Source organism: Chenopodium album, chromosome 24, assembly GCF_948465745.1.
Source record: "Chenopodium album chromosome 24, dcCheAlbu1.1, whole genome shotgun sequence".
Taxonomy (NCBI): domain Eukaryota; kingdom Viridiplantae; phylum Streptophyta; class Magnoliopsida; order Caryophyllales; family Amaranthaceae; genus Chenopodium; species Chenopodium album.
Window position 1 is genome coordinate 9461284 of NC_137857.1, and position 129163 is coordinate 9590446.

The window sequence follows — 129163 nt, forward strand, 5'->3', positions numbered from 1 at the left end:
AAATACTCGTACATATAAATATATAATTTGTTGAAATTTGGTCCTCTCATATTTATTGGGTTATGATTGATTAGCGCTAGCTTCATCATTGTAATCATTTTTTTTCTTAGGTACATCATTGTACTTCATCATTTAATTGTGGTTTAATACCTTTCAATTAGTTTCTTTAAAAATAAAAAATAAAAAATAAATAAAAATATATATTTCTTTCTATTATTGTTTCTAAAGCGTTTTAACAGTGGAGCTAAAATGTGAAAACTAAACATAAGTCCATAATTTTTGTCCGTTTGAGAGTGAAGGGTAGCTTAAGTGATAAGAGCTTCCTTCCCGGTTTCAGAGATCGATCCTCATCATCCGCCCTTGTGGCTTTCTAAACCAAAAAAAAAAAATAAAAAAATATAAAAAAAACCTGAAAAAAACCTGAAAGAAAGAGAGATTTTGTCTGTCCAATATTGTTGACAAGGGCACAAGGCATTGCTCAATAAAACCAGGCATGACGCATGAGCTATAGTTTTCCGGGTCTAGAACCATCTCCATATAAAACACATAAAATGAGGCTCAATAGTTTGAACCGAGGGCGCCTATCATGGACTACTATCACTGCAGAATCACCCATGGTGACAAATAGCCATAGATGTACAACCCTTCTATTAGTTCTATAGCTGTATTGGCTGCATACATCATACTGCATTTAAGTAACGATACAAGACATTCACATGTAATTACAACAACTATGTCAAGAGTTTTCTTGTAGATTTCTGAAACCAATTTGTTTTTGCTTGCAAGCTTCTTGAAACGTAACCTTCTCAAACAATACATGCAAGTGGCAATTGAAACCTTAAAGGCATTTGGTGAATTTTCATTCATTCAAAAGTCGACAAGTTTATCTGTTTTATGTCAAAGTAGGGTTTTAGGGTACGATGAAGGAATCGGGAAGACGGATAAAGGGAAATGTATGTTGACAGGTTGGTCAGGTAATTTAACTCTCTTTCCTTAAGTTAAACTTCAGGATTTCAAAGATACATGCAAGGCGCATTTCAAACAATACTAAAAGAATCTGTTGAATGTCACCAAAAAAGGTTACTTTCAGAGCAAAAGGTATAACATATTTTATGAAGAAAACTACATAATCATCAAACTCATCACAAGTCCTATAGCCGAACTGTACACAGCTTTCGTGATGTTGAATGTACTTTCCATGAGCTTCATCAGTTAAGCATTTTTCCATCTTACAAATGACCAGATTTTCAGTGTAAAAATACGCTAAATCTAAAGCGCAGTTAATTCCTTTTCAAAGTGTAGGCATGATTGCATGTATATTTACCCCTAAGAGAGCCCTCAAATCACTAAATGGAGCACCCAAAAAAAAACTGGCTCACATCTCTGAGATACTATCTCTTGGAGTTAGACATGTTGCAGGATCCAAAAAATCAGGTTCAAAAAGATAAATGTGATGGTCTCTTATGGAGGAGGCTAAAGGGAAGGGTTTGATTTTCCTCGTATAAACTGCTTGAGCATGGCCTTTTCTTCATCTATTTGCTTCTTTTCATCTCTATTCCTGGGTTTGACCTTTCTTTTCTCATCCAGTATCCACTTGAAGATCTCTCGTTGCTGATCCTCAGTAATTGGCTCATGCACCTTCACAAGCTCTGCAATCGGGGTAACAGGTGGATATTCTGGCTCCACAATTGCATCAGTAGAAAGTACATCCTCTGCAGCTGGGGTTGCTGGTACGATTGGCTGCCCATAAAAATTAACTGCCGGTTCACTTGTCTGAGCAGGAAGTGCAAGCTCTGCAGTTGGGGTTGCTGGTGCATATTCTGGCTTCTCCACAGAATTGACTGTTGGTGTACTTGCACTAGCAGCAGGAGGCGGAGCTTCTTCAAGCTTTTCACTTTTTGAACTTCCTTCTTTCCTTTTTGACATTCCAAAAATATAAGCTGCATTGTTGAGTTTGTCTTATAAGTGACAATTGATCAAACTCATAGTTCAAAACATAACCTGATGAATTCACTTTACAAACGAATTCTTTCCTAATTGCACCCAACATAACATGCACCAAAAAAGAAGGGGAGCAAGGGCAATGAGGGCTAGATATAGGCAAAAATAATATTTCAGGAATTGGAATCAGATAGGAATTGTCTTATCTTTGATGTTAACTTATTTAAGTGCAAACTGTTTTATGGACAAGAACTAAGCAATAGTGGCAGTCTAAACTGCTTGTTTTGAATGCCATTTATTTCAGTATCCATAAGCAAGGTACCGAGTACTTTGGTCCAGATAAAAGAATGACCAAATCAAATCAGTTTGTACTGGATTTATCAATATTGATCTTTGAAATGGGCAAAGGTATTGGATCAAAGAAGAAACATCTTGACTGGACAGGTAAGACTCTCTTCTCAACATCTATACTTAGCAGATGCTGTTGAAACAATTGGTGCACAACCGGAAATCATTATATTGATGACACAACTGTTACAAGTCATATGTAAATCAAAATCAAGTCATAGAGAATCATCAAACTACTCTATAGTCAGGCACAAAGATTTATGGTGAAAATGTTCATCACTGGACAGCAAGAACAAGATAAAGCTGTCACCACACAATAGTAAAAGCATTATAAAAGCTAACCATGTTAGGTAGCTTTTTATAGACTTCAATTAAATTTTACTCTCAAAACTTGTAAGGACTTATAAACCTGCTTGCAAGCCCTTAAACCAGTATGAAAATAAAAAGCAGCTAAGCCTTAGGTGATCAACTAACGAGCAACAAACTAACAAGCAACAAAAGTAACAAAGGTTGAGCAATTACATTGTCATCTTTCCCTATCCCTCAGCCTTATGTTAGAAGTTGAAAATGCAAGATTCTTGGACTTAACAACATTGGTCATCAATCTATTATACTCGTCAATGGAAGTAAGAAACAAAAAACCTAATTAATGTTGGGTAATGGCTCAGGGCTCAGCTAAGATTTTCACATTCCCCTGCACATTTCAAAAATGCAAGGATCGACTACCTCAATCTTGCATCTCATCTCTCCCATACGTAGAACAGAATTTTCCTTATAGAACTCAGCAATAACATACTTCACCAACGTTTACATAGAAGATTCTAGAAATAAAATCAATCCTCCGGCCTCCACTAAAAAATCATCGATGCAAATCGTATGAATTCTAGATATAACTACCCAGCCATTGAATCAAAGAACATTAGAATTCTCACTATTAAACATTCATGTTAAAGATTCAGACCCCATTTGGTTCAAAAGTAATCTTGAAGACAAAATGAGATCAACCCGTTCCTCGGATTCGTAAACATTCTAATACAAAACTACTTCGTATTTAACTTCAAATTCAACCCATACCCTAATTTTTCTATTCTCCCCTCTTTTCCAGTTCATCAGTTCATCAATGTAGCAAATTAAACCCTTCTAATACAAACCCACTATAAAATCTCATTCCCATGTATCCCTAAACTCAAGAAAATCACACTAAACAACAGAAAAACCCTATAAAACTAGGTATAAATTAGAAACAGAACCCTACTTCTGATTCCATTACCTAGTTCGAAGTATCTCAGGCACTAAACAGACAATTATCCAAATTGGCCAAGAAAAATGCGATTAAATATGCAATAATCAGAAGAAATAACAAGAAATTAAGCAAAGAAATTTTTTAAAAAAAAATAGTGCTAATTCAGCAAATTAGAGCAGAAATGTTGTGATTAATAGCAAAAAAATGCAATAATCAGAAGAAATAACAAGAGATTAAGCAATGAAATTGAAAAAATGTAGTACTAAATCAGCAAATTAGAGCAGAAAAGTTGTGATTAATAGCAAAAAAAAATTGCAATAAAGGGAAGAGAGAGAAAGAAAGTGACCTCCAAAACCTAAGTTGACAACCATTAAGATTCTCCAAACAAATTTGTAACGCTGCATTCGGGAATCCATGGATGGGTTTACTTTCTCCTCCATTGACGCTTTTGTTTTGAGGTTGGGAAAAACGAAGGTGTAGCAGTAGAAAACTTGTTGAAGGAGGTACCAGTGTACCACTTATTCTTATTAATTCTTCTTTTGAAGTTGGTGATTTTTACTTACTACTCTCTGCGTCCCCGAAAGAACGATCTATTTGGCCTAATTTTAGTTCAAAAAAAATTACCTATTTGTATTTTCCAACATCTACTAAAATCACAAAATTACCAATATATTCTCAAATATTTTTGTCATGTAGCTCCATCTCCCTATTTTACCCTTGTATTTGTTCAGATCTTTGTGCCATCTCCTCTCTAATTTTCTAAACTTTTTTTCTCTCTCCAGCCACCATTAATTTTTCTTGTATTTTCCCATACATTTGTACTTGCAAATTATTGTTGACTTGTGTTTTTCCATACATTTGTACTTGCAAATTAAGTTTCTAAATACCCGCGAAATCAACCCAAATGGGTCGTTCTTTCGGGGACTGAGGGAGTATTATACTTGTAGTAAAAGTAAGATATGAACCAGGAAAGAGATTGTAAACGAGAGAGGAATAAAGATAGATATTTGGAAAATTTGTCAAGATTAAGCCAATCTTTGTGTGGTTAACTTCAAATAAGGGCCTATTCACATTTACTGAACTGAACTGAGCTGAACTGAACTGAACTGAACTAATTGGAGCTGAACTGAACTGAACTGAGCTGAAATGAATATTTTATGAGAGAAGGAAATTAAGAGCTAAACTGAATTAAACTAATTGGAGCTGAACTGAACTGAAATTAAGTAAATGTGAACAGGCCCTAAGTCAACCTTTTAATTAACTCAAAATAAGTCGACATTTAAGGGGTATTTTCTTATAATAGGTTAAATGACATACAACCTACCGAATAGGTCATTTTTTCAATTGATTTTTTTTTTTTTTGAAACCATTGTAATTTATTAATATTATATTTAATTAACTAACTACAATTATATTAAAGCAACAAAGTATAAAAATTATAAAAAAAATAAAATAAAATAAAATAAAATAAACCCAAACATCCCCTTCCCTCCCACACACTGCCAGCCCTGCTAGCTTCCGCATCGGTGACCACCTCCCTACCCTAGCGCCGGCGTCCCCACTCCCCTCCCTTGCCCCCAACCCACAAATTCTCTCTCCTCCACTTCCTCCCAACCACCATTACTTCCTACACTCATTAGCTCCAATATCTTTTTTTCCTCCGATGATCTCGCAAACGCTTTTCTCTGGTGGCTATTCGTAACATCCATGTAGCGCTTCAAGAGCTGGGTATTCATCGTATTTCTGTCTTATCCACTTTCTCTCTCATCACCTCTGCTTTCCTCTCTTCTTCTACTGAGTATGGTTAACGGCTAAACGACCACTTTATCCAGCCATTACTTTATTTCTTGGAAGAGGCGAATTCTTCTTTCGTGGTGAATATTCATCCCCCGGCCGTCCCCCACTTGGATCGACAAAACCCTAAACCCAACCTCCGAAACCTCCCTAAACGTCACCCCAGAATCTCGTTTAGGGTGGTTTCGGGTACTGGGTTCAATAATGGGAATGAGGAAAAGGAGGGGATGGGTTTGCCTACAATGAACGAGGGAGGTGGCCATCGGACGTCGGCCATCGGAAGGGGGAGGGGCTGGCAGTTGTGGGTAGCTGGAACTTTAATTTTCATTTTTTTAGTTTTTTTTTAATTTATTTATTTTGATATAATTAATTAATTGTAAATTGATTTTTTTAAAGAAAAATAATCAATCAAAAAATCAAATCTTATTAATTTATTTAAAAAAGAACCAAATACGCTTTCAAAAAAAAAAAAGAACCAAATACATAATGACACATGTCATACTTTACCTTAATAACCGGTTAGGGATGGCAATGGGGCGGGTCGAATGCGGATGATGGTATCTCCATACCCATACCCCCCCTAAAAATCTTATACCCCATCCCCGCCCCACCACCCATGGCGGATACAATATCCACATCCATACCCGCCCCACCATCCATGGCGGATACAATATCCACATCCATACTTGCCCCACCGAGTACAAGATAGGATACATCTCCACCCTATCACCCACTTGGATATCCATACCCATCTTATATTCGCCCCAAAATCGTCACAAACCCATTGCCATGAGCCTGTATTGTATCACATTAATGACATATATATCAAATTAGGTTGAAAAAATTGGGATTTTTACTATTCAAGCTTATTGGGCCTTAGGGGATATCAAGTTTCATAAATTTCACCTCTTTTAAAGGAAATATGGTGCGGGTATAAGGCGAGTACGGGACAAGGCGGGTACGGAGCTGGTCTACTCTAAAATCCATACCCGCCCATCACCCATGGCAGGTACACATCGTATACTTATCCCCGCCCCAAGCCATCACCCGCCAAACCACCCTCTATCCCCGCCCAATGGGGTGAGTCTCCCATTTAACCCAACCCACTGCCATCCCTAGGTTTTGGCTTATTTTGCGAATATATCTAATAAAAGTTGGCTTATTTTGAGTTAATCAATAGGTTGACTTATTTTGAGCTTTTTAATTTTATTTATTTTTTTGAGCTAACCACACAAAGGTTGGCTTATTCTTGACAAATTTTCCTATATATTTTGATTATTTAAGTAGGGACCATGGAAGAGAGAAATGATAAATAATTTTAGTGGGGTTTAAAGTAAGAGAGAGAAATAATAAATTATAGTATAAAGTTACTAAATATAGAAGTGATGCGTTTAAAAAAAACATCATAAAAGGAAAGTGATGCAAATAAAAAAACGAAGGGAGTACTTATAATAATCCCAACTAGTGAGTTATTTCTAATAATTTCAACTAAGTTTTATTATTTAATAATCCTAATTATGCTTTCGTAGTACTCCCAACCTGTCAACAACCTGTTATTACAGGTTACCGAGACACATGTAAACACGTGATTGGTTCAAGAAAAAACTTTTTAAAAAAATGGAAAAATAAGTAAAAATAGAAATAACCACCCCCTTCCCCACGTCAGCCACTCCCCTACCACCCATGCACAGCTTGAACCCCCACCCCGGCGCCGACCAGCGCCTAGAACCCTCCTCCCCCTACGCAAGACCTCCATCTCCTTTCCGAACCATTTTGGTATTATCTCACTCTCCTCGGTCGTACTTCAACTTTCATACTTCCTATAAATTAGCAACAGTAGCACTTCTTCTTCAATCATCATCAAATGTTCAATTAACCAAAAAAAAAAAAAGCAATCATATTCCCAAATTCAGGCTCCACTAATGGCGCGTCCAGCCGTTCACACCTTCTCCTCCCTCGCTCCATCCTTTCTCTCTCCTCAATGCAACTCCCTTTTCAACTCTAAAACCACCCTCTTTGTCAGGTGTTGCTTTTTCCGACCACAATTGGGGGCCGAAGACGATGTTTGAAGCTGAAATTATCCGCCATTAGAGCCGCCGTCGGAATCGTAGAGTTCTTCTCGTGGGAAAGGGGGAGGGGTGGCTGGGATTAGTTTTTTCTTTTTTCTTTTAATATTTTTTTGAATAAATCGGAGCAAATCACAAGTTAGCACGTGCATGATTTAAAAAAAAAATTACCATTTTCACCAAATTACCAGCCATTGGGACTATTACAGGGAAATGGATAGCATAATTGGGATAATTTGATAATAAAAGGAAAATTACACTTTAATAATCCCAACTTTGCACAATTTACTCTAAATAATCCTAACTTTTCATAATTCTATAATAATTCCAACTTTCACTTGTGTTTTCTTTCTACAATCCGGATTATTGGTTACCTGAAGAAAGTGTTAATTTTTTTGCAAAAAACAAATTATATGACACATGTCACATTCTAATTGGTACAAAAAATAAATTAATTAATTTAAATTAAATAACAATTAAATGACAAAAAAAAAGTAAAAAAATCAAAGACAACCAGCCACCCGACGCTGGTGGCCGCACTTTCCCCTACTGGCAAGGCCCACACCCATAGCACCCTCTTTGATCTCCTAACCCCACTTTTCCGACATACCGAAAACCCTCCCATCAATCCCTTTGATTGTGTTTTTCGACAATTAGAGGAGAGCGAAAGGGTTGCTTTTTTGTGGTTTCGGGGGTAAGGGAGGTGATTTCGAAGGGCTTTGGTTATGGGTGGTTTCGGGTTTTATGGGCGACTGTTTCGACGCAAGGGTTTTAGCTATGGCTGGTTTAGGGGGTGGGGGTAGGGGAGGTAGAGGAGGCCAGTTTCGCGAGGTTCGGGAGGTTTTGGGGGCTGGGGCAAGGGAGGCGATGGTTCAGGGTTGGCTGTGGATGGAAGTGGCCACCGCCAATGGTTGTGGGTTGGTGGTTGTAACACCCCCAATTAAATCTCCCTCTACTTAAATACCAGTATAATACGTATAATTATACCGTAGAAATAGACTTGGGCGTATTACCGCCGCGTGATTACGCAAGGCTACTCAAACTTACTAAATAAAACCAATACTTTGTAGCGGAAACTCAACTTTCTTTTATTAATACTTATGAAAATAGTAACATTGTTATGAGTACTCAAAATAAACACAAGACCAACATTCCTAAACTAGGTGAAGCAAATCCCGGGACTCTCATATGCTCATTCATGACTCCACCTGAAAATAGTCAACACTGCTTACCACACGGTAAACAGGGCGAACCAAAATAAATAGGAAATACGGATTAGCAAAATATGCTAAGTACGATAAGTGCAAGATAATGTAAACTCAATTTATTCGCAAACATGCTTTAAAACCAATCTCCAATAAATAATCCAATAATTTCAAAACTCATGATTAAAAACCAATTCCAATGATTCAACATTCAAAATAATTGATAAACCAATTCCTTTAAAATCCAATTCCTTTTTGAACCAATTTCTTTTAATCCAATTCCTCACCCAAGTGTGCACACCCCCCAAGCCCAAATCCGCATAGTGGGATTACCAACATGCTTATAAAGCATTAATAACAATATTTTAATGGTTCAATAATAAATCCTTTTAATATCCAAAAATTCCAATATAATTCAAACTCCTTCCACATACTTTCAAAATCAAAACCTTTTAAATAAATACTTGAGAATAAAATCTCATATTAATACTTTTCAAAATCAATAACTCTTCCTTGAAAAACCTTATATTTAATTCAATAAACTTTTCAAATCAATTCCTTTAAACATGATAACTAATTCGATCAAACCATTCAAAACATGATTTAAAAATCAATCGTTAAAAATACTTTTATCAATACCTCCAAACATAATTTATTTCAAAATTACAATTCAAATCAATTTAATTCAATCACCAATCAAATCATATAAAACATGTTATTCAAACCAATCACTTTCAAAGGTATCTAGCCACCTAGCGTACCTTGATCCTTGCTTAGCAAACACACCAAAAGAACCTCATAGCAAAACACACCAAAAGAACCTCAAGAATCTTGATAGAACACACCCTACAAATAAATATAACCTTAATCAATATAAGGTTAACAAATAATAAAAAAAACCCCAACTATATGTACATGAACCTTTAATTAATTTCTCATAAATATCATTAAAATATGATTTTATATAATTAAAACTACTCATAATAATTTTTATAAATCCCCCATAATAGTAATAATAATAATACTTGAATAAGATAAGAGAAGAAGAAAAGATAAGAAACCAAGGAAAAGAGAAGTATTGGATTTGCGTTGGAAAGAATAGGCAGAACTTGCAGAGGCTATAACTCCTTCGATATAACTCCGAATTGGGTGATTCTTGAGCCTAACCTCAAGGATTTTTTGAGAGGAACAATCTTCTGTGAAACGTTAATACCCCAAAAACTGACCAGAAGTGCCCGAAAATTGGCTTCAAAGATAAACGGGATGATTTGTGTAAAATTTAGGAGAAGAAAAGAAGAGAATTGGTGTGAAGAATGTGAGAGGTATGAAGGGGTATTTATTTGGCTAGTATGAGCATGAATTATGGTAGGAAAATGTAGGAAGAATTATGGTAATTAGGGTTTAAGAGATTACTTGGAGAAGTAAGCAAAGATTCAAGGAAAGTTTTGATATTTGAAGGGATTGTGTATAATTGAATATGGAAGGTATGTATGTCATGAAAAATAATAAGGAAATTAGAATTACTTGGGGAATAATCAAGAGGAACAAAAGGCAAGAGAATATGATGATTGGATACTAAAAAGATGGAGAATTAGAATTAAGGAAAATAAGAGATTCCCTTACTAGTATTTAGGAAGATTTTGCTCGATTTAAGGAATAAAAATAATTGTGTAAATAATATAGAATAATTAAATAAATAATTAATTAATTAAATACCAATTATTCACCAATAATTAACTAAGAAAATCAGATTTTCTATACATAGAAAATCCAAATTTCAATTCCTAGCTAAATAAATGGGAATTTTCGGCCATTTAATATAATAAATAAAATATAATTTTTCTTTAATTAAAATATCCGAAATATGTAAATAATCCGGTTTTTAAGATAAGATAAATGGATTCCCTCAAAAAAAAAAAAAAAGATAAGATAAATGGATAATAAATCTTATCCAAAATAATGATTACTTTTCAAAAATGCTTTTGGTGCCAAAATTCAAATATTATTTTGGCTCCAATTAATAAATTTACTAAAATAACCTTTTTATAAAATAATTCCTAATTAATTAATTTGGAAGATATGTATGAAAATACGGGGTATTACAGTGGTGGTTGGTTTTGATTATTTTAATGATTATTTTTATAATTTTTTTTAAGACTATATACGACTTGACACATGTCAAGTGACCGTACCAAGGATATTAGGTCATTGACTTTTGTTGAACGGTTTGAGATTGAAGAAAGAAAACACAGATTAAAGTTGGGATTTAGTACAGAATAATCGAAAGTTGGAATTATTTAAAGTAAATTGAGCAAAGTTGGGACTATTAAAGTGTATTTTATTTTTCCGATAATAAATCTTAGTTATTGGGAGAAGTAAATAGTCGTCAATAGTTGAAATTATTAAAGTGTATTTTTCTTTTTAAAATTGTTGAACTTAACTTAACTTATGAGTAGGGAAGGCCTAAATTACTTTTAAAACAAATTTTAGGAAAATTTGTTAATTACTACCTCAAAATAGGAGTCTTTGTGAATTACTATTCCTAAAAAAAAGATATTAATTACTACCCCTAAAACTTATTTATTTTAGCGATTGCTACTCTTTTCCCTAATTAGCCCCTAATTAGGTGATTCAATCTATTAATGATATTATTATTATCCGGCTAATTTCTAATTAGTTGCTTATAAACCTTAAATAATTAATTAAACCCTAGAACCACCTCCACACCACCATTGCACCACCTCCGTCCACCCTCCACCCACTACCGAACCCACCTCCTCCAACTCCCCACCATGACAACACCCCTTTCTCGGTCCCCACCCTAAATCCACCATTTGCTCACCCTAAAACCACATCCCTTTCACGATACTCCCCTCCCCACCCGCAGCGCCGCAGCGGCCCTGACCCCCTACCCCTTGCCGGAAAACCTTGCTCGACCATCCGCAATTTGCCTTTATCCCCTTTCTCCCTAATCACCGGCCACCCTAGGGTTTCATTTTAAGGCTTTAGGGTTAATTTTGGAACTTTAGGGTGGTGATTAAGGGGGGGAAGGGGGTGGATGTAATCCCCCATATTTTCAATTTAATAATAATGTATTTATTTAGTATTTTTTTACAAATATTTCTATTTTAGATTTTATAAGTATGAATTATTTTGAGTTAAAGTAATAAGATTTTAATTATTGTCAAACTAAAACTATTAAGTTTTTGGTTGTAATCTAAACTCTCTTTTAAGTTTAGTGGTCTAACACACTAACTTACTCAAGCCCAAACAACAATCCTAATTCTACTTGGATTAGGAAGTCAAGCCCATACTTCTACAAAAAAAAAAAAAAAAAAAAAAAAAAAAGCCCTCAAACTTCTCTTTCTCCTCTTCTACGTGAAACAAAAAAAAAAAAAAAAAAAAAAAAAAAAAAAAAAAAACCCTCACTGCTTTCCTCCTCTTCACGTTATTCACAAAAAAAAAAAAAAAAAAAAAAATTTAACTGCTGCCTTCACCGCCCAGCCACCGCCAGACCGGCGCCGCTGCTCCACCGCAGCCCACCGTTCGCCTTATTCCCCTCTTTTCTCTCCTTTCCTCTCTTTTGCTAATTTTATTAAAGTTTAATCTTTATTGAAATTTTGTTCATGAATTGTTATTATTATGGTTTGATTATGTATATGAGTTATAAAAGATTGCAAATTTATGAAGTACATATGTTTAATTTATACTACAAAATTTCAGATTTTATATTATATATAATTTAGGGTTTAAAGCATTGATTTTTCATGTTTTAGGGCTTGATAACGTACTAAGCAAGTTATTTAATTATTCTATGTTTAAATTATATCAAAGTATGATTATTTTGGTTATATATTAATTTTCAGATTTTATATATTGTAAAATTTGAGTTTTATGTTGTTTATTGAAGGGTTTTAAGGTTTAATATGCTATATACTACTCTAATTATTGAATTATGAATACAAATCTTTAAAAGTTTGAAATTTATAATTTAAATTAATTTTCAGATTTGATACAATCTGATTTTTATTAGTTTTGAGCCAAAAATAAGGTTTTAGAATGCTTCTATATGATTTAAACAAATATTTATGCAATATGCTAAGTATAAACTATTTGAATTTCAAAAACTATTAATAAAACAAATTTTCAGCACATATTAGTAAGTTAAACATGCTGTAATTTTATGTATAAAGGTGTGTTTGAAGGTTTTTATGAAGGAAATTTAAAGAACTATATATAAGCCTTTAATTTTCACTAAAGGGAAGATTTTTGAAGTATTGTTTGATTTGGATTTCGAAGGTTTTAAAGTAAGTTAGTATTGCTGTAAATTTGATTGATTGGGAATTAATTGAGATGTTATTATTTGGTTTAGGAGAGGAGTTTATTGAAGGTGATTTCTAGATAGTAAAGTGGCATACCAATTCGTTTATTCAAGGTACGTACGAGCTACGAAACCTTGCCTTTAGAAGCATGTTTAGGAATGAAACGAGAACTTAGTATCATGTATAGAGAAGACTGGGAATAATTGTTTGGTTATACATTGTGATTTCCGAATGATGTGCACTATTTTACTTGACAAATATTATTTATGCATTAACTTGCAAGGTGCGATTAGAGGCAAAGGTATGTAAGTATGTGGAATGATTTATTTATTACTCATTCATGATTATTGAAATAGGATGAGTAAAGGAAGAATTCATAGGTTAAGGTTTTGGGGTGCCTTATGCACTCAAGGTGTTTATACACCGAGGTAGTTAAAGGAATAAATAATAAATGTTGCTTGTCACTAATAAATCAAGAATTGAAATTGGAAAGTTGTTTTACTTGATTGAATTGATATTGGATTGATTGTATTGTTTGCATATGAATCATCACCAAGTCTAAACCTGTAAATCACGTAAAGTGCAAGATGGATGAGCAATAAAACTCTGGATTGGTGCACATCTGGAGTAATGACAATCAGGGGTTGGGGTACATAGGGTATTAGCCGTGTACTTTTCTCGAGGTCGTCTGATCTACGAGTCTCTTATTTCAGACATATTTTTTTTAAAATTAGGAGTTAGGTGAGATCTCATACTAACTACGGTCACGGAGTCGCACCCGTGGTCGTTGGATGTATATTGATGTTTCCGAAAGGAGGCATGGGGTTTTTCTTTTATTGATGTTCTAAATGAAGCATGGGTTGGACAACCTTGTCTGTTGCTTAATCCAATGAATAAATTGAAATGAGTTAGCTACTATTAACTAGTGAAGTCTTAATAAAATTGATAGTTGAGTCGTGTGTTGAGTCTATAATTTAATGATGCATGATGATTGATTGTTAGTAGCATGTTAGGGATTTCTTATTTTATTTCACAGCTTGTATGTACTCAGCTTTGCTGATTGCGTGCTTTTGTGTGTGTCTTTCTTTGGTCATGGCCTTCGCCTTTCAATGACCCTGTGACGATCCAATTTTTACACTTGTAATATTAGGGAGCAAATTAACCACATGTTCTTACACATGCCACATCCGCATCAGGGTTGTGGGATTTTGAGTGGAGAGTTGGTTGTTGTTCACAGTTTATTTTTTTCCATGAGTTTGGAATTATTTTAACTTGGTTTTATTTTACGCTACTTATTCTAGTTTGAATTTAAACTCTATTTTTGTTGAGTTTTGAATAAGGGCCATGATGGTTCCAACTTGTAATACTTAATTTGATTTTATTCGTTGGTTTTGAAACTTGTTTATTTATAACTGATTTAGTTTTCCGCTGCTAATTTCTGATATAGCCTTAACGTTTGAAAACGTGGCGGTAGCACGTCAGTAATTCTCTTGGATTTTGTTCAAGGTACTCACAAGTTTAAAGAGAGAATTATTGGGGTGTTACAGTGGAGGAGGCTTAGGGTGGGCCTAATAGGGTTGTCTGGGAAGGGGGAGGGGGTTAGGATCGCCGACGGGTGGGGATGAGGGATTTTTTGAGGGTGGGAAGGATTGTTGGGGGTTTAGAGGTGATGCAATGGGTGGTTTAGAGGTGGGGTGGATGCCGGGGCGGGGTAGGCTGTCGGAGATGGTGGGGATAGGGTAAGGGGTCTGTTGGAGATGGTGGGGATGCGGTAAGGGGGTTGTCGGAGGTGGTGTAGTGGTGATTTAGAGGTGATGTTAAGGTTTATTTAATTAATTAATCATGCCTTAAAAGCAACTAATTACAAATAAGTCGGATAATGATATCATTAAGAGATTAAATAACCTAATTAGGGGCTGATTAGGGAAAAGGGTAGCAATCACTAGAATTAATTAGTTTTAAGGGTAGTAATTAACGACTTTTTTTAGGGGTAGTAATTCACAAAGAACCCCCTTTTGAGGTAGTAATTAACAAATTTTCTTAATTTTTGTGATTTACATCCTCTGTTTCTTTATACTTGTAACACTTCTCTTTTCACGCTTGTCATGAACATTTTCGATCGTTAACCAATGTGTAAAAATTATAAAAATTTGATATTATGAAAGTATAAGATGAAACGAGTATAACAAGATCATATGACTAAGCTATATTTTTCCTAACCTATAAATCATCACCAAATCTAGTCAAAGTGAAATATGTGAATAGTATAAAAGCCAAATCGTTGCAAGTAAAAAAACGGAGAAAGTATAAAAATAAAAATAAAATATTAGACATTAATTCAAAATTATACAGGTATTTTTTATACATATGAAATATTAATAATTTACCAATAATAATACTCCAAAACAACTTTTTAATTCTAAATCATTTATTCGTACTTTACTTATTTAGTATCGATCAATATGGTGGTTAACGCGCGCGGTGCGCATGCCATAGCTAGCAATGTTCGGGAAATTCTTTCTATTTGGCTTTATGTCATAATTTTAGTTGTTAGTAACATTAATAATAAGTAAACAAATATTTTTAGGGGTATAAATATCCGCACACTATTTTTAAGAGTTATCTCATACTATTTAATTAAAATCAGTAGGGGTTATTTAATTAAATTTTCTCTCCTTTAGCATAAAAACTTTATATATTTCAATACTCTCATTTGTAGTGCGTCTTATTTCATATATTCGTGTATATATAAGATCAGATTTTGACAGTGTTTAAAGCAAGTGTTATTAAGTATACTAAATTTGACGAACTAAAAGTTTTATGAAAGTGAAACATTTTTTTTTGAAGACGTGAAACATTTAATATTGGTTTTATTTAATTTATTTGTTTCAATAATAAACAACATTTAAGCATGTGATTTGCAAATTGAGAACAATTTGTGTCAATTTTATAAGTTGATTTTGTACCTCCATCGTTAAATTACTATGCATAACTTTATTCAAAAATTTAAAAAATGTTAAATTATAACTTTTAATATTATTGTCTTACAGATTTATTACTCTTCTATTAAAATATTCACTACGTCAAAATAAATCCATTTATAAATTTTAAATTGTGGATGTTATAAAATTAAGTCAAGATCCACCAAAATTTAAATTAATTTGGAGGAAATCATACATAAGTATATTCTGAATAATACTGATCTCTTATCTTAGCTAAAATTTTAAGACATTAAAATCACAACTTATCCTAGAAATTTCATCGATTAATACGAAAATAGGTGCAACTTCAAACTGATTTTTTCTAATAATTACTCTGACCATGCTACTTGCATCACTTTCAAGACTACCATATAATCCAAATTATTTCCTAAAATCATCCATATCTATATGAGAGGTAATACTATGTTTTTGTTTTTTATTTTACAAGTATGATTGTCTAAAAGAGATTATTAATCCATGAGTAGATTATTCAAATAACAAATTTATTTTAGATAAAAAGTTTTATCTTAAAATTCAATAAACAACCTGGGCATCAAACGGGCACAAAACTAGTTATTATGATGTATTTTAATCGGTTAAAAATAAAAAATTCTCAATCTAAAACATTTGTTATATTATACAAATGTACAATACTTTGTAATATCCCAAAAGTCCAAAACTACTACTCCCCCTGTTTTTATAATAATCAAATGACCATTTTCTTTTCATCCGTTTTGTAATAATTATTGCAACATACACTTCCTTTTATGATAAGGATCTACTACTATTTTATGAATTATCTCTCTTACAAAACTCACGTGCACTACTTTATTACTATTATTATTTATTATTATTATTATTATTATTTTTATTATTATTATTATTACTACTATTATTATTATTATTATTATTATTATTATTATTATTATTATTATTATTATTATTATTAGATGAAGCTCGTGCAATGCACGGTTTTTTTTTTTTTTTTTTTTGAATTTTTTTAAAAAAATTTATGTGCTAAAATTTGTTATATATTTAGATAAAATTCATACTATCAAAAGATAATATTTTGTATATAATTTATTTAAACTTAAAAATCTCATTCGTCAATTTTGCTTACGTGGCATATGAATTATTTAATTATTAAAGAAATTAATAATCCCTTATTTGGTTGTCTGAAACTAAAATTTATAATCCTACATGGCGCGCTAAGAAAATTCAATCCTATGTGGCTCTCTAAAAACTCGGGAAAAAACTCTCCTTTAAATATATGCTAGATGTAAGTCCATGCGATGCACGATTCTAGTAAATTATTTTATTAAGATTTTGTAAATTTATGAAAATCATTCATGAGATGAGATATTTGGATAAAATTCCTAATATCATAAGATAATTTTTTTAAATTCTAACATTAAAGTTATAATTCTTTACTTTATTTATTTTACGTGTCGCTTGAATTTAAAAACCCAAACCATTTTCTTAAATTAAAATTTTTAATTCAAAAATAAATGACAAATCTTTTTTTTTTTGGTTAAAATAAGTCCTTTGCTTATTCGTTTTTTTATATACTCGTTTTGTTCCAAAATGTTAGTATGATATAGAATTTTTTAATTATTAAAAATTAGGGAGAATCTTCTAAATTTCTCTCTCTATATATAAGGAGTAAGGACAAACATAGTCATATGAGATTTAGTTTATTCGTCTTGATGAGTACATTATTAATATCTAATTTTTATAATATTTTCTAGGGAGAGATTAAAGATATTTGTGATCAAAGATTTGTATCCATATATGTGAAAAAGATAATTATTAGTTTTATATACAGTTTAAATTTTAATTATTCACTATTCACTGTTTTTACGTAAGGGGCAAAATTCTTGAATCTTATTCGTCACTTTTTCTTAGGTGTTAGAGTGAATTTTTTAATTCTGTAATAAATTATTAATCTAATTTTTCATTGGTCAAAATAATATATTTTCTTATGTGACGCGCTGAATGCTCTCGAAAAATGTCTACTATATTTATATATATTAGATTATTATTATTATTATTATTATTATTATAAAATATATATAGAAAAACCTACAGAGTCAATCAATTTAAAGAAACTGGTGAGGAGCTGAGATACAATCTGGGCCCCACCCCTCTAGCTATAGCGAACCCGATCCTGCTGAAGATGTGAGCAGCTGCACGAGCACCAATATCATGAGTCTTAGCGAACGCCTAAACCTGCTTTAGCAACGCAATAGCATCTAATTCCACCAACGAAGAAAAGGAGAAAGGAAGAAAACCATAGCCAATAGCCCTGCAACGCGCCCCATACTTGTCCCGCTTCCGCTGAGCCGCCGCCGACACAACACGACCAAGAATGAAATCAGACAACCCCGATTGTGTCAAAGGTGAAGACCCCGTCAAATCAACACATACATCAAGGCCTCTATCCCAGGAATAAAGCAGCACATCTGCTGGTCGTAAAGCCCCGTCGTTTCCTCCAATCAACCCAATGTTAACCTCCTTTCGAACAGAAATCCCAAACCGAAAACAAATATCAACAAGGGTTATTGTTATGTTATTGTTATTATTATTATTATTATTATTATTATTATTATTATTATTATTATTATTATTATTATTATTATTATTATTATTATTATTATTTCTTTATTCTACAAATAACTAAATTTATCCCCACTAACTATACTTTACATTATAAAATAAAATTGTCATGTTAATCCCCACCCTATAATTTCCCTAAAACTTTGTGTTCTTCCTATAATTGTGATTATTCTGAAATGGAGGGAGTAACAACTTTTACGAGCATTGGTACTTTACAAATATAATCATTGAGTGAACATTAATTCATGAGTATCAAATTGAAATAACATTGATATGTGTTACTAATGAAACTATATTTTCACTCATGTGAAGTATAATTCTATAACATATAGTGCTCTTACCTAACGTCAAAATATCATAAATCAAATGACATATCTGCCTTTTAAAGAAAATAATTGATTTATATCAATTATACGTGTAAATATTTGACCTTGGAGATCGACAATCAACAATAATGCCGGGCACAAATTGATAATCTCATTCGTAAAATGAGCAAACGAACAAGTTACGAAGCACGTTATAAGGTATTGCTATAACGAGCTCAATCCGAGCCACCTATCAATCATGGCAAGCGATTGTCGAGGCTTATACTCTGGTGCAGTGTGCCCTCCTCCCTACACAAAATTACAAGTGTTACACCAACTTTTATATATGGTTGGCACACCGCATGGCCAGCTATCATGGGAATTACTTTGTTAGTGTTATAGAGGTTATTTGGTTAGTGTAATAAGGGTTATTTCGTCAATGTTATAGGGGTCACTCGGTCTGTATTACAAGGGTTACTTAATTAATATTACAAGGATTAGAGCATGTTCTGATTTAATGAAAACAACTGAACTGAACTAAACTGAACTAAATAGAGCTGAAATGAATTGTTTATGAGAGAAGGAAATTAGGAACTATATCGAAATGAACTGAATTGAACTCATTGGAGGTGAACTGAAATTAAGCTGAACAGAACAGGTCATTATTGCTTTGTTATTTTATAAGCGACCACACGCTATGGCCAGCCGCACACATAATGTGCTGATTTTGTAATTATAAACAACTTACTTCGTAGTTCGTACTATGTACACAAAGGTAAAATTTCACACAAAAAACAGTTAGTACAACATAGACCTGACAAATAGATCGTTCGTCCACTACAAGAAAAAGCTCGATTTCCAACAGTTGGGTACTGACGGACACGAAAATCTGTCGAAATTTTCTGATAGATATATTTCCATGAAATTTTTTTTTTATCCAATGGCTTATTTTCTGTCGAAAAACTCATTTTCGATGGGATTTCCGTCGAAAATGAGACTTTCGATCGACAGAATATAGGGTATTAATTCGTAGGTAATAAGTATTTTTCTTGTAGTGGTTCCGGTAGGGTGAATATAGGTCAACAAATATTCAGGTCGGGTACAGGTTAGGTCAATAAATAATCGATCAGGTCGGGTATCAGGTCAACACTTCGAGTTGAGTTCGAACGGGATCAAGTTCCAATCGAGTAACTTCGATCCAGGTCAATTTCCAAGTCCCGTTGTTGGGTCAAGTTCGGGTCAGGTCAATAGTGTGATGCTCAAAATGTGGTGCTACAATAAAAAATTATTCATTGAAACCTCAATTTACATCTTAATTTATAAATTAAAACATCTATTGATAAGATTTTTTCAAAATGAAAAAAACTACGCACCCTCTTAAGTTTTAACAACATATTAGGATTAGTTGTGAAAGTTTTAATATGAATTTTAGTGGATAAGAAAATTGTATGCTAAAAAGGTAAATACTTGCATATTAGAAATTAGTCTTTACATTAACAACATATTAGGATTAGTCGTGAAAGTTTTAATATGAATTTAACTCAAATGGAAAAAAAAAACAGCAAAAATAAAAAGAATATTCAAAACGTGTACATAATACAATTAATTTTAAATTAAAGATAAAGACAAAAAAAATTAATTTGGTTTAGACTATTTTCGATAAGTGTATAAGGTAATTACAGTTTGGGTCAAATACTTAGCCCTAAATCTGTTAGATCATTTTGAGTATCAATTATTGGTGGATCTGGTCGTCATTCCGCGTATTAGGTAATTATAGTTTGGGTCACATCGGGTATCAGGTCTGTTCAAGTCAATCAATTTGGTTTAAATCGGGTCGGGTCTCTTTGGGTTTTGGATCAAATTTCGGTTCGGGTCACTTCGGATTTTGTGTCACGTTTGAGTCAACTCCATTTCAGGTTGGATAAGTTCAAGTTCATGTCATTTTCAGGTCGATAATTTTAGGTCATTTTTTGGGTTGCAGATTGAGTTAGGATTACACATGTCATAGGAATAGGGAGTAAAAGTAAGAGTAACATAAAAACAATTACCTTAATTGTAGCAAAAGTTAAGCGATAAGGAAACCGTAAATATTCCGTAACATATCTGCAAAATGATTTAAAGATTATTAGTTTTGATAATAAAGGATGGTTTTGTAAACAACAACAACCATGAGTTATGCGCCATAAGTTATGCCCCCATACAATCTATACTTATATATTTCCTCCGTTTTCTTTTACTTGCCATACTTTCCTAAAAAGGAAATGTCACAATACTTGCAACACATTATAAAAGGAAAGTTACTTTAGATAAAAACTATACTATGTCACTCATCCTATTTTAAAGTTTATTATATCATGTAAACCCCACCTTTCTTAATTACCGCACTAAAGGGTGTATTGCATCTAAAAGAAAACGGAGGAAGTATTAAACTAGGTTAGCTCCCGTGCAATGCACGGTGATCTATAGTTGTATATAATTATAGATTATTGATTGATAAGTATTTTATTATAAATTAGTCGAGAAATAATAAAAGTATGTGATATGTTGATTTTTTAATTGTAGCTTCTAGTACACAACTAAAACAAAAGCAGGCAAAAAATCAAAGCTATATATTTTCTTGCTATAAAGTAGGTCACAAATTACTCAAGTATGATTTTTGGTTTATATTTTAGAAAGATTTGTGAAATTTTTTTATTGTAAATAGTTATGGAAACAATTAGTATTAAACACTAGTAATTGTATTCTAAGCATTCCCAAAAACGTTTATGTGCCACGTGGCACCCTTGCCATGTCGTCTTCTAACTATGAGCATATTATAATAAAAATGTCTATCATGAGATTCGAACTCATAAGCACAAAAACATGCATTAGGTGTCTTACCATCTCATCTATATATTAATCATGCTTTTATACTCGATTCATAAATATATAAGTATATTGATTGGATGGAGATCTAAATATTTAATAACCACAATTCTTTTTAAAAAAAATGATCATATTATTTGCTAATTATGCTAATCGAGGTAATACATACAAGCAAGAAAAAAAATAATTTATGTTATTTAATTATTTTGATAATAATTATGTCTTTATTTTCATTAAACTATAAATTATAAACAAAGGTCATGTTTATATAATTTTTGTTGACAGGAACGCGTTAGTATAAATAATCAAAAGTTGTTCCACAAATAATTTATTCAAATGTTTAGTGAAAAACTATTATAAATTATAAACAAGTAATGAATAAATATATAATAAAGAATGAACCTATTTATTCAATTACATGTGTTCAAAAAAAAAAAACCCACAGGATTGCCTAGGCCACACACTAGTTATTTAAATTAAAACTTACAAAAGTTTCGTTAATATTTTCGTTATTATTGGCATAAAATTCCCGATATAAATCATCGGAGTACTAATATTTGTCTTGTAAAATTCATAAAATACTTTATTTACGACATGGAGAACTCTACTGAATCTGAATACACCACCGTACTTGGTTAATTAGTACGACATACTACACTAGGCTTTGTTTAGTTCAACTTATTTTTACTTATTTCTGAAAAAATAAATTAGAAAAAATAAGTTCAGATTAAATCATCGTTTAATGTGCAGTTTTTTATCGCTAAATATCTTTAATTTCATGTTTCCTCAAAAAAAATATCTTTAATTTCATAATACAAAAATTATAAAAATAACATATCAATGAAATGCACATTATTACGAATCTAACAATGCAAGACCCCACTTGATATATATTTTTTTTTATAGATTATCGTACATTTAAGTAGGGGTGAAAGTTCGGTTTTCGGTTTGGTTTTTTGCCCAAACCGAAACCGAACCACCATAATTCGGTTTCTTGATTTTGCAAACCACACCGCACCACTTTAGCTTTGAAACCGAACCAAACCAAACCACCTAAATTTCGGTTTTCTTAAAAAAAACCGAACCACACCGAATTTTCATATCAAACATCATAAACATCAAATTTTGCAAAAAAGTCCAAACCAAAATAATATCGAATTGCTATAAATTCGAAAAATTTAAGATAAAACCCTAATTTCATTGAACTAAAAATTGGAATAAAAATCACCGAAATATCAGAAAAAATTGGACAAAATTAGTAGAAAAAAAAAACACAAACCAAATTAAAAGAAAGAAAAAGAGGACAAACCTCACATTCCACCGAAAAAACGTCGAATTTGGGTTTTTAATGGTCAAATTCGACCATGAAAACTCTAGATCTAGAGTTTTCATAGTCGAATTTGACATGAAAAACCTTTAGTTGATGGTGTTCGAAATCAAAACCTTTAATTTAGTTGATGGTGTTCGTTAATGGTGAAGCGAATTCGAATTTTATTAATCAAAAGCTCGATGTTTTCGTTAATGGTGGCGAGGAGAGACAAGAAAAACGATAAGAAAAGAGGAGAATGAGACAATGAAAGCGAAGAAGAGGAGAGAGAACGGGAAATTGGGCGAAATCCGGGAAAGAGGAGAAGAGGAAAGGAGATAGAAAGGGTGGAAAGAGAGAGAGGGAGGCTGAGAGTGATTAGGGCTTTCTTATTTTTCATTATATACCTAGGGTATTTAGTTTTGGGCCAAGGGTTTTGTAGGATTGGGCTTATAATTTGGTTTGGTTCGGTTTTGTTCGGTTTTTCAATTTCCCGAACCGAAAACCGATTTTTTTTTATTTTTGACACCGAAACCGAACCACCCTCCCAAAAAACCGAACCACATTCCTTATTCGGTTCGGTTTTTCGGTTCGGTTCGGTTTTACACCGATTCACTTTCACCCCTACATTTAAGGTCAAAGTATGGTTAAATCAGACAATCAGATCAAATTAAATCAGACCAAATCAGATAAATTTAGATCAAACCATACCAGACCAGATAAGTTCAGGTAAGCATAAATAAGGAGAACTAAATAAGACCTAATACTACTCTATACCCTAATTAAAATATTCGATAAAATTTTTTACAGTAAAATATGAATTATATGAAGTAAGTAGGAGATTTAATTGATGAGGAAACTCACCCTGCTACTTGTCCATCAACGAACCATGGTCTCCAATGCATGTCCGTTGAGAGATCTAATTGCTTGATCCAATCTTGAGAGTCCACATATGATATTGAAAGATCTTGGTCTCCACTATAGTACATTAGAAAGTTATACCCAAAGACAATTAGAAACAAGTTTGGAAAATTCTCACGGTGTAATTGTTTTCAGAAGACCGAATAAAGTTGGGATTATTAATTTCCATTTTTCCTTTATAATATTAAAAAAAAAATATCTTTTAAATTGATCTCTTAGCAGATTATTTTATTTTATTCTTTTTTATAAAACATAGTATATTATTAATTCGTATTTATTTCAAAAGGTTTTTTTTTTTTAAGAATATTTCAAAAGGCTTTTGTATTAGAGCAACTCCAATGGTTGTAGCTAGGGACTTGCTTGCAATTTTAAATAATCCCTAGCTACTAGCTTGACCATTGGAGCAAAAATATGTAATTAGCTTAATCAAGCAAATTAGTTTTGTCAAGCTAATTTGCTTGAAAAAAACTTGCCAAAAAGAAAATGTTAAAAGTCAATTAAATTAGTAATTAAGATAAAAATAATAAATTGATAATTTAAATAGTAAGCTAATAGCTAGCCATTGGGGATGAAACTAGCTACAAACATAATTAGCTTGAAAGCTTATGTGGCATGACAAGCTAATTTGACAATTGGCTTGCCATTGAAGTTGCTCTTATTAGTAAGATTTTTTTTAAAGTTCGTTCATTTAGTGGATAAGAAATTTTATGGTAAAAAGGTAAAACAACAAAAATAATTTCAATTCAATGAAGATAATTTTAGTTCAGTAAAATAATTTATTCTCATCATCTGCCCTTATGGCTCTCTAAACGTACACAAACAAACAAACAAACAAACAAAAAACAAACCTGTGTATCAATGCTTGAAGGAAATTAAATATCTAGGAAAATTTGTGAAAAACTACCTATTATAATCCAAAATTTACGAGAAACTACCTATTAAAAAAAGTTGTAATTGACTACCTAATTTTTGAAAATTGTTGTAATTTACTACCTTAGGCCGGAATATGAAGTTTGACCATAACTCTCCGGCGTTGACTTGGTCACGTTGATTTGGGAAAGAAAGGGGTTATTAAGTGTGTCACATGATGGTCACGTGACCAAGTCAACACCGGAGGATTTTGGTCAAACCACATATTCCGGCCTAAGGTAATAAATTACAACAATTTTAAAAAATTAGGTAGTCAATTACAACATTTTTTTAATAGATAGTTTCTCACAAATTCTGGATTATAATAGTTAGTTTTTCACAAAATTTTCAAATATTAATTAAAAGAGGCGCAAACCTGTATATCAATGCTCGAAGGAAATATTTTGCGAAACTTTTATGATAGCTTATACTGCTTTGACCACTCGTCGTATATGTGGATAAGCTGCGATTACATCTAACCCAATAATCAACCATCCCCTGCTTCATATAAAATAGTTAGGTTATCAACTTTACTCCTGAATCCTGATTTTCTATTATATTTGCTCTTAAGTTTTGCCGAGCTTAAGTTTATTGGTTGAACTTATTTTACTAAACCCTAAATTTATTTTTTACTAAACTAAAATTATTTTTACTAAAAGTAAATTTTTTTAACTGAATATTACTTAATGTGTGAAGAGAATCGAATCTTGGGACTTATTCTCTTCAGATTATTTTCAGCTTAATTCAGTTTAGTTCGGTTTCAATAAATTCAGTTCTTTATTTCATCCTTTCATAAAATATTCAATTCAATTCAGCTCCAATAAGTTCAGTTCAGTTCAGTCAATTAGAACACGCCCTTACTCTTACACTTAAAAAAGAATGACATGCATTTGTACATTTTTATAGAAAATTCTACCCTTTTTTAAAAAATAAATTATTCTAACATATATTACAAATATAACATACAGGTTATGTTCTCCGAATATTAAAAAATCCCGAAAACAATACCTGCAATTTTTTTTTTTTGTTAAGTAACAATACCTACCGTTACATTGTTGGATGTAAGTGTACTGTCTCGCATTGTTAAAAAAAGAGAGAGCTGATCACCTTAAAAGTTAGGCTTTGATGTTAGAATTTTTCGTAGTAACATAAAAGAGAGTTGATAGGTTATAAAACTTTGGCTATTTCCAAATGATTTGCAATAACTCCTAATTGTTTTGAAGATTGCAACACCAACTCGTAATTGTTTGGATGATTAGTCTTTGTTTATATATCTAAGATCATCGAACATCCCAATTAACACCAATAATAAGGCAATAATTTGTGTTTGCCGTTGTTTTGAAGCTAAGGGTTGTTATATGATAAAAAGAACTTGTAAATAATCGATCATATCAAACGTTGAAAGTTGAAAGCATACCTCTCGAATGTGAAGTGCCTCTTGAACTTGAATGTCATTTGCCCAAGTGTAGGAGAGCAAGTAATGGGTATTCTATCATTTAAAAAACAGGATTAAAATAAAGGTTGATAAATTAAAGCTAGCAGAATCAAGGAAAAGTGTAAAACATCATATAGCTAAACCAAACAAATTTTTATGATTATAAAACTTCAATTATATTCACATGTTAAAATGGTTCTTTAACATGGTATCAAAAGTCAGTGTGAGACAAAAGTCACAGGTTCAAATGTCATCCACCCCCCACTTTTAAATAGAACATTTTGCGCTAGGTATAAGGGGTCGAATTCATGCTACATCCACACTTCAAGCACCATAAACTCTCATATAAAGTGACATGATAGAGTATATAAAATGATCCTAGACTTCAACCGTACTACTTCGTAAACTTTTGGTGGAGTTTGTAACAATTTGATTCATGCTATCTTTGGCAAACACCTTTTACTCTGCCCACAACAATATCCACTTTCTTTTACTATAATATTTATTTTTTTTCGCTCTTACACGTCCAAATTTTCACAATCAACCACATTTTCTACACACACTCACAAAAGTCACCAAGGCACCACATCAACACTTACTATCTTATTTTCTGTATATTTGTGCAAATAGTAACGTTAAGATTAGATTATACGAAAACAAAAGTAGTATTCAATAAAAAAAAAAAAAAAAAAAAAAAACAAACAAACAAACAAACAATTGAAATAATATACCCGACATTTTTGTTTGTCATGGAGAAAGTTCTTAGGATCGTCGTTGAGAAAGTTCTTAGGATCTTTGTTTGTATAATTTTGTGATGGAACCTCTTTTTTCGGCTTAGGAGATACAAATATGCACTTGTATTCTAAGATATGCGGTGTGCAAATGCCGTCGCTTTCCTGCATATACGTAGTACTAAATCATCATTAACTAAATTACTTAAGAAAATAAGAAGAAAGTAATAAGGAATTAAAGAGTGATTAGTGAAGTGATTACTGGAAGATTATAGGTTACTTAATGCATAAGCTAAGACTTTTATGACTTACCTCTGATATAGCTTGAACTGACTCCAAGCACTTTGTATTGTTAGCATCTATATTTGCAAATTCACTGTTGCAATTTATTTTGGCAGACTGGAATAAATGTACAAAAGTATACAAATTAGTAAATTCCAATATGTAATTTCAAACAACAACTTTAGAGATGAGGAGTACTAATGTGGTATTTGATATTACCATTAAGACTCCATTGGTACCATTATATATCCAATAACACCATTGAAATTTAAAGTTCCATTAAAAATGACTAAAATACCCCGTATTGCATGATGCTCATATAGTATAGTTATGTACCAAGAATCACTCCTAATTTAAGGGTGTTTCAATTCACCTGATTTTCACTTATTTGAACTTATATGAATTTATCAAAATTTATTTTAATTGTACTTTGAACTTAAATAACCCTTATCAGAACTTATTTTTTCTGAATTGAACTTATTTTCTTGAACTGAACATTTCTAAACTTAATTGAACTTATATAAACTTACCTGAAATAAGTGAAAATAAGGTGAACATAATAAGCCTTAAGAGTCCTAACAATTATCAAAAAATTAAAATTGATGTTTAAAAAAAAATAAAAAAAAATTACCTCATAGAGCTCATCAGAAAGTAGTGACACACGATGCATGTACTTAGGTACTGCATTTCTACTTACATCATTATCTGTCACTGGATTTCCAAGTATATATCCCTAAGTCCAATAAATATTATATGCATGGACGGAAAAATAAAATTAATAAATAAAAAAAAAAGCTATGAAATAATAACAAAAACCAGAATAACTCTAAAAAAAATTATCTTCATCGATAGTATTTTCGATAGTTTGATTTACAGTATATTTGATGTAGCTTAGCAAAATAATATCAACAAATGTGAAAAAAAAAAAAATAAAACAAGCAATGTAAAAATAATGGTGGAACTCCGTGGAAGTTATTGCTAGTTACTTTGCAAATTAAGTATTTCACGTACATTATGAGTTTAAGACACTTCATGTGTCTTAAAATCTTTAAACGTTTACTAAAGGTAATTTCTAAAATGATACACATATATCATTCTCTGATAAAAATGTTTTCCAATAATTTATTTTTTCAAATTTTTCTTAAATTTTGTGTTACTAAAAAATCTAAACATATCTTAAATTATATGATGATTGAATCTAATAATAATATCTTGATATATAATATGGAGTAATTCAAAACATGTCTATTATGGATTATTTCATTACCTATCGATCAAAAAGGAAAATATTTTTTTATATTAAAAGAAATAATCTAAGGTTTGGTGAAAAAAAGAAATCAACAAAATTTCAACAATAATACAAAATTTTTTTGAAAACTACAATTTTTATTGTTCTTAATCTTAGTTTGTCATGCATAAAGCATAATCACACTTTTAGTTTTGCACACAATTTTGACACAATAAACTATTATAGTAATATTATTATGAAGAAATGAGAGACATATCATGTGCCAATTGAATTTAATTAAAATACACTTTGAATTATTTAAAAAAAATATCAAGGTAATATATATGCTTACACTAGATCTAATTTAGCTAGTTTAATTTGAAAAAAAAAAAAAAAATTAGAAATTTCCTTAATCATGTACCTATTAACTTGATTCTTGAATCATATGACTAAATGTTGCAAAATGAAAGTTATTTAATTACATGTCCAGAACATGCATGGCATGCATGACATGCATTAGTTTTGAGAACTTACATTCATATTCATTTTTGGTATGAGTCTGTTTTTGTTTCCTACAAAATAAAGGATAGAGATAGATATATTTCAAGATTCAGGATTTTCTTCATCACAAACCAGTACGTAGTACATATGTATAAAACAAGCTAGTTAAGAATGCATGACAAATTAAACAAAGTCAATTCAGAGTTCAGGTTGTTAGATAAATACGTAACATAATATAGTTCATGATTAACTGTGTTTTTGTATTTATGAAAAATGAAAATATTGTGTGTGTATATATATATATAAAATATATATATATATATATATATATATATATATATATATATATATATATATATATATATATATATATATATATATATATATATATATATATATATATATATATATATATATATATATATATATATATATATATTCTTAAGGGCTTCTTTAAACAAAATCAAGCATCAATTACAAAGATCAATGCATGTAACATGAACATGCATATATTCCTAAGTTATTGTTAAATTTTAAGATTTTCATGTTTTTAAAAATAGTAGATGGTAAAATACAAAAAAAAAAAAAAAAAAAAAAAAAAAAAAAAAAAAAAAAAAAAGAATTGTAGGTGGTACTAAAACGACAACACTAGTAGGTAGTTATTTCCAAAAAAATCCTGTTAAGTCAAGATAGTATAAAATGATGGGTTTGAGCAACCAAAGAGGAGAGTTCAGTCCACTTATAATTAAGTTAAAAGTAGGCCAAAGGAGATTCCATATACTAAGAGAAATTGGTGATAGTTTATTGATAATTTGTTAAATTCGTCTTGAATAATGATAATATAATGATATTGATAATAATGATGAACTGAAATCACCCGAACTGAATTACACTGAAACACAAGTGTAAAAGAACATAACCTAAGCTATAACAATATATAATAAGATTACCATTTAGAATCTCGTTGACAACAATAGGAACAATCTTGCCTGAGTATGAATCTCCTGATATGTACAAAGAATTTGTTTTGAATTTAGAATGTTCCAAAAGCCACTGCATTCATGTAAATAAGCTACTTTAGGGAAAATAATCCACATCTATATACTTTTATTACACATGTTTTAATATATAACTACAATGATTAATAATACGAAGTATTTAAATTCACTAACCTTTCTCAAAAATTCATATATATGTTTTGATTGTAATATGTCATCACTGTAGTATGCGTCTGAGGTTGTTCCATATGAGAACCCAGTGCCCACTGGAGAATCTAGAAATATAATGCTAGCTACCTAAACAATGCCGTAATAAGGAATGGTCAAAGTTACGAGTTAGCAAGTGTAAACGTTCATAAATTGTGTAAATTAATAGAAGTAGAGCAATCGAGGTAGTATTAAAAAAATTTATTCCCGTATTGAAGAATAGTATTTTATTTATATTTATTTATTTATTTTTTAAGGCTGAAGAATAGTATTTTATGTAAAATGATACTCCTCCATTATTTTATTTTATTTTGAATAGCATACTCCTCCATTATAATTAAATTGTTCCATACTGATTTCACGATTTATTTGTCTTAATTTAACCATATATATTGATATGTATTTTAAATAAAAATTTATTGAGAATACGGAGTATCTTACTAGATTTATGATAATGTGCTGTATTTTTTAATTATCTGTTTTTTTTTTTTACAATGTACCTCAAGCTTGATAATAAGATGTAATGATATGGTCCATACCTTAAAATTTGTGAAAGAGGATATGATACAAACAAAAAAAAAAGGACCTTATTAAACCAACAATTGATGTACAGCTTACAATAAGCTAAGTGAGGTTAAGACTATAAGTGAGGCTAAGACTATTAAACCAACAATATAATTGATGTACAGCTTAAAATAAGTGACGCTAAAAATACAATGATATGTTGGTTTAATTGAAAATTTGTACTCCGTAATGATATGCACAGCTTACAATAAGTGTGAGGCTATTGTTACAACTAATTGCTTACATCATCATAATAATAAAAATGTTATTATAAAATTCTATAAAATACAACAAGCAAATTTTATGGGTCAAATTAAAGGACCCTAGCTATTTCAAGTTCAACCAACCAACATCTCTCACATGTTAGCCAAGCCAGCTACGCATATCATAACTTGAGAAGTTGAGGTTAAAAGAGAAGGTAAGAAATTCCCCAACTCCTATAGGTAGTTGGTTCGTTGAACTCGAAGTTATGATCTCAATGTACATCACAAGTTGAGTTCTCCACCAATGTTTAGTTGGTTTGACGGGATATGCAATGCAAATTAAAACAATAATAGTCTTTTTTTGAAAAAAAAAAAAAATTTATAGCAACAACACTAGTTTATTTAGATAAATCCTTAAACGCAGCAAGGAGCCAAGGAATAGATAATTTACCTTAGTCCATGAATATGGATTTAACTGAAATTGTGGTATGCTAGCTGAATAAGAAGCGCTGTAATTGAATGTTAGTGGACCTGTCAATGCAAGTAAGTTTAAATGTTTTAAACAACTGAAATTAATTACCAATTCTACCAAATTATAACAAAAGGGGGCTGCAAAAGAGAGAAAACTTCATTTTCAATTCATGCATAAGAGCAACTTCAAATCTCCAACCGTTGATTTTGGGAACTTGCTTGCAATTTTTATAATTTACAAGCTTATAGCTAAATCATTAGATGATAATTCACTAATAATTAGCTTAGAAATCAATTTTTTCATATAGAATATTAATTAATTAAAAAGTAAAGTTAAAAAAACTACTCGTATATGATAACTAGTTTACCATTGGAGTTAAAATTAGCTAAGAAAATTATTATAGCTAAAAAGATGATGTGGCAATTTAAACGAGAAGATAAAGTAGCTTGCCATTAAAGTTGCTTTAAATCTTAAATAATACTCCATACTCCAAATGTTAAATGGTGTTATTAAGAAAGTTTATGTCATATGATTCTATCCCATCCATGCAAAAGCCTGATTACCATGTCGGTCCCTCAATCAAAAAAAAAAATATAATACACAAATATAGTCACGATAAGCTTGACTAAGAAACCTTTGAAATAATAAGTCAGAATTTTACTATTGTACTAATCATCTAATCTAATATATTATCTGAACCTATTTAATCTTATTCGAGTGTATTCGACCTTAGTAGATCTTAATGTGAATAACTAGTATTAACTTAACTCTTGTCATAGGTTGTTTGATATATTTTCAAAACTATTAACTTATCAGACACTTATTTTTCCTCGACTATACATAAGTAATAATATTTTTAAGTGAAAGATACCTACCGATTTCATAAACAAGGCCAGACAAAGCAGAGCAACCAGGACCTCCAGTGAGCCAAAGCAGAAGAGGGTCTTCTTCTACATTTCTTTCTGATTCAATGAAGTAATAGAATAATTGCACTTCCTCTGATTTTCCAACCCCTATATATCTGCCTCATAATAAATAACCAACCAATTGTTATTAGCGTACTTTGTCTAATCGTTCTATCACAGTGTTTCTAGGAAGAACTGTTAGAGACGGAGGGAATATAAAATAAACAAATAAATATCGTACGATAATATGTCTTACCCGGTTTCAAGGGTGAAAGGTAGATTGCCAGGATAACCAGGTAGAGACTTGATAATCTTGGGTTGTGATTGAGAGAACGAGATTAAAGTTGAGATCAAGATTAGCTGCAAAATTTGAATTTTGTGTAAGTTTATCATGTTTGTTTTGGTTAATACCAGAGAAACAACATAGACGTACTTTTATTGAATAAATAAAAAAGTGGGTAGATTGTTTGATTAATCTGCTTACTGACTCTTAAGCGCATATTATTAAATTCTGATTCGATGCAAAATCACATGTTTAATGCTCATATGTTGACTATCTATTTGGCGATTTATTTAGCAATTTGTATACTTCCTCCGTTTTCTTTTACTTACAACACTTCCCTAAAAAGGAAATGTCACAATACTTGTAACACACTATAAAAGGAAAGTTACTTTAGGGAAAAACTATACTATATCCCTTATTTAAAGCACATGGCCCACTAAATTACACTCCTAACAACCACTCATCCTATTTTAATGTTTATTACTAGTATATCATGTAAACCCCACATTTCTTAATTACTGCGTTAAATGGTGTGTTGCATCTAAAAGAAAACGGAGGAAGTACTAAATAATACTCCCGCTATCTCCATGTTTTCACTCCATTGCAAATAAGTGGGTCAAATTTCAAAAATTTTGACAAAAAATTCTTATCAATCATCCACCAAACCGGCCATGGTCATGTGGAGTCTTGTTAAAATTGTCTCATTGTATATTTTTATATCAAGTTTTTATTATTTTTATGCATATGATAATGAAATTATAATCTCCCTCCGTTTCGTAATAATCGCCATAGTAGGGAGGGCACAAAGTTTAAGGAAAATAATAAGGTGAGGACCAAAAAAAGGAATTTTATAATATAAAGTATAGTGTAATTGTTAGTTGAAAGGACAAATAATTAAAAAGTAGTGTAAATGAGGTTGGTAAAAGAAGGAAATCAATAACTATATACTAAAGGCGAAACCTAGAATGACACTTGTCATTTCCTGGTTAAAGTTGAGATCAAGATTAGCTGCAAAATTTGAATTTTGTGTAAGTTTATCATGTTTGTTTTGGTTAATACCAGAGAAACAACATAAACTTCTATTGAATAAAAAAAAAAAAAGTGGGTAGATTGTTTGATTAAACTCAAATTTAACTATATCATTGGTAATCCAACTCAATTCCATTTAATAGCCAAAATCAACTTGAGATAATTTCAAACCCAATTCAACATAAATAACTCAAATCCAACTTAATCTGACCCGTTATTAATCAATTCATAGTAAACCTAATTAAACTCATAATTTTGTTGATTCGAAGAATCAAATCAGATGTATAGAATCTTTATCAAAATTTTATTAAAGCTCGTGTTGATTATATATCATGTCCAAGCTTTTCTTGGACCCGAGGTTTGTCTAATCCGAACTCTACCCGTACCCAAGACACATGCATTGTTTCGAACTTGAATCACACTATACCCAAGACACATTCGAATCGAGCTTGATCTAATCTAACACAATTTGATCTAATTTTATCCGTAGTAATCCGACCATGAATTGATCTAAACCTAATACTCAACCGTTCTAAATTTGACCCGGACCTGAAAATAAATCATTATAAACTACAGGTGATCATTGAGCGGGCCAGGCCGGATTTAGGCCGGATCAAGGCCAAAATACGCAACCCACTTCTCGGGCCAGGGCGGGATTGTTGTGCATAAACCCCAAACCCAACCATTCTTGGGCCGAGCCAAAAAAAAATCATCTAAAAATACTTCAAAACACATTCCCAAATCCGATAAAAAAAATTTTAATATTGGGTTGGGCCAAACCGGGCCCGATTTCGGGCCTAAAATCTACCCAAATTTGGGCCGGGCTAAGTTTGATCAAGTATATTATAAACTCATCCCAAATAAACAATAACCCCAATTGAACATGATACAAACATGTTTAGGGCCTATTCAGCTGAAGTGAGCTGAATTAAACTAAACTGAAGTTAAGTGAATTGAACTGGATATTTTATGAGAGAGGGAAATTGAAAACTGAATTGAACTGAACTAAAAATAATCTGAAGAGAACAGACCCTTAACTCTAACCAGAAATTATAAATTATGTGGTTTCACTCGAATTGGAAGTAACCCCAACTGATACGATTTCTTGTACCCCATCTTTTTATTATGATCATGATGTTGTGACTTGCTTGAATTTCTTTTTTTTTTTTAAAAAAAATAAATTTTTATGAAAGAGACAAATATGTGATTTAGGCATGTGAAAATTTGAGGTCACCACTAAAAAATCTTTGAGCTTAGGTGGGTCCATGTCTTATATACCTTCATCACTGAGGTTCATCCACATCTAATCCAAACTCCTTACCATCCTATCCTAAAGCTTATCAAAATTTCCCTGAAAAATGTTTTTTTCTTCATTTAACAACTGATTATTTGCATTTAATTTGACATTGCTCGATTTTTCGACTATAATCGTTTGTTTTCAATGCCTGGAACTATCCATGTATCGGGTAAGTTGTAGCTCATCATGTTTCAGTTTGTGTACCAACATGAAAAGTGTTATAACTGATGTAACAACTTTCTGCTTTTTTTTTTTATCAGTACTTGAATTGGTGGGACTACCATCTCCACCACAATCTTCATCAATGGGTGTTAAGGGTATGAAAATTGTTTCGTTTTGATTAAATCTCGTCTACATCTTTACTTGTGTCGTATTTTAAACTCTTAGTCTTGGGGCAATGCAGTTTCTATGGGAAAACAGGCACATGAAATGCAGGACAATAAAGAAACTTCTTTGTAATGTCACTTAACTTCATGCTATTTCGTCGTACTCCTTTGTATGTATGTATGTAGCACTTATTTTAATTGGATGCTAATGATGGAAGTTTATACCTTTTTGATTCTTGTAGTGCATTAGCTTCTCTTCGGGACAAATTGAATGTGTCGATACGTGACTCTGAAGGGAGTGAAATAGCACACACAGGTTAGTAAATTCTGTTTGGCATACCTATCAGTAGTAGTGATTCAGTGACAGCTACTGATCGAAGTGTATTTTGCTTTGCAGATGTTGAAACTAGGTCCATTGTCGAAAAAGGTACTTGGGATGATCTATTCCCACTTAAAGACGGGGGGCATATCCGTATGAGACTGCATTTTATCCTTACAGAAAATGAGCTGAACAGGATCCGCAGTATGGTAATTACCTGTCAAATTCTAGACTGAATCAGTCATTCAAAAGAACCTTATAAAGAATTTGTCGATACATTTGGGATAATCATTGCAAAGTGAATGATCACTAATTAAGTGCGATTGTGGCTATCATATACGAAGTATATATATGAGTCTCTAAGAGTTATATCACCGCCATTGTGCCTAATATAATGTGTAGGAGTTTTATTGACTTGCAGAGAGAATCCGCAGCTCGGAAAAAGCAGGTGGATTTTCAAAAGAGGAGTCATAGTAGCTCAGATTTAGCAGTTGCTTCTGGTGGTAGGTCCGCATCATATTTGTTCCTCACCTTTGTACTATCATGAACTGTGTGTCACTGTGTGCATTTAGCATGAGGGTACGAAGGGAGATTTTGTTTTGACAGTTTTCTTGTAGTGTGATTCTGAATTGAAATTGATATCAGCCCTGCATCTTCACAAGATTCACTCAAGTCTCAGCATCAGACTCGGGAAAGTCATGAAGAACCGTCTGATGGCCAAGCTAAAATAACATTCACAGATTTTAATGAAGTTTTGAACAAAGCTCAACCTGGTCAGAAGAAACAAGTAATTCTTGTCATGTTTTTTTATTCAGGTTCATTGTAAATTCATGAATTGCATAAACATTGTTTCAAATAAACTTTCTGCAAACAGGCATTTTCCACCTCAAAATCAACTGGGGCATTGGATAAGTTTCCGGCTTATCAACAGCTGAAGGAAAGAATTCAAGGACAAAATGTGGAGCAGCAGAGTCGGTCGAATAAAAAACCTACCAATGTAAGGAAATTGATGCTTGCTATTGAAAATAGTCCAGTGAAGGTTTCTGTTTACTGACGGTTATGCTCATAGTGTTTTTTAAGATTTTACCTTTGTTACTCGGACTCTTTAATTCACCTCAAGCACCCAATTCAAATCTCCAAACTAAACCATGGTATAAAAAATTGATACTTCATTTTGGAACCAGATTATGGAAAGTAATCATAATATAGGCAGGTCTATTATGCTGTCACATACTTGTGTTTTAACTTTAGTATCTGAGTCCGAGTAACATAGTCTTTTACTGTATTTACACCTTAAATATGAGATACCAAGATTTTTTGTTATTTTCCCTGAATCGCCTGCTACTAATAAAACACAGGCAACAACTCAATTTAGCAGTAGTACTATGGTGGATATTCCTTCCAAAGAGCCAAGCTTTAAGAAGATGGTTGCTGTCAATACTGAACCAGATTTGTCCAAATTAGATTCAGCACCAGCCTCTGCAGCTCAAAAAGAGATGGAAAAAGAAAGAAAGGAAACATCACCTGATACTAATAAAACAAAGAAAATGGTTCAATCAAGCAGTGATACTACATTGTATATTCCTGCCAAAGTGACAAAGTTAAAGAAGGTTGTTATCAATACTGAACCAGTTGTCTTGAACTTAGAATCAGCAACAGCTCTTTCAACTCAGGAAAAAGTAGGTGATGAAAGAAGGGAAAGATTGCCTGCTAAGGAATTGGGTCGATTAAGGAATAATAATAAGGTGGATAACCCTTTCAAAGCGCCAATCTTAAAGAAGACAGTTTTTGCTAACACTAAACCAGTTTTGTCCAAATATTTAGCCGCATCAGCTACTTCAACTACAGGGGAATCAGGGAAAGAAAGAGGGGAATTATTAACTTTTAAAGATAAAACTAAGGAAACAGGTCAGTTAAACAGTGATACAAGAGTGCATACTCCCATGAAATTTTCAATCTTAAAGAAGGTAGTTGCTGTGAGTTCCAAAACAGGTATGTCCAATTCAGAATCAGAATCAGCATCAGCTTCTTCTACTTCAGAGAAAATGGGGAAAGGAAGAGAGAAATATAAGGACTACGGATCAACTCAACAAGAGACTTCTGATGAGTACAGCATATCTAAAACCGAAACTACAAACGAAGAGGTTAAAGAGGAGAAAAAAGCTATGAAAAAGTTGCATTCATCACCCATTTCGGAAAAAAGTATATTTTCTTTGAATACACTTCTTGAAGCATTACCGAGAAGAAAACAGTCTTCTACTGATTTGTCCAACCATAAGTATGAATATACTACTAATGAGGCTTTAGTTATTGATAAGAAATGGAGAAGCAAACAATGGAAATCTTCTCAATGTAGAGCAACATCAAAAGTGTTTGATGGGAATCAGCATTGCTCAATTGATAGCTTACGCGGCTGGATATTTTTGGATGAAATGATACCCTCATGTGTTTTAAGAGATGACAGTCCACAACTGAATGTACCCGAAGGTTGTCTTTCAAATTGCAGTCAAGATAATGATCAAGAAAAGGTCAGTACACACCTAGCTGACCACAAGAAATGAAGCTTATACTAGTATATACTTCCTCTTTCAACCTAGACAGATCTAAAGCACTCATTCATTTACAAGTGCATCATGCATAAAATGTTCTAATTTGACAGCAAAACTGTGAAATCACTCCTAGCAAGTTCTAAACAAGTTACATTAGTTCGCTTTGAAATAAAATAAGTGAAATCACTCTTAGCAAGTTTGTAAATTGCATGCTTAGTGCTGTGGTATGTCATGTTATTATTACAAGTAGAAAAAATGAAGTCGGAGGGGAAAATGCAATTTAGCAATTTGTCATCATGCTGTACTGTATCATCAAAATAACTGTAATAAGGAAACTTCTGATATGTTTTTTTTTTTTCTGTAATAATTTCAGCTCACTGATACTGGTCTCAGCCAAAGAAGAATTGAGAAGAGATCTACTGCATCAAAAAAATTGGAGTCCAAGAGACAGCCTGACAACATACCGTTTACTGGACCAGGCGGGCAGGTCTTGTTTTTACTATCTCCATCAGTTTTTTGCATAAACTAGTGACTGAAATACAAAACAAAATTGTTTATATACATGCAGGTAATGAAGATCGCGATCATGGCAGGCTTTGGCCTCCTTGTATTTCTCACAAGACAGGGAAAATAAGAGGTCTTACATCTGTATTCGTTCAAAAGGTAAATGCTTCATTCAAAACCAGACAATATGAAACCTCATAGACTCATAGTTGATACGTACATTGAAAGACATCTTTTCCAATTATTAAATGTAGAAATATCTTTTAAGGTTTAAGCTATTACATGTTACATAAAGTAGGTTACGGAGTATATTATTTGCATCTAATTAGCTCTATTCTATGAGCTGGGATGATCACTGATTCTTAATTTCTCCTTTATATGCAGACAATACAGCCAATGGTTAATTTTGCGATCAGCTTAGGATACGGTTATCATACAAACGCTCTGTATATCATCAAATCGACATGTATGTAAAAGCATATCAAACTGCTTTGTGCTAATGTAATTCTAGTATTGTATTTATTCATCTTGCTGCAGTCTGCAGACTCTTTTCAGAGTTTCAGGAAACCATAGACTCGGAAAAAAAGGGAGAGAAATTTTGTATTTTCAAAAGGCAAGTAAGAGTAATAAAATACCATAATGAGCAAGTGATGCGAGTTCAAGGTAATCACCATGATAAACAAAACGTGCAATACGACAAAGCTAATCTAACATGCTTTAATCTGCTCTTACCAGTATACTCAAGAACAATTGAACAAATATAGACAAGCCTTACCAATCACGATCTTTTGGTGTTCATCTTATTCATTTTATTTACCAACAAACAAACAAAATTAAAGGTATTTTTCCCCCAAGCAACTAATTTAAAAACCTATATTGATCAACAGGATCATGATTCAACAGCCTTGACTTCACATTCTAGTTACAAATTATTGTTTTTAGTTGTTTGATTTTATTGTTTATTGCTTACATTTTTAGCAATGAATAAAACGAGCAAATGCAAAAATTGAGTTTAATGCTCATTTATGCAACTGAACAAATATCATAGAGACAAATTTGAAAATCCCAAATTTAAGTAAGAGAGAGTGTGGAAATGTTTTTTTTTTTTTTTTTTTTTTTTTTTTTTTGATAGAAGTGGAAATGTTTAATTAATGTCAAGTAAGAGGGGAAAAATGATGAAGGGCGTATGCCTAAGTTAGAATAAAGCAAGTACATAGAACAAAAAAGACGAAGAGAGTACCTGATTGTTATCTCCTCATTCCGGCATTCCAATGCAATGAAATCATACATTGCTTGTTCCCTGGACCCTCAATGGCCAACTCGAACCATTACCATTATCTTCTCTACTCAAATTTTTGTACCCCTAAGAGTCCATGATGGAGTTGCTACGATCTTCAGCAATGAGATCTTGGGTTCTCCCATTTTCATCACCCAACTATTGTTGAATTGTACCTTAATCCATTTTCTACCTGCACAAGTGCCAAAAATAATCTGCAACGGTGATGATTCTTGGGTTTCCACTTTCCTCCATATTAACCGACTCTTGGTTTCCGACATGATTGTTATCCACCATTGTAGCCTTGTAGGAAAAAGAAAGTGAAGATTGCAGAGAAATAGCAAAGCCACCCAAAATGAATATACTGTTGAGATTTTTAAGGGAGATGAAAGCCAACAGCAGTGGGTGAACAGGTGTAGGCTGTCTTTCTGAATATCTGTACCACGTGAAATTTGATTAACTCAAGCATGATGTACATTATGTTAATGTACACCTATTGTATCATAGTATTTACCATCAACAAAACATATCACAAAAATTAAGGCAAACTTGGCAGTAAAAAGGCCAAGTCTCCTAATATATTCTCTAGAATTTGATAAACATAAAGGATTACTAAAGAAACAAACTGCTCATGATTCACTCCTTTAAAATGTTACACAAATCTTATAGGTGATGTCCAAATTTGTACATAAGCACATCTTCTTGTAAAACCAGTTCCACTGTAGCAGCATCAGTACAGTACACACAGAATAGCAAAATGAGATTCAAAATTTATTAAAACGAGTATTCCTTGAGATCTTCCTTTGAGTCACCAAATTCCACATCAGCCAAACATTCGTCAGCACTAAGGGGAGGAAGGTTTCTAGTCTTACGCTTAAGGTTATGTCTATGCCATTCACTCTTGAAGTGCTCTCTGTATTGTTTTGCATCACCTACCAAAGCGTTGCATGTGCTGCATTTGGTTTGCTTCACTTCCGGCTCAGAAGTTTTAGTACTACTTGAAACCGACTGCTTTTGTAACCTCTCACTTAGCTGATGAACAGAAGATTCTGCAGGTTCCTTGGGCAGGCTTGGTGGAATGTCTTCACTGAATTCATCAAAAGCATCAACACCAGTATCTCCCTCTGAATGAACAGAGACGGCAAGAATTTCTAGCCTGCCTTGTAGATTCCTCACAAAGCTATCAAATTCTCGGAATATACCTGGATCCAGTTCACAAACCTGCACTCATAAATCAGAGCACATGAGTACCATGGTAAAAATTTTGAGCTTATAATTCCTGTATGAGCAGGAATTCAGGAAATCAGCACCCCACACATTATTATATTAGCATACGTTGACAGGCTGACAGCAATCTCCTTGAGTCCATTTTCATGTACTCAAAAACTTTTCATCCCTCCAAAAAGGCAAAAACTAATACATAACATCAAACAATAGAGAATTGGAAAAGGCTATTCTATATTGGGCAAGGGCAAAGACTAAAGTCAATAAAAATATAACAGTCATTACAAGTTGAGCACCTAAAGGTTGTAGTATGTTTCAATGCAGGGGTGATTGACCTATGGGCCAAAGAGCAAAATAACTAAGACCTCAATCTAAACAAAACGGACATTTGAGTCGGATCATGAAACGCAAGTCTGACTAAATATTTCCAGAAATTTTAGTATATTATTGGCTAAACTCATATCATGAAGCCGAAGCCGAAGCCGAAGCCAAAGCCAAAGCCAAAACTACAGGAACACACTAACAGTATAGTTGCATATAGCTCAGGCTGTTAAAGACTTCAATTTGTCCTTGCCTAAACCAAAAGCAAGACTGATCACCCGTTTATAAATCAATTAGCAATTTAGCATCCTTTACAGCTTCCACGACACGACATGCTTTCTCGATTCCCTCATGAAAGGGGTCATTCATGCTAGACAACACCAAATTGACCTAATACTTTTCAAGTTGGCTAGTCTGTCTTCTATCCTTTCACTAGAGATGCTGCCTTCTGTAGATGTGTAACTAATACCCAGATGTCTGCTCCACATACTGAACATGCTCAAGCCAATGTATAGAATAACAAGGTGAATTGATAAACTTCCCTAGTTCCCTACTGCCTCAATATGAATCAGCACCACTAGCACCAGTCTATGAAGGAAAATAATGTTGGATTATTACCTCAAAAGTCTATGCCATGATTTAATGGAGCTCAAGAGATGTGAAACGAATGCACAATACCTTAACTATATGCCCTAGATTACTTGACCTAGGGTTTGCAACAGAAAATTGAATTTTAGGCCAGCTTTCCACGCTAGTGGTAGGGAAAGAAAACTTTCCAGGTAACAAGATTTTTCAGCAGACAGCACTAATTATAGGATCAAGATACGTAAACATTGAAGCAATGTAACACTGCTGAGAGTTTGGGGTTTTTTTCTTTTTTTTTTTTTTGGGGGGGGGGGGGGGGGGGGGGGGGGTTGGGGATGGTCAGAAACAATCCCTTTACTAGTTCCCAACAGATTCAAGTTGTGGTAGTGTACATCCAAACCTTCCCACACCCTACCAATAAAAGGATCCACGTCCATTTGTTAATGATTTTGTCGTACGGTTTCCAGAGCTTATTCATTAGGATATTGAATCATTTATGCCTTGGAGAATTAATTCTCCAGTTGAACATACAGCAAAGGCAGATCAACTTGCAGAAAGCACAACAACAGATAGCAATTCAGAGATTGAAGATTTGAAATAGCAAGGAAAAGTTTGCGTAGATAGTTCACTGAAATTCAAAAAACAGATAAGCTGGCAGGTGGAAAAGGCTTCTTGAAGTAAAATTCAACTATAATATGACCAAGTGTAACAGCGGACTGCACAGGGATGAGCACCCTTCTTAATTTTTTCATGGAATATTTGTATAGCAGTACACTATCTAAGCAATTTAGAGCAATACATAAATACTTCCTTTTAAAAAAAAAAAAATATTGCAACACTAACTTCTTCACTACACTTTAATTTTTAAATTTATTGGAAGCAAATTTTATCAAGTAACATGTTGGATTAGTTTCATTGTAGTCATCTAAAATGTCAATGTTCTTTATGGTTATTATACAAACTAAGGCAATTGGAGAGAGTTAGGATTAGTTCTTTACGGTTTCAAGTAGTACAAAAGAACTTGATACGGTTATGAGGTTTCACAATCAAGATAGCTTAACCAATTTCTGGGTAACACATACCAACTGTCCCCTAATTGTTACGATAATTAGGCACATTATCTTCAGAGATAATCCAAGTCCCAAATCATTCAAATAACACATCCAAAATAGTACTTCATTTTTCAAGATATAGGCTCAACTCCAAATTAAGTTGCAGAAATGGAAGAAAAAAAAAAAAAAAAGGACAATTTAGAGCTGCAAACACAATAGTCAAGTAAAACAATATCAGGACTGCAAAATTAGGGGATGAGATGCACTGATGTAAAGAACAAACTTACAACTGAAAGTTGATTTCCAGATTCCTCTTTTGACACAATATCCCCATGTCCTGTTTCTAGCTTCTCCTTGATAGAGGGAAAGCTCTCTGGAGAAACAGTGATTCGGAGCCTCATTGGAGATCTTTTAATGGGAAATTTCTGCTGAAGCTGACGGATAACCTCTAGTGCCTACATTATGTTCGTAATAAAATGAGGAGCTCATTACATAAGAAAAGCGAGGCCTATTTCAGGACTACGATAAAGTTGCAATTCAATAATCAAAGGCATTGGCTTAACAAAGATGCAAAACTATACTAATGACTCCAACAACAACAGAACAAGTCAAATCCATAAAGCAAGATATGAATATTGCGAGAACAAATGATTGAGATACTAGCAATTCAGGGACAAGAAATTTAAACCAATGAATTGAAAGACTCCTAACCTGCTTCTTTGAACTGCTATGGGGATCAACAGCATAGTGGATTTCATGCATCAAACGTTCAATCATACTAATTGTGTAAGGGTGCTTGGTCTCAGGATTAATAGTCTTTTGCATGACAATAGTTGCAATATCCCGAAATTGACTCGATAACTGGGCCTCCCTCTCTTTCCCTGCAACTTGAAGCTCACCTTTCTCCAAAATCTAACCAAAATAAACTTGTATCAGAAGATCAAGCTATTGTATGACTACGACATCAGAGTTTCAATATTAAAAGGCAAAGGGAATTCTGTACACCTCCAAACATATCTTTGACTGATCATCTGTCCCGAAAGCAGCAATCAAATCCTTAGACTTGGCAAGGACTCCTTTTGAAACATTGGAATACACAATTTGGGATTGCAATACTTCATCTATATCTCTCTCTCTGTTTCAAAATAGTAACAAACTCATAACATAAATAATGAAGAAGAATTCACATTTAAGGAGCAATTGCTAAACCTAATATCACATCAAATTTCAGCAAATCAAAAACTCACAATGTGTTTAACCCCTATTTTTTTCCTAATTAACTCATTTCTCAACCAAAACTTTCTTGTCTGGTCACACATCCACCATAGCATACACATCTCCACCACATAAATCTTAAAGAGAACATCAATTCAATACCGCATAATAGTGCAGGCCATAAGATAGAATTCTAATAATAACATATACAAAAAATGTTATTATGTAATATATTTTCGGATTAATCTCATTTTATAAAATCAAAATAACATCATTTTGTAATTTTAATTAGTAAAACATTAATACAAGTAAGATGGGTAAATACTTGGAGGTAAAACCCAAAAAGGAAATTGATTAAATGTTACAAAACTCTCATCAAATCAAAGCAATCCATTCATACAAGTAAGAAAGAACCCTAATCAAATATGACCCAAGATATAAAAAAAAAAAAGTCATTATGAAAAATAATTTTGGATTAGTCTCGTTTTATACTATCAAAATAACATCATTTTGTAATTTTAATTAGTAAAACATTAACACGAGTAAAATGGGTGAATTCTTGGAGGTAAAACCCAGAAAGAAAATCAATTATATACTACAAAACTCTCATCAAATCAAACCAATTCATCCATACAAGTAAGAAAGAACCCTAATCAAATTAGACCCATCATTGAATTAGAAAGAAACACACCCAAATGAAGGTTTAAATTGAAAACACAATGAATAATTCATTTGAAAAAGTAAAAAGTGAAGAAAGGGAGAGAAAATTACACGCCAGAACGCCAAGAGAGGACTTTGTTCTTGTAGCAAGCAATTTCAAAGCGGTTGCCATGCTTCTTCAATCGAACGACGGCAACGTTTGTGAGGCGTTTCTGTCCTATCGGCTGTAACAACGTCCTCGACATTTTTGTATCTTTTTTCAACCTTGGCTTTGTCTACTGCCGCCGCTTCCACCGTCTATAGGGAGGAGTTGTAATGGGTGCTTTCTATGTTTTTGTGAATACGGGTTTTAGAACTATGCACATGTGGATTCATTTTTACTCATTTTTTTCACTTTATATAGTACGGACTACGGAGTAAATAAAATGTTATGGGATACTTTCGTAATGATCGTGCTCCCTCTATTTTGTAATAATCGTAATAAACCAATAAGTGGGGTCGTGGAATTAGGTAGTTGACATACGGAGTAGTGTTTTTGATTCAATGGGGGTATAAGAGTAATTTAACTTTGAGATATTGAAATCTATTTTTGAAACAGGGTGTATTTAGGGTCTGTTCTCTTTAAATTATTTTCAGTTTGGTTCCTAATTTCCCTCTCTCATAAAATATTCAATTCAGTTCAGTTCAGGCAATTAAGGGCCTTTATTACATTTACTGAACTGAATTGATTGGAGCTGAATAAAGCCAAAATGAATATTTTATGAAAGAAGGATATTAGAAACTGAATTGAACTGAAATTAAGCTAGAGTGAACAGGCCTTAGTGGGATAAACTCTATAAATTAGTTTTTCACCTAACACACCAAATTACTCCCTCCGTCCCATATTAGGACACTTGACTTTTTTCCGCAACTTTGACATCTTTTTTTTTTTTAATAAAAAACTGAAACTTAATTATTCCACATAGACAAGGAAACAACAGTCAATTACGGAGAAAAAAAAAAACATTAAAATATATATGGTGGTGTTTGGTAAGATAATTGAAAATGGAGTGGAAAGGAAACAGATAAGAGAGGGAAAAAGAATCATTTAACCCTTACCTTTTCATATGTTTGGTTTAACCATGGAAATGATTTACTTAAACATAATTTTCTATCTTTTATTTTATAAGGGTAAGGGTAAGTATTACCTTAAGGGGTCGTTTGGTTCGTACGGGCTAAACGGAATGGAATGAACAACCATTCCATGTAATATGTTGTTTATTTTAAAATAACAAAGTGAATCACCACTACCTCAGCACCACCACCAACACCACCACACAACCCCTTTTCATTCACTTTCCCACTCCTCCAGCCATCCCACCGTCCAACTACCACCGTCGCACCTCCCCCATCCCTCCCCTCCCCGGAATACCTTATTTTATTCCCTTTCAATTCGAACCCCAAAAACCCATATAAGAACCCTAAAATCCCAGAAAAACCCCTATTAAGAAATCCAACAATTTCACGTTTTTTCTTTCAATTCGAACTTGGCTGAATCAAACAAATATTCGCTCGTTTTTCTTCAATTGAACTTTGCTCGTTTTTCTTCAATTCAAACTTCGATCGTTGGTGGGGGGGAAGGTTTTCCGGAGAGTGGAGATGTTTTCGGGGAAGGGGAGGGATTGGGGAGGTGCGAAGACCTCCCTCGAGGGGTAGGGGAGGTGCGAACAAGGGCAAAGAGTTCCGACGAGGGGTCGGGGAAGGTTTTTTAAGGAGCTGCGAGATTGTTGGGGGGTCGGCGAGTAGCGGGGGAGGGGTGGTGAGGTTGCTGGGGGTCGGCGATGGCTAGTGGAGGGACGTCGAGGTTGCTGGGTGGTGGTTGTGCGTTGTGGGTAGGGTAGAAGGGTGGTGGCTGATGTGGCATGGTGGTGGCTAAGGAAAGGGAATGGAAAAGTCTAGGGGAGTGGGGAATCAATTTAGAGTGATTTTGGGTACACTCAAAAATAAAAATGGGTAAAGGGAATGATTAAAAGTGACAAACAAACAGCAACAAAGAGAATGAGACTTGTTCATTTCCTTTCCCTTTATTTATTAACCCAATTAAATGACCACTAAGTTTAAGAGAGATTACAATTAGGTGGAAATTGGTACCCTTAGGTAATGGTAACGATAATGGTTTAATTAGATCCGTTTCCAACCCAAAAGGTGTTTGGTTCGCGGAATATAGGTATGAGATATGTGTTTAAAATGACTAAAACCCATACCATATGTTTGGTTGTCAAAAATATGACTCATACCTCAAATCCATGAGGTATGGGGTAAAAAAACCTTGGGTGAGAGTGGATTTGACTCATTCCATTCGCTTATGTATCAAATGGATGGTGTTAAGGGGATGAGATTTCATTCCATAATTAAACCAAACACACGATATTAAGTATCAAATTCCAACTAGATAACCCTAGTCCTGATTCTAAACTCATATTGCTTTGCGAAATTTGGGTAAATAAATTAAGTAAATTTACTGATTTTTACTAATTAAAAATTATTTTTACAAACTAAATTAATTTTTACTAGACAAACTAGGCTAACAAAGGGAGTATTTTTTGGTGTTTAGAGAAGCTACATAAGCGGGTGATGAGAACCGATCGCACTTAAAATCGGGAGGAAAGATCTAACCACTTGAGCAGTTGAGCTATTCCTCAATCTCACTCTGGGAGTATTTAAGTGCATCACTCCTCTGGTGGTTCGGTGGTTTAACAGTTGAAGCTAGTCGAAGTGACAGTATCCCTCCCATTTCCCCCAACTCTCTCTCTCTCTCTCTCTCTCTCCCCCTCCTCTGTAAGCTTCGATATTACATTCAAATGTCGTCAAACAACCCCTCCCAACTCCTTCCTTCAGGTTCTTCTTTTCTTCTGCTTTCAATTTTCAATCTCTATTTTCCTCTTTCTGAATTTGAATTTGAATTCAATTTAATTAATTAATTAATTTTTGGTGTTGAAATTGAATATTGGCAGAGCTGATTGACAGATGCATAGGTTCCAAGATTTGGGTGATTATGAAGGGGGATAAGGAGCTTGTTGGTACTCTTCGAGGTTTCGATGTCTATGTTAACATGGTCCTTGAAGATGTTACTGAATAGTATGCTTTCTCTCTCCTCTTTTTCTTGCTTTTTTTCAATTTAGGGTTTAAAAGTTTTGGGTATTGAATTACTCTTAATATGTTGCCATTGAATTACTCAAAATATGCTGCAATTTAAGGTTTAGGGTTTTAGCTTTTAAGTATTGAATTACTCATAATATGTTGCAATTGAGCTAATGCTAGGGTTTAGGGTTTTTAGCTGTGACCCTTATTGAGCTGTTGCTTTTGTCTATTGGGTTTGTACAGAAATATATGAAATTGGTCATTTTTGGGTAATGAATTGATTTTACATCAGGGTTTCTCGAAATTTGGAAAATTTGCCTTGGGTTAGAGATTTACACTAGCGAGGGAAAAGGAAAAGAACCAGGAAAGTCTCCATACTATAATGCAATTATATATTGACAGTCTTCAATTGCTGGGTTAATTTAATCTGGTTATGTTTCTGAGTGATAATATATGGGATGAGATTGTATCTTATGTCAACATTGTGGTTTTTGCGTTTTACGATGACCATGATATCTAATGATTTATAGGAGTGATTTTGGCTACGGAACAATTAGTCAAAGTTGTTTAGCTGTTTACCAGCTCCCGTAATTTTAGAGTTTTTGCTACTCCCTCTGCCGGTCTGCCCCAAGAAAATTTTCATTCTATACAAAATGTTTGTCCCCTGTTAAACTTTTCATTTCTTATTTTGGGTGGGTCTGCTAAATTATTGTTTTTTATTCTCTTATCTTTCACTTTCTCTCACCTTCCCAAAGACATCTGATTATACTTATAATGCCACTATGATTTCTCCTTCCAAACTTGTACTCATTAATGGAAAGAATGGAGGGAGTAGTTGCAAATTTTCATTGTTAGTGAGGTAGAAAATCTGTACATTCTCTCTCTCTCAAACTCCCCTCTACCCCCCCCCCCCTTCTTTTCTTTTACTATATAAATAGTTTGCCTCCCAAGTATTGTTGTTTACAAGGAGGCTTAGAGCAGTTGAGTTTCATTGTGCCATGAATTTTAAGTTATGGAGATCTTGATGTCTGGCTTTCAGGGTTTCTACTCTGTGTTCTCCCCTTTGTCTCAAGATCTGTTTTTTTTTTTTTTTTTTTTTTTTTTTTTTTTTCCCTTTTGAACATTTTCTAATGAGGATCAATATGGCTAATTTAAAGCACTGTTAAAATTCTTAAAGGGGTTGTATTGTGGGTATCATCGTGTGAGTTAGTCCATGCATCATAGGTAAGACACCCTTTGTGAAGGGTGCTAAGATTTCATTCTTGACTGTTCCTGTCACATTGGCAGCAGGGGCTGCAGGGAATTTGATCCTGCTTGGAGTTTAATGCAAGACACGGTGAGTTAATGGTTTAGTGTGGGCTGCTCTACAAATGGGAACTTTTTGATGTGAGACGCAAGTCAGGAAGCATCATGTTGGTGATGGGATTTGTTGTAATAGTGTTAGTGGGTTGGCCAATATATGCATTTGGCTTAGGTTTAGGATGCCTCTGTTACTTTGGAATCAAATCCTTTATAGGCCAAATGGCCTATACTATAGTGGGTTTGGACTATTTCACTGATGAAACTTCAATGGCGATAGAATGTGTCGTTTTAGGTTATTTCCTGGAGAATATTGTTGGTTTTATAGATAGCTTAAGGGAAATGTTGTTTTTAGCTGTAGTTCTTTTGGCAAAAGCTATTGCAGTTGTATCAAGCTGCATTAATTACAAGTTAATTAGCTGAATCTAGTGGACTCTTTAAGTTAAGATTGGTAGAAACTGGTATTTCAAAACTATGAGCCAACACTATTTGATGTCCCTTTCTTTATATCATATGGTTCCTTATGATGATTCATGTTAGCCAACCCCAAATTATTTTGGGACTAAGGCTTTGTTATTATTGTTGTACCATTTACGAGACTACTTAAAGCATTTTATTGTGTTCAATTGTTCATCTATCGTCTACTTTGTGTGGTTTCGTACTGGGGTATGGAGCTTACTTATTGGAAAATGGATTAGAGTGTGCTTAAATTAAGCGTTTCAAGGTTTTGGACAATCTACCCCTCTATAATTAAGAACAAGATGTGTTTTCCACGGGTTCTTGCTGTGCGTCTACATTCCTCTTTATAATTTATTTTTTATGTTATCTGATCACGTGAGCATTTTAGCCTGGTTATATAATTTTATCTATTCCATGATATGGACTACCTGACTTACTCTTTCATATTTTTATGTCACTTGAAGTATCAAGGTGCTATTGCTGAGTCAAGTTAATTTCCAATGCAACACTTGACTTTATGTACCAATACAATAACATCTAATAGTTCCTTACTTTGTGCATAGTCTTTAAGACAACTTATATTGGTATGGAGGGAGGACCTCCTACTTCTTGGAGATTCTATAGCCAATAGTTATGGCCGTGATGAGCTCTGGTCAAATGGCATTCCTTGTAATATGAAGATGTCTTATTTATCAATTAATTATGGACTTATTATATAGTTAGTTTCAAGGATGCTAGCAGACTTGCAAATTATTTCTTCACTTTACCTGTTTGAAGGTCTAGATTTAAAAGTTTAAAGCTGTATCTGCAGAGTTTGTGGGTTGTATTAAAATACTTTTCTATAATTCATTGAAAATGCTTTGGTAAGATGAGTTAGCTGATCCTTCTGTTGGCAGTGTCAAGTTCATCAACATATAAGATGTTTAAATCCTTAACCTTTCCTGGTATAATGTTATGAATCTTATGATTGGGACACCACTCATAATGCTACTCCTTCAATTCTTTGTATGCCACTTTGATTCTACACAATTATTAATATAATGTAATGTATGCTGAAAAGAAAAATTGTGGAAAGGACTAAAGGATAGAAGTTGTGTTCTGCTTAAATGCCAATTTTGGATACTAAGACCAACTAAAAATCATAAATGTGTTTTGAGATTATTAAAGCTGGATGTTAATCTGAAATTTCAAGTTTTCTATGTAAGTCAGTAAGTGTGTACTGTGTAGACAACTAGAAGAATTAATAGAATTGCTGTCTAACCCTATGACTTATCCTGAACCTCACATTACAGTATGACATGTCATGGTTTAGTGAATTTTGGTCCTGTCATTTATATTTTGTTGGTGCCTTTGTCGGAATAGAGCTATAATTCATTGAGTTAAAGTATGAACATAGAAATCGAAGAGAGATTGATGAGAAATAGAGGTGTCTAGACCTAGTCTTATTTCCACTTATTTGTTAAGTTTAGATAAGGGTTAATAATTTCATATAAGATAGCTTCTAGAAAATTATGTTCAAAATTTATAAGAGTTGACATTTGCTCACATAATGTATTTTTGCTTGGAAGGGTCTTTGGTAAGAAAGGTGGTTCACACAGTCACAGCTGGTTTGGTGGGAAAATATTGGTTTAAGGTTAAACACTTGTGTATTTTAACAATGGTATTCCCTTTTTTTTTTTTTTTTTTTTTACTATTTTGGCGCGGATTGATTCTGGGGTGACTATTTTAATGTAAATCCTTTGTGAAAGGTTGAGGAATCAATTATACAATTTGTATCGGTCTGTTCTGGTTGCAAGTAAGGTGGTTGATACCTTAGATTGGCTGGAGCCTGGACAAATGATGTGATTCTTTAGGTAGGAGGTGAGTGAACCTGTCCGCTTAAATTGCTTGAGTCCGTAAAAGTGAGTGGAAAGAATTTGTGCTGGTTATAAGCTGACTATTGAAGGAAGGCTATGCGAATAATTCTCAGAGTTCAATATATATGGATAATTACGGTACTATGAAAAATGGTACTCATCGATAATGTGATTCTTTTTTTTTTTTTTTTTGAGAGAAATCGATAATGTGATTCTAGAGAAACAAATAAATTTTAGATTATTTGCTCAATTAATCTTACCTTTTTGGTTCAATATCCAATCATTTGCTTTGGGTTTCTCTTAAATTCTGACTCGTCTCCCATCATCGTTTGAGCTGTATGGTTGTCATTCTTTTTTGGTGCATGGTAGAGCCGAGTATCTGATGTCAAAATCTATCTTTAACTTGGTATTGCTGTTGATTTATACCTTCATTATCTGATCTCTCGACTATATGACAGTGAAATAACTGCTGAAGGACGAAGAATCACAAAACTTGATCAGATTCTGCTTAATGGAAATAATATTGCAATTGTAAGTAGGCTGATTGATTGGTCTCTTTTTTGAAAAATTATTATGCAAGGACTAGAAAAATATCTTAACTGATGTTGTTGGGTGATGCAGTTGGTTCCTGGTGGTTCACCTGATTCAGAATGACAGCTTATTGCCTCTCATGTGTAGCGTGATTCTTTTGGTGTTTATGACCTTGACGAGTTATTAGTTTACTGAATAGTTTGGCCTGGCAGAGAATCTCTGATGCCTTGAGCTGATTTTAAAGTGTCACTGGAAAAACAGGGTGGCAGCAATTTAATCGTACAGTGATGTATTATTACTTATGTTTTGATTATGGCAGTGAGGTTCAATTATTTGGAAAGCCTATCACTGCCAATGCTTGGACATCAACACTGCTATAGATGTTATTTGCTGAAATGATAGTTTAATGCTAAACTAATTTATATTTAGAAATGCTCTCACCCTTGTGTTCTAACATCCTCGTGTACATTTTTTTAAATGCTAGTTAGATCATATTGGCATTTTGCCCATGGACGTAATTTCTATGGTTTGACGTAAGTTGATTCTATATTATGCATGGAGTATTTGGCAGCAACATACGATGATGCAAAGCTTATGCTTTTGTCTGGTTTGGTGCAGTCTGCAAATGTTGTGTGTTTTTTCAATGCCCAAATCGTAGTGCAAACACATTACTCTTCATGAAGTCCGTATCTTTGGCATAATATTAGCCAATGTCACTCATTTGATCCGTTACACGGGAGCAATTTCATATTTGATAGGACCGGTACCATATAATGATACAAAAACAAGGGTAAATTTGTATGTTTAAGTAAAATACAAAGTAGATTACAAGGGTGAACTTTATAGTTTAAGTAAAATTTTAGTTGTTCTAAACTTCTAGGGTTAACGTTCAAAGCCTCACTTGATTGTTCTTCATTGCTTCAGTTATCTACTTAATGGTTTTTTTTAGAGGGTGGTGTTGAATTGTTCGGTCGACTTTTCTAGATCTTGCCTAGTGACAGGCTTTAATTCCCTTCATCGACAAGTTGTTATCTCCTTGTATCCTCCCGATTGGATTGTTAATTGTTCCGTGGTTTACGGGGTGGGTGGGACTGACCTTGAGTATTATCGGTTCGATAAGTGGTTACCATGATTTTTGTGGACAATATTCCCCACAGACGACGCCAATTGTGTTTATGCAAATGAATTCCAAGATTTGAGTTTGGGGGAGCTTGCTCGCTTGGTCAAATCGAGTCCTACAAAACAAAGACGGTAAATCGAGTCCAATATTCCGAAGGTCAAGTCAGTTAATCGTTTAGAGAGAGAAAGTTTGCAGAGAGAGAGTGTGTGGAGAAAATTAAGTACCCAACTTATATGTGTTGACCAATATTAATAGAGGAGAACTAACAAACTAAGGGCTTGTTTGACATCGTTTTCTGTTTTCTGTTTTTTTTTAAAAGAAAAATTGCTCCCATTAATCTGAACTTTGCCTCGTCCGCCGAAAATAATCCCAACTTTCGTTTATTATCTATTGCACCCAACTTTAGGGGGTATTAATTTTCGTTGCACCCAATAGGTCATCTAACCTGATGTAGCAGGTCACCTAGCCACGTGTCAGCGTATGATTGGCTTAAATTTTTTTTTAAAAAAAAAAAAACAAAAAAACAAAAAAAAAAATAAAAACCCCACAAACCACCCATACCCAGCAGCCGGCCACCACACCCCCACCCTCACCCCGCCGGGAAATCACCCCCACCCCCGAAAAACACCTCCCCAGGTGCCGGAAACCACCGCCCATCCCCGGAAACCCCTCCCCTCCCTCGAAACCCACCCCTTCCCTTCCCCCACCCCCGAAAACCCCTCCCCCACCCACGAAAACCCCAGAAAATCACCTACCCCGAAAATTAATTTCCACCGTCCACCCCCGGAAACCCATCCCCCACCCTCAGAAAACCCTGACGGAACCCCTAGCGATGGCTAGGGAGGTCCGATTAGGGTTTTCGAGGGTGGGGGATGGGTTTTAGGTGGTTTTGCGGGAGAGTGGTTGCGGGAGAGGGTGGGGAGGGTGGTTGCGGAAGAGGGAGGGTTTCGGGGAGGGTGGTTGCGGGAGAGGGGGTCGGCGCCGGTGATGGTGGTGCTGGTGCTGGTGATGGCAGTGCTGGAGTGCTGGTGGCTGTTGGGGTTTTTTTTTTTTTTTAATTATGTTTTTAATTTTTTTTTCCCTATTTTTTTTCAACCAATTACATGTTGACACATGTGAAAAAAAAAATTAGAAATGTTTACCTGATTTACCGGTTGCAGGTCATTTGGGTGCAACGAAAATTAATACCCCCTAAAGTTGGGTGCAATAGATAATAAACGAAAGTTGGGATTATTTTCGGCGGATGAGGCAAAGTTCAGATTAATGGGAGCAATTTTTCCTTTTTTAAAAACAAAAAACCAAAAACAGGAAACAAGAAAAAGGTGTTTCCACTTTTCTGTTGTCAGTTTTCAAAATTATCATGATTTTAATAAGTTTGACTAATTTTTGTTTAATTATTTGACTTATATAATATGAGTTTGAAAACCAAAAAACAGAAAATCACAGCAATACCAAACGAACCCTAACTAATTGATTAGGGTTCATATTAGGGTTCTAGATCGTTTTAGACCGTGTTAGACATTAATGGGCCATATTAGGGTTTCCCGGGATATGTGTTGAGCATGATTATGGAATATTCATGGTCTAGGGTTTATTCCAAGGGCATTACAATTATTTCATCATTTTTATTGAGTTGAGTCTATAGTGGGACTTGAACAAAATGTTATGCTCAAAACAAACTTCATTTGGACCTTCTAAAGCATCATGAAGTTAAAGACTGTGGCAAAGAATCAAAGTAAAAAATTAGAGGCCAGGTGATAAAAAATCAGGTCAAATCGGGCTCATGCACAAAATTTTATTCTCAACCGCGTAAATTAGCGGGTCATTGGGCCAAAACGAGCTTTTTTCGGGTAGGGTTCATTTTTTTGCATTGCTTAAACTCGATTTTTATTTTTATTTTTTTTGTTTTTTCGCCCAGACTAGCGGGCCATTGATGAATTCAAGTTTATTTATGAGATAAATCTGTGAATATATCTCCTTTCACAACTTAGGGCCTGTTCACATTTACTTAATTTCAGTTCAGCTCCAATCAGTTCAGTTCAATTCATTTCAGTTCAGCTCTTAATTTCCCTCTCACATAAAATATTCATTTCGACTCAATTCAGTTCAGTTCAGCTCCAATCAGTTCAGTTCAGTTCAGCTCCAATCAGTTCAGTTTACTTTAGCTCCAATCAGTTCAGTTCACTTCAGCTCAGTTAAGTAAATGTGAATAGACCCTTAATATAATCATGTGACAATTTTTTAAAAGGTTAAATTAAGGTTATTAACTTTTCACATAAACCCTAAACCCCAGGAAGACACATAAATCACCAATTCAATTAGTAGACACTCCTCTCCTCTCCTTTTCAGCAGCAGCGGCAGCAGCCATTGTTGAAGCTTGAACATCTAAATCAATGGCACGAAGCATTAAAAACCCCAAGAAAGCTAAGAGGAAGAAGTCCAAGGTTATTCAATCTTCCCCTCTTCCTCCCAATTTTTTTATTTGTCATCAATCAATTATGCTTCTGTATTGTTTTTAGGGTTCAAATGATTCCGAGGCTTCATCATCTACGATGCCGCCGCCACGAGTATGGCAACCAGGTGTCGATACTGTCGGAGAAGATGAAGAACTTCAGTGGGACCCTTCTGCTTACAATTCTTATCATGCCTTCCATATGGGTTGGCCTTGTTTAAGGTTTTCTCTTTTTCCCTTATTTTTTTCATGGTTTTTGCACAAATTTATTTCGCAATGTTGTATTACCTCCGTTTCATATTATTTGCAATTTTGGGTATTATTATTTGTGAGATATAAAATAATCGTTGCAAATCATATGAAATGGAGTTAGTAATATGTATTGGTGTTTGGGTTGTTGAAGATTAATGTTAATTCATTTCACTGATTTGGGTGCTGTAAATTCTTAGCATGTTAGTTGATAGTGCTTTTATCTTCATGAAGTGGAGGGTGATTTAGGCCTTGACTGGTTCTTTTTTGTGATTAATATTGCAGTTTTGATATTATTCAAGATTCACTAGGATTGGTTAGAACTGAATTTCCTCATACCGTCTATGTTGTCGCCGGAACTCAGGTGAGTTCTATCAAATGTTTTGAACTGTTATCAGTTACTTAACATAAAATCTGTGTTGGTTTACATGGTAAAGGCATCATCTTGTATTGGTTACTGACTTACTGTGAATGTTCTGTACCCTTCATAAAGTTGTGACCTTTCAAATATCTTTGCCAGGCTTAAGGTTGTTTAATTTTTATTCTTTTACTAAATTGATGATTATTCGTTTGCAGGCAGACAAACCATCATTGAATTCTATTGAAATATTCAAGGTATCAAACATTTCTGGTAAAAGGCGTGAATTAGTACCTAAAAAAGCTGCCGATGGCTCAGACATGGAAAGTGATAGTGACAGTGATGAAGATGATGATGAGGATGAGCATGGATCAAAACAACCTATATTGCAGGCAAGAACTCATTTGCATTTGATTTCAGCTTCATGGGCTTGGTCTACTCTTTTTGAGATGTTTATGCGATGGAGATAGAGATAACATGTTATCTACGAGCCATTGCATTTATATATTCATGAGATTTTACTGAAGTGTTTTGATTATTTTGCAGCTGCGCAGGGTGGCTCATCAAGGATGCATTAATCGAATTCGATCCATGCCACAAAGTCCCCACATTTGTGCCACTTGGGGGGATACAGGTTTTGTGCAGGTTAGTTCAAAGGGTTTTATAATTCCTATGCACTACAATCATGTAGACTTTTATGTTGGTGTACTGAGGTGTACACCCATGGCTATCGGCCACCCTGCTTATTTTTGTGCCTTTATAACCAGTTGGGAATCTTGTCTACAGGTTTGGGACTTTAGTGCTCATCTCAATTTCTTAGCTGAATCAACAGACACCAGTCGGGGTGGAAATTCTGTGGCTAATCAAGCACCACTGTGTATGTTCAGACATAAAGATGAAGGATATGCCATGGATTGGAGTCCCCGTGAAGCTGGGAAGCTTGTAACTGGTGAGATGACTATATATTTGTGTGACATTCATTCTTTTGTCGACGATTCTTTGATGATTTATTGCTGATACGAGCTGCTTATTTGTATGTGAAGGTGATTGTCAAAATTCTATTTATTTGTGGGAACCCACATCTGGAACAAAATGGAATGTTGATAAAAATCCATTTGTTGGACACACTGCTAGCGTGGAAGATCTGCAGGTACACTTGTGTATTTTTTTAATGATTCTTTTTTAGGCAGGAGTTGAGTATATTCAAGAACATTGATTTTTCTATTGGCATGGAGAGGAAATTGCAAGGGATTATTACGTAAAATGGTGTTTTGTACTTTGTTCACTCCTGTTTTGATGTGTTAACTTACAGTGGAGTCCTGGCGAGGACTGTGTATTTGCTTCTGCCTCTGTTGATAAGACCATTGCAATATGGGATACTCGTTTGGGGAAATCTCCTGCAATGTCATTTAAAGCCCATGATGCAGATGTAAATGTAATCTCATGGAACAGGTTAAAATTCTGTTATCTCACGTTTTTATCTTATTCATTATTTTACCACTCTGCATATTTTGATTGATTTGGCACTTTCTTGGCATCAGGTTACAAAGCTATATGCTTGCATCAGGTAGCGATGATGGGTCGTTTTCCATTTTTAATCTTAAAATGATTAAGGTACACTGTTTTGCATCTGATAGGCCAATACACATGTGACCTAAAATTTTCTTTTTCAAGCAACATAACTATATCTAAATACTTTGTTTTGCTTTTGTCTATGATTGGATTGCCTTAAATGCTTCTCTTAATTGTGTTAGGTGTGAGGCTTAATGAATATATTATGCACAGATGAAGCATAAGAATTGTTTAAAGCTTGCATTATATTATGCTTAGTTCTTTATCATTCGTAATAAGCATCATATTTCGAATAAAGCCAACATCTGAGTTAGGCATGTAGTTATGAACCTTTGAAAAGTTTACAGGATGATCGAGCATCACAGTTTGCTTTAATGAAGGAAAAAAAATGTCATGAAATGTGGTTTGAGAAAGAATGTGCTTTGGGATATATGTGTGTGTGCACGGCTGCGCACATTTGGGAATGCTTTAATGCCCCATCAAAGCAATCCTTAAAGCAGTGATTTCCTTGGCTAATTAGAATGTTGCTTCTGGGATAGAGATCATCTTTTCAATGATACGGTTTTGTTTGGAAAATGTTTTTTTAGTCATTGTTTGGCTCTTAGATTGCAGATGTAGTCAAACAATTTGAAAAAAATAAACGGTGTATTCATTGATACTGACTCTGAAGAAGCTAATTCTAAGAGCTTTTTTTTTAAGCTGATTGTACCTAACATCTTAAACCACCAAACTGTAGATAACTCGATACAGACATTCAAACATTATTAGCTAGTCAAACAAGCCAAGTAGCCCTCTTTTGTTTAAGAAGATACTAAACTTGCGTTGAGGGGCAGGGAGATATGCGAATTTAAGGTGCTTCTTGATGCATATTGCAAACAGGTTAAGAAAATGATGCCAATGTCTCTGTCATGGTATTTGACTATCTGTTAGAGCTGGCCTTGGCCAGGTCGTACTCAAAAAGTCTGTGCTTGGATCTAGGTATCTGATTGAGCAACATTTTGGGTTGAAAAGTTGGCTGAAGCTGGTAATATCAGATCAGGCCTGATCACTTAAGTGTTACAAAAACTCCATTTGGGCAGGGCACAGCTGCATTAGAGGGCTTGGTCAACGGAGTCAGTCTGGGCTGACTTGACCAGCTGTAGTACACTAGTACATGTTAAAAAGATTGACGTCTTAAGTCTATTTGGACCTTGCACACCTCCAAAAGATAGCTGGGCAATTGGTCTGGCTGGGCTGATTTAGCCAGCGCTAGTACATGTAAATGAATTGACTATTAAGTCCTTTTTTCCCCTTTCATCAGCATGACTTTGCCAAATTATGATTCATTGTCCGAGGCGTCTTTTGTCTATTAGCTGTCATGTATGTATGTGTTTGATCTAATTGGGTGAGATGCTTGAGTGTATCTTCTGGTGCTGGGTTTGGTGCACACTTGAGTTTAAATTGCCCCATATTTTTCTCTTTCACTTTTATTTTCTTTGGGTGCAAAGAGTTAAAAGTATGCGCAGCCTTTGATCATGACTTGTTCTTTAGGAGAGTAAAAACAAAAACAAGTAATAAACATGAAGAGAAGAAGTTATAAAGAGATAAGGAATGATGATCATGCCATGGAGTTGTCTAAAAAGGAGAGAGTGAGAGAGCAGGAATATGAAAGCAAAACGTTGGGTAACCATTAGGATTACTTGGTCATAGTTGGGCATGTGTGAGGAGGATGAAAAATAGACCAATAGTTAATTGCTCTAAGGGTGCCTATTAAATTTAGAAGAGGCTTTGACTAGTGTAGAACCACACTGCTATTCTTTTAGTGATGTGCTATTGGCTAATACCTTGAAGCTCTTCTTTCTTGTCATGTGCCCTAGTTTTGACGACCTTTCATTTTAGCATTGATTAACCTGTCTAGCCAATACACTCTGTTTCTGTGATGGGCTCCTGTTCAAGCTTTTGTCCATAGTAGAATGGACCAAGGACATGGAAAAAACATTACTTCATTATTGCATTTGCAATATTATGTTCACCCTGTTCCTCATATAGGTCATAGTTTCTACAATTGGCACTGTTGAGGACTTGTTAATGTTTATTCTTTATATTGCCACATTATAACTCTTCTGAAGAAAAGTAGGTTAATATGTGACCGATAGTTGGCACTGTTGACGACTTGTTAATGTTTGTTCTTTTTATTGCCACATCATAACTGAACAAGAAGTTGGTTAATATGTGACCGTTTATGTCATTATGTGCATTGTCAGATTTGAACCTTTCATCATTGGGGTGTAAAATACGAAGTGAGAATTTTCATTGAGTTATATAAATGGCATTTTAGTTCAACCAAAAAACAAAAAATGGAATTATAGTTACGCAGTTTCTAATATTTTTGTGTAAGAATAAAGTTTGTGGCTAGCACCAATTGGTTTCATGATTGATCCAATCAATTTTTTTCTCCTCGGAAACAAATAATGCGAAATACATGTGCTAATTTAGTTACGGAGAAATGGATATAGACTGGAGAGGCTTTGTGTTCTGACATTTACTGTATATTGATTACATTTCTTTTCAGGATGGTGAACCGATGTTGGCACATTTTACTCACCATAAACACCCTATCACTTCCATTGAATGGAGTCCCCATGAGGATTCTGTATTGGCAGTCTCTTCAGCCGACCATCAGCTGACGTAAGAATAACTTGATTAGTTGTGATGTATAATGCTTGTTTTTGCTTGATATCTGATACTTTTATGCTCTCCATTTCAGAATTTGGGATCTAGCACTAGAAAGAGATGAAGAAGAAGAGGCAGAATTTAAATCTCTAACAGAAGACAAAGTGGATGCTCCTGAGGAATTGCCTCCACAGCTTTTATTCGTCCATCAGGTTATATCACTAAAGGTATCATAAGTTGGTATGTTGCTGTCTTTGGTGCTAACTGTTTTTCATCCCAATTGTGTTACAGGGCCAGAAGGACTTGAAGGAGCTACGTTGGCATGCCCAGATACCAGGAATGATCATATCAACTGCTGCTGATGGTTTTAACGTCTTAATGCCTTCAAATGTCGAACGAAGCCTTCCACCGAATGGTGCTTGAAGCATAGATGTTCAAGAATGATCATATCAACTCCTGTTGATGGTATTTAACGTCTTAATGCCTTCAAATGTTGAAAGAAACTTTCCAGCGAGTGGTGCTTGAAACATGGATCTTGCATATGGTCTTCCTATGCATTCCCAAATGGCAGCACCAAATGTTGTGATGACCACTGCTTGGCTAGGCATCTGAGTTTCAATAACAGCAAATTTTGTATTAGTTCTTCTAGATTTTATGGTAATTTAATTTTCTTGGTCATGGTGGTGGAACAGGCTAGTAATTTGGTTCTCTGTTGTGTAATTATTGTTGGCTATAATTGCTTTAATGACTTTACTGTTTTGATATAAATGTAACAATTACGTCTGAGTCTGTCCCAAAAAAAAAAAAAAAAAAAAAAAGTATAATGATTAAATTTAAAGTTTCGATTTAATTATTTATTTATTTATTTATTTTTTTTGAACTTTTTGTTAATGTGTCTTTTCAATATTATATTCTGGTTTCAGGTACCTAAATGATGCTTTTACAGTTTTAGATGCAGTTTTTAAGGGGTACCATGTAGTTATATATGTACGAAATTACTCGAATTATGTTTTAACTACGGAGTACTTTGTTGTTCAAAGTTTAAATACTTCAAAGGAAGTCTGAAAACAAGTCTGTTTATTTAAATCTGTAACCTAATGGGTAATTGGGTTTGCCTGCCATATAGGGTTTGGGTCAAGGTAAGAGTTTTATTGTACCAAATGAGGGGGGAAAAAAAAAATCGAATATTGTACATGTGACCTGCGTTGGTCCAAATGAGGCCTAATAAAAGATAACCCTTTTTGAGCCAAACCTACTATCAACCATACCAAGCCTAACCCATTGTCCTGCGGTCCTGTCCAATAGTCAAACTATGGAGGACTGTTAATTGGTGTATATTAATTCCCTAGTGCCGTGATGTTAACCTGCAACGGCTGCAACGTACAACCTCTATAAACATGTATGTGCAAAATAACAATTAATATAGAGATGCAAATCTATCTTTCAGTTTACAAAATGAAGCGACTAAAAATCTTATGGAACATGCCTAGTTGCCTACCTTATTCAAAATCTGTCTTCCTAGTTAAGTAACAACCTCTATTAGTATTGTTGAGACTTAGCTTGGGACTAGAGAATCCCAATCGTACAGGTGGGGAGACACATTTAGGTCTCAAATAATAACACATTGACACTCTTCCAAGTTAGTGGCTATACCAGAGATACTAAACCAAAGCACGAGACATACAAATAAAATACATCCAGGTGAAATTGATAAGCAGTTTAGCACACAAGCCAATCAACTATAAATTACAGGATATTACAAGCCCAGTCAAAAATTGGAAGCAATGAGACCAAGCTACAGAAAGGTCACGCTATTTCGGACTGGACAGCTGCATATCTGCATTGGCTATCAATGTTCATTCAGCAGTTGGAAGAAACACAACTGCCAGCTTGATTTGCATCAATTGATTCTGAGCCAGCTTGACACTGAAGCATATTGATCAGAAAGGCGTCAACCTTTTTTAAATATCACAAACCCACCGGCTTGCCCATTAGTTTGGGGAAAGGGTCTTGCTTGCTCAGAACTACGACTTTACTCTTGTGTGCAAAGTACCCTTTTATGAGGTTTTTGTGAATTAGTATTGCAACTATACATTCCACCTGCATCGAAGTATTAGCACAAAGATTAAGCTCCCATTGCAACTGGTCGATAGCAGAATTAATAGTAAAAAAGCAATCACCTCATCAAGATCCATGTGTATCTGAAGCCATTTCAGTGCTTTGACTATAATGTCCAATTTCACCTGATGTGCTTTACTTGGATCTTTTTGTTTTTGAATGGTATAGCTACAAATGTGAAAAGATACATGAATAACCAGCTTGATGAGAGCAACCAGTATATGAAGATTATATGTGCTTACATTTTTTTCAGTAATCTTCTGTAAACTTGCAGCTCAAGTTTTTCTAATACAAGGTAAACACCTGATCTCAAGAACCTAACAATAATAAAAATTTCAGTTTCATAATAGCAAATCAGCACACCCAATGAATAATTTTAAGGGGCCAAACATTAAAAAAAAAATACTACAAAATAATATACCTATCTTCGTGTTCTTGGAGAGCACACCGTAGTAGTCGAAGATCACCTCTTCTAAGAGCTAAGACAACATCCCTGTACTGCATTATGCGAAAACCACATATAAATGTAGGACTTGAGTGTAACAAAAGCAGATCAAATATGTTAAGAATAATAAAAATCCCAATGATTGCTTTCTGCAAGGATATTTAAGGGAAGACGATGTTTTAAATACTCAGTTGATCAAGTATGATTTTCTTTTCTATATGCAGTCATATTCTTTGCTAGGTTGTATCCTTGGTACATGGAGAACATTTGGAATTGTAGAAATAGCAATAAAAGAGAAGTAAACAACCAAATAACATATTTTACCTCAAGAAGATTATACTTCTGCAACAGTAACTCTCCAGGCAAGATGCCTATTGAAAGCTTTACAGGTATCAGATATTTCAGGATCATCCTGTTTTATCCAAGAAACAAATAATAAACATGTAAAAAACAAGTAAATGAAGCATACAAAACTAACAAAAGGATGCAGAAAAAGGTATGGAAACTCAAATAATTGAATGTGAATCCCCCGTACCCCCCTGCTCTCTCACCCCTTGCAAGAACAACCAGAATTCAGACCTATTCAATAATAATAAAATCTGCCAGATAATTGAGCAACCACACTGAAACAAGCCCATCCCTCTCTTCAATCATGTAAGAATAAGTAAAACACTGAGCATGAACGTGGAATTCTGTCTATACAGTATAAAGAGCAGAGGAATTTCTTCTGTACAACAAGGATAATTTTAAGTGCAAGATAAGGCAGTGAACTTGAATCTCAATAGTTATACTATATTTTGGAATGTGCAAATGTGGAGAGGCTGTTCAGGCAACATCTCATACCAAGAAATCAGAGATGCAAACTGGGGCTTCTTTGCCAAGGTGGAAAAGTTGCATAGATCAAAATTTAGTATAAAGGTTACTGAATAAACAAAATTAACATAAATTGCAAATATTATATGCACAAGGCTCAGCTACAAAACTTGTGATAAGAAAGAAACAAAGCAGAATTCACTATTTTTTTTTCTTAACATGCATATTTAGCTGTCAATCATTTGAACCACAATGAAAAATATATACTTCGTACATGCCTTTTGCTTCCAGAAAAAGGAATATCCCTTGACCTACAGGTATAACGTGATTCTCAAAGAACTTAAGATATCAAGACCAGAGATTGCGAAGGGGATGCAAACAATACCTTATATTGGCTGCATGGTCAGGATGGCAATGAGCCAGAGCATATGACAATTTCTCATCAGCCTGCAGGTTAGAAACATTGATTTTAGATAAAAGATTATGCACGAGAACCAAGACCAAAATTTTCCACAAATCCAAAGGCAAAACTAGCACACATTTTGTCGTAGGTTGATCCAGTGAGTGTTGCTTTGGATCTAGGTTGGTACATTGTGACTTAGTAGTAATACAAACATACTTAGTGAATTGAGCTTTGGACCTTGTTCCGTTAATTGAGAGAGTTGTTAGTGATACAAGAAAATTGAGGACCAATGAGTTTATGTTCAAGAGAAATCCTCTACAGCTGACTTTTTTCACCCAAAGTTATTAAGAGCTACAGCCAAAAGTTATTAAGGCCTACAGCCAAAAGTTATTAAGGGCCACAGCCAAAAGTTATTAATTCTTTATATAGTATTTCCTTACTTTCTTAGAATCTTTCAATACGTTAATTCCATTGCCAGATCTGAGGCTACTAAACATATACCCAGCACCAGTGACTTTTTCCAGCCATTAATTAATTCCTTACGTTTTCCTTAATTTTCTAGGATCTATGGTTCTTAAAATCCTAAAGTGTAAATGAATGAGGATTGGTCCTATGTAACTGCCTCAAGCACTAAGATAGTTAAATGAACCAGAATGAAGTTCAGTTTCCATGCTTAAAATCCATGCTCAAGTGATTGACCTCTCAAATGGAACATGTTTCCAGGAAGCTATTTCAAGGAGAGGTAGCAAACAAAGCTTTCTGACTTTTATTTTGGTTGATACATGAGTTATGTAGGAATGGTGGCCATTCATTCATCTAGAAAATAATATGAAACAATAGCAGTTTGCTTGTTGGAGAGACCTTAAATTGCTTCAGAAATATCACAAAGGGTCAGACAAATGGACCAAGTACAAATTCAGCTTATATATGATGTATCTGGCAACAGGAAAATAGTAGAATCCTCTCCAACAAACTGACTTTCAAAAACATATGACCAGTCATGAGATGCAGATACTGATTGGTCAGCATAGAATGTTTGAGTTGTCAATCTGAAACTTAAATACACTAATTGCTGATCTTTGAAATTCTGAACAGTATGAGATAATGTATTCTTGTAATACTCGAGAATTATGAGCTGTATGTTTATTTCTAAAAAAGCTACAAGTGTACAAAGGAATCTAAATATTTGATGCTAAACGTAGAGAGCTCTGTTATCACAGTTTCTTAACACCTGACAACTACAGCAGATCGTCCAACAAACATTTGTATAAGATGTAAGGTAATTACAGGTTTAATATGAAAAGAATATTATCGCTGTACAAATACAGAAAATCACTTACAGCTGGGAAATTTTCATTGAAAACTTCAAGTCGACCCGTATAATACATGTAAGTTACCTGACACAGCATAGGAATCCAACATCTCCTGAATATAAGTATACATATTGATATATGTATTTTGACAAGAATAACCAACATTTGGAGAAATGCATTTTGAAGTACCTTATCTCTGGGTGGAAACTCCTCAAAATCAAATATACGCGCAGTCTCAATGCTTCTTATTACACTGCGACAGAGATGGACAGTACCAAGCTGTAAAGAGGCAAATAATACAAGCTCGTCAAATCATGAGAACAATCTCCTTTCGATAGCCATAATCAAGATTATATAAGTCTTAATTAACTAAACTAAGTCTAGTTATGCATAATTAGACATTAACACCATGTTTGGATAACAATAGTGAAGGGAAAGGGAGGGGAAGGAAAAAGAGGGAAGGGAAAGGGGGGTGAGGGGAGGGAGAAGACGATCTTCCATTTTCCTTCCAAATCTCTCCAACAATGGAGGGATTTGGTCTATTAAAAGGGGAAGGAAAATGGATCCTTCCGGTCCCCTCCCCTGCCCTCGAATTAGATATCCAAAGTTTGGAATTGCTGCAAGTTCACTTAAGGAGCATCATTAGAAGCTAGAGCAAAGGAGAAGATGTCATGTCATAAATGCAGCAGTGGCAGTTTTGTGGTGCTGCTCGAATTTTCCAAAGAATCATGCTAGCTAGTCATCTGCTTTGGGAGCAATGGCAACTTTGTGGTGCTGCTCAAGTTTTTTAGAGAACCATCCTAGCTAGTCATCTGCTTTGGGATACAATTAATTATTTAGCATCTTCTTGGGCGCTAAGGCAAAGAGAGCTTTTAGTAGTGGGAGAAATTAAAAATAACTGAGCTAATTTATAATCTGATTTTGCTTCTGTTCATTTATTAAAAACAATCTTATATTACACCCGCAAGGGGAGTGGGGACCATGTTATCATTCCTCCCTTACATCAATTTCTACTCTAATAGGTGAAAGAAACACCCTCTAAATAGTTGGTGAAGGACTGATACAATTAGAGATTACAGCACATATTTTACATTCATGAGATAAGATAATATGATTATGACCGAATGGAAAAGAAGGCATTAAAAAGATAAAAGCAACAATCAAAATGCACCTTGAAGTAGATTTTGAACAACTGACAAGTCACATGCAAGGCTCCAACACGTTTTGGCCCTTTTCCCTGCCAAACACAGCAACTCATATCAACAGCATTCCATCAAAACAAATGAGTCTAGGCATTGTTCCTGGAACAGCCCTCTTTTATGCAAACAGGCAGAACTCAATAAGACACAGCCACCATGCATATACATGATTTTATATAAACAAAAGATAGAATGAGATGATAAGAAACCAAGAACAAAAGGCCACAAGATATACCTAATTCACAGTTTGCAAGTTTAGCCTAAAGACATCTTACAATAAAGCTAACCAGAGTATGTGACGACAGGAGTCTGAAACTTATATTTTCGTCACGTATTTGTTGGAAATTTGAACTTTGCCATCTTTTTGTACATAGATAATGTTATTTTAGAACAATACATTAAAAAAATTAAAAAATATGTTTGCTAAGCTCAACACGATAGTCCAAAGCATAATGCATCCACAAGCTCCAAGGAAGTCACAACAAAGAAAATCCACAGTAACTCAATCTCCGCAGGTCCAAGATTCTACATCATCTATATACTTCTAGATTCACTTATCCAGTTTCCCCCTTTAAAATGTTCATCCTCTGTAATAGGCCTCTTTGAATAACACTTTTCTTTTAATTTCAACTGGGAAACACAAACAAATCCACTAGTCTTACTACATTTGTATCTTCAGAGATATCAAATTCAGGTACCACCCCTCCACCCCCCCCCCCCCCCCCAGTCCAGACCCACAATTTCTCTATTAAGAACTGAGTAGGGCTAAACACAACCAGCAAGGCTCATGAGTTTCACTAGATTATAACATTAAATCTTTACATATAAAAATTCTGGCTTCCATTTACTAGTAAAGACTTCAAACTAGTGAGGATCCCAATATAATAGCAAAGATAAGCTTAATGGTTGAAATAAATTTTAATTTAGTTCGAGATGTAAACTACATTAAACTTCAAGTTTTTGAGTTCGATAAAGTTGGAGGCTTGGAATGCTACAAACCAAGTTGAGGCGTTGAACTCACTTGAGACTAGCTACTCCAAGTTGGAGCTTGATCAGTTGATAAATCATTATCACCCTTAGCTTCACCTAAAGGTGTGCTCTTTTCACCTTAATTTTACTCATCTAAGTTTATTAACTTATCTTGAACCTATCTAAACTATTTGGCCCAAAATTAAACTGAACATAATAGAAATTATTGTAGTTGTGAATACAACTCGAGTTGCCTTTATTAACCTTGGAACTCAACTTATGGCCATGAACTTTATTTATCAAAGCTATTAGTCCTAGCAACTTAGCAAGTGGATAAAAGATTAAAAGGTGAGGAAAAACTTTAAAGTCATCATCACTACCTCCATCCCTAAATGATTGGCCATATGTCTTTTTTGGTCTTCCCAAAACAATAGGCGACTATCTAAATTTAGTTAGCTAATCTATAAATTTCTCACATTAGACTTGCACAACTAAGAACTCCAAAGAACGACATATAAAAATGTAAATAGTGAATATTTGTAGTACTTTAACTCAAATATTTAGAAATGACTAATCTAATGGAATCTAACAAAGTACCAATAGAGGGAGTGTTGGGTATGCCTTGGGATTTGTCACAGCCTCCAATTCCAGGTCTTGGCCTCTTAATAGTTATGTTTCCAGTCTACTTCACACAATCTATGAGGCAAGGGTGGATGTCCATTAAGGATCTAAGTGAGGCAAATTTCTAACTTATAGACATAAAGTCAAAAAGGTGCTCAAAGTGCACTTTAATGCTCGAAATCGTCTAAACCCACAAACTAAAAAAAAGCCGCAATGATAAATAGGGCATTGTATATTTGTATATACTGAATCAAAAACGAAACTAAAGTAACTTGGAAGGAAGCAAAAGAAACATACAGCAAGGACACCGAAAACTTTCATGAGAAAAGAACCAGCCGCCTTCAATTTGTCCGGGGTTTTACCATTTGATGCCAACTCTCTATCAGCCTATGATCACAACACACAAAATAATAATTCATTAACCAATACCAATAACTACCACAACACAGTATATACTAAAAACTACAGTGAAGTATCAATCATACCCTCTCAGCAATAATCCTAATCTCATAAGCAACAACATATAACGCTTCCAACGCCCATGCCGATTCCCAGTTTCGAAATTCCTGAATAAATGCACTAAACAATCACCCATTCCAAATTACAACCTACCCTTAAAAATTCAATAAAAAATAAATCAATCTCAAATTAATCAACAAAAAAAAGTATTATACTTGGCAAATTTCTCATAGGAATTATAAGCATCAACCAATTGACCAAGCTTGTAACATTGCAAAGCTCGAAGTAATGGAACCAAAGTATCATGTGATTGTCTGATCAACCTACTCACATCCTGTAAGATTCAATTAAATAATAAAAAAAAAAAAAAAAAAACCCACAAATTTGTAAGATTGAAATTCAATTACTTTGTGTAGTAATAATGATAATAATTAAGAATTGAAATAAAAACCCTAGGAAGAAGAAGAGAAAGACCTGGAAAATGTTGAGAGCATCAGCAACAGAGAGGAGTTTGGGATTGTTGGAGGAGAAAGAAAGAAGGCGACGAAGTAAAGGTCCGTTTTGGGTAGCAATGGCGTCGGAGTAGTTGTTGAGATAATCTGTTATTCTTCTGTGCGCTTCGCCCATGCTTATGTACGCCATTGTTTCTTGCTCTAGTGTTTGCAAACCACCAACTTGGAGTTTTCAACTCAAGTTGTAATGGGCAAAGAAGGGAGTACCAATAGTTTAGTTCTCGCAATAGTCACAACTTGAACTCACAACTTCACAAGACTCACAAAGTCACAAGGCATGTGAAAACACTATTTAGGGGTAATTTTAACAAATCGATGTTGGTTTGGTATCGGAAAATTAGTTAAGTTGGTGTAAGTTTGGAACTTGATTTTTAACCTAAGTGTTGTATTTAGTTTCTATATTTAAAAGTTTTTTTTTTTTTTTTTTTTTTTTTTTTTTTTTTTTTTTTTTTTTTTTAAACAAGAAGAGAAAGGATTTCATTAATGAAAGATAGCCAAACGGCACTTACAAACAATTCCGAGGAAATCTAAAATTCCAATACAAATACAATTCACCTTAGAACTAGTTACATCGCAGATTTGATCAACGATCGCCTTTATAAAAATCTTCATCTGAAGCAATACAATCTGTGAGTTAGCACTAATTCGGCTTGAGATCCACATATGAATAGTTGTTTGAGTGAAAAAACTCATATGGCCTTCTAGACACTTTTGGAGATTGTGAAACCCTAAATCTTCAAACTTTGACAGACGAACAAACAAATAAATTAAACCTAATAGTAGATCAAACTCCATCATAAAGATGTGATCTTTTATTGAAAGCAATTAAAAAGTTTTTTTGGGGCTTACCACCGGTAAAAATACCGATGGGAGCCCCTACAAAAATTTACAATTAAGATCAGAAGAAAAGAGATGGAAGAGAAAGAGAGAGAAGGAGAAGATTGAAGGAAAACCTTCAAAAAAAAAAGAAAAATCTAGCAATGGAGGCTAGAAAAACCCTCCCAAGGGAGAAACCCTAGAGGGGACCAAAAAACCCTCCCAAGGAGAAAACGAGGGAACCAATTACTTATATGTGTTTAACTTTGATTGTGTGTTGATTTACTCTTGAATTGATTAAATTTTATGCGTATTCTATGAATTATTGATTATGATTTGGGTGGAAATTTTGGAGAATGTAGAATGGGGGTAAAGCATTGCTTATTATGGGTTTAAAAAGGTATTATTAAAGTGATAATAAACCTTGAATAATCGTGCGGACCTAACCTAATATAATATGGAGTAATAATAAAATTAAATTTTAGTGAGTCATACTCATACGGGATCGTTAGCTATTGTTGTAATTTTCTATTTTCTATTTTTTGTTTTTTTTTTTTTTGTTTTTCCAAATATGTTATATAATAAATTAAAAATTATTCAAACTTATTAAAATCGTAATTATTCGAAAACCGTCAACAAAGTGAAAACAATTTTTCTCCTTTTTTGTTTTACGTTTTCGTTTTTTCGTATAAAAAATAAATTAAAAAATTATTCAGAGAGTAAAAGATAATTCAAGTGATTAGAGTGTCCCTTCCGATTCTCATCACCCTACAATCGATCCTCATCGCCCTAAGAAGAAAATAATTTTTGTTGTATGACGAGCCAACAATATTTAGCCCAATATGTGACTTAATATGCATATGCCCATAGTCCATTTCCCAACCTCAGGAGCAAAATTCGGCTAAAATCCACCAACCACTAATCCACTACATCCTTCCCACCACTTTCAACGTTTCTTTCACCATCTTCATCTTCCTCAACTCAACTCCAAACTCTTCCACTCCATCATCAATGGCGTCCTCAGATCTCCACCACTCAACTCCCTTCCCAACCATCAATCACAACCACCCAAACTCCAAAACACCCCTCATCTCCTTCGACACAGATCCACCCACTTCCCCACCCCCCACTCTCCATTCCAACAAATTCCTCACTCTCTCTCTCCTCCTCACCACATTCATCTCCCTCATCACGGCTATCGCATTCGCTTCCCTTTTCTTCTCCGCCACTTACGGATCGTCAATTGATAATAGTCGCATCACAGCTCGTCGTCTCACCAAACTCACCCACCCCGTCGTACTCTTAATCTCATCAGACGGGTTTCGATTCGGGTACCAATTCAAAGCTCAAACACCCAACATTCATCGCATTATCAACAATGGCACTGAAGCTGAACATGGGTTAATCCCTGTTTTTCCAACACTAACATTCCCTAATCATTACTCAATTGTAACGGGTTTATACCCGGCTTATCACGGGATTATTAATAATTACTTTGTTGATCCTAAGACAGGTGAGAAATTCTCAATGGCTAGTCATGAACCTCACTGGTGGCTCGGTGAGCCCTTGTGGGAGACCGTGGCGAACCGCGGCCAGAAGGCGGCCGCGTATTTTTGGCCTGGTTCTGAGGTAATTAAAGGTGACTGGAATTGTCCTGATTATTATTGTGAACATTATAATGGTTCTGTGCCTTTTGAGGATCGTGTTGATAAGATCATTAGTTATTTTGATTTACCAACTGAGGAAATTCCGGTTTTCATGACATTGTATTTTGAGGACCCGGATCATCAGGGTCATCAGGTTGGTCCAGATGACCCGGAGATTACTCGGGCCGTGGTTAGGATTGATGAGATGATTGGGAGATTGATTAAGGGGTTGGAGGAAAGAGGGGTGTTTGAGGATGTTAATGTTATAATGGTGGGTGATCATGGGATGGTTGGTACTTGTGATAGGAAGTTGATTTTTTTGGATGATTTAGCTCCTTGGGTTGAGATTGAGTCGAATTGGGTTCAATCGTATACTCCTTTGCTTGCGATTAGCCCTCCACCGGAGTTTTCTGCTAAGGAGGTTGTCGCGAAGATGAATGAGGGTTTGCAATCAGGGAAAGTGGAGAATGGGAAGAATTTGAGGGTTTTTCTTAAGGAAGATCTCCCTAGTAGGCTTCATTATGCTGATAGTTATAGGATTCCGCCTATAATTGGGCTTCTTGAAGAGGGTTACAAAGTTGAGCAGAAAAACTCTAATAAGAATGAATGTGGAGGTGCTCATGGTTATGATAACGCGTTCTTCTCCATGAGGACTGTTTTCATGGCTCATGGTCCTAAGTTTGCTGGGGGAAGAAAGGTGCCATCATTCGAAAATGTTCAAATATATAATCTGGTTACTTCAATACTCAACATAGAAGGAGCACCTAACAATGGGAGTGATTCATTTCCGAACTCTGTTCTTTTGCCTGATGCATAAGATTACACTTGATAATCACTAACTGAGTGAGAATTCATGGCTAGGCTTGAAATGCAGGCTTAACCGTGTTGTGGATGTAGTGTACTTGTGTAAATACTTCACTCTACTAGTTACATATGTCGCTTAACTTTTGGATATTGGATATTGGATATGATGTATGCTACAAAGTATAACAATGAGTGTATAATTCAGGAATCTGGTAGTCAAAATCTCAATCTTTCAGTTCCAACAAGAATGATGAATTTCTCATTTGCAAGCTATGCTATGCTGTTCTAATGGTTTTTTTTCCTCCTCTTTAAGGTTGATGAATCTTATTTTCAACTTATTATTTGTTATCAGTATGTTCTTCATTCCATTCCAAGTTTAATACAAGCATAAATACGTCAAATGACAAACCAAGAAGCTTTGATTCAAAGTTTAGTTATATGCATGAGATCTGCAAAAGTATTATCCACAGAGGTATAACGGTCTATGCTAAGTCACCGCCCTCTCTAAATGCCACACATCAAAACAACTGATAGCTTGCAGGACTTCTGAAACTACTTTCTGGTGTTTTCCAAAGCCAGCCTTTGTGGTTTTACAGTTCATTGCACCAATTATTTGCAGCCTTTTAAGAGCTACTGCTGCATTCTCCTCCTCATCGTGCACAGGGGCTGCTCGGTTATGAGGAGTTCCCTGCATCGATATGCTTTTGGTGTTCTTTCTCCTGATGATAGAAAGTTAGAAACCACATTTTCCTTACAATCTCTGCTCATTGCTAACTTGAACATCATTGTTATCTCTTTCTTTAATCTCATTGCCTTCCTGAAGTAGTTTTTGTTCATCTGAATCACTGTCCTCTTCGACAGCAGGCTAATGTGTGCTTATCTTATGGTAATTAAATTGAGGTTTTCTGCAACATTTCAAATAAAACACCAATTTGAGAACTTGTTCATTTTCATTAGAAAATCCGATCAATATTTTAAGTAGCGATTTGAGTTATTTTAAAGGCCCTTTTTAATGAGGAAGTGCTATTATTGCATTATCAATGCTAATCTAGTTCTTCCCAAACAATCACACTTCACATGAGATTATACAAAGAGTCAAAGTACTTGCATACGAGTATGGAGTACAATACTTCTTATGGATGTCATCAGCCTCGTAGAATCGTAGTCGGAAAAGAGTACGTATTTCTAACCTCCTCCTGTGGCAGACTGGCAGTATGATAGTTCTCTTGCTGCAGTCGCACGAGATCAGCGGCTAGAAGCGTTGTGTACTAGTATAAAGGGGATATACTTGTTGCCTTGTTGGCTGCTATTCTATGTTGTTGTAGAAAGCTACTCAGTTAACAATTGTATGGCTAATACATACGGTAGTAAAAAGTTATTTCCTCTATTTGCAAAAGGTCTTCCTATTAGGACGGTGATTGTTTTACAAAAAATATTTGATCAGAGACTCGAGTTTTAAAAATTCAAAGAAATGAAATCATAGTTCATATAATTATTTGTCTTACCGATCCTTCATGCTAAGTATCATTTTCCTTTCCTTGTCAATTTCATATGCCTAAAAACAATTACTACGTGCATTGATTTTAAGTTAATGACACATCAACAATTTTCTTTTGTGGTCCGTGCTAAGGACCAATATGATATCATTTGATGTGGATTTAATCAAGTAATTTGGAGCAATACTCATTAAATTAGGACAAATAATGACACACATGTCGTATCGGCCTTTTACTATATTAGATTGTGCTACGTGCCCGCGTCACTTGTCAACCAAATCTAATGTTATTCTTATTTTACGACCACATCTAGTATCATCCTTACTTTACGATTATATTGCTAGTTTATAATACACCTTTCGTTTTTTTTTAAGTGATACATTTTTTTTTGTGGACACAAAGAACAAGCCCTAAAACAAATGAAAGAAAACAAACTAAAAGCAGAACAAACAACGAAAAAGAAGACCAGAGAGTGAAGGATAGCTCGAGTGGTTAAAGCTTTCCTCCCGATTACAAAAAATTCTGGGATTGATTCTCATCCCTGCCCTTGTGGCTCTCTAAACACCAAAAAATAAAAACGAAAAAGAAGACCAAAACATTAGCTAAGAAGTCAATAAAAAGCTAAGTCTTTGAAACTAATCTTGGGCCTCTTGGCCACGCTACTCTACTAATTCCTCAAATAAAGCGGCATTTAGATCCCTAAGGAATTAAGGAGCGCTTCAAATCCGTAGGGTCCTCCAATACATTTTACTAACGAGTCTACTATCTATATTTATGTACCTCTTCTCTTCTTCAATCCCCACTAGGCCACTACTATTCCCTTGTCTATTTTAACTTTTTAAGTACCTCAATTATATTTGACCGACATAGGATTAGCAAGGCGTGGCGTTCCCACGATTTGTGCCTCCTTGATTGGTTGTTTGGTTGTTTTATTTTGTAATTTTCTTTATTTGGTGTATTCCTCATTAGCATAAAAAAAATAAAAAAAAAAAATTGACCGACATAGTTATCAACTTATCAACACGAAAATTTGACCAATACTGTTGTGTTTTACTATTTTAGACCATCTCTGAGACCCTTTTTAATGGTGAGACTTGAGTGAGTTCTTCAAGAGAAAGGGTTATTTTTTGCAAAAGATACCAATAATTTGGTATTTAAACTTAAACTTAATTCCACTTTGAAGGAGGGGGTGGATGAGATTTGAACCCGTGACCTTTTGTGTCACGCTGGCTCCGATATCATGTTAGAGGACCAGCTCAACCAAAAGCTTAAGCTGATGGTTGAGGCCTAGGAATATGTTTTATACTCTATCAATTATAATATGTTTTGTAATTTATTTAAGTTATAATTTTATTTTATTTTTTTTCTAAAAAAAACTTAAAATATGATTTGGTAAGCCATAAATTAAAAGTGACATTAATATATTTTAGAATATCTCACCATTTGGAAATTAGATTTCATATGAGTTGCTAAATTGAGAAGTGGGTTGGGTATCACCATTGGATATAAAAAACAAATCATTTTGTATTTCAATACTCAAAGTTGAGTCTCATCATTAAACATGGTCTAATTATGGAGTATTAAGTATAAATAATAAAGAATTTTATTGTAATCATATAACATATTACTAAAGCAATTTCCCTCCAATTATTATTTTTGTTATTACTTCCTTACAAAATATTTTCACTTCTTTATACTTTTGATTCACTTCCTTACAAGTATAATTTTGATTCACTTCCTTACAAAAATATACACCAAATCATATAATTATGATTCATTTTCTAAAAAAAAATACTTACATATTTGTTATATCTTTTACTGCATAAGATATTATATCAAGAAAAAATAATTTGAATGTAATGCAATCTTTCACTCCTAAGTTCAGTAATATATATATATATATATATAAACACAAAGTCTTACATGTGGCTACCCACACAATTTCAATATCCATTATAAGGGTTACTTTGTTAGTGTTATAGTGGTTAGTCGTTAAGTTTTACTTCGTCAGTGTTACAGGGGTTACATAAAGGGTTACTTCGTCAGTATTATCAGGGGTTACCAGGTTAGTGTTAAAGGGAAAACTATGTTCTTTAACAAGTGACCAGCCGCACACAAGACGCACTGATACATAAAACGTATGGGTACAACTTAAAACTTTTATTATGAAATCATGTATAGAATATGAATACCTTATTGTACATTTTATAAAGAGAAAAAAATTTATAAAAATAAATTAAACTACATATTATTATTATTATTAAACATTATAATATTTGGTAAAACTGTGGGTTGCACGGGATTTAAAGCTAGTACATATGAAAACTATGTATTGGGATTTGGGACCATTCTAAAAAGTACTCACATGAATATATTTAATCTTTTGTACTCCGTATAAGACCATCTCTAATTGTGAGACTCAACTTTGAGTATTAAAATACAAATGAGTTGTTTTTTTTTTTACCTCAAATGGTGATACGTAGCCCACTTCTCAATTTAGCAACTCATGTGAAGTCTAATATTCCAATGGTGAGACTTTTGAAAGTATATTGATGTCACTTTCAGTTTATGGCCTATCAAATCATATTATAAGTTTTTTTAGAAAAAAAAATAAAAATATAATTTAAATAAATTACAAAACGTATTATAATATTGATAAGGGCCGACACTTTTTGTCAAATCTAATCTAATCTAATATATATATTTGAAGGGGAGTTTTTTCCCGAGTTTTTAGACAGCCACGTAAGATATAATTTTGTTAGCGCGCCATGGAGGATTATAAATAATAGCTAATTAAATAAGAGATTATTAATTTATTTTACAATTAAATAATTCAAATGTCACGTAAGCAAAATTGGCGAATGAGATTTTAAAGTTTAAATTAGAGAGTTACGTAGGATCTAATTTTGTTAGCGCGTCATGTAAGATTATAAATCTTAGTAGTAGTCAATTGAATAAGAGATTATTAATTTATTTTATAATTAAATAATTCAAATGTCACGTAAACAAAATTGGCGAATGAGATTTTAAAGTTTAAATTAATTAAATATAAAATATTATCTTTTGATATTTGAATTAAATAATAGAGAGCAAGAGGAATGTAATTTAGGGACGGAGGGAGTACTCAATATTTTTTATTTCATAGTGCTACAAATTCACCTTCCAAAATTTCAAGAAAAAAATGTCATGTAATACATTATTAGCAACAATTTTGTCACAAACTTACACCTCGTGCACCCTCGTGCGTGGTTTATACGAAAAAGACCTCATTACAAAATACTAACACTTTTATAAATAAATGTACGTGCACCTTTAAAAGTGTACACCACAAAGTCATGCTAGGAAACATGCTAACTGATATTCTTGCAACTAGAGGTGTCAAAACCGAACCGATTCGAAAAAAACTATCCGTTTCGAACTGTAACCGATCCGATTTGATCCGAGAAATTCAAGACCCAAACCCGATCTGTAACCGAACTGAACTCAACCCGAATCCGAATTCGACCCGATCTGAACTTAACCCGGCACCGATTTGATCCGACCTGAACTTAACCCGAATCAAATTTGACCCGATTTGAACTCTAACCGAACCGATTTGATCCGACCTGAGCTCAACCCGATCCGAAATTGACCCGGCAAATAACCGATCTAATCCGATCTGTTTTGACCCGAACTGATATTAACCCGACCCGATTTTAGCTCGATTTGATTTTTACCCGATCCGAATTTAACCAGGCCATAATTAATTTTTTGATCTTTTTATTGAAGTTCTTATACTGCTCCTGTAACACCCTTGAAATTCCTTTCTTTTAAAATACCTATTTTGCTATGTTTAAAACTCAAATTAGGAATATCTAAGATATTACCGCCACCGTGATAACGGCTAAGGCAACTATCAAAGACACACAGCGGAAGCCTAATTTCAAACCCTTCCAAAACAAGTCAACTTAAAAAAAAAAGTAAATCAACGAAAGTAAAGTCAAACCAAAGTCAAACGAAATAAAATAAAATCAACCTACAACTTAGAACCATTATAGGCCCTTATTAAAACCAAACCAAATTCAAAACCTCTTTGTTAGTTACGCATAATAATATTATCATAAATAATTAAAGCGATAACACATCATAAACTTATGGAAACTAGCATGATACGCTCTTCACTCATGCCCATTCATGAATATGCTTCAACACCTGAAAAACTTATCTCTACCTATTTCCATTACTCTCCATTATAAATGGATCATCATAGGGCCAAGATAAAGACAAGGCCAACAAACACACAAAACACACAATCAGAAAAGCTGAGTACATAAGCGTAATTAACACACTAACATACAATTTCCTATCAACACACGACTTACCTTGTTGCACCTGTTTTCCAAGCATACAACACTCAATAAAAATTCTCACTAGACACTAAATAATTTATTTAGCATTGATTACGCATCGAACAGATTTCCCCCTACCCTCCCCCAATAAATTGAGGTTACTGATACGGGAGCTAACCGTGCCAGCATCAAAAACCACACATAGGTGGCGGAATTCCTGCGCATAATAATAATAAAAAGGAATATACAGCGTCCTGTACTCCATTAGAAGTTATGGTTAAATATAAAACCCCATAACTCCCCCCATATGTTCATACTCAAGGTATATACGTTCCAAGAGTTTTGGTGCGTAATCTCTTTCACTTTACGTTATTTACCGATTACTAAACTTGGTGATGACTCTCAAACCATAATCATTCAATCAACAATAATTATTCAAACAATCAAATATATCAATTTAATTCTTGAATAATTAGTGACCACATAATATTTAATGTTGAACCCTTCTTAATTCTACCTCGGTGCCAATGACACCTTAAACGCATAAAGCGTCACAAATCCTATCCCTCGGTGTTAAAAATACCTTAAGTGCACTAAGGCACCAACATACAATTTATTCCTCGTGTACATAGACACTTATATAGCTCCTTTCTCATGCTTAAAGCATCAATAAAAATTATATGAACCATAAATAAATTCTCTTTCAATATTCCAAACCAAATTAAACATTTAGTTTAATTAAACATGCTCTCTATCATGCCATAAATAAATATGTGGTTCATAAATAATATTCCAAACTATTATTTTCCATCCAATATTCCATCACAAATAAATCATGCTTCATAATCCAATCACCAATAACATCCAAATCATAATTTCCAATCCAAACCTAGCATGATACTACTTGTAATCAATCAAACACATTTAGCATGCTATTACATCAACATAATTATGCTAAGTACGCGAACGTACCTTGAATACGATCTTAATATCGCCACAATTAATAGAAATCACTCACTTCAAAGTCTCCTACAATTTAAAATCATAAAAGGATATTAAAACCCACTCTACACAAATTTCCAGCAATATATACTATTATAAAACACCTCATAATTTATTTAAAATAAGCTGAAATTATATTTAAAACATCATAATTAAATCTCAATTAATGGGTAATTAAAATTTCCTTAAAGAAACTTGATTTCTAATACTTTACCAAAAATTCCAGCACTTTATTTTAATTAAATCTTGCTGTAATTTAGTCTTAAAACACTCTAATCAAAGATTTACACCATTATATATCATAATCTTTCAATAATTTATAAATCAAGAACCTAGGGTTTCAAAAATTGGGTCTTTTTAATTAAAAACATAATCTGAAAATTAATTAATATAATACTTTTAATCAAACATCAAAATCAAATCACAAAACCCATAATTAATATTTAGATCTAGGATTAAATTGATTTTTAAAACAAAATTAATAATTTTTTTTTTTTTTGTATTCGAAAAAGAGAGAGGAAGAAGGTGGCAGCCACCACCAAGCCGGTTGCCGGCGCTGGTGGCCGCCTGCTGCCGGTGGCTGGCAGTGGTGGTGGGGGTGGCCGAAAAAAAAAGAAGGGGAAGGGGAGAAAGGAAAAAGAAAAAAAAGAAAAAAAAGGAAAAGGAGAGAGAAGTTTACCTTGGGTTTTCTCCACTCTGGGCAAAGTTTGATTTGCCTCATATGTGGGATATTTATACCCCTTCTCTAAAACCCTTCTCCCTAAACTTTCCCTTTTTAATTTTCCTAATCCCATCCCTAATAAAACTTTACTAAAATAAACTTTACTAAATTAAACCCCAACTTAATTAAAATAATTAATTAAATAAACTTTCCTTTTATAAAATATTTCCAACTTATTAAAATAAATAAATAAAATACTTTAAATAAAACATTTAAATTCAATTAAATACTTCTCAAAATACTTATTTTAAATAAAATACGTATAAAAATACGAGGTATTATAGCTCCGTTTATTATTAATAAGTTTACGTTTTTTACTACAAAGAAATAATCCGGAGTAACAAGTTTACTTCATGTATTTACCAATTATATAAAATTATTTTCTAAGCTTTATATTCATCTCATCTAAAATTTGCTACAAATAGTTTGTAATACTTAAACATTAAAACCTCTTCTTTTAACTCGATAAAATATACTCTGTATGATACATGATGACTTGATATTGACCCAATAATAAGGTAAAAACTCAATAATAACTCTAGTTTAAAAATAACCTTATTTAAATATGAATTGGGTCAACTCGATTAAAATCCAGCCAAACACAAAAAGGAATTGAATTGAAATTGACCAATTTAATGAATCAACGGATCAACTTTATCTTAATCAAACAGAACTTGATCGAACCGAAATCATCCGAACCGAAATCAACTCGACCCAAATTCATCCGACCCGAAATTAACCCGATTAAACCCGTTTTGAACCCGATCCGAATTTATCCGAACTGAACATGAACTGATCTGGAGTTGATCCGACTCATATGCGACCCGAACTCGATAGACCATGACCCAAATTTGATCCGACCCGAATTTGACCCGACCCGACCCGATCCGAATTATAAGAATAATTTTGACCCAAACATATCCGACCCAAACAGACCCGACCCGAATAGACCTAACCCAAACTCCATCCGGTTATCCGAATTGACACCTCTACTTGCAACTATCTTTTTAGTGATAGTATTAGTTTGTGCGTCATTGCATCTCATCAATTCACTATGGTTGAAGCCAAAGAGGTTGGAGAAGTGCTTGAGGAATCAAGGCTTTCGGGGTAATCCTTACCGTCCGATCTATGGTGATCTTGCCGAGATCACAGGCACGACTAAATCTTCACTCTCCAAATCCTTCACATCACTCACTCATGATATTGCCCACCGTGTCTTGCCTTTTAATCATCAAACCATTCAATAATATGGTACGTTACAATTACTTTAATATTGTATCTTTTATAATCGTTTTTCATTTTATTTATATGTACTTTCCAATGCATTTCAACATTAATATCTCTAGAAACTTTTTAATTAAATCAATGTATACTCTAATTATTATTGTAAGTACAGACATAATACTTTCCTCCGTTTATTTCAGCTAAACACCTGTATTTTACTTTTATTTGATCATATATTTTTAACCAATAGTTAAAATCAAAACGTTACACATAAAAATAAATGATTTAACATGTATTTGTATATAGGGAAGGAGTCCTTTATGTGGTATGGGACAAATCCAAAGATCAACATTACAAAGATTGGGTTGATTAAGGAGATATTTAGCAAGTATGAGGTATTCACCAAACAGTCTCCCGCAATGAAAACAAAGTTTGGGTTACCAATGCGAGAGGGTGAAGATTGGGCTAGAGTCAGGAAAATCATCAACCCCGCTTTTGAAATTGAAAAGTTGAAGGTAGTCCTTGTTTTTATAGGGCCCATACCAAATTCTTATTATTTTAATACTCGTATTAAAGCTTGTTTAGTTGTTTGTTATCACCAAGCTAAGTTTGATTTATTGGAAAGGAAAGCACCTTTCGACTATGACCTTAGAGGTTCAATCCCCACTAAAGACAATTTGAAGAGTGGATTTCCTTACCTATGACTAATTTAAGCTCATTTAACAAAACAATGGCTTCTAAAATCTAATAACATTATTTTTATTTTTTTTTGGGTGAACGAGAGGGGTTAAATGACTAAATCCCATAAAAAAACACAAAGCTAGCAAACTTAGAGTACTAGAAAGGAAAACAAAAAACTAAGGGGTTGTTTGGCATCATTTTTGGTTTTCGGTTTCCAGTTTTTTTGAAAATTGAAAACCAAAAACAAGAAATAAGAAAAAGGTGTTTCCACTTTTTTGTTGAATTGTCAGTTTTCAAAATTATTATGAATTTAATAAGTTTAAATAATTTTTGATTTATTATATGACATATATCATATACTTTTATACAACAAAGAACCAAAAAAACAGAAAACCATAGCAATGCCAAACGAACCCTAAAATAACGATATCGAACAAGTCCTTAGTTAAACTATGTTATTATATTTTTCGTTATAGTTGAGTACATAAAGTAATTAATATTTGTCGCGATTTGGGCCAAAATGCAGGCCATTTGTGTTGGATTGAGTTTTAGATTGAACTTGATTGGGCTTCATGAGCAAATTAGACCATACTTTTATGTCTGAAATCTACCTTGTTCAAGTGTGATAGAGAACAAAACTAATACAGTAATTTATTTTTGGATTGGAAATGTACACAAAGCATAACTATTATATTCATATATTGGAGGAAGCCGCATTTAATTACTTAGGTTATCAAGTTGCAAAATCGAAAATAAATCAACAAATAATCAAATATACATAGTCAGCAGGACATTTTAGTAATTATAATGTAACACTAAGAACCCTTTTTTTAATGTAAAGTTCGTTGATGATTTGAATTGATTTCTGTACATTTTGGCCACTTAATAAGCAATTTTGTTTATAAAGGTGATAAACTTATATCTTTTTATTATATTATTGCCCGTCACATTTCTTACATCATCAATTTTCTTCCTACGTTACATTGAATAAATGTGGTGTCATGTTCAGAATATGTTGCCTACAATGGAAAAATGTTGTGACAAAATGATGAGTAAATGGGAAGAAATGGTAGCAGCAATTGGTTCAGCTGAAGTGGATGAGTAAATGGGAAGAAATGGTAGCAGCAATTGGCGACGTAATTGCAATAACATCTTTTGGAAGCTCTTATGAAGAAGGTGAAAAACTATTCAAGCTCCAAGATGAAAGTTTGTCCCTCGCTTATCAATCAATGCGATCCATGACTTACTACATTCCAGGATGGAGGTATGATCGATACAATTTTTTCAATTCAAACTAGTTAAGCTAATCAATTTTCGTACTCCTTGTTACTGATACCAACATTAAAAGATAACTTAGATCGATGATAAGATTATTAAATAATGTGACATGTTTCTAATGCCGCATATTTTAAAAAATGTATGTTATAATAATATTGTAGCATTTTATTATCATTATAAAAATATTCGTAGTGGATTAAGTGATGTAACATGTTTCTAGTGCATTAGATGATTATTACCGTAGAAATATATATACATATATAACATGGAAAGTATTCTTTCTAAAGAACACTACTAAATACAATTAAATATTTGAAGTTTCAATATCATACATTTTGGCATTTTGCACTAACTTGGAGAATATCAATAATCAATAACTATATACTAAAAGACACACCAGCAATGACATGTGTCATTTTATGGTGTATCCTTAATTTTTTTTTTTTTTAAATAAAAAAAAAATTCAATTAAAGTAAAAAGTCTTATTTATACAAAAATAATTCGCTAACCTTACATAATATAATTACTTAACATAAAAAGGGTTTTACATATCTTTAACATAAATATATAAATGGCTATAACTATATACTAAAAGACACACCAGCAATGACATGTGTCATTTTATGGTGTGTCCTTAATTTTTTTTTTAAATAAAATAAAATTCAATTAAAGTAAAAAGTCTTATTTATACAAAAATAATTCTCTAACCTTACATAATATAATTACTTAACATAAAAAGGGTTTTACATATCTTTAACATAAATATATAAATGGCTATAAAAAAAATTCTAAACATAATTTTGCTCATTTTCTTCATCATTTAATATCTAACATATATTTTATAATCTTTTATTTTGCTCAAAATTTGTCAACTATATATTTAGAATTTTCTTTGTTTATAAGAACTAATTATATAGATAGTTTAATAATGGTTATTGAAGATTACCGTGCATGACACGGAACTAACCTAGTTGATCTTAAATATTCAGTTATCTACCCACCAAGATTAATCGCAGGAAAAATAAACTAGAACGAGAAATCAAGGAGACTGCGAAGGAAATAGTGGAGAAAAGAAAAAAAATGAAGCAAATAGGAGGCTCTAAATATAAAGATGATTTGCTAAGTATAATGTTAGAGTCAAATGAAAAAGAGATTAAAGAAAATGGAGTTGGACTGTCAATGGAAGATTTAATTGAAGAATGCAAGTTATTTATGTTAGCTGGAAAAGACACAACTTCATCTTTATTAGTTTGGGTAATGGTGCTCCTTTCTCAACACCAAGATTGGCAAAACAAAGCTAGAGAAGAGGTTTTGTCACACTTTGGGAAAGATTCTACTCCTGATTATAAAGGCCTTAATAGCCTTCAAATTGTAAGTCTGCTCATCCTTGATACAGTATATATTATCGATCTTATATATACATCAATACACATAGAATTTGTTCGATTAGATTGTATAAACCTTTGTATTTGTTAAGGTATGTCATCTAAATAGGGACGGATAAAGTAATATACGTTTTAGATAAAGAGAAATTTGAATTTCTGATGTGGTGTAGTTTAATGTGATCATATTCAAACAAGAATAACTTTCTTTAAAATTGAAAAAAATTTAAGAGAAAACATCGTTGGAACTTGGAATTAGATTTATTTCCTTAAGCTTCATGATTTAACAATATCGATCAAACATTGTTTTTTCAATTCGGCTTATTTACAAGATTAAGTAAAATTAATTTATTTCAAATCTTGGCCTCCTCAAACTTTTTTTCCAAGATCCGCCTCTGCTAGGGTTTGATGTAATCTCAATATAATAGAATGTGTTGAACATAGTGAAAAATTGAACATAAAAGTTGAAGTTTGGAAGTAGAGTTATTTTCTTGAGCTTCATGATTTTACATAACTCACACATTGTCTTTCCAAATTGTAGATGAATATGATTATAAATGAAACATTAAGGATCTACCCACCAATTCCAACTCTTTCTCGAATCATCCATACAAATACAAATTTGAAGCAACTAAGTCTACTCAATGGAATGGAGATAAGTATGCCAATGACCATGGTGCATAGAGATCGCGAACTATGGGGAGATGATGCTTATGAATTCAATCCAAATCGATTTTCAGAAGGAGTGTTAAATGCATCGAAAGTTCCTGGATCTTTTTTCCCTTTTGGTGGTGGACCGCGAATTTGTGTTGGAAAGAATTATGCATTGATAGAGGCAAAGCTTGCCTTGACAAAGATTCTTCAACGCTTCTCATTTGAGCTCTCCCCATCTTATGTTCATGCACCAATGTATCAAGTGGCGATTGTGCCTCAATTTGGTGCACAACTTATCTTGCACAAGATCTAGGTTATTTTCATGCTATGCTAAGAAATTCATTCTCTATTACATCTTTAATCAAATATTTTGAATTGTAATAAATTTTACAATGGTTATGTTCTACTATACTTTGTATGATTTTGATGAACTAGTTGCAAAGCCTCTCAAGCAGTTCGGCTAGGCTTTAATTTGTTGGTTTTTTTTGCTCTTATAGTTAAATTTGCTTTAAAATAATTCTATTACTATTTTTTTATTTTTTTTTTTGTGACATGAGAAATGGCATGTCGTCTTTTGTGCTAGCTTGGCTCTTTTGAGTCTTGATAATACTGAACAATTGGGGAAATGTAAATGGAAGGTTATGTCAAGTGATAATTAGTTAGGAAGTGAAAAAGTTAGTTTGGTTATAGACTTATAGTGTAGGTGTATGTTTGTACTTTGCACCTAATTTTAGGTAAATAAAATGCAAAGTGATCACCGTACGTGTATAATTAGATTTTATAGAGTGAATACAATGAAATATGAAGTACTTTACACATACTATAAGAATGCTGGTTTTAGCGATAGAAATTGCCAAACGAACATATCAGTCAATAATCACTAATCATTTTCAAATAGTTACCGACTAAAACATTAGTGGTCAGTAGTTGCGATTACTTTTAAACCATTACGAAAGAGTAGTTTTTATAAAACCTTAAAAACTGAGCCTATACCCTACTCTTTTTCATCAGTTTGCCTAACTCCCCTCCCATAAAGCCCCTTCCTCTGTCCTCTCACTCTTGTTCTCTCTTTGTCAAAAAATGCCTTGAATTAGTTATCCCTCCTTAGACAACTATTGTGGAGGTGTTGCTTATAATTATTTAATCTTTTAACCATTATCTGTAATATGTACTATCTTCAAGATTAATTAAAACTCATCTCTCGCATGTCCGTGGATGTAGCTAATTTCTCCGAATTTCAAGTGACTTCCTTTCAAGTGATCAATAGTGTCTTTGATTGATGGGTTTAAACCTGGCGTTAATGCCAATGGTCATGGTCCGAGTGTTTTGACAACAAATCTAATTCAATGCACTCTCGTCTATGGGCAATGAAGGCACAAGCCAAGATTGATAATGATTTGTGCAACATAAGCGAGATGTGTTTTTAAGGAACACTCGTACTCTTGTCTATTGTTAACAAGAGTAGGGAAAACGGTCGATTGGGGCTTGTGAGTTGTGACGGTCATAATAAAAGGCAAACAATTGATAAAGTAAGAGGAATGAATACAACAAAAATTCACAATCAGAACAAAACTTTATACTAACTTGATTTCAACAATGGTATAGAATTAGAACATAACTCGAACCTAATATTGCTCGTCCAAATATTCTATCGAAACTAAAATTTTCTAAACCAAGATAACTCAATAGCAAAATAACCTGACTTGAACTCGACCCACATTCAAAATGACCTCTATTAGCCTATCAATAACCTAAACCGACTTTATTTGAATCCAGACATGTAAATAGCCAACTTACCACAATTCAACTTGATCACCAAACCCAACAAGCTAAGCCAAGTTAACCTATCTTAATTGAATTTGTTAAGTGCTTAAGTCCCAGTGTCCCGCCCTGCTATGGATCAACCCAAAACCGATCCGACAACCCATATCAACATTCAACACCTCTTCTCATGACCTTTCTTTAGAAGCCATATTCCAAATTCTCCCTTAAAACAACAACCAATTTCCCAAAAGACCAAAACCAAAATTTATAAGTTAAAAAAAAAAGACAAGAAATACTCCAAACACGCGCCACCGATTCCCATTCTCTCTCTCCTACCTTCATCTTCCCCACTCCAAAATCAAACCCAGATTCCAATCACCCAAACCCAAATGACAACCTATGGTACCATACCCACTTCCAATTCACCCGACCCACCTCCATTAACAAACCTCCATTTCATCTCCCACGCCAAACACAAGATCCAATCCACCTACACCACCCACCGCCGTCCATGGACCCTCCTCCTTTCTCTCTCCTCCCTCTCCCTCCCTTCCTCCTTCAACGACCTCCTTCTTCGCATCAAAACCAACCTCTCCTTCTTCCGTATGAACTACGCCATCATCACCCTCCTCATCCTCTTCTGCTCCCTCCTCTGGCACCCCATCTCCCTCATCGTCTTCCTCTGCACCATGTCCGCTTGGCTCTTCCTCTACTTTCTCCGCGACACGCCGCTATTTGTTTTTGGGTACATCGTTGATGATAAGATTGTGCTCGTGCTTCTTGCGGTGTTGACGGTGGTTTTCCTGCTGCTTACTGATGTTACGGTGAATATTGTTGTTGCGCTCAGTGTTGCGGTGGGTGTTATTGTGGTTCATGCTGCGGTGAGGAGGACGGATGATCTTCCGCTTGCCGCGGCCGGGTTTGATGATGAGGGTGATGCGCGTGGGGGGTTTAGTCGGGGGGTTGGTGGGTTGGGTGAACGGCTTCCTTTGAGGGATACGGCCTCGTCTTCGTTTTCGGCTTAATCAGATATTGTATTATTTGTGAGTTCGTTCTTCACTTTTTTATTTAATTATTTTTTTTTGTTGTTGTGGTGGTTAAACATTTAGTGAATTAGTGATTTCTGTTTAAATTGGTTTAGGGGAATAGGCAAATGTAGTGTCAATTTCATGTAATTTTTTGAGTTTAATTTTCATGTTTGGCATGATCATAGGATTCATAAGTTTAGAAATTTGTATGCTTGTTTGAATTTGATTAAATTGTTATTTTGTAGTTCAAATTTTCAATGCCAATCTCATTGAATCTTTACTTTGTCTTTGTTTTTCTTTACATTGGTATGAATTTTCCTGTCAATTAATTGCCATTTTGTAAGCAAATCTTTCAAGAAAGAGGAATTTTTGTTGAATCTTTGAAATTAGATCATTTTTCTTGTTACTGGTTCTACTATGTTACAAATATGAACATTTACAATGAGAGTCTCTTATTGAATCTTCGAAATAAGATCATTTTTATTTAATCTTGATTGTGTTCATTTACAATGAGAAACTCTTATTGAATCATCGAAATAAGATCATTTATTTAATCTCGATTGTTTATATTCCCACGATATAACCTTTTATTCCATAAGTGAGGAAAATCCCAACACACTCGCTTAATAACATGTGTGGATTTTGATTCTTTACTAACACTTGCCCTGTATTTTCCGAAGTTTTCTGTAATCTGGAAATGCAGTGAACATAATGCTGCATCGGCTGTAAGTCGAAAAACAACATTAATCACCAATGGATGATTATTTGATCCCGGTGATTGATTTATCACCAAACGACGTCTAGCTAGTGTGTTACTGGCTTACTGTTTTCATTTACAAGATGACAATTCTCTGTTTTCCCAATTTCAGTGATTTTGCACTGATTTAGTAGCTCAATTGATGAACATTGGAGTATATGAGACACAGAGATGATGCCACTTTGTTTAGATTGATTGGGTTTTTTTATGTCGATGAAAGGGATATTGTTGGCGGCAAATGTAAATATATGTTTGTCATTTTGCATCATTTGAACATGGATGAACATGTAACAAATGTGTGTTGGACTGTTACTCTTAACGCCGATATTTTTAAACTGCATTTGTGTCCGAATAAAAGTTTCATTTAGCTTTTGTACAAGTTTCTAGAAAGTCGAATAAGAAAAAAGATACTTCTACGGAGTAGTAGTGGTGTTTGATTGATTACAGGTGAATATATAAAATACTCCGCTATTCATAAGATTTTACGGAGCACTTCCCTATAGTTTGGTTGATTAAAAAAAAGACTGGTGCTAAACTGCTAATAATAGAAACTTTGAGTCACTGATGCTCTGGAACAAGCTGGACTATCTCTGATATTCTAATCTCTACCTGGTTGTTTGCTTGCTGATATCATTATTACTTTGTTAGTTAGACACTCATTCATTTGTGTAATTGTGTTTGTTTTATTTCCCCACATTCTAGGACTCTTTGAATAAAAAAAACTAGTGGAGGAAAATATAATCCCAATCAATTTGTTGTTGGTTTTGTTCACATTTTATGTTTTTTGAAACGTGTAGTCGTCCACAGAATCTTGGTTGTGACTGCCAATAGTTTAGAATTGGCAAAGTATTGGATTTACATATCTTAATCTTACATGTACTACAATTTTTCTTGTTTTTCTAGAATGAAAGGAAAAATTGTCTATAAAAATTTAACGTTTTGTCTTGTTTTTTCCAAAATAATCCAACTTTTGAATTATTCCAAACTAATCCCATCTTTGATAACCATTTACTTGTAACAACCCCAATAGGTCACTAACTTATTGTAACTATTTATCAATCACTAGAGGTGATAAAAAATTCAAGTCCGATCGGGCTTTAATGTCATATCTTGTGCCAATACCCTTAAAAAGTAGCTGGCTTGTTGGGCCAAAGTGGGCTTTTTTCTGGCCAACTTTGAGTTGTTACCTAAAAATGCGTTTTTAGCTTTTTCCAAACAACTCATCCTATATTTAGGCCGGTTAGTGGGTCGGGCCAATGTAAATCACCTCTACAATCCACGTATTATGTAATTGGTTTAGGGATGGCAGTGGGTCGGGTTAAATGGGAGACTCACCTCATCCCCACTCGTGAAGCGGGGATGGAGGGAGGTTTGGCGGGTGATGGGGCGGGGATGGGTATAAAATGTGAACTCGCCATGGGTGATGCGACGAGTATGGATTTTAGAGTAGACCTGCCACATACCCGCCCCGCCCCGTACCCACCTTATATCTGCACTATATTTCATTTAGAAGAAAATTTATGAAATTTGATACCCCCTAAGGCCCAATAAGCTTGAATTGTAAAAGTCCCAATTTTTATTTAACCTAATTTGATATAACGGCTATTTCACCAAATGCCACTGACAAATTTAAAAATTCACCAAATGCCATCGGACTTTTCAGAATTCACCAAATGCCACTGAGTTTTTAAAAAATTCACCCAGTGCCATTAATGACTAACGACTGTTAACTCCGTTAGTCATTAAGACTAATTATGCCACGTGGTGGCTTATGATTGGTTGCTTATTAAATTAGTAAATTAATTACTTAATAAAAGACTTATAAATAAAATTAAAAAAAAATGAAAAAACCACCCACCATGACTCAGCCCCAACCACCGTCTTTCACTGCCACCACCATATCCCCTCTTCCAGCCAGTCCCCACCGTGGCGGCGACCATCCCTGAAGAACCGCGCCGACCACCCATGATAGCCATCCCGCACCGACGACGCAATCCAGCCACTATTCCCGCGATTCGCAAACCCTCTTTCTCCCTCGAAAATCCCTCCCCTCCCCACCGCCGACGACCAAACCCCCCTCCCCACGCCGGAGAACTCAAATAAGTTCATCCCCTCCGAGCTCCACCCTTTCAACCACCACGCCGGAACCCAAAATTAAAATCCCCAAAAATCAAAATCTAGGGTTTCAACACCTTAAATCCCGAATTTGAAACCCCCTCCACTCCCCACTGCTGGTGTCCATGATCCCTCCCCGCTCCGGCAAACCAAAACCGCCCCTCCCCCTCCCATCTCCACACCCTGAACCACCTCGCTTAAACCCCAAAATCGAAAAACCTTAAAATCGAAATTTAGGGTTTCGTTTTTGGAGAAATCAATTTTGGGGTTTTAGGGTGTCGAGGATGGTGGTTTAAGGGGGGTAAGTGGATGGAGATGGTAGGGGGAGGGGGAAGGGTGGCCGCCGACACCAAAGAGGATGTTGTCGCCGGTGGGGGTAAGGGAAAGGGGTTGGGCTGGCGTAGGGGCGGTGGTGCAGTGGGAAGAGTGGCTGTGGTTTAGTTGTTTTTTTTTTTTTTTCTCTTTTTTTTTCTGATTTTGAATTTTTTTTTTTTTTGAAAACTTCTTATTTTAATTTTTTTGATAAATAAAATAATAATAATTTGAACCAATGATAAGCCACCACGTGGCATAATTAGCCTTAATGACTAACGGAGTTAACTGCCGTTGGTCATTAATGGCACTGGGTGAATTTTTTAAAAACTCGGTGGCATTTGGTGAATTCTGAAAAGTCCGATGGCATTTGGTGAATTTTTAAATTTGTCAGTGGCATTTGGTGAAATAGCCGTTGATATAATTGTCATTAATGTAATACAATACATCATCATGGGAATGAGTTTGGGACGGTTTTGGGGCAGGTATGAGGTGGGTATGGATATACGAAGTGGGTGATGGGGCGGGTATGGATGTAGATATTGTTCCGCCATGGGTGGTGAGGCGGGGATGGGTATAAGATTTTTAGGTGGGTATGGGTGTGGAGGTACCATCATCCGCATCTGACTATACCCATTGCGATCCCTAAATTGGTTACCAATTTTTTTTTTTTATTACTATCTTCCCAATTGGGTGGGGGGTGGTTTTGGGGTGGGTGGTAAGGTTGGTTATGATAAATAATAGAGGTAAGGTTTAGTGGAGGCTTGGGTTTGTTATGTGTAGTGTTAAGGCAGTGACAACGAGTGGTTAGGTGGTTGTAGACTTGTGGTAAGGTGATGCTAATGAGGCAATGAGGGTGGTGAGTCTAGTGACAGCGGTTGGACGGTTTTGGTGGGCAGTGGTGGTTGGAGTAGTGGTGCGATAAGTTAACCTTGGTGTATTAAGTTGTATTAAGTTAACATTTACTAAGCCTATTTTGACAGCTACTAAATTATTAGAGAGATGAACACTAAGTTAACCTTGGCGTTGGTGAAAGAAGATCATCTTAAGAGGCCCTGTTCTCTTCAATAATATCAGTGTAGTAAAAATCAGTAATTGTAAAGAAAAAAAAATATGATAAAAATAATTTCAAGTCATTTAAATAATTTAATTTCAATTTAGTAAATATATTTCAGTTTGGAAAAAATATGATGAAAAGTTTGAAGCCTTAGAAGTAGGGCTGTCAAAAGCTGACACGACACGACAACACCCGACACGAACCCGACACGAAATAAGCGGGTTTGGGTCAAGAATTTTTGACCCGTTTAAATTATTGGGTCGACACGAACACGACACGTAATTAGACGGATTAGGTTTGGTTTGAAATTTTCAACCCGAAATTGACACGCATAACCCGATTATGTAAATGGGTTAAACGACAACACGTTAACACGAACCCGACACGCTTAACCCAATTATTAAGTAGAAAAAGAAACATGAATTTTTTATTCTAAACTTTTTTTTTTTTGAAACATTATTCTAAACTTGTATATTACTGGTTGTAGAAAGCATTGGTGCTATATACTTAAGTTTTGGGGATTGTTTTGCGGTTAAATTTGGCGTATAAATAAATTTTTCTATCTTTTTTACATTTTAGTTTTTCCACTTTAGAGATTTCTAGATAGTACTTAGTTACTCTTCATTTAAGACTTTCATGATTTCACCCACCTTCGATTCATCAAAACTAACGCCATCTTCCACCTCCCAATATTCTTCATAATTTATCTTTAATTTTCACTAAAAAGTAAATATTCTCTAATCTCCTCCTCTTAGTAAATCTGTGGGCACAACCATATATCAATAAGGTAATCTTCATCTTACACAGTGGCCAAAATCAGTAGCTTTAATCGTTTGTAGTATCGTTATTGATGTATGTCTTTTTAATTATTATATTGAAAATTAATTAGGTTATTATATATTATATGGGTTAAAAGGTTACCTGGGTAACCCGTTTAATAAATGGGTTAGGTTTGGGTCAAGGGTTTTCAACCCGTTTAATAAATGGGTTAGGTTTGGGTCAAGGGTTTTTCAACCCGTTTAATATTGACACGAACATGAATACGATACGACACGACACGTTTGACAACCCTACTTAGAAGTAATTTAGAGATGGAAATTCCTAACCCATCCCTCCGCTCTTCCAAATTGTCTAGCTTGCTAAGCTTCTTTTTTTTTTTTTTTTTTTTTTTTTTTGGGTGGAGTTTAGGTTGCTAAGTTGTTGGCCCAAATATCTAATGGAGCTGAAAACAGTTAGGAAGTGGGCCAAGTGGAGATGGTCCAGCCTTGAGCCCTAAACCACAGAAAAACAAATTTAACAATGTCACATAAAAAATCATTAAACAGAGATTTAATCTCTTTCCACCAGAAAATTACCCACATAAAAATGGCTCATTCACTTCCTTTCTCCCAAGTTTCACCGACAACAACAACTCTCTGCACAAAATACTCTTTAAATAATCATCTAACCCAAATCATCAACACAACCCCTCTTAAAATAAAACCCAGAAATCTCCATTTCAGGAGAGAGAAAATAACAATAACCCCAATCATCCTTTACAGCGCAGATAAATCAAAATCAAAACCAAAACCCTTAAACTTTCATTGGGGCATTTTCACAAACATGTGGTGGGCAAAACTCAAAGGAGCAATAGGCCAACGATTCAACCTCGAGGGCATAATTTCTTCCTCAAAAGTCCTAACAAACGACCCCCATTTACTCATCCCACATCTCAAAATCTCCAACATTCGGTACATCAACTGGGAAGAACTCCATCGAAGAGGGTTCAAAGCTGTTGTATTCGACAAAGATAACACAATTACATTACCTTATTCGTTGAATCTTTGGGACCCACTTAAGGGTTCTATGGATAGCTGTAAAACCGTGTTCGGTGAAGGGAAAGTCGCCGTGTTGAGCAACTCGGTTGGATTGTACGAGTTTGACCCGGATGGGTTGGCGGCGGAGGCGGTGGAGAGGGAATTGGGGATCGCAGTGGTGCGGCATAAGGTGAAGAAACCGGGTGGCGGTTCCGATGAGATTGAGAAACTATTAGGGTGCAAAACAGGCGAGGTTGTCATGGTTGGTGATCGCCGGTTCACCGATATTGTTTATGGGAACCGGAACGGGTTCTTTACGGTTTTGACTGAACCATTGACAGGGGAGGGTGAGAATTTTGTGGTTAAGATGGTTAGGAAGATGGAAGAATTGGTGGTTAGTAATTGGTTTAGGAGAGGTTTAAAGGCTAAGAGTCATTGTTTTTTGGCTAATGATGAAGTGGATTTGGTTCGTTTGGATGAACCATTGTAGTTTCTTATGGTTAGGTAGAGATTGGATTTTTGTTATACTAGTAATTGTTGCTAAGTGTTTAGCATTGATGTTTTGTTAAGATTTTAAGTTTTGGCTGTTTAATGTACCTAGTTTGTGTTTGATAAATGTGTGATTTTTTGAGTATGGAATTTTTGTATGAACATGATGTTGATGTTAATGCCATACTTGGGTTTATTGAACTGTGATGCATTTAAAAATAATTTTGACCCTTTTGGATGTTAATAGAATGGTACTTCCTCGTTCTCTTTAAAATACAACACTAACTTGGAATAGTAGAAAGTATTATTCCGTATTTTTTTAGTAAAAGTGAGGTTAGTTATTTTTTTTTTTTTTTTTTTTTTTTTTTTTTTTTGACGGAAACTTATTATGAATTTATGACATTGTAGCTTTGTAGGTGTGGCCGCATCAGGGTTTATTCATCCCTAGGTTTATGTTTATGTTTATGTTTTTGTGTTTTTTTTTTTTTTCCTCTTCAACCAAAGAGAATATATTTAACATTTTGATGTAGTATTGATGTGTAAATTGAAAAAACAAGCAAATGATACACCATCGTTTTGGGGCTAGAATGTTGTGGATATGGCCTTGAATCATCTATTTGTTTCTTGTTGCTGGTATTATTATTGCCAAAAAAAAAAAAAAACTATTTGGATATGTATCCTCTATCTTTAAAATTAAGTGTTTTACTACCAAGCTATTCCATATTTTATTATTCTATATTTTTTGTTCTTTATTAGATACAAAGTATTACTCTAATATGTAGTGGATGAAAAGATGAAAACCAAATTTAATTACAAAAAAAATTGAATCATTAACCAAAATGTATATTAATTAATTTTATAATCAACCATATGTATCTGACCTAGGGTAGAGCTGTATAAAGCAGATCCAACCCGAAATATCGACTTTAACCCGATTATTAATCGACTCTTCTGAACCCGAAAAAATGGTGACCCGGACCCGATCTAAACCGACTTGAAACCAACCTTAGACCCGAGTTAACTCGGATATTTGAGACTCGAACCCGAACATGAACTGACCTGAATATAACCCGACCTAAATATAAGCCGTAAATTATTGACCTAAATCGAACCTGACTTGAACCAAAATTGATTTCAACCTGTTTTAACTTGTCAAAACCCGAATTTAACCCGACCTGAATTCAACCCGTTTTGTTCCTAACCCGACCCAAATTTAACCCGGCTTGTTACTAAACCGACCCGAATATAACTCGACCTATTACTAACCCGGCCCGAAATTCAACTTGATCTGTTACTAACTCGATCCGAAATCAACACGACTTGTTATTGACCCGACCCAAATTTAACCCAAATTGTTCTTGATCCATTTCAACTTCAACCTAACCTATTATTGACCTAACTTCTACCTCTTAAATTCAATTTAGACCACCTTATTAATATTGACCAAAATATAGTTACGTTGTCACTTGTGTAGTTGTGCGCTTGTGCAAACAAGTTACTATGACAAGTTCAATAGTCAGCTGTAGTTAAAAACATACGACTCTTTACATGAACTTATGTTCTAAAATTCTAAACTAAACCTATCTTATTACTAGAATTAATATGAACTTATTATGTAGATCTTATTTAAGTTTATTAGAACTTGTTAGCTCGAATTTAAACTAATATGAAATTATTTCTCTTACAACAAATAAAGCAATTGACAATGATTAAACGCGAACGTCATTACCTGAACTATTAACAAACCGACCCAAAATATGTACCCAAACCCGATATGACCCGACTTGAAACTTAGATTAACCCAATATTTGAAACTCGAATCCGAACATGACCCAACTTGGAAATGACCCGACCTGATTATAACCCGCAAACTAGGTTAGGTCCCGTGCCATGCACGGTAATTTTAATTATTATTTTTTAATAAACAATGAATTTTTTATAAAATATTATATGGTGTAATGAATTTATTATAAAATACCCTATAATTAATTATTATAAAAGAGCCTATTAGCCCGGTAGTTATTTTTAAAACGCATTTGACAATATGTATATTATATTTCATAAAAAAAATTGGTACAATTTTCATGTCGTTAACCAAATGGGTTTCTTAAAAGTTTCATATTACACTTCTATAGTCACTATTAGGGATGTCAATGGGGTGGGGGCGGGGCGGATTTTGGCTTTTCAATCCCATCCCTGCCTAATATTCTCATCCTCATCCCCATCCCCACCCCGCCAAGTCCAATGCTATCTTTTTATTTATGTATAAGATTTGTCAAATCTTTTATTTATGTATTATTTTTATGTATAAGATTTTTTTGCTAAAGATTATTTTTTTAAAAATAAAAAAAAAAACTAAAGGACACACCAGAAAATGACACGTGTCATTGTTGGTGTGTCTTTTAGTATATAGTTATTGATTATTGACTTGAACCAAACCCGAACATGATCGACTTGGAACTAACCCAACCTGATTGTAACCCGCAAATTATTAACTTGAATCGAACCCGACTTGAACCCGAGAATGACCCGACTTGGAAATGACCTGCCCTGATTATAACCTGCAAATTGTTAACTTAAACCTAATCCGACTCAAACCTGAGAATAACCTGACCTGATTATAACCCGCAAATTATTGACTTGAACCAAACCCGACTCAAACCCGAGAATGACCTAACCCGTTTTAACCCGTGAAAACCCAAATTAAATCCGACCTATTATTCACTCGACCCGAATATAACCCGACCTGTTATTAACTCGACCTAAACCCGACAAGATGTATGACCTGACGTGACCCGACTCAAGCATGATCCAACCTAAATTCGTCTCGCATAGGTTACGACATTAACCCGATTTGACCCGAATTAACATCTCTAACCTAGGGCATGCCCGGGCCAAAATACTACTCCTTCCGTGTTTTTTTAAGTGTTACAATGTAACACCCCAATAATTCTCCCTTTTCCAAACCACTTACTTTAAATAAAATAGTGGAGAACCATTGACATGTTACCGCCACGTGTTAAAACGTTAAGGCTTTATCAAAGTATCGCAGCGGAAAATCAAACTTAAGTCTTAAAATAACATAGTTTAGAAAACAAATAAGTCAAAGCTTACAAATTGGAACCATATAAAGCCCTTAGTTAAAACCAAACCAATAATAAAAATCCAAAACATAAATAAGTTCAACACAAAGAACGAATACTCTCAATCACACCAATTCCTTGACAATGCGTATGTCAAATCCCCGAACTTCACATCATCAAGCTAACCTGTGCGATACTGCTTCCCAATAATACAAGTGTAATAATTGGATCATCACAGGGTCATTGAAAGGCGAAGGCCATGACCAAAAGAAAGACACACACAAAAGCACGTAATCAGCAAAGCTTGAGTACATACAAGCTACAACGCACAAAAACCTAACATGCTCAACTAATTAAAGTCAATAAACATACAAAACGAATTCATAAATCAAGACTCCACACTTAGACAATTCAGTTGACTCAACATACTCACTAAACAAATCCAAACACTTGACTCTATATATTTAATCCAATTAATGTAATTTGGAGTAAGCAATAGACGAGGTTGTCCAATCCACCAAATCATTTTGGTCCCAAATGACCATTTGAAATAAAAGTTTAGCGCGATGCAAGAATGGGCGCGACTCCATTCTCACAAAGTTAGTCTAGGATCCCATCTAACTTTCATTATAAAATAAAATGTAAATACCAAAAGAGAAGAGGACATGTTGATCAAACAAGCCTCGAAAAGCCACGGGCTACCACCGTGTACCCCAACCCATAATTGTCAATACTCTAGAAGTGCACGCTTTCCAGAGTTTTATTGTTCATCCATGTTTCACTTTACGTGATTACAATTTTAATTAATAGCCGACTCAATCAAGAAGACCATACATAACAATCATACATCAGTTCACTTTTAATCTTATTTAGGACAATGGTGATCACATCACAAGTTGACCTTTAATTCCATTAAACTTCCAAATTATTCAAAATGGTTGAACATAGTCAACCCACCTAGCCATTTCGGCTTAATCCACATTTACTCAACATACTAACAAGTCATGATTGAGTAATAAATAAATCAATAATAACCTTGTGGAATAATTAATAAATTCATTCCACTTAAACCATTCAATTCCAATCCTCTAATAATCCAATTGTGGTTAACAAATCAATCCAATAAAATTATGCTTGTATCAACATTCCATACAAACATTTAATCCAATATAATTCAACATTTTTGCATCCATATTCCATACAAACATAATCAATTCACCAAAACATGTTTCATAAACATAAGCACATGAATTAAATCATTGTGTAACCAAACAATTTCCATCCAAGTGTTCTCTAATCATGAAACTAAGTTCTTTCCTTTTGGTACCTAAACATGATACTACTTATAACGAAGTAGACATGTACGTACCTCGTACAAATAATCCTTTGTGCCACTTTTAATCACTTAAAATTCTCCTAGGAAATAATCACTTCCTAGAAAACAACCACCAATTAATATTACTAACCCAAGTAATTTCCAGCAATATAATATGATGAATAACCTCTTAAAACTTTAATAAAAACATATATTTATGCTTAATTAACTTTAAATATAATTAATTTTATTAATCAAACTCAAGGATAAAATTTTAAGCATAAAAAAAAATTCATTAAAAATCAAAAACTGCCCGAAAATCATATTTAGAGGCTGAATTTGGCCACGAAAGGGTGGTGCTCACTACAAACAGTAGTGAGTCTTTCTTAAAACATTATTTCTACATGGAAAACACTACTTTTTTGTCAAAATCGGATGATTTTAGAACCTGATCGGGATTAAAACGGGATTAATATTAACGAACCGAAATCTAAACATTAAAACACAAATTTACGTGTTCAAAATAATCTGGAATTAAGTTAAACTAATTAGTAGTTATAATCACCAAAATTTCAAAACATCATTACTATAAAAGCCCTAAATCAATTGTTCATAAAAACCCTAAAATCATGATTTTCAATAATTAAAAACCCTAGGTTATTAAATTTACAAAATCTGAAAATTATAACATTTATAAAATCTGAAATTATAAAGTTTAATCATCAAAATACAATTTGATACTAATTAAATTAATTTCAAACAATAAAATCAAAACCCATAATCAATAATTATAATTACACAAATTAATAAAACAAAAGAGAAAGAAAATAAGACTAACCTTTTGTGTGTGGAAATTTTGGGGATGTATGGGGTATTTATAGGAGAGAGAGTGGTGTAGGGTTAGTTTTTAAGATTGGGCCTCATAAAATTAATGGGCCAATTAAGAAAGTAAAGTGAGTTTGGTTTGTTTGTAAGACATAAATTATTGAAGAAAGGTTCATAAAAAGTTCTTTGTAATAAATTCGTTCATCAAACCCAAATAAAATTTGAAACTTTTGAAATTAAATCCGAAAAAATACAAATAAATATTATGAATAAAATATAATTTCATTAATAATATATTTAAAAATACGGGGGATTACATACAATTTGACCGGCACATAGTTTTAGGCAATTTAATTGACTTAAATAAAATAAGAGGTAAGTGGGGTAGTTGGATTATTAAAAAATTATAAAGAAAAAATAGTGAGGTTAATAGTTTATTAATGTCCATTTATTACTCACATAATAAGGAGAAAGTGGACATTAATAAAGAGACGGAGGGAGTGGTAAAAAAAGTAGTAGTGAGTTGGGTAGGGATCATAAGAAGAGGGAGAGATATAATAGTTTAGTGTAGTTTTTTGCCAAAATAGAAAGTGTAACACTTATTAAAATACGGCCGGATTTGATAAATGTAACACTTAAAAAAACACGGAGGAGTATAATATTTGAGATTTAAAACCATGCTTTACTTGGATTTCGGACCTACCCTTTTGCTCCAACCGTTCCTTGGTTTACTAGGAATTTGGACCTACCCTTGCATTGGGTCACTTGGGTGCAATGAGTGCAGATTGGATACTAACTATTGGCTTCATGTTTCTTGGGCCGCCTTTGAGAATATTCCTTCTTTTTAAGGTATGGGCTAGTAATTTTGCCCTTAATGTCCATACTAGATTAAAAATAACCAATTAAAACTAACTTACTAGATTAAAAATAAACAAATAAAACTAACTTTTGGAGCAATATTTGTCAAAAAAATTAACATTTTAAATTACCATATTCATTGATTTAATACTATTTCAATAGCTATTTTGTATCTAACACATTAATCAAAAGCTACTTTAACAACTAACTCTGATAGATACAAGTATTTGTTAATAGTTAACACATAGTCATACAATAACTACTACAGTACCTACTATCAACTTGTTGTTTATGCCCTAAGCTTGTAACATAAGCAATACATATGGAGTATAATCTATAATCTATTAGAATAATACATTCTGTCCTTATTGTTTGTCCCATTTAGTACATTTCATTTAGGCTCCGTTTGTATTAATGTACATTACAAAAATAAGTGTAACAATTTAACAAACGAAGAGAGCATTAGCTCTTATCCTAGGAGGGTAATTTATGAAAATTTGTGATGATCTAGCAATCTAATTTGTGTACTTTTATAAATAAATAGAGATTTAAGATTGAAAGTTTAAAATTATGTTAAACTTGCTAATGGTTTCTTACAAAAGGGGAGTAGGTTTAGCCTACAAAGCTCATGCTAGTAACTTGTGGTCACAACTCTCTAATTATTAAGGTAAAGTTTTGGGTGAGACGGACTCACGTGAGTCCACTATATTTTTTGGTGTTGCGGGCCTCGCGATCGGGTTTAATTAGCCCGCGCCTTTTTATTGGACTTTTGTTATTGAGCCCGGTCTCACGTGAGTCCGGTCTCACACAAAACCTTTTGAATTATTAATGACTTGAGGTCATAACTCTTAAAAAGATTCACTCCAAAATTCTGCCTATATTTTCCTTCCCCCTCTCTTTATTTGTACTAAGCTAAAGACGCTAACCTAATAATATTAGACTTTTCATATTGCCCCCTCCTTAACTTAGGGTGTATTCTATTTACCTGATTTTTACTTATCCGATCTTATCTAAACTTATCTGTACTTATTAACCCTTATTAGAACTTGTTTAGGGTAATTTTACCCCGCCATGTGGCCCAATCAGAGGGCGACACGTGTCAGCCCAAGGATGGTCCAAAGTGGACCTATCCCTGCTTGACACGTGTCATCCCAGATATTTGGGGAAATGACGGCCTTTCGGCCCAAATCCCGAGAAAGCCGCGATGCGGCGCAGCCCACCACTGATTAGGGTTCTGTGACCTAATCAGGGTCACAATTCCCAAGGACCCTATAAATAGGGAGATTCCCCTCTTTTGGAGGGCACGTTTTTCCACTTATTACAAACTGTCCCTTTGATAGAGACAACTGAGCTAGAAATCCTAGCAGATCCCCACCTAAATTTCCGCACCTTTTTCTCTCCTTTCAAGTTACTAACTTGATCGTCGGAGGCGGAGCACCTACCAACCGGTGTCTCCGTTTGTCTTGCAGGTACAGGCCGCTCCGGACCAGTCTTCGAGCTGTAACTCTCCCGAGGGACAAAAACACCCAAAACATTTGGCGCAGTCTATGGGGAGAGTACCTCAAGATGGTTCAAAGTTCTGTACCAATTCTTAACTCTACTTCTCTACGTCCGGTTACTCAGGCGGGTAACCAAGAGGACTTGCAGCCGGTTATTCAACCGGAAGGCTTTGAAATCCCTCAGCCTCCGCCTCAGCCTCAGCCAGAGGTATTCACTGAGGAGGAGGAAGAAGAAGACAATGATGTGGAGACCTACATAACCAAAGATGGCTCCCTCATCTCTAAATCCATTCGTTCCAGAGATCAACTGGAGCGAAATGTAGACCAGGTGGGCCCAAGCAGGCGCCTACCTGGAAGGCCAGAAGGGGAAACCCAGAAGGCTAAAGGTCAAGCCCCAGTCACCCGGGATGAGCTCATGAAATTCATGACCTCTTTCAAAGGTGAAATCAAGGCCATGATCAACAAAAATAAGGCAGGCTCTAGCAAGAGCTAGCCGGCTAAAAAGACTCCCAATGATGGGAAGAAGAAGAAGCCGGTCAAGGACAGGCAGCCAACTCCTCATCCAAAGGAGAAGGCAGCCGCAAAACTTGATTGGTCTAAGATTCTGATGCCCCGGCGACCCCAGCCGGAGGCCCAAAAGGCGTCTACCTTCGATGCAAGACATGTCATTAATCGGAGGAGACAGCAACAGTCTGAGTCAGCTTCTACCTCAAGCTTTCCAGACAGCTTCAAGGAAGGTTCTGCAAGGAATTCTATGTCCTTGCATGAGAGTCGGACAGGCGGTAAATCCGTCAACACCGAACCTCAGCTGATGATAGGGTCCATGCCATACGCACCCCAGGCGCAGTATGGGCAGTATGACCTCCAGTTCATGCAGCCACCCCCATTCGGAGGTCAGGCGACATATACCAATATCCAGCCACTGGACTGGCAGCTGCGGCTGATGAGGCTAGCCGAACAGCCGTCTGCCTTCGCAGCCAGTATAACCGAGGCGGCTCAGCCGACTAAGGTTAAGAATGTGTTGGTGGGCACCTATGATGGTACCACCAACCTAGAAGACCACCTGATGGCATACACCAACCTCATGTGCTTACAGAGTTGGGACGATGCCACCTGGTGTCGATGTTTCCCGGCTACACTGAAGGGCATTGCCCAACAGTGGTTTGGCAACTTGCCAGTCGGCTCAATTGATTGCTTCAAGAAGCTAGCCTTCTTGTTTGCTACCAACTTCTCAATGAACATCCCTGCTAAGGAAACGAGCCTTGATTTGAGCACCGTTAAGCAGGGTGAGAAGGAAGGGCTACGCTCATATGTCAGGCGGTTCAACCTGGTCAGGATAAGATCCAGGGACTGTCTGACGAGGTAGCTTTTACAGACTTTTTCAAGGGTCTGAAGGACGGGTCGGCTTTTAAGTTCAACCTTGTTCGAAAAGGGGCATTTACGCTACAGGCGGCCCTTAGGGAGGCGGAGAGCTACATACAAGCTACCGACCTCTGCACACCTGGTAGCCAGTCAGACTCCAAGAAGTCTGACAAACAAAAAGAAAGCCGGTCAGCTCAGTCGGGTAATAAAAAAGAAGAGAGCAAAAAGAGAAAAGAAGTCTGGGCGATTAGTGATTCTGACCAGCCGTCCTAGAAGAAAAAGAGAGAGTTTAAACCGTACGTCCCTAAGTACGAGTTTAACAAAGACTGCAACTCCATCCTCATGGAGGTAAAGGACCGGCTGTCTATTGAGAAGCCGAATCCAATGAAGAGTTCCGTCCAGACACGGAACAAAAATAAATTTTGCCAGTTCCATGAGGAGGTTGGCCATGACACCAACGACTGCTTCAGTCTACAGCGGACGTTGGACCGTCTGACTGACAAAGGGCTTCTAAAGTCCTACATTTCTAAATCCCCAGCTGGGGCAAAGAAGAAGAGCAAGGGTCAGTCCTCCAAGGCTACCCCCCAGCTTACTAGTAGTTCGGATACCGACAAGGATCCGGTCTACACTATAGCAGGCGGATTTTCATGTGGTGGCCCTACCATCCGGGGCACCAAGAGCCATCTTCGAAAGATGGACAAGGATGATGATGAGCAGGCGTCTGCTTCTTCCACCTTCCCAGATGTCCTCATAACTGAGAAGGACAGGGGCAGCGTCCGCCGTCCGCATGACGACCCGGTCGTCATTGAATGTAAGGTTTCCAACCAGCTGGTTGGACGGATCCTTATTGACACCGGCAGCTCGTCGGACATTATCAGCCTCCGGTGCTTGCAGAAGCTGAAATACAACTCCAGCAGCATGCATCCGGTAACCCACCCCTTGGTTGGTTTTGGGGGTGGGATGGTCTACCCAGCCGACAGAATTGACTTGCCCATCCGGCTGGGAGAAAAAGGCCAGGGACGGCATATTGTCGTCAGGTTCTTGGTCGTGGAGGAGTTGACCGCCTACAATATCATCCTTGGTAGGCCAACCCTCAACGAAGCCAAGGCGGTAATCATCCCGTCTCTCATGCTCATCAAGTATGAGCGGGATGATGGCTCTGTTGGTTCCCTGAACGGGGATCAGAAGACGGCTCGGGAGTGCTACCTCTCAGCCGTTAAAGATACTTTGCCCCAGACGGCCAAGAGAAAGAACCAATAGACCTTGACGCTGTCAAGGATGCCAACCCTGCCCCACAAGCCGTTGGTAAGAAAAGAAAAGCGCCTCTGCTGGTGGAGGTGAAAAAAGAGAAAAAATAGCAATCACTGACCGGGGAACGGTCAGACGAGCTCCGTCCCCAACCGGTTGGAGAAAATATTGATCTCGTGTTGGACGACAGCCGTCCAGAGCGTACGGTGGAGGTTGGGACAGTTGCTTATGCTACTCTGGGTGCAAGCTTGCACCTTCTGCTGAAAGAATTCAAAGACATCTTTGCCTTTGAAGTGGAAGAGATGCTAGGCGTCAGCCCGGATCTCGCTGTCCACAAACTCGCCGTGGATCCCAAAAAGAAGCCCATCCGGCAAAAGAAAAGAAACCATGGCGAGGAAAGAAGTCAGGCGGCAGCTGCCGAAGTCAAAAAGCTGCTAGACGCCAGGTTCATTCGGCCCTGCAATTTCCCCAACTGGGTGGCCAATGTGGTCCTTGTTAAGAAACCGAATGGGACCTGGCGCATGTGTGTTGATTACACAGACCTCAACAAGGCGTGTCCAAAGGACAGTTACCCGCTTCCAAAGATCGACAGTCTGGTCGACTCTACAGCCGGTCACGCCTTGATGAGCTTTATGGATGCCTACTCCGGCTTCCATCAGATACCCCTCTGGAAAAAAGATCAAGAGAAGACGGCCTTCGTCACTGATTTGGGGTTATTCTGTTATATTGTGATGCCGTTTGGCTTGAAGAATGCGCCTGCCACCTTCCAACGGATGATTAATACGGTCTTCATTAATCAAATTGGGAGGAATGTGGAGGCGTACATCGACGACATGATAGTCAAATCCAAGCAACAGACGGATCACCTTGCTGATCTCCGAGAAACATTCACCACCCTCAGGCGGCATAAGGTCATGTTAAACCCTAAGAAATGCGTCTTTGGTGTTGAGTCTGGGAAGTTTCTCGGATTCCTGATTGATCAAAGGGGGATAGAGGCTAACCCCGAAAAGATACAGGCGGTAATTTACATGAAGTCACCCCGTTCTGTCAAGGAAGTTCAGAGACTAACTGGTTTCCTGGCGGCCTTGGGGAGGTTCCTCAGCCGGTCAGGTGACAAATGCCTTTACTTCTTCCAAGCAATCAGGAAGAAGACCAGGTTTGAATGGGGAGACGATGCTGAGACGGCATTCCAGAAGCTAAAAGAGCATCTGCACTCTCTGCCTAGGTTGGTCAGTCCTCTACCTAGGGAGACGTTGTATATGTATTTAGCCGTCTCAAATCATGCTCTCAGTGCCGTTCTCCTTGCTGAGCGAGACGGCGTTCAGCTCCCGGTTTACTTCATTAGCCATGTTCTTAAAAATGCTGAACTCCGGTACCCCGTGGTTGAAAAATTTGGCCTTGCTTTGTACATGGCATTCAAAAAATTGAAGCCTTACTTTCTGGCTCATCCGGTGGTGATTTACACCGACCAGCCACTCAAGCGGCCAATGTCTACCTTGGAGTCATCCGGCAGAATGTTAAAATGGGCTATTGAAATGCAAAGTCTTGAAATCACTTACGAACCAAGAAAGGCAGTGAAAGGTCAGGCATTTGCCGACTTCATTGTGGAAATGACCCGTCCGGTGGCTACGGATAATCTTGATCAGGTTTGGAAAGTGTATGTAGACGGGAGTTCTACAAAGAACGGCTGTGGTGCAGGCGTAATTTATGAGTCTTCTGAGGGGGAAAAATATGAGTATGCACTACGGTTCAAATTTCAGGCCTCAAACAATGAGGCGGAATATGAAGCCCTGCTAGCCGGAATCCGTATGTGTAAGGCGGCAGGGGCAACAAAAATTGACGCCTACTCTGATTCACAGTTGGTCGTTAGCCAATATGAGGGAATATTTGAGGCAACTCACCCGGCTATGATCAAATATCTTCAGGCGGTCAAGGAAGAGGCTGGGTCACTTGAGGAGTTTCATTTGAATCAAGTACCCAGGTCTGATAATAACCAGGCGGATGCACTATCAAAGCTTGCATCTTCCGCCTGCCATGATACGCCTCGGTCAGTCTTTTGGGAAGTACTTGAAAAAAGAAGCATCTATGAAGATCCCATTGGAGTCCTAGACCGAAGCTCTACCTGGATGGATGACATCCGGGCATACCTCTCAGACGGTACACTTCCTGATTCGCCACAGGAGGCAGCCGTTCTGAAAAAGCGAGCCGCAAGCTTCGAGTTAAGAAATGGAGAGCTCTTCAAGGCAGGGTTTCTTAAACCTCTTTTGAAGTGTGTAACCCCAGAAAAGGGGAAGGAAGTTCTCGAAGACTTGCACTCGGGATTCTGCGCCTCCCATATAGGCGGCAGATCTCTAGCCGTCAGAGCCAGACGATATTACTTTTGGCCCACTCTAGAGGCAGACGCCAAGGAATTGGTGAGAAAATGTGACAAGTGCCAGAAATTTGGCAAACTTATTCACCGTCCGGCTACTGATCTGACGTCCATCCACAGCCCAATCCCGTTTGCAAAATGGGGCATGGACATTTTAGGTCCTTACACGCCTGCACCAGGCGGAAAGCGTTATATCTTGGTGGTTGTGGATTACTTTACCAAGTGGGTAGAGGCTGAGGCGGTAAAGAATATCAAGACATCAGACGTCATTTCTTTCATCTGGAAGAATGTTATCACCCGGTTTGGGGTCCCTATGTCCATGGTGTTTGATAATGGTCCTCAGTTTGAGACGCCTCAGCTTAAAACTTGGTTGGGAGATCAAGGGATCTCAAGTTATTTTGCATCAGTCGGCCGTCCCCAAGCAAACGGCCAAGTTGAAGCCTTCAACAAGCTGATCTCAGACGGCATTAAGAAGAAAATTGAAAGAGCTGGTGGCTTATGGGCTGAGGAATTAATCCATGTCCTATGGGCCATCCGGACAACAGCAAAAGGGGCAACCGGTGAAACCCCATTTCTCATGGTTTACGGTGCTGAAGCCATCTTGCCCATTGAACACTATGAGCCGACTCTTAGAGTCATGCTATATGATGAAGAGGCAAACTGGGAGGCAATGCGCCTGGCATTGGACTCACTTCCAGAATGCAGGGGCAATGTCGCCTTGCGTCATGAGATTTACCGTCTGAGAATGACAAGAGCCTACAACAACAGAGTACACAGGCGTCCTTTGAAAGTGGACGACCTAGTGTTACGGAAAATGGAGGCAACCGGTAGGGCCAATGAGCTTGGAAAGCTAACTCCTAATTAGGAAGGCCCCTACCGGATTTATGAAGAAGTAAGAGACGGCACCTACCGCCTGAAAACTCCAGACGGCAGGCGCCTGCCTAGAACTTGGAATGTAGATAATTTGAAAAAATACTACTTCTGAGATTTTGTAATTTTTGTAAACAAGAAGTACATTAATGAGAAGTTGCTTTTTGCTGTCATTTTTGTCTTATGCCCAGTCTGAATTTCAGACGGGTCACTTGTTTGTTTCTCTGAGTTTGACACTTGGGAATTGAATTAACGTTTGATTGACGAGAGGCCAATGGTCAGATAAGTAAGCTAAGCACAAAAACGCTTAGTGGCTATACAGCCGGTCTAAAACAAGACTAGAGGCCAATGGCCGGATGGCTGCTTCACCCATAAATTCGCCTGTCCCAACATGGACAAAGGCGTCCGGCGACACCCCTCCGGGTGCAATCGTCGCAGAGAGAAGCCAACTTGCTTACTCTACGTATCAATGCAGACGACCACCATTGGACGGCTGAATCAGCCATTCATAGCCGTCTGACTTGAACAGTCTAAGGAAAAATCAAGTTTCGGAACCCGGATGTCCAAGGACATCAGTCGGCGACCGACTGCATTTCTTACTCAGCGTTTTTTCATTTTTAAATTGTACACATCCTCATTTGGGGCAAAAGAGTTGTGCAATGGCTATATGAACTTCACTTAGACGGACAACACCGTCTAGCTAGAAGCTGAAAGGCCTGTTAATGTACGGCTGTGTACTTGGTTTGGGGCAATCACTACTGTGATTGATTGACTTACAAACGTATCATGCTCTTTGCAGCATCAGACGTTCCCAAGTCAATCAACCAACTCCATTTGAAACCAACCACACAGCCGTCCAGGGGCAAGGACAGCCGCATACTTTTGATAAGTTAGGCAAAATCAGCCGCATACTTTTGATAAGTTAGGCAAAAATTAAAAATACAAAAAATTTGAAAAGTGCAAACACAAGCGCAAAAAAGATCAAAACCGACTCAGTCGGTACATTCATTAATTATCCACCCAACCAAACGGTTGTGGTGGGGAAAATGTTATCCGGACCCCGTCCGGAAAAAAAGAAATTGTTGTTGAACACGGCTCCTCAGCCGGTAAAGATACAAACATACTCGGCACACAGGCCGGAAAAGCAAATCAATGGCATACTGCCGCAGAAAAAATGAAAAAAAAGAGAAATTGGCACACAGCCGCTGAAATCATTGCCCCGCAGACGGTCCCTCCTGGCCCTTCTCTCTTTCTTCAGGAGCTTCAGTCGCTGGAGCTTCAGCCTCAGGCTCGGGATGCTCAGTTTCAGCCCAGGCGAGGAAGGACTCAGGCTCTGGCTCACCCTTCTCTCTCAATAATATAACTTCATCAGCATACTTGTGAGCCAGAGCCCAGACGCCATAATCCTTTTCAGGATACAAGGCGTTCCAGGCGATCCTCATCATAGCCTCGTTGTCAGCGGCCATCTCAGCAACCAGACGGTTTTGATCCGCCTGGAGAGTTGCTCGGAAGTTATCCTGAGCTTTGGCCGCCTCCTTCTCCAACTTAGCAATTTTGCTCTTCAGATCAGCATTCTCTGAAGAGACTCCTTGGAGCTTTTGGAGGTCTTCCTGGGCCTTCTTGAGGTCCTCCCTGAGCTTGGGGAGGTCCACCTCCACCTGCTTTTGGGCCAACTCGGCATCCTCAGCCCTTTTCTTGGCCGCCTGCAGATCCGTCTCCAGCTCTGAAATCTTGGCCGCCTGTGTCATTTAGGTTGCTTTAGTTTCAAGATCGTCAATTATGCACGAGTATAAAGCAACATTATTGGCGTCTGAGGCGGATTGCTTGGCCCGTCTTACCTCATCCCGCTTGCGGGTGTAAGGACGCTTGAGCCCGTCTACCCGCAGCAGAGCCTGCAAAAGCAAACAAGGTTAGTAGTGCAGGCGGAGAAAGACTTGGAGAAAATTATTGAAAAATAGTTCAAGTGTCTTACCTCAGCCAGGAGGGTCAGAATACGTTCAAGGTTGAACGTCTCAATCCCCGGGATAGTATCCTTATCCCGTTTGCTGACAGCATCCAGCATGGCCTTGGCATGCTTCTGGACGTCTGGCCAACGGGGAGATTGATCTGCACCATAATCAGCGTCAGATTGAAATACTAAAGCAGCGCCTATTTGGTCTCGACCGTCTGAGGATGACGTCTGCTGGGAGTGTGTTTTCACTCGCAACGGCCATCCCAGCTCAGGCGGGGATTCAAAAGGGTTCTTACCTGCAGAGCCGGCCAGACGAGAGCCGCTGACAGGGGTGGTGAACCCCCCGGTTGCAGATAGGGGGCTGGCCAAGTCAAGGCCAACAGAGCCGGACACTCTCTCATTCCTCCCCCCTATCCGCATTTGTCTCCCGACTGGGGCGTTGGGAGTTGCAGTGGAGGTGGTCTTTTTTGAGGACTTGCTGGGGTTAGAGGCGGTGGTCTCCTCCCTAGCCCGTTTGAGTTTTTTCTCAAACGTCTTTTCCACCTCTCCTCCCTGAAAAAATAAAACAAGTTAATGTTAGCAGTCGAAGGAAGAAAACTTTGAAAGTAAACTCACAAAAATGGTCAGGCGTTTACCTTGGCCTTAAGCTCTCGCGCCTGGGCCTCCGCCAAGTCACGGCGGATCTGCGCAGAGGACCGTCTGGGGGTCTTCTCGTCTGGCAACATGTTCAAAGCTTCTTCTGCAAAAACAAAGAGGGTAATCAATTAGTACATCATCAATAACATTTCCGACACAAAAGTAGTACAGACGAAAAGTATTCAGGCGCGTACGTCTGGTGAACATGTGCCCTAGCCCGCAGGCGGCTAGAAAGCATTCATCCCTGAGCCAGGCGCTCTTAGGGATCCAGTTCTTGGGGACTTTTATTGTCTCCCCGGTTGACAGTGTAGCGTTTGTGAGGCCGAAGAAGTCAGCCTCAATTATTTTGTCGAAGTCCTCATCCGGGATCCGAGGAAGACAGCATTTCCGACCCAGAAGGTCGGGCTTCTTATTGTACTGGCGGAGCTCGAAGTTCTCCCGCCTGGTGGGAGCCGTCAGCAGATAGAATCTGTGCTTCCAGCCGTCAAATTTTGAGACCTTGTCCAAGGTCATCATGTATTGAGGGAACGTGGTTAGAGTATACCACGCTCTGTACCCGCCTGGGTTGCGACTAAGATAATGCATCTTAGCAAAGGCTTCCCAGCCGGGGTGAATTCCTTGGAATTCACAGGCGGCAACATACCCCAGAATATTTGCCCAAGAGTTGGGGGTAAGTTGCCAGACTCCGAGGCCATAGCCTCTCAAAATTGCCTTCACCGCCTCGTGAAGGGGGAAGCGAAGTCCTGCCTTGAACGCCGCCTCATAACAGCCGAAGTAGCCGTTAGCGTTTCGTTCTTCGTCTTCCCAGGAAATGGTGCCGTCTGGGGGAGGCACCCTTATTTTCCACCCGTCTCCCATTGGGTGCATCTTCAAAAAGTTTTTAAGACCTTTTTCCATGAGGTCTATGTCTTTCATGGAGACGTGGATTTTGAAGGGATCGTCCTTCTCCTTCCATTTCTTCCTTTCTTCTTCCTCACTATCCTCAAGCGGAGGAAGATCGTCACTGCTCTCTGAGGAAGAGACGTCAAGTCCGCTTCCCGTCTCCTCCCCAGATTGGGAAACGGAAGCTGAGGCGGCCTCCTCACCGCCTTGGTTGCACTCGTCCAAAAACGAGTCAGGAGGAGTTGGGGGGCCACGCAGAGGGGACCTCTCCGGAGCCGTCTGGTGTTCAGAGCCAGACGCCTCTCCCTCAGGCGTTTGGCCGCCTAAGCCTTCGCTCCTATAATTGGGATCCTGTGCCGTCTGCATAGTCCGAGCCATTGTGCCCTGCACAGACGCGCAAATGGTCGGAATCCAAGCATGAGGGTGGTCCCAACACCTTGAGACGGCACTACCAGTCCTAGACTCAGCCGTCCCTGGTGAACGGCTGGATTCTACCCTAGGTTGTGCCGTGTGTGTTGGTGATGAATCCATTTATTGCAAGGAATATATACAAGCGGTAAAATGAAAAAAGAGCTGAGAGAGTCAGAGACGGTACCTTTAGATTTGAGATCTTAAGGTAGACGGGTCCGCCTGTGTTGAAGAGGCTGAGTTCTCTTAAACTTGCGCTTGACTCAGACGGGTGACTTCTACTCTCTTTTTCAAGATTCTCTCTAAGTTTACTCTGAAAATTTTTGTGAAACGTACAAAAATATGAGGGTAAACGACTATATAAAGAGGGTAAATGAAGGGGTATTCTTGTAATTTACCCAGAAGGTGAACAGTTAATTTTGGCGGTAAAATTACCACCATTCAAAGAGTGACACGTGTCACAGATGCCACGTCACATCTGTGAGGGGCAAATGTTTAGGGTAATTTTACCCCGCCATGTGGCCCAATCAGAGGGCGACACGTGTCAGCCCAAGGATGGTCCAAAGTGGACCTATCCCTGTTTGACACGTGTCATCCCAGATATTTGGGAAAATGACGGCCTTTCGGCCCAAATCCCGAGAAAGCCGCAATGCGGCGCAGCCACCACTGATTAGGGTTCTGTGACCAAATCAGGGGCACAATTATCAAGGACCCTATAAATAGGGAGATTCCCCTCTTTTGGAGGGCACGTTTTTCCACTTATTACAAACTGTCCCTTTGATAGAGACAACTGAGCTAGAAATCCTAGCAGATCCCCACCTAAATTTCCGCACCTTTTTCTCTCCTTTCAAGTTACTAACTTGATCGTCGGAGGCGGAGCACCTACCAATAGGTGTCTCCGTTTGTCTTGCAGGTACAGGCCGCTCCGGACCAGTATTCGAGCTGTAACTCTCCCGAAGGACAAAAACACCCAAAACAGAACTTATTTTAGTTATAAATTAAACTTGTGTAGCCGTGATTAACCCTTATAACAACTTATCTAAACTTATTTTTCCTGAACTTATCTTATCTGAACTTATTAACCCTAATCTAACTTATCTGAACTTATTTTTCCTGAAATAAGTGAAAATAAGGTGAATAGGGCCTTAGTCTAGCTATTACAAATTCCTTCTAAAATGAGCTGACTTCAAAGTCAAATAGCTAGCCAAGTATAACTTCTTATCTCATCCTACAATTCCTACATGTACCGAAAAGCTTATATTAAGCTCCACTTAGGAAACAAAATCATCACAACTTTTGCACCCAAGTGCATGAGCCGTAAGACATTAAAGAGGTTGAAAAACTACTTTGAATTATTTTCATGTCAAGAGGCAAACTCCATAACACTCCGTAGCTTTTGCAATTGCATATACTCCCTAAGTAAATTAAAGGGAGCCGATTAACCAATAAGGCAATAATACATACTTTAGTTGAAAAAGCATGTATTTTGATTGGATGGGATAATGTCTCATCTAAAAATTTCGTGAACAATTATTTTCTAAAAGTTGACATTATCAATTTATAAATTCTACTAATGTTAGCATCAAACTTTAAAGTTGTCATTAAAGTATAAAGTCATTGATGAATGCAACTGGTATAACACACTCAAGGATAATAGACATAAAATAAAACTCAAAATGTAAATGAGGACCCCTATTTAAAAGAAACGTATTCATTCACTTTGAAATAATTCAATTCTAACTCTAATACATCAGATCAAACAAGGCTTGAATTAGCAAATGATTTGCATTCAATCTTTTTATTTATATGACCTGATTAGTTGCATTTACTTTAAATTAATTTAATTCAGACCCTAGTATATCAAATAAAGTTTGACCTATTGAAAATATATATTTACTTCAAGGTCTAGAGATTGTATGTAGGATCAAATCCCATTAAGTTACACTTTAAAGCGGGGATTCTCTTACTAGTTTCCTTGATATTCAAAGGGTTTTACTTGCTAACTCGATCGGAATTGACTTGAAAAAGTTATAGTTAAAAAATATCTTAACCTTACCTATACAAATTTTTAAAAAATAAAAAATTCAAGAAATCTAAATTAAAGCATAAAAAACTATTTTGGGCCTGTTCTCATTGACTGAACTCAGCTGAACCGAACTGGACTGAACTGAATTCGGCTGAACCGAACTGGACTGAACTCAACTCAACTCAACTCAGCTGAAATGAATATTTTATAAGAGAAGGAAATTAGGAGCTAAAGTGAACTGAACTGAACTGAGCTGAACTGAACTGAACTGAACTCATCTGAACTGAATTTCAACGTAAGAGAACAAGCCCTTTGTGTATAATTTTTTGAAATAAGAATTAAAACATGACATCTAGAAGAGGGTGGAAAGATCATAAGAGTATTTACTTATACTTGAGATGAGCTGGTGGATCATATTATTTATCTAAAATCCAAGCTGTCTCTGAGAATATGCAAGTCTAACGTCTACATCGACCTATCCTCTAGTCAGCAATAATGCATGCATATACATCAACAACAATAAGTGAACTACATGTAAAGAAAACACCAAATTGAAATGAAAAAGACCATATCTATCTATAACACTTTTCAACATTTTAAAGGTTGAAGAGTAAGAAACCTCTATTTTTTAAAACAAAAGAGTTTGTGTGCACATTAATCTATCTTACACAACTATTATTGTCGCTACAAGTACAACGTTTCTCTCTTTTGGCTGCAACTTTTAAGGCATTAATACGTGTACGATTACAATTAGTTGTGGCCACTATGAACAAAAAGAGTCGTCTTTTTTGTTAGATCTTTGTAAAAATTTCTTTGTTATGAATCATTTAGTGATCGTTACATGGATATTAACTAGTTTATTTGGTGAAATTTTTTAGTTCGAGTAACTAATAAGAATCAATTGGTCCGAGTTAATTTTTAAGGGGCTTTAGTCATATTCAATATAATAAGTTTATGATGTAAATATTAAATTTGTTATTGAAAGCTTGATTCCTTTACTATTTATGATTAATGTAAGTTTTTAAAACTTTAACTTTAATAATTTTCACTTTTAGATAGTTAAAAATTTTACGATAAAAAATACGTATAGCAGATTATGAAAATATCAAGTGAGCCAAACTTTCAAAAACCGCATGAGTATAAAAGATCAGTTACAATCATTGTGTTCGTTTTGTGTGGGTTTAGGTCACATCTCTTTCCAACTAGGTCACAATCGAGTTATCTGATATTGAGTACACTTTAGGTGTGATTCATGTTATTTTAATTTTAAGTCTAATTTTATGTTATTTTAATTTTAAGTCTAATACTACGTAATTGGATCAAGCCCAATTTTTGTAGATTCATCTACTAGAATAGTACTACTCGTATCGTAGTATATAGACCTCTAAAAAAAGTTAAAATTTTCTCTTGCTGGCTACTCCTTTTGGCATGATCAATTTAACATACCTTAGGGCCTCTTCACATTTACTTAATTTCAGTTTAGTTCAGCTCCAATAAGTTCAGTTCAGTTCAGCTCCAATCAGTTCAGTTCAGCTCTTAATTTCCCTCTCTCATAAAATATTCATTTTGGCTTAGTTCAGTTCAGTTCAGCTCCAATCAGTTCAGTTCAGTTTAACTCAGTAAATGTAAACAGACCCTTAAGTAAAAGGCCCAAATTGAGCAAGTAATTTAATGACAAAGTATTTTTATAGTACAAAATAGATATGCTGATCAATTAAAATCACCAACAACTTTGTTCACAGCTGTTTCACATAAAAAATTTCAACCTTTTCTCCTAATCAAAGGGCAAAATTAGATTATCAAATGCTGAATTAAATTACCCATTTTAGAAACAATAACAAAGTTAACTTTATAATTTTTTTTTTCTTTACACAATAATGATCATCAGAATTATTACAAATAATCGATTACATGAAACCATTTCCGATGTTCTGATCGTAACAATAAATCAATAACAACGATGAACATCATCAATTGCCTTTAACCGTCTTAGCAGAGCTTGATTTTTGGCAACGTAACACACGAAATTCACACTTTGGAATAACAGCATTTAAAAACAATCTTACAGTCTCTTCTTGTCTAACAACAGCATCTTCAACTTCAACCAGAACAGCACCTACAATCTTCTCGTAATCAGTGTCTGCATCACATCCGCCAGTCCCAGACCCTGTTATGAAAGCGATTATGGCGGCTTGTACAGGGCCGATACTCGGGTTAAAAGCAGCAGACTCCATGTAACACCCCTTGTAAATTTTACCATCCACATCAACCAAAGCAACCCCAGATGGACTCCCACTGTAAGGTGCATGAGACCGATTCGCAGCCTCGAATGCAGCCGAAACCAAATCTCCCACCTCAAATTTCGAAACTACATTACACAAATTACCCATTTCAACGATTTTACCATCATCAACAAGAACCAAATTATTATTAATTGTTTCCAAAATTAGAGGAACTTTTTCATCCAATAAATCATGTGGACCAAATCTATTAGGCAAAAAACTAGATAATGGCCTAAACCAATCCGATTCTTGATCTGGGTATCCATTAATTTGTTCAGATTCACCATTTTTGTCCAAAACAAAGATCTGAATATCTGGGGCACCACGAATTTCTTGAAGAAATTGACGACAATGCCCACATGGGTACGCCGAAACGACGACGTTTTTGAGATGGGTTTGAGGGTGAAGTGAGAGATTTGTGATGAGACATTGTTCAGCGTGGATTGAATGATGAAGGGGTAATCCTGGAAATTCGACATTGACGCCGATGAAGATACGGCCGTCGGTAGATAAGCCGACGGCGGCGACGTGGAAGCCAGAGATTGGTGGACGAGCAAGCTTTTTAGCTGATTTAGATATCAATGGTAAGAGGTTGACTACGGATTTTAAGCCGAGTTTGTTTGCTAGTGATTGTGCTTCGGATGATTCGATCACAAATTTGAGATCATCCATTTTTTTGGGTTTTTATGTTTTTTTTGGGTTTTTGTGTTTGTTTAGGTTTTGTTTGAAGTATTGAAGAATGAGGAAATGAGAAATGGAAAATGAGAAAGAGTGAAGAGAGATTGGGGGGATAGAGTGTATGTGATCCGATGAAATTGGGGCCTTTGTGGGAGGAGATGGGTAAAATTATGAGTACAAATGTGGGCTATTTATAGTGGAGATTTTTTTTCTTGTTGCGTGTGGATGAAGGACTGAAGTAGACTTAAGCCATGTTCTCTAGATCAGTTCAGTCCATTTCAATTCAGTTTCTAGTTTGCTCCTCTCATAAACTATCCAGTTCAGTTTATCAAAACAGGCCCTTAGTAGAGGTGATTATGGATCGGATTTTGGCTATAAAAAAAATGGTGTGTTTGTGCAGAGCAATAAGTCTCTTGTGCACCCTAATCCATCTAGAATAGCTGGACCACAGAAGATTGTTCAAATTTTATTACCAAATGTTCATAAGTATGGGCATGATGTGTTCGGATTTTTTTACAAAATGTTCAAAATTTGCAATTGTTCAGATTTATTTACGAAATGTTTAAAAGTATAGACGATTGTTCATATATTTTTACTAACTGTTCAAAATTTGTGACGTTCAGATTTTTCTTATTAAATGTTTGAAATTTGCAATTGTCCAGATGTTTTACTCAATGTTCAAAAGTTTAGGCGTGGTCATTGCGATTGTTCAGATATTTTTACTAAATGTTCAAAATTTGTGATGTTCGGATTTTTTACTAAATGTTCTTGCAATTGTTCAAATCTTTTTCTGAATGTTCAAAAGTATAGGTGTGGTGCATTGCGATTGTTCAGATATTTTCAGTAAATGTTCAAAATTTTCGATATTCAGATTTTTTTTTTTAAAATAAATGTTCAAAATTTGCAATTGTTCAGATTTTGTTTACTAAATGTTCAGAAGTATCAGGTAATCGATCATAATAGATACAATTGAAATCGATCGAATTAACTTCAACAAATTCAATTGATATCAGAACAATGATTTCATCTACAAATTCATTTCAAATTCAAAAAATACATACAAATTAATGAGAGCAATAAAAACAATCAGGTAATCGATCATAATCGATTAGGAATTGAAATCGATCAAATTAGCTTCTACAAATTCAATAATATTATAACAATGATTTCATCCACAAATTCATCTCAAAAATCAAAAAATAAATTAATATTGATCACAATAAATTCATAATAACTAACCTGGATTGATATCTTTGGGAATTTAAACTAGTTCCATCACGTTAAATGCAGAAAATTAATGGAAAAAATGAATGGAAAAAAAAATCAAAGAATAGAGGAGTGAGAAAATAAGAACTTGAAAATAAAAGAATGAAGTAAATTCAATAAAGAAATAAAAAGAGATTAGATTAAAAAAAACAAAGCGAGAGTTTTTGTGAAGAAGGAAAGATGGTCGGAAGAAGAAGAAGAAGAAGAAGAAGAAGAAGAAGAGAATGGAGTAGTGTTTCATTCATATAAGGTTGTGTTTTAGTTGGGGTCTAGATATTTTAAATGGATTAGGGTCCATAGAAGAATTTGTATGTGAAAGTGGATTTTAGGCTTAAAAGTTGAGGTCTACAACCGCTAAATTAGGTTGAGGAGGGCTTTTTGGATTAGATTGAGGTTTGGTTTTATAATCGTGTACTTTCGGATTGTCAAATAGCCCGATTTATGCTTAAACCCTCATTTTTTTAAGGTAAGGTCGGATTAGCCAACAAGGTGTCGAGGTCAAAATGGGATGAAAAATTATTCAATAGCCATGAAAGGACAAACTTAGTATTTTATCAAAAGACACATAACGTGTACGAGCATAATATATACTCCTTCCGTTTTTAAATACTTGCTCCATTTTCTATTTTCGGCCGTTTTTATGTACTTGCTCCATTTACTTATTTGGAAAGCTTTTACAATATTTAATTAATTTCTCTCACTTAGTGGACCCAACATAAATCACATTTTATTAATTTTGTATTCTTTCTCCTCCAATTCTCTCTACTACTTTTGCTTTATACCACCCTACTACCTCCATATTTTATTACTTTATCTTAAAACTCCGCGCTTGGAGTAATGGAGCAAGGATTTTAAAAACGGAGGGAGTAATGATATAGTTCATTTAGCTCTTAATACGAAGTATTTAAAACATTAGATTTTTAATTTTTGATAATCTAATTTGTACGAAGTACAACAGTTTGGGCTGTTCCAAAAAAAAATACATCATTAGTATGTTTAATTTCTTTTAAAAAAAAAAAATTCTTAATGGGTTTTACTGCTCAATACTCCCTCCGTTTTTAAATACTTGCTCCACTTTCCATTTGCGGCCGTTTTTAAATACTTGCTCCATTTCTTTACTTGGAAAGCTTTTACAATATATAATTAATTTCTCTCACCTAGTGGACCCAAAATATATTTTCTCTCCACCAATTCTCTCCACTACTTTCACTTTCTACAATTTTTTTTATTATTTCACCAATCCCACTACCTCCATATTTTATTACTTTCTCCAATTTCTCCTAAAACTCCGCGTATAGAGAAATGAAGCAAGTATTTAAAAACGGAGGGAGTATATTATTTTAATTTGTTTTTAAAAAACCTCATTTACTTACCCCTCCTTCAGTATTTACTTCTTTTCATTCACTTTCTCTTACTTTTTCCACAATTTTTATTTTTTTGAAAGAAACCCATTAGGGCAGGGCTTATATTAAAGCATCAGATGAAGCAAGTTCTACAATACGGGGTGGGATCACATCATCCCACACGTCAAGGCCAACCTCCCAAGGTTGAAAATGGGCCAAAGCGTGAGCAACCTTATTGCCACCTCGTTTAACAAAGTCCCAACAAACAAAATCAAAACTATTACAAAGAAATAAAATATCTCCAATAATCAAATGAAAATAATTAGCACACTTCGTCTGATCTCATAGCGCCTTAATGACCAATAAGCAATCGCTCTCAATGGTGACCTTCCCTAAAACTCATGTTTCTTGCAAGCTCCAAGCCACATACCACAGCCTTCGCTTCTGCCATCATAGGATCTCATTTATCACTCGACTGAGCTGTTGCACACGCACGAATCTTGCCCTCACTGTCTCGGATTATAGCACCTAGACCTGAGCCTAAGTTGCCAATTTGCCCTGCATCCACATTCACCTTAACGCAGCCAGCAGCTGGAGGGGACTAGTTGGAAGGCACCAGAACCTCGGCAGCCCGGGTAGCAAGTTATGGGGTTGCATATTCCATCATAAAATCCTCACAAGTCTTCCATGCATACTTCACAACCTGATTAGGATCCTTATACTCGTTTTCCATCACAATGGAATTTCTCGCGCTTCAGATCGCCTAGCAAAGAGTGATAACCGCAGCTGCCTCTTTCTTCTCAAGCTCATTAAAACAACTCTCCCACCAATCAACAATACATAAAGTATTGGACTCCGCAACGAACTCAAGGGGGCTGCAATTCCAGATTTCCCGAGCAAGCTTACAGTCACCAAGAGCATGGAGGACTGTTTCATGACCACGGTGGCAAACGTAGCAGCAAGGATCAAAATCCTTGATACGAGAGAATATCCCTCGACGAGTAGGGATGGCATTGTTACAGGCCCTCCACGCAAAAAATTTGATGTGAGGGAGAACCTGCAAATTCCAAGTCTTCGGGCACTAGCTACAGCACCTTCACTCAAGTAATCATCACTAAACAGAGCTCGGTAAGCCGATCTCACAGAGTATTCCCCACTTTTTTCCAAGTCCCAACAAATGGTATTAGGTGGCTGCCTTAAACTCAAAGGAATTCCCAAAATTTTCTCACACTCAAATGGTAAACAATGCTGCGAAAGTTTACTAACATCCCAACAATTGAGACACTTTCATATCCAAATTAGCACCATTCCTAGAAGAGATAATCCTATGCGTTTGAGTATTGGGAACCCAAGGATCAGACCACACCTTTATTAATCGCCATCACCCACCCTCCATCTCATACCCCGACGGACCACCCACCTAGCTTCAGCTATCCCACGCCAAGTGTAACTAAGATTAGCTCCCATTTCAGTCTCCATAAAAGTAGAATTTGGGTAGTATCTACCTTTAAGAATCTGTTCCACTAAGCTGCCCGATTTCAACATCAATCTCCACGCTTGCTTCCCCTATAATGCCCAATTAAACAGTTTAAAGTCACGAAAACCAAGACCTCCCTCATGCTTTGGCTTACAAAGGTTTTTCCACGCAACCCAATGAATCTTTCTTTCTCCTTGCTTTTGACCCCACCAAAAATGGGCAACCAAAGATCTCAACTCATCACAAAAAGAGGACGGAAATTTAAAAACACTCATCGTGTAGGTAGGGAGATATTGGCCATTGCCTTTATCATAACCTCCCTATCTGCTTTAGATAAAACCATCCCCTTCCACCCTTGTAATTTTTTAGAGCTTCTCCTTAACTCCTCTCGTAATCACCTTCTTTGACCTTCCAACAACTGTGGGCAAACCCAATTATCTATCATGAATGTCGACGGTACGGACACCCAATCTAGAGGCCAAATTATTGCGTTTCTCCACTGGCACACCCTTGCTAAAAGAAAGTGTTGTCTTATCAAAGTTTATTTTCTGACCGGATGACAACTCATAAACATTGAGAGCATCCTTGATAGCATCAACATCACCAGAAGTTGCCTTAGGGAACACAATACAATCATCCGCAATAACAAATGATTGATAGAAGGAGTTGTAGGAGCAATATGGACTCCATGAAGACTACCCCTTTCCTCCGCTTCACGAAGAAGATAAGAAAAGACCTAGGCACATAAAATGAACAAAAAAGGAGAAATTGGCTCCCCTTGCCTAATTCCCCTCCCTAGAGAGAAATCATCAGTAGGCCTCCCTTTCACAAGCACAAAAAAAGAGACCGAGCGCACACAATCCATCACACACCAAGTCCAAGAACCATCAAAACCAAATTTATTCAGAACAGCTTCCAAAAAATCCCACTCAATCCTGTCTTATGCCTTTGACATGTCTAACTTAAGAGCCATACACCCGCCCTTATTTGGCAAATTCTTCATATAATGAAAAAATACGAAAGCAACAAGAATATTATATGTAATTAATCTAGCTACCAGGACAAATTGTACTATTATTAACAGATATAATCTTGTCTAGGAAAATTTTGAGACGGTTAGCAAGAACTTTCGAAACCAACTTATACACCACATTGCAAAGGGAAATGGGTCTAAATTCAGACATACTATCAGCATTACTCTTTTTAGGAATAAGAGCAATAAACGCACGATGGTTCAAGAATAGGTGCACTTCTCAATATAGCTAGAACACTACTAGTTACCACGGACCCACAATATGCCAATACGACTGAAAAAATAGAGGGCACATACCATCCGGACCCCGGAGCTTTGATTGGATGCATTTGGCTAAGGGCCACTTTGACTTCGTCCGCCGAATAATCAGCACTCAAGCGGCGATTCATATCATCTCCGACTCTTGCTTAGAAAGATTGCAAAGCTTGGTGAACAAGAGATGAGTTTGAGGAAGTAAAGAGCTACCTGAAGTAAGCATTTGCTACCTTACCTACACTACAAGAAAATAACCTTTTCGTAGCGATTATTTTAACCTTGCAACAAAAAGTTTTCCCAACGAATGGTCATTCGATACAATATCCCCTGTTTCCTTAGCCTTTAGTAGTGGTTTTCAATATCGCTGGGGTTGGGCTCAATAATTGATACGAAAAACTACATCCAATCGTGGTGATTATTGTAGCGATTACAATCGCTATAAATAGGGGTGCTTATGATGCGAGTCGAGTTCGAGTTTGGGGTAGCTCGACTCGACTCGTTAACATATCGAGTCGAGCTTTATCGAGTCGAGTTTTAACCGAGTCGAGCTTTGACTAAGTTTGACCGAGTCGAGTCGATCTCGAGTAGCTTGAAATTTGATCCATCTTTAGTAAAACTCCGTATTTACTATAATATCTCTTCATTCTCTTTAATTTTGTCATTTGAGAAGTATATATATGATGATTAGAGTACGTAAATAATGTTTATTTATTAATGAATAATCTAAAATAAAAGTTTTTTATCAAAATATTTTCATTTTTTGTAAATATTATACTATATGAAGGATTTCGAGCTTCTTACGAGCTTTCGAGTCGAGTAATGAGCAACTCGACTCGACTCGTTAACATTACGAGTCAATCTCGAGTTCGATTCAAGCTCACTCGAGTCGAGTTTTGACCGAGTCGAACTCGAGTAGCTCACGAGTTGTCTCGTCTCATTATCACCCCTAGCTATAAATGTTGAACTCATTTTCTTAAAAAAAAAAAAAACATGCATATGATCTTTACAAGATTCGAACATGCAACCTCAAACTCTTATATTAAATGTTTCACCAATAAGCTATGACATATTTTATGTATTCACTGTCAAACAATATTTACATATCTAGTGTAGAAAATGCTTTTCGTATCGAGTTTTGGGATTTAGTGGCGATTGTAAATGATACGATTTCTCAAAATTACATAAATGTGTAAAAATAGTGTGGATATGTATTATTATGTTTTCCGTATCGATTTTATATGGGAAAACCATGGCGATTGTAAAATGATACGACTTCCTTAATTATTTCACAAACATACTTGCATATTGTAGCGAATGTACAATCAATACAAAATAATCGCTACGAAAAGCCATTTTTCTTGTAGTGTTACTGCCTCGTCCCCAAAGTGCTCCTCCCCTTCATCATCCTTTATTTTCCGAATCGTATTCCTTCTCTTGCAACTAGAAGCCCTTTGGTGAAAAAATTTAGAATTTTTATCACCCTCTTTCAACCACAAAACCCAAGATCGCTACTTCTAATAAACTTCTTCGTATTGCACAAGGTCAGAAATTTCATGAAGCAATTTCTTTTGGCGCCCAAGCTTATTAGAAGCCGTGAGCCCATGCTTATTTATTTTTAAATTTTTTTTTCTTTTGCTCCTTAGTTCACGAAAAGTTGTACCAAACTTTGTATCAATCCAAGCCTTAAGATTAGCAACACACATCGATAGTTGAGACTCAAGAGAAAATCCACCCAGCCATGCACTCTCTACTACCCCTTCACAGCCATCATCCATCTGCCACAATTTTTCAAAACGGAAGGGTTTTTCGTGTCGAGTTTCACCCATATTCCACCCTAAAATCAGCTTGATAGGAGCATGATTAGACCACTCTCTATTAATATGCACAAGTTGGGCCATCGGGAATAAGGACATCCAAATCTCAGTAGCTAAGGCACGGTCAAGCCGACATTGGATGTTTTCAATCCCCTCTCTACCATTATCATAAGTGAACTTATAGCCTGAGAATGGAACATCACAAAAAGCGCACCTATCAACTGCCTCCCTGAAATTTGCCACTCCGCTCGATCATCATCCCCACACTTCTCAAAAGTAAACAAAATCTCATTACAGTCACCGATACAAACCCATGGATGGGGGTGATTGAGCAGCCAGATCAGTCAACAATTGCCAAGACAAAGTTCTATTTGCAACCTCAAGCCACCCATAGAAACCTGTGAGCCTCCAAACTTCCTCTCCTAACCTTAACATCTATATGGTGAACATACATAGTAGACTAGCCATTAGTATCAAGAACATTACCCTTACTAGCAGTTGGTACCAAGTGAGTAATTCTCCCAATAAAATCCTCCCCATGGTCCCCATGAAGCAAACTGACATCTTTCGTACTTCCCTCCTCCAACTCCCTGGAGTAGTAGCCACTTCATCTTCATTTTTGAGTACAAATAAAGTTTTCCTTGCCCCTAACAATGCTTCTAACTCCTCCTTTTCTTTCATCTTCTTTTTCAATGGAGATGCTTTGAGCCATCTACCCCAACCCGATCTTTTCTTCTTGCTTTCCTCCGGTACCATACAGCAGTCCCGCTCCGAGTGGCCTATAATGCCACACGCAAAGCAGAAAAACGGAAGCTGCTCATAAGCAAACTCAACATAGACTTCGTTCCCCACTTTATCACGAATTCTCTAAACTCTGCAAAGCGGTTTGGAAATGTTGATCATAACTTTCACTCTCCTAAAGCGGTCCAAACCAAAAACATTCTCTTCAATTTCAAGAACCTCCCCCCAATTCGCCACTAGTTCTTTCACGTCATCATCCGAGCGACAGTCAAAGAGAAGGTGCTTGATTCAAACCCCAAACGAACAATGATACAACGGTATTTTTTTTCCGGTTGTTCATCACCCTCAATCTCACGCAGCACCAAAAGATGGTTATCGAAGCACCATGGACGACCCTCCATAACCTTCTCTTTATCCATCCAATGAAAAAACTGGAAAGCGTAAAGATTCGGGCCTAAGACCCTAATCACCAATTTGTCCTTCAGAGCCCAAACCTTTGTCATTGTCGATTTGAAAGCCTCAACATTGTAAGACCTTTCAGTAACTAGTCTCTCAATTAAGATTAACCGAAAATTTTCAGAGTTTAATGAAGAATTTGCCGTCCCTAAACCCCCCACACCACCATCTTCTTCATCCAAGTTAGATTAGCATAGCGCTCAGCAATTGTATCATCCATACTGACCAGTGCAAACAGATCAAATTCCTATGTACAGCCGAAGCAAACGGCAGGAAAACCCTAATCCCTAGAGAGCACGACCCTTTCTTTCGAGGGAGTTTTTATTTTATTTTATTTTAAGTAAACCCAATTTTCATCTCCACAATTTTTCTTGTACTGCTACCTACCTCTTTTGTTTTTTACATTCAACCACCTCTTTTTTTTTTTTTTTTTTTTTTTTTTTTGGACAGGAACCACCTTTTTATATACGTACAATCTCTTTAATTGAATTTACTACGTATTTTTTTTTCTTTGTACAACAACTCGGCATATTAACACTCTTTCCAATTGATTAAATTCTTGTGAAAATAGTAAATATCAAGAATAAAGGGACATATTAAAAATAATATTTATTATAGATATAAGTCATATAACATTGATTGATATAATGCATTGACACAATAACTCTTATATAAGGAAAACATTTGTTAATATTATTGAAAGACGGTTAATTTGAGGGTAATTTAACGATTATTATGGTAACTTTAACCAAATTAAGGGTACTTTTTAATTTGTAATGAGTTTGATTGTATTTTAATGTGTATTTTTTTTAATAAAATACATATTATGTAAAGACTAATATGATTAATCTAATACATTATGAGTGTGATCTAAGAGTAAAATTTATGGTAAAAAAGACAATATTATAGCATATAAGAGGATTTTTAAATATTTTTGGATAGCTTTAACTCATCTTGCAATAAGTTAATGAAAATCCAAAGTTCGTCTTATTTAATAATAACATCAATTTCTTAATTATTAGGTTGTAGGATGGATTATCACTAATCTAGAGACAACTTGAGGGTGGGATTTCTCTTATCCTCGTGCCTCACCTATACGATACATTGAATATTTGAACTACATCAATGCTCCATATTATATAATTGCTTGCAAAATCACTTGCTCAGAAAGTTCGAACTGCAACGACTTATTATTTTTATAAAATCTAGAGAATATACTGTCTCAAATCTTGATCCAAGATGAGATTATTATATTTATAGAAAATCATGAGTCCAACGAGGAACTTTCATGTAGAGTCCACCGAAGTTCCTACTTCCTAACAATGACAATTTAGTTTAATTATATATGTATTCGCAACAATCGAGTGATTGATCCTTACAGCTAAGTCACTACTTACGTGGAGATATATGTATGTTTATATTACACTAGTTTTTATGCATCTTATTAATTAGATGAATCCCGTGCGATGCACAGTTTGTTTGATTTTTTTTTTTTTTTTTTTGTATTAATGTGCTAAAATTTGTTATATATTTGGATAAAATTCCTAATATTTTTTTTGAAGAGAATAAAATTCCTAATATTAAAAGATAATATATAATATTTAATTAGTTTAAACTTAAAAATTTCATTCGTTCTGTCAAAAAAAAAAAAAAAAATTCATTCGTTAATTTTGCTTGTGTGGCATTTGAAATATTTAATTGTAAAAGAAATTAATAATCTCTTATTTGATTGGCTACAACAAAAAATTATAATCCTACGTGGCGCTCTAAGAAAATTAAATACTACGTGGCTCTATGAAGCCCGTTCGATGCACGGGTCGATCTATTTTTTAAAAAAAATAATTTTTAATATTTATATGATTACATTTGTTATTTTATTAGTTGTACGTAATATATCATTTTCTCCGTATTTGTTTTAAAATATTAGATAAAATTCCTGATCTATTTCATATTTAATTGATGTAACCATTAAAATCTCATTGGTCAATTATGCTTATGTGGCACTTGAATTATTTATTGGATAAACTATAATTTATAATCCTACGTGGCACGTTAACTAATCTTATATTAGGTGGCATAATCCTATTGTAGCGTTTTAAAAATATTAATCCTATGTGGCGCTCTAATAATTTTTTAAAAATAAAAATCCTACGTGGCGCTCTAAAATCTTGGGAAAAAACTCCCCTTTATATATATATATATATATATATATATATATATATATATATATATATATATATATATATATATATATATATATATATATATATATATATATATATATATATATATATATATATATATATATATATATATTAGATTTATTAATTATATTTTGATTAAAAAAAAAAGCTAAAATACTTAGATAGATTTCATAGATTTAAGTTTTTACTGTATATTTATATGATTAAACCAATCATTGGAGATACTCTTAAGTTATCCGAGATTAAGAAAATGCATAATTGAAACTTCTACGTGGCGCTCTAAAATCTTGGGAAAAAACTCCCCTTTATATATATATATATATATATATATATATATATATATATATATATATATATATATATATATATATATATATATATTAGATTTATTAATTATATTTTGATTAAAAAAAAGCTAAAATACTTAGATAGATTTCATAGATTTAAGTTTTTACCGTATATTTATATGATTAAACCAATCATTGGAGATACTCTTAGGTTATCCGAGATTAAGAAAATGCATAATTGAAACTTTCTATCTACGAATAATCCTAATAAGAAATTGATATCAACATAAAATTCAGATCGTGACACAAAAATTTGTAAATTAGTTGGTAAAGAAGAAGTTTCATCTCAACCAAGGCCTTAGGTTCAAGACTTGGACACAAAATCATTTGTTAGAAGAGTTTCCCCCTTAATTGAATCCCAATTCGCCTCCAATCCAAATTAATTAAAGTCTAGTAGGCTTTAAATAATTAAATATTCTAATGTGAGACGAAAATGTGATCTTATAACTAAATTAAAAACTTTTTTTATTCATTTTATTAACCTTATTACTTATTTTATATCTGATAAGCGATAAGATGTACTATCATATATGTGCGAATAATTATGGATTTGGAGTTTTATTACGTGAGAATATTTGTCCCCCGTGAAAGGATGTAGAGAAGATGGCCTTCAACTCAAAATGTGCTAATGCTTATTAATTTGGATTAATTGAGCCCTTTATATGGGTTGCTTGAGTGTGTGCAGAGATTTGGGTTCGATACTTGGATATACTACGTACTATTGGCACGAGTAAAAAGAAAATATGTTCACGGTATTGATTAGGATGAAGCTGTGAAAATTAGTTCCTTAATCCTATTTATAATATATATTTTTTTTTGTTTATTTTTCCAAAATCATGTCTTCTCTCCCTTAACTTAGAGATTCAATTAATCCGTTCACGGTAGATTAGGATGTAATTGGTTAAAATTGTTCCTTATTCCTTTGTATAGTGGGGGCTAAGATTATCCAAGGATAGAGTAAATCTCGTCATATTTCTACTTTTCTAGTTCAAGTAGTGATAGTATATTGTATATAGCTTTATACGCAGTACAATCGATTCTAACTATAAGGGCATGTTCCGTTCAACTTAATTTC

General features: G+C 35.3%; 9 protein-coding genes and 3 pseudogenes across 12 annotated transcripts; 7 read left to right on the plus strand and 5 right to left on the minus strand.

Annotated features, from left to right (window-relative positions):
- Positions 1 to 1065: 1065 nt before the first annotated feature.
- LOC145612063 (uncharacterized) lies at positions 1066 to 4027 on the minus strand. The gene is made up of 2 exons (XM_081667439.1): positions 3879 to 4027; positions 1066 to 1940 (listed from the first exon to the last, which is right to left on the minus strand). The coding sequence occupies exons 1-2, from the start codon at positions 3970 to 3972 to the stop codon at positions 1474 to 1476; spliced, it is 561 nt and encodes a 186-aa protein (XP_081523565.1). The 5' UTR covers positions 3973 to 4027; the 3' UTR covers positions 1066 to 1473.
- A 14829-nt stretch (positions 4028 to 18856) lies between these two features.
- Positions 18857 to 32741, minus strand: LOC145610529 (serine carboxypeptidase-like 7). The gene is made up of 14 exons (XM_081665851.1): positions 32605 to 32741; positions 32319 to 32464; positions 31423 to 31502; positions 30172 to 30294; positions 29950 to 30052; positions 29033 to 29070; positions 27902 to 28003; positions 27301 to 27387; positions 26989 to 27153; positions 26240 to 26311; positions 25199 to 25320; positions 23857 to 23970; positions 20870 to 20924; positions 18857 to 19130 (listed from the first exon to the last, which is right to left on the minus strand). The coding sequence occupies exons 1-14, from the start codon at positions 32739 to 32741 to the stop codon at positions 19047 to 19049; spliced, it is 1428 nt and encodes a 475-aa protein (XP_081521977.1). The 3' UTR covers positions 18857 to 19046.
- Positions 32742 to 34971: 2230 nt separating this feature from the next.
- LOC145612307 (uncharacterized) lies at positions 34972 to 39302 on the plus strand. Of its 2 annotated transcripts, none has more exons than XM_081667677.1 (12): positions 34972 to 35126; positions 35218 to 35274; positions 35361 to 35412; positions 35526 to 35599; positions 35681 to 35811; positions 36024 to 36109; positions 36248 to 36389; positions 36477 to 36599; positions 36961 to 38130; positions 38525 to 38638; positions 38720 to 38814; positions 39040 to 39302. In XM_081667677.1, the coding sequence occupies exons 1-11, from the start codon at positions 35102 to 35104 to the stop codon at positions 38783 to 38785; spliced, it is 2040 nt and encodes a 679-aa protein (XP_081523803.1). In that variant the 5' UTR covers positions 34972 to 35101; the 3' UTR covers positions 38786 to 38814; positions 39040 to 39302. The 2 variants fall into 2 exon arrangements, with proteins under 2 accessions (XP_081523803.1, XP_081523804.1); XM_081667678.1 differs by having other exon boundaries at positions 36024 to 36105; positions 36265 to 36389.
- Positions 39303 to 40352: 1050 nt separating this feature from the next.
- Positions 40353 to 45324, minus strand: LOC145611309 (uncharacterized). Its single transcript, XM_081666629.1, has 5 exons — positions 45100 to 45324; positions 44119 to 44248; positions 43825 to 44025; positions 43401 to 43568; positions 40353 to 41152 (listed from the first exon to the last, which is right to left on the minus strand). The coding sequence occupies exons 1-5, from the start codon at positions 45231 to 45233 to the stop codon at positions 40706 to 40708; spliced, it is 1080 nt and encodes a 359-aa protein (XP_081522755.1). The 5' UTR covers positions 45234 to 45324; the 3' UTR covers positions 40353 to 40705.
- A 2386-nt stretch (positions 45325 to 47710) lies between these two features.
- LOC145612004 (sm-like protein LSM5) lies at positions 47711 to 52685 on the plus strand. The gene is made up of 4 exons (XM_081667386.1): positions 47711 to 47865; positions 47982 to 48105; positions 52181 to 52253; positions 52344 to 52685. Exons 1-4 carry the CDS (start codon positions 47829 to 47831, stop codon positions 52374 to 52376), a joined length of 267 nt encoding a protein of 88 aa, XP_081523512.1. The 5' UTR covers positions 47711 to 47828; the 3' UTR covers positions 52377 to 52685.
- Positions 52686 to 55680: 2995 nt separating this feature from the next.
- LOC145611579 (protein HEAT STRESS TOLERANT DWD 1-like) lies at positions 55681 to 61442 on the plus strand. The gene is made up of 12 exons (XM_081666919.1): positions 55681 to 55817; positions 55893 to 56047; positions 56360 to 56438; positions 56651 to 56824; positions 56979 to 57077; positions 57219 to 57381; positions 57476 to 57582; positions 57745 to 57884; positions 57974 to 58046; positions 60556 to 60671; positions 60751 to 60868; positions 60948 to 61442. Exons 1-12 carry the CDS (start codon positions 55767 to 55769, stop codon positions 61077 to 61079), a joined length of 1407 nt encoding a protein of 468 aa, XP_081523045.1. The 5' UTR covers positions 55681 to 55766; the 3' UTR covers positions 61080 to 61442.
- Positions 61443 to 62056: 614 nt separating this feature from the next.
- Positions 62057 to 69800, minus strand: LOC145611622 (enhanced ethylene response protein 5-like). The gene is made up of 13 exons (XM_081666964.1): positions 69471 to 69800; positions 69212 to 69330; positions 69023 to 69116; positions 68835 to 68924; positions 66920 to 66985; positions 65938 to 66027; positions 65776 to 65832; positions 64418 to 64479; positions 63544 to 63631; positions 63196 to 63272; positions 63017 to 63091; positions 62837 to 62942; positions 62057 to 62756 (listed from the first exon to the last, which is right to left on the minus strand). The coding sequence occupies exons 1-13, from the start codon at positions 69636 to 69638 to the stop codon at positions 62625 to 62627; spliced, it is 1224 nt and encodes a 407-aa protein (XP_081523090.1). The 5' UTR covers positions 69639 to 69800; the 3' UTR covers positions 62057 to 62624.
- Positions 69801 to 71202: 1402 nt separating this feature from the next.
- LOC145611918 (nucleotide pyrophosphatase/phosphodiesterase 1-like) lies at positions 71203 to 73147 on the plus strand. The gene has a single exon (XM_081667299.1). It carries the CDS (start codon positions 71336 to 71338, stop codon positions 72785 to 72787), a length of 1452 nt encoding a protein of 483 aa, XP_081523425.1. The 5' UTR covers positions 71203 to 71335; the 3' UTR covers positions 72788 to 73147.
- Positions 73148 to 77617: 4470 nt separating this feature from the next.
- Positions 77618 to 85853, plus strand: LOC145610530 (cytochrome P450 CYP72A219-like; annotated as a pseudogene). The gene is made up of 6 exons (XR_014106291.1): positions 77618 to 77645; positions 81333 to 81572; positions 81852 to 82060; positions 83236 to 83490; positions 84494 to 84875; positions 85428 to 85853. The product of XR_014106291.1 is annotated as a cytochrome P450 CYP72A219-like (transcript).
- Positions 85854 to 87479: 1626 nt separating this feature from the next.
- On the plus strand, positions 87480 to 89425 carry LOC145612060 (PRA1 family protein F2 pseudogene; annotated as a pseudogene). The gene is made up of 2 exons (XR_014106521.1): positions 87480 to 88347; positions 89013 to 89425. The product of XR_014106521.1 is annotated as a PRA1 family protein F2 pseudogene (transcript).
- Positions 89426 to 93904: 4479 nt separating this feature from the next.
- On the plus strand, positions 93905 to 95059 carry LOC145612055 (phosphatidylglycerophosphate phosphatase 1, chloroplastic/mitochondrial pseudogene; annotated as a pseudogene).
- Positions 95060 to 115976: 20917 nt separating this feature from the next.
- LOC145611414 (cytidine deaminase 1-like) lies at positions 115977 to 117297 on the minus strand. Its single transcript, XM_081666745.1, has one exon. It carries the CDS (start codon positions 117144 to 117146, stop codon positions 116163 to 116165), a length of 984 nt encoding a protein of 327 aa, XP_081522871.1. The 5' UTR covers positions 117147 to 117297; the 3' UTR covers positions 115977 to 116162.
- Positions 117298 to 129163: the final 11866 nt, after the last annotated feature.

What these genes read in the sequence shown, in the direction of transcription:
- LOC145612063 (XM_081667439.1), bottom strand. Translation starts at nt 3,972, where the DNA reads ATGGAGGAGAAAGTAAACCCATCCATGGATTCCCGAATGCAGCGTTAC. An exon ending in TGTCAACTTAGGTTTTGGAG is followed by an intron (nt 1,941 to 3,878) that starts GTCACTTTCTTT and finishes TCAACAATGCAG; the next exon opens with CTTATATTTTTGGAATGTCA.
- LOC145610529 (XM_081665851.1), bottom strand. Translation starts at nt 32,741, where the DNA reads ATGATAAACTTACACAAAATTCAAATTTTGCAGCTAATCTTGATCTCA. An exon ending in TGGCCTTGTTTATGAAATCG is followed by an intron (nt 31,503 to 32,318) that starts GTAGGTATCTTT and finishes TTGCATTGACAG; the next exon opens with GTCCACTAACATTCAATTAC. An exon ending in TACCAAAAATGAATATGAAT is followed by an intron (nt 28,004 to 29,032) that starts GTAAGTTCTCAA and finishes TATTGGACTTAG; the next exon opens with GGATATATACTTGGAAATCC.
- LOC145612307 (XM_081667677.1), top strand. Translation starts at nt 35,102, where the DNA reads ATGCCTGGAACTATCCATGTATCGG. An exon ending in TGGAACTATCCATGTATCGG is followed by an intron (nt 35,127 to 35,217) that starts GTAAGTTGTAGC and finishes TTTTTTTATCAG; the next exon opens with TACTTGAATTGGTGGGACTA. An exon ending in AAGATAATGATCAAGAAAAG is followed by an intron (nt 38,131 to 38,524) that starts GTCAGTACACAC and finishes TAATAATTTCAG; the next exon opens with CTCACTGATACTGGTCTCAG.
- LOC145611309 (XM_081666629.1), bottom strand. Translation starts at nt 45,233, where the DNA reads ATGTCGAGGACGTTGTTACAGCCGATAGGACAGAAACGCCTCACAAAC. An exon ending in CTCTCTTGGCGTTCTGGCGT is followed by an intron (nt 44,249 to 45,099) that starts GTAATTTTCTCT and finishes ATTTTGAAACAG; the next exon opens with AGAGAGAGATATAGATGAAG. An exon ending in CTGGAAATCAACTTTCAGTT is followed by an intron (nt 41,153 to 43,400) that starts GTAAGTTTGTTC and finishes TTATGAGTGCAG; the next exon opens with GTTTGTGAACTGGATCCAGG.
- LOC145612004 (XM_081667386.1), top strand. Translation starts at nt 47,829, where the DNA reads ATGTCGTCAAACAACCCCTCCCAACTCCTTCCTTCAG. An exon ending in CTCCCAACTCCTTCCTTCAG is followed by an intron (nt 47,866 to 47,981) that starts GTTCTTCTTTTC and finishes GAATATTGGCAG; the next exon opens with AGCTGATTGACAGATGCATA. An exon ending in CTTGAAGATGTTACTGAATA is followed by an intron (nt 48,106 to 52,180) that starts GTATGCTTTCTC and finishes ACTATATGACAG; the next exon opens with TGAAATAACTGCTGAAGGAC.
- LOC145611579 (XM_081666919.1), top strand. Translation starts at nt 55,767, where the DNA reads ATGGCACGAAGCATTAAAAACCCCAAGAAAGCTAAGAGGAAGAAGTCC. An exon ending in CTAGCGTGGAAGATCTGCAG is followed by an intron (nt 57,583 to 57,744) that starts GTACACTTGTGT and finishes GTTAACTTACAG; the next exon opens with TGGAGTCCTGGCGAGGACTG. An exon ending in TTAATCTTAAAATGATTAAG is followed by an intron (nt 58,047 to 60,555) that starts GTACACTGTTTT and finishes ATTTCTTTTCAG; the next exon opens with GATGGTGAACCGATGTTGGC.
- LOC145611622 (XM_081666964.1), bottom strand. Translation starts at nt 69,638, where the DNA reads ATGGCGTACATAAGCATGGGCGAAGCGCACAGAAGAATAACAGATTAT. An exon ending in TTAGGATTATTGCTGAGAGG is followed by an intron (nt 68,925 to 69,022) that starts GTATGATTGATA and finishes TTGTGATCATAG; the next exon opens with GCTGATAGAGAGTTGGCATC. An exon ending in CTCCAAGAACACGAAGATAG is followed by an intron (nt 63,092 to 63,195) that starts GTATATTATTTT and finishes TATTATTGTTAG; the next exon opens with GTTCTTGAGATCAGGTGTTT.
- LOC145611918 (XM_081667299.1), top strand. Translation starts at nt 71,336, where the DNA reads ATGGCGTCCTCAGATCTCCACCACTCAACTCCCTTCCCAACCATCAAT.
- LOC145611414 (XM_081666745.1), bottom strand. Translation starts at nt 117,146, where the DNA reads ATGGATGATCTCAAATTTGTGATCGAATCATCCGAAGCACAATCACTA.